Below are 143,558 nucleotides of genomic sequence, written 5' to 3' on the forward strand. Positions count from 1 at the left end.
ATTTGCTCAGAAAGGGGATTTGAAGCCCCACATGTTGACACATACAGGAGAAAAGCCTCATGCCTGTCCTCATTGTTCAAAAAAATTTGCTCGGAAAGGGGATTTGAAGACCCACATGTTGACACATACAAGCAGGGTTCGTACAGGTCATGGAAAACCTGGAAAGTCATGGAATTTGATTTTTAATTTTCCAGGCCTGGAAAGTCATGGAATTTCAATTCAAGTCATGGAAAGTCATGGAATTTAACAAAAATAAGAAAGAAAAAAAAGTAACCTTTAGCACGCCAGCGGCGATTTTTGTTGCCCAGCCATTCCCCGATTTGCGTCGCCAGCACAAGGCTTGTTCGTATGACCAACTTCTCGTTCGTATTTGCATACGAGAATAACGGTATTTTTAACGGCACTTGAGCCAAAGCGAGGCTCACTTCCTTCCGTTATCTCGTCGTGTCGTCTGCGCTGCATTTGAGTCGGTTTCGTCGAAGTTTTCTGCTTTTGTTTTTGCATCGATAAAGTACTTTAGCGCTTCGACAAGCAAGACGGAGGATGATGAGTTTGAAACTTTCTTTCGAGTTGTTTCTTGACAACAAAAAGTATGCGGAATTGGAACGAATTACAGAGGAAGATCTTCGCAATGAACTGTGTATCGCGGTGCAGAAAATGACAGTTCGTCAAGTCACAGTGACGGTTACGAAACGGAATTTACGAAAGTGCAGATGGATACAAACAGTGGCTGGTCCAGTTTAGTGAAATGACAGGACCAGCAAACATTACCGATAATCTGATTGCGTAGCAAATGCTTGACTTGCTTGTCGAAGAGACACTGCGTAGAAACTGACTCAAATTCAGGGCAAAGCAAGCCAGTGTTAAAACTGGCAGTGACAAGACGTAAAAAGTTTGCGTGTTCGGAAATGGTGGATCTAGTCATGGAAAATGTTATTGAGAATCATGAAAAGTCATGGAATTTTGTTTCTAAAAACCAGTGGGGACCCTGTACAAGAGAAAAGCCACATGCCAGGAAGCACCGCGAAAGCATTATTTGTCATATTTTATAGATTTACACCATAAATATGTGTCAGTGCAGATTCAGCAGAACAAATGTTAATGTCAAAGTCCAACAAAGTATATATCTAAAATAGGTTCTTCTGTATGGAAACTGAAGTAGACGATTGCAGTCTTTATGCAATGATTAATGACTCCAAATGAGTTACACATGGCTTGGCTTGCCTCACATTCAAGGATGACAACTCTTCCACAACCTATAACACCCAGACACAGAGTTATCTCCACAATCTGTCCAATTCATAAAGTGTTTTTCTACATGCGTGTTTAGTACTGCTGATACTGCCTTCACAAAGTATGCATCTGACTAAGTGCCAAAAGGTGCGCACGAAAAGCGGACAAAGGGGCTAAAAAATAAAAGTTGACAAACAAGACTGATATTGTGATTTTTGCTAAGACAACAGATGTTGGAACCCAATTATATGCACTCAAATTATTTCACAAATAACGGGAATTTCGTTCGTTATATTATTCAACATGGCACTGAGACGTAGCATTCAGGTTATCTCGCACGTTTCTGAAGCTAGGGCTTTGAAACTTGGCACACTACCAAAGTATGGTGACCCCCAGATATGGTACAGATCACATTAGACCACATTGAATTTCAAGGTCACAGCTAGGTTAAATTTTCTTTCCAAACTGGACAATTGTCGTTGTACGTCTTACATGTTTTAAAGCTAGATCAGTTAGACTTTACATACTTTACATACTTTCAGAATTTCAGAACAAAAGTGACCACCTGGTTAATCTTTCTAAAATGTCAAGGTCACAGTGGGGTCACATCTGCTTCAAAATTTGGAATAGTGTCAATTCATTCAGCGCGTTTATAGCACAAACTTTGAAAATACAGACATTTTTAGTGCATGATGACCTCTCTACGCGATTACAGTTTAGGTTGAAAAGGTCAAGGTCACAGCAGGGTTGCGTTGAGGTCAAACATAAAGATTTGTCATTGAGGATTTCTCGCATGTTTTTGAAGCTAGGGCTTTGAAACTTGGCACACTTCCAAGGTTTAATGACCCCCTTGTGTGGCGCAGGTCGCATTAAACCTCATCAAATTCAAAGATCACAGTCAGGTGTAAAGTTGCTTTCCAAATTGGAAAATGTTCGTTGTCTTACATGTTTTAAAGCTAGAAACATTACACTTTAGCCAACTTGACATACTTTTAGAATGTTGATGACATTTAAAAAGAAAGTGACCTGGTTAATCTTTGTCAATTTCAAGGTCATAGCGGGGTCAGGTTTGGTTCAAAATTTCGAATATTTTCATTTCGTCAATGCGTTTATAGCACGAGCTGTGAAAATACACACATTTCTAGAGTATGCTGTCCTTTACACTGTCTAGTCTTTATAAAGTCTTGTTGAAAACGCCAAGCATCAAGGTCACAGCGGGGTCTTGTTGAGGTCAAAAATATAAATGTGTCATTGGGGTTATCTCGCATGTTTTTGAAGCTAGGGTGTTGAAACTTGGCACACTACCAAAGTTTGATGACCCCCAGGTATAATGCAAGTCACATCAAACCTCCTCAAATTTCAAGGCCACAGCAAGATTAAAGTTTCTTTCCAACCTGGACAATTGTCATAGTCTTGCATGTTTTAAAGCTGGATCCATTACATTTTACACACTTTCAGGATTTGATACAATCTTTTACAAAAAAGTGACCTCCTGGTTAATGTTTGTCAAATTTCACGGTCACAGCAGTGTCCCATCTGGATCAAAATTAGAAAAATTGTTAAATTCTTCCCACGCGTTTTATAGGGTATGATGTTCTCAACGCATGGTGAAAGTCTGGTTGATAAAGTCAAACGTCAAGGTCACAGCGGGATTGCGTTGAGGTCCATAGATAAATGTGTCATTTTCACTAATGCCTTCTAGTAATACCTCTGAAACGTCAAGGCTTCAAAGGTTTAATGCTGTTAGGTTTATGATAAAAGTGATGCCAATTTTCATGATACGTGAAGCTTTCAGAGGGGTCAATTTGGAGTCACACAAACAGAGAAAATCTGTATGCGACTCACTTTTTGCCACACGGAATATAGATAAGAACCAAATTATCTGTTGTTCTAGCTTACTTGACATTAAAGAAAGTGACGATCTGATCATTGTTGATCCGAACTCAAACCTGTTGTGACCTAGTAATATAACCAGGATCAACCAGACAAGACTTCGATGTCCAGAAGTAGTCAAACCTCAAAACAGTTGGAAGTATCCAAGATGTAAGCACCATACACTTTTCAAACAATATGTTTTGCTTTGTTACAAAATATTGACCACACTGTGACCTTGAAACTTGAAACAGATCAACCAGACTTTGGTTTTGGTATGGACAGAAGTTTAATAAAGTTACATTTTTACATTTTTTACCCAAACCATACCCCTAGGTCGACCAAACTTGGTTCATGTTTGAAGGTCATCGAATCCTATAGAAGCGAATGATATGTCATTGCTCTAGCTTTTAAAATCTTCAAGAAATTAATAAATTTTCCATATTTTGATTCGAACATCACTCCGTTGTGACCTTGACATTTCACAAACGTCAACCAGACTTTGGTCACGTCAGAAGGGGCATCCAACCCTAGAAATGATTAAAGTGTAAACTCTAGTTTTAAAAATGTTCAAAACATTGATCATTTTCCATTTTAAGATCCCAAATTGACCCTGTTGTGACCCTAAAATTTGACTTGGGTCAACCAGACTTGGGTCATGTTTGGAAGAGCTCAAGCTCTAGATCTACAAAGATACACATGTGTTTAAGTTCTAACCGCAGAAATATAAATACGAGCTAGTGACTATAACGTAGCCACGTTTTGAAGCTTAAAAAGAATCAACTTTCTGGCCTGCACTCGACCCCAATAGCTGTGACTTTGTAATTTGAGTATTATCACCCATACTGTAGTCACGTGTAAAGGTCATCGATGAAGTTTTAACTCTCTAGCTTACAATAAATTTGATAATTTCATAACTTCGCATTATTTGTGCTTCAACTTGACCCCGCTGTGACCTTGAAATTTGACGAGAAACATTTGAAGAATCATTAAGCAAAGGCGTTGTGCGAAGTGCCAAGGCTATTGCTTTAAAGGCAATGCAGAAAATCATTTGTTATCCTTGTTAAGCCCTACGCGACCGAGTTGTGACCTTGAAATTTGACAAGGGTCAATTATACTTCTACCATGCCTGAAGGCTGGCTTTTTAGCACCCAACTTGTGTGAATTTTCAAAGTTCTAGATATACAAAATTATTGGTCAATAAATTGATAATTTTCCATTTTGATGATCCCACCTCGACCCTGTTGCGACCTTGAAATATTACAAGACTTTAATTTCCATCTCGGAGAATTATCAAGCAAATGTGTTATACCAAGCTCAATTTCTCCAGCTTCAAAAGCAATGCCACCCATAGACAACCCAGCTGTGATCATGTCTTGAATTGTACAAGGGTCAACCAGACTTCCAACATGTCAGAAGGCTATTTAGCCCCGAATATGCGTGAAGATTCAAAGTTCTAGCTTCACAAGTGTCTGAGAAAAAAAATGCCGTTTTTTACAGGCAGGAGAACCAGTCGTGACCTTGAATTTTGTTGAGGATCGACTTGATCTTCTCCATGTCGAAGGATAATTGATCGATTGCGTTGTATGAAGTTTCAAGGTCCTAACTTTAGAAATAAAGCAGAAATGGATAACAGTCTGTTTTTTTAACCCATGAGCTGTGACCTTGAGATTTGACAAGGGTCAACCAGACTTTCACTGTGTCAAAACGTTATCAAGCCCTGAATGTGTGTAAAGTTTCAAGTTTCTAGCTTACCACAAAATTGTGAAAAGGATTATTTGTTTGTTTGTTTTTTACCCGTACGAGACCCTGCTGTGACCTTCACATTTGACAAGGATCTTTCTGAACTTCTTTGTGTCGGAGAATCATTGAGCTACGGCGTTTATGATATTCGAAGGCTCTCCCTTTAAAAACAACGGAAAAAGGTGATAATTAAAAAAATAATATTGGCCCATACGTGACCTTGAGATTAGACAAAGGTCAAACCAGACTTCCACCGTGTATGGAGGCTATTAAGCCCAAAAGTGTGTGAACTTTAGGGTTCTTGCTTTGAATAATTCTGAGAAAAAGGTTAATTTCCGTGTGTTTTTTTTCTCACCAACACGAGACCTACGGGGATATAGCTCAGTTGGTAGCGCGCTGGATTTGTATTCAATTGGCCACTGTCAGCGTGAGTTCGATCCCAGGTTCGGCGGAAATTTATTTCACAGAGTCAACTTTGTGTGCAGACTCTTTTCGGTGTCCGAACCTCCCCCCGTGTACACTACATTGGGTGTGCACGTTAAAGATCCCACGATTGACAAAAGGGTCTTTCCTGGCAAAATTGCTCAGGCACAGTTAATAATTGTCTACCTATACCCGTGTGACTTGGAATAATAGGCCGTGAACGGTAAATATGCGCCGAAATGGCTGCAATCTACTGGCCGTATAAAATTTCATCTCCCACGGCATCACTGCAGAGCGCCTAGAACTGTACCCACGGAATATGCGCGATATAAGACTCATTGATTGATTGATTGATTGATTGACCTTGCTATGACCTTCAAATTTCTCAAAGATCAACCTGAAAGTTTCCTTGTCGAATGATGATTAAGCAAAAGCGTTGTTTGAAGTTTCAAGGTTCTAGCTTCAAAAATCTCTGAACAAATATTTTTCTTCCGTTTTTTTTATCTCCATTTGACCCAGCCGTGACCTTGAAATTTGACAAGGGTCAACAAGACTTTTACCATGCATGGGGGCGATTTAGCCCCAAATGTATGTGAAGTTTCAAGGTTTTAACTTAAAAAAGTCTCAGAAAATAATATATTTTCTTTTTTGAGAATGTGTTGCACGCAAGACATCACGACAAACGCTCGTGTTTTTATTTTGTTGCTTTAAGGTCGACTTGCGTACCCGCTCTTTCGCTAATCTCAATTAAAATTCATCTTGGAAGTTCGGTTTTATTACGCTTATAATTAAGAAGATTAAACTAAGACAACAAATAGTTAGTGTTCCCATTAAACTCGATAAGGTACAGTAAAACCTGTCTCTAACGGACACCCTTGGGGAATGGTAATAGTGTCCCTATTAGACAGGTGTCCCTTCTTCACAGGTGGAGGGGCCGGGGCAAAATTTTACAAAGAGCACGTAAAATGAACAAGACACTTTTTGTCAGTCCTGTAGTATTTATTTATTGGATTGAACATGAGACTCACTGAAAATGTGAGTAAACAAATGATACATGTAGCAAACAACAACATCCCCCCCACCTACCCCGTTCCCTACACACACACTGTGCATTCAAACTTACGCAAGTCGGACGTCACAAAGCTAAAAATAGCTGACTCTTCATCAGTCATTCAACGGGAAATTCCGCAGTGTGTCTCGACCAAATTGGGTCAGCTCTTGTTTCATTCAGTTTTTCTAGTCTCAGCATAAATGCATGGAACACAAATTTAGCTGTGTTAACTATTGTTTCCTTCGAACGATTGCTTACAAAGAGAGAGAGATCGAGAGAGAGATTAGTAGGAGGGGGGAAGGGGGGAGTGGTAAATGATAAATGGTTGCCATACCACTCCCATACCACTCCCATACCACGTTGTTCAGGTCTTCATATTGCGTTTTCCGACGTTTCACAGTTTTTTGGTCGATTCGCGCACCTGACTCCCACTCCTTCATCACGTCTTCTTTTTCCGATTTGATCCTCGCGATCTGTGTTTTACCACATCCCATCTCCTTCGCCACATCTCGGCATGATTGGCCGCTATCTAGTTTTTTCAAGGCAGCGACACGCTGCTCTAAAGTCAACGCTTTTCTTTTTCCTGCTGGAGATTCCATTTTCAAACACAGTAGTCTACTGTTGCTTTTGGTTGTGACTGTATCCACAATGCGGAAAAGCGAAAGTGAGCGAAGCGAAAGTGAGTCAGCGAAAGTGGGTCTCCATCTAAACAAGCCACTGATTGGTCAGAAAAGGGACAGGACAACCAATCAACAACCATTTGTGCTACGGCTACGGCTGCCGAGCACTGACTGCATAACAGTCGAGTTTTCGAAGTTGCGTTTTTATGTACGTTGTGTCCGTTTGTGACAGTGTTTACACTTCCTACGGTCCGAAAAATCGTGTCCGCGTCCGTAAGTGGCAGGTGTCCGCCCGTTAAAGGTTAGTTATTGTTGAAATCGTGTTCGTGCCATGATAAACTGTCCGTATGTAGCAGGTGGCCGTTACAACAAGGGTCCGCTAGACTCAGGTTTTACTGTAGTGACATTTTATGTTGAACGCAAGATGGTGTCGCACGCAAGATCTCAAAAGATGTTGACGACATAATTTCAACACTTGGTAGCGCATTCGTGGTTCGTGATTTCTTCACAAATTTTGAACACAGAATGTGTCACATGGTTCCCTAGATGAAGTAGATCCTTGTACATGTAAGTTTTGTTTTTAAAAGAAAATAACCGTTAATTACCGAAAATGCTGTTCAAAAGTTCTGCAGTCTTTGCTGGATTACTTGAAAGACAGCAGTTTGATACACCGTTATCGCTTGACGTGTCGACATCAATTCCAGAGTTTTTGAAAAAGAAATTTAGTAAATATCTGCGATTGAAAAATGTATGCCGTGATGACGACACATCTTGCGTGCAACACCTTAAAATTCGGTTATCGAAAAAAAAATTTTCTCTCGAGATTTAGATTGGACGTTTGGTCTCGTCTGTTAAGCGATGTTTCAGGCATTCAATCAAACTAAATGCAATGCATTTGTGCTTCTTGTTATTTTTCTGTGGCATATTCAAAACACGAGGTATCACGATGTCCGCTTTCAGATGGCCGGTTTTGGCGTTATTTTTGACTTTAAACAAGGATAACTTCAAAACCGTTCAAGTCAGACACACGAACTTATGTCCACTATATCTTCGCACATTCATCCACACCCACACCAATTTTCAGCGGACACACGTTTTTAGAAACATTTTTATTTTAAAACAAAAGCCGTCTTCTGTTCTGTGAGCACCTTTTGGCACTTAGTCATCTCCATTTTTTATTTTTATTTTTAATCTACACACCATTTTGTAACATTGTATGCATCCCGGCAATGATGATAATGTTTTTGATGTACGCTGATAATTACACATTAACATGCTTCCATTTGAAACTTCGAGGTCTTCATCGGGGATTGACGCCCGACAAAAGCTAATTGAAGCCCGACGGAGAAAGCGACGGAGGGCTTCAATTAGACTTTTGGAGGGCGTCAATCCCCGATGAAGACCGAGAAGTTTCATATGGAAGCATGTTAATGTTATTGTAATTCAATCTGACGACGATCTCTTTCCTGCTTTCATGCGGTTGTAAACAGACAGAATTGGTTCTGTTCTGTTCACACACTACTTTCAGTCCACCTACCTGCAAGGGTCAAGTCCCAAGAAATATGTCTCTGTATTCCTATCGTATCACTCTGCTCCTGTTTTGTTTTCTTTCACATACATTTTCCCTTCTTTCTTGACGGGTTTCTGGACAGCAAACTCTAGAACAAATTCTTTTCATCACAAAAGCGATCTTTGGAATTGACTGACGTATTCCGGAAGAATTCATGCATCAACTTACATCACGTATTCGACGTCATCACTTCGCATACCTTATGGTCTCGGTATTTCGTTGGCCTTCATATTTCCTACTTGCAAAATGACCCTCAAAGCTAACTGAGACTAGTTGAGGCTGTATCAATGCGCCTCGCCAGCAGGTTGTTAATGGATGTTTTAGCGAGTGGTTATCGACAATTAATGACCGGTAATTTTTGATGAGTTTGGGTATTCTGACTAATCACAGGATCTGTTTCATTAAAACGCAAACTTGATTGAATTACAATTATATTTTACGCTGCCTTGTGTTCATTTGTACTTGTAAAAAATATTTCTGATTTATTTCTGATTTTACTGCTTGCAAATGCTATTCGGTTTCAATTCACTTTTTGTCCTGCCTTTCTATGAAATTCTTGTGGTCCGAACGAAAACGGGTGGTGTTTGTTTGTTGTTTTTTTTTTTTTTGGGGGGGGGGGGGGGGGGGGGTAAAAACAGGTGACTGGTTTGTGTCGTGTGTGGTATGTAGACCAGGTCAGGGGTCAAGGTTAGGTCATATCGCGTGAAGGATTGTGGTATAGATACAGTTATCACCGAGCTGCAGTTCGCCGATTCGGAGAAGACGATTTCACATTGTTCGGTTTCGTAGCTCCAGAAAAATAGATAAAGAAGATACCAAAGGAGATTTCCTACAGGTTAATCTGCACAGCGTGTTTCCAGTGTCTGCGCGAGGAAGCGCTGTCGAAAGCGCAGTGTTGATCTGGCCATCTGGCAGTCGTGTCCCCGTAAGTAGGCTACAGACAGACAGATCTAGATCTAGTGTCTCGCACTCTTGCACCGTGTCACCTATGCTTACTGTGTGTGTGTACGTGTGACAGAATGTTTGTGTTACTGTTTGTCGATTTCTCACGGGAGTCTTGAAGGCTTCGCCTCTTGTTAAGACCTTGTTTTCTCAGATGTTCTGTTCATAACCTCTGTAAATGTACCAATTTAAGACTCGCCCCTTTTTAAGACCTGATTTTCTCAGATTGTTTGAGGTCTTAAAAGGGGGGTTCCACTGTAGACTTCCTCTTGTCATTTCTCTGAAAAAAGAAAATATTGCAATAAAAAGATTAAAAAAAAAAGGTTTTGTATACTTGGAGGAGACTAATATTCAATTATTTTTTCCCTGAATGATGTTTTCAGTCTGCTGTTTTGGAAGGGCCGCGAATTCTGATTGTCTCACAGTTTTGCCTTCTAGTCTTTTGAAATAATTTTGTTTTAATAAATCAGTAATTTTGCACAATATAAGTTTATGTTTGGATAATATACATTTTCCTCATGACTTCTACTATTGGTGATCAGTTTCTTTGTGAGGCCGTATCATTCTTTTCTGCACAGGTGGGCAGGAAAAGTGAATTTTGTTCTGCTTTTTGGTATTATGCACATGTCCTTTCATTAATAGCTGACCTTTTTTTGTGATGCCTTGGTTTTTTTTAACTGTCCATGCTACCTGGCAGCCCTGAATGTTTGACTTGTTTGTAAAACCTAGTGTTTTTTTAATGAACTCTGATGCATACTGATGTCGTGCTTGAAATAAAAATGCTAGAACATAAACATTTTTGTCTGCAACATTTAATCGTGTGTGTGTGTGAGAGAGCGAGCGAGCGAGAGAAAGAAAGAGAAGAAGAGTGTGTGTGTGTGACTGACAGAGAAAGACATGCAGAAGACAGAGAGAGAGAGAGAGAGAGAGAGAGAGAGCATGACATGAGGACAGAGAAAGGCAGACAGAGCGAGACGGACAGAGGAAGGCAGAGAGAGGTTCCAGGAGACAGACAGAGAGAATGAGAGTGACCCTGACCAAAGAGAGAAAGCGATCATGACGTCAGTGAAGAGTGACCTCCCTTGAGCACACTTTCAAAAGAAAAGGGCGTCATACCCAGCAGACAAGAGTTACAAATCAGTGCTCAAGTATTCACTGCAATGTCTTGATTACTTTCCTCAACTGCCCAGCCGTGTGCTTGCCTCACAAGGGGCGCAACTCTGCCACAAGAACAAAGCAAGTTATTTTCCAACATTGTATTTTCACATGCACCACAAACAAACACACAAAAAACACGTCTTTTAACTTTCTTTCAAGAATCTCCCAGACTCTCAGCCGACTGTTTTGTCTTCTTGATTTTTGTGGTCGGCAACCAGGTGGGGGGTAACTCTATCCGCTCGTCTTTGGACGGATCGTTGTGTCGTAGGACTACTCTCCCTTTCACCATCACCGACTTGACCCCGTTGACCTGGAAGCAGAAAATATTCTTTTGAAATTAAAAAGATATTTAAAATAGTGAAAGAAGGTCGTGTTTAATGAAAATGTTATCATGCACAAAAATATCCAGGCGCAAATGGATGTGAAAATTCTTCATTCTTATTCAATATTTTCTGCAAATACAGTCATCAAGTTGATAACTAAATGCACAAATAGACATTCACAATTAAAATTGAAAAAAACTCTGTTGAGGGAGAGACCAAATAGTCAAATTCAGAAAACAATAATTACACAGACAGCAAGACAGAAAAAACGACACACACACACACGCATACAAATTCACACCCACACACACACAAACTCACATGCATGCACACACACACACACACAAACTCATCCCCCCCACATGCACACACACACAAACTGACACACACAAATTCACACCCACACACACACAGACACACGCACATAAAAATTATCATTGTGTGCACTTGCCACTTACAGTAATTCTGAAGTTGAACTCTTCGGGCCCTGTGATGGCTTCTTGGGGCAGTGTGATGCAGCTTTCTTTTACTTCCACACCCTGAAAACACACCAACAAAATCATTCTTCTTCTTCTTCTGGATTCATGGATTGAAGCTCACACATTCACTTGTTTTTTTTTCTTTGCAGCTTTCTATCACTTCCACACCCTGAAAACACACCAACAAAATCATTCTTCTTCTTCTTCTGCGCTCATGGGCTGAAACTCACACGTTCACTTGTGTGTTGTTTTTTCTTTGCAGGAGTGGGTTTTTACATGTATGACTGTTTTACCCTGTCATTTAGGCAGCCATATGCCAATTTTGGAGGATGCTTGCTTGATATTTTCATGTTTCTATATCCCACCGAAATGTGACATGGATTACATGATCTTTCCGTGCGTACATGCATGTATACACAAAACAGAATAAGGCACTAGCAGGTCGGCACATAAGTTGACCTGGGAGATGGGAAAAATCAACACCCTTAACCCATCAGGGGCAGCCAGGATTTAAACAGTCAACCTTCTGCACAGGAGGCCAGCGTCTTATCCACTGTGCCATTGCACCATCATTCAAAGCACTGTGCACCATCATTCAAAGCACTGTGCACCATCATTCAAAGCACTTTGCACCATCATTCAAAGCACTTTGCACCATCATTCAAAGCACTTTGCACCATCATTCAAAGCACTCTGCACCATCATTCAAAGCACTGTGCACCATCATTCAAAGCACTTTGCACCATCATTCAAAGCACTTTGCACCATCATTCAAAGCACTTTGCACCATCATTCAAAGCACTTTGCTCTTTCAATTTTCACCGGATCAAATTGTGGGTGACACAGGCCAGATAATGTGGACCATGTACGACACAAACTTTGTAAAGAGAGATTCAAAGTCAAAACAGGGGTGGGACTCTCTTGTGATGAAAAAAGAGGAAATGGTACATTAAAATCTGTACAATCTGGTGCATTCTGAGACTAAAATTCAACTTGTTTTGATAAGTTATAAAAAGACATTCTCCTCCCCCCCCCCCCCCCCCCCCCCCCCTTACCAAAAAACCCACCCCAACAACAACACAACAATGGTAACATTGTAATGGTGCATACTTACGTAATGAACCATGTATCCATAATCCAATAGTATGATTCAATGCACTGAAGCACAAAATGACTAATGGGACGCGGAAAAATAGATTACTCCAGCGGAATTCGTAAGTTGTGGATTCGAGGAAAAGTCCCACCCCTGTGAAAAGTACAGGTTGTGAACGACCCTGGACTTCCAAATTAAAAAATGGTTGCTGCCCCTTTGCAGATATGGGATGTATTAGTGGAGGGGGGGGGGGGGAGCTGAGAGCTTCAGTTAAAAATGAAATAATTGCGACAACGTGAGTCAGTTACACAGTGGAAAGAACATGTGACTTTCTTGTGTATAGGGGAACCCCCTTAATAAGACCTCCATAAATCCGGAAAAAAATAAAGTTTTAAAAAGGAGGGATACTTCAATCAGGGGTCTTAAAAGGTGTGTGGGGGGCAGGGGGGGTGGGTGTGGGGTGGGGTGTATCCTCTTTTCAGGACAGTCCCATCCAGGTACTCACAGCCTTTCTGAGAGCAACTCGGACGTTCTTGGGGGTGAGCACCCAGCTGTTGTCTCCTGACATGGGCACCTTCAGGTACATCCCTGCCAGCTGGTTCACCGTCTGTAATCATGATAACGATCAAAACAAGGCATCGCATATTTACCAAATTCCACATAAGAGAATCACCTGCAAATGGATATTAAAACCTCATCTACAAAAAGCCAACCGAAAGAACTTCAATCGATGTTAATTGTTACTTGATCATGACAGATGCCTTGGACTAATGCTAATGTTACAACACAGCTTTTCTTTTTTCCAATTTCTTTCTTTATTTGGTGTTTAACATCGTTTTCAACCACGAAGGTTATATCGCGATGGGGAAAGGGGGGCTGGGGGGGGGGGGGGGGGGGGGGCGGGGGGAGATGGGATAGAGCCACTTGTTAATTGTTTCTTGTTCACAAAAGCACCAATCAAAAAATTGCTCCAGGGGCCTGCAACGTAGTACAATATATTACCTTACTGGGAGAATGCAAGTTTCCAGCACAGAGGACTTAACATTTCTTACATACTGCTTGACTAAAATCTTTACAAACATTGACTATATTCTATACAAAAAACACTTAACAAGGGTAAAAGGAGAAACAGAATCCGTTAGTCGCCTCTTACGACATGCTAGGGAGCATCAAGTAAATTCTTCTCCCTAACCCGCGGGTTTTTTTTTTCACCCTTTGATTACAGATATCATGCGACATGCACACCAGCACCCACCCTTCACTACCAGAAGAAAAGAAACACACACAAAACCCAAGTCTGCACCTCCTCTTGAAAATGTACACATGTATACATTCAGGGATTGGCTTGGGCGTCGGTCATCGGTCTTTTGCCATGTTAAATTCGGAAAAGACCGACACACATGGGTCTCAATCCGTCAACTGACTGATAGACATGCAGCAGTCAGTCAGCTCGTCTTATTTTTGTCTGCTGTCTTTTTCTTTCTTTTTTCCCCCCTTCCTTACTTAATTGAAATGAATATGGTTATTGTGTCCTCAGACCCTTTATTCTTCTTCATGTAAGTCCATTGGAAAATAAACAAGAAAATGAAAAAAAGATTTGAATTTTCCTCTCATTTGTACATTGTAAACAACTTTCAGAAGTTTCTCCTCCCTGCCGTAAAGCACAATTGCGGCAGTCCCGTGGTGGAAGGAAAGTTTATTTTCTTGACTGATTGGTTTGCAAAATGACTGATTGATTCATGGCTGAGTCAGTCAATGGACCTCTAGTGGACAAAACCCAATCCAATCCCTGTACATTAGTAACAGTCACATACATATGTCAAAACAATCAGAATGCACACCACCTACCATTTCACCGTACACTCCCAGAGGTTTTGCTTCTTCTTTTATTCCTTTCTCCTGTACAAACAAACAAAAGAAAGAAAGTCAAAAATAATATTGTTGCAGACATTTTTCTTTTACCACAGTAACAATTATGACTACAAACTCTTTATCCGAAGAAAAGTGCAACATGAACAAATAATAATAGTTGCTGTTTTCTTGTGAGTTCATTTTTTATTGTTATCCGGTTCGAGTTCCTCTCACCCGCAGTCCCTTGTTCCATTTATTTGTTATCCTACATTCTACACTTGCATGCCTTCTGCTTCAAACTTCAAAAAGTCAAAGTGTGTGCAAATTGAAGACTTTCATTTCTTCCAAGTTGTAAAATCTCTGACGTCAAAAGCTGAAAGATGCCACAACAAGATTAGCATCATGTGTAGGTTCACACAAATTCTTCCAGAGGATTAACAACAAATTCAAAAGTGTTTCAAGAATGAAGTTTGTCTTGGTGACTTTGTCACAATGGGCCGTGACAAAATAGGTCCATGCAAGACTGTAGTTTGACCCGACCTCATTTACATGAAATCTACATGAATGTGTGAAGAGATGGTTAAATTGTTCATTACAATGGGTGGTCTCTCTCACTAATGTAGGATCATCTTTTTGTACAGTTTGTAAATCACTAAATGACACCTGTGTGTGATTAATTCATTAACAAATCCCAATCTACATAGGAAGCAGCTAGGCTGTTGATTCTTAATATGTAGATATCTCACAACAGAAGGATGCTCTAATCACATGCAATAGCCTGTACAGGTCTGTGTTCCTCTACACCATCATTTTACAGGGGAAGGAATTTATTCATAAAAAAAAAATAAAAACAATGACAATGAATTCAACAACATCAATTACTAATTAACACATATATAGCCCTCATTTTGATTATACTATGCAAGAAATTGATTCAAAATATGCATATGCAATCATCTCGAAAGGGGGTACACAATGCACGCAGCGAACCGTCAACAAAACTAATACTGAGGTGGATGCCGGGGGGTGGATGGGGGGTTTGCAGGACTGAAAAAGTCGCTGAACTTGCTTGCTGGCCGCCGCGCTGCTACTAATGACTTCGGTACTCGCTCTCTCTCGGACTCCCCCTTATCGGTTACCATTGTTTCATTCCAGATGGCTCTCCTTCACTCATCACCTACCCCCTGCCCTCCAACCCTCTTCCATTCCCCGCATTCGTTCCCACGGGACTTGCTATCACTTCCCCCTGCATTACCTCTACACCCCCCCCTCCTTTCCCGCATATCTGTCTCGTTTAAATAGAGTTTATTGTCGCTAACCGCTCCCTCTAAACTCACACTTTGCCTCCCCTATTTATTTTTTCGGCAAACACTTTTGCGTTTTCGGCGGAACAAAAAAAAAATTTGCGGAAATTTGCCTTTTGGCGGACAATTCCCATTCCTGACATCATTCATCCTTCAACATTTATCACTCAAGGAAACCTAGAGTTTGATATACATGTTAGCAGTTCATTGTTACGACACACTTCTGATGTAAATGTCAAGTATACAAGACATTTATTCACAACATTAGGACAAAACAGACAGACATATAACATACCATTCGTCCACAAGTAATAACGGAACATAACATGCAGATTACAATACTGATAAAAAGAAACCTGGCTGGTTTTATTCCACGATAATTCTGGTACAGATCTGTGGCTGCATGTGAACATGCTAGTGTACATACAGGAAGGCTGGTACAGATCTGTGGCTGCATGTGAACATGCTAGTGTACATACAGGAAGGCTGGTACAGATCTGTGGCTGCATGTGAACATGCTAGTGTACATACAGGAAGGATGCTACAGTGGAACTCCCCCTTTAAGACCACAACCTGATTTCATTCCTCTGCTTTTGGAATTTACAGAGGTTGACGTGAACAGAAAATTTGAAAAATGAAAATTGGAAAAAAAGGTGAAGTAAACAGTGATGGCGCTAATATTTTTTCAAACCGGTACGCAAACTTTTATGATTAAAAAAAAAGGTAGGCTGGTCATTGGAACTAGTACGAGTCCAACTCAGAGTACTGGTTTTTTAGTTTTACCAGCAAAAAAAAAGGTAGTTCTAAAACTCATCCGGTAGGTTATACCGGCAGCCAATTATTTTCCAGTATTTTCTCATTTTAACCGGTAAAATAACGGTAATTACTGGCTAACGCCAATACTGGTAAAGGGTGCAAAAAACCACATTTGTGTGTGTGGAAGGAGTATATACTGTACCTGCTTTTCCCTGGTGAACTTCTCCACGTTCTCGTCTGTTGCGTACACAGCCTGGCCGGCAGGAAAGAGTTTTCCGCGGAACAGTCGTCTCTTCACCGTCACTGTGTCGCCACGGATACCCACGCCTGCAGTGGGAAAATATGATTAGGCACAAAAAAAAAAAGAAGTTGTATGTTTCTGGTAACATGGCTACACAAAATAGGGTAGGTAGGGATTTATTTTGTTTTGTTGGTCAGGGTAGAAAATAACTATACAGTGACGCAAAGAGACTGGACTTACTATACAAAGAGAAAGACAACACATTACAAAACAAATGAGACAAAAGGGATGCGGGGTTATCCCCCTTGTGTTGTCTGCCGCCTGTTACTTTTGTTTTGACGCTTCAGGCCTTGACATTAACTTTTCTGACAACTTGCCCTGTCGGGCAAGTACACATCAAAACTACTTGCCCCATTTTTTTTTTTTACTTGCCACAATAAACTAAATAGAGAATGAGATATAAAACAATAAAACGGAGTAACGCAAACAGTAACACACTGACTCTTTTGCTCAAAGATGTTTTGCAAGCATTTCTTTCTTTCAACAAGTGAAGGTATTTATTTATTATCATTGCTTAACGACTACGTTGGTCTTCTTGCTCTCTCTCCCTCTTCCCACCACCTTTGAACAGCAAGAGCTGAGTTGTAGCCATCAGGTTCTGGCCCTTCAATGCTCAAGTACATGAGCATGGACAGAGTCTCTGTGTTCAGGCTTGAACGCCAGTCACTCATAACACGTTTCATGCGCTTTGAAGTTGTTAAAAAGGAAAACATCGACGACTGCGAAGCCATTTTGAACTGTGCTTCTCAGTTTTCAGACAGCTCTTCATTGATTGGCTCTTAGCCGTGACCTAAACCAATGAGAAGCCGCGTTAGATTAAGAAATGTCACCAAATCGGAAATTCCTGAATGGGGTGAATACATGAACGAAAGCATTTTCGGTTAGCAGAAGCGATCGATAACATTGGGGGAAACATTGGAAGAGTCTTGTTCTTCGGAAGTTTGGTCCTTTGTACGCCAAGGTATTTGAATACATTTTAATTTTCACTGACATAATGTCACTTGCCCCGTCGGGCAGCTGGTCATAAGGTTTACTTGCCCGACAGGTTCAAACGCTTGCCCCGGGCTGTCGGGCATTCGTTATTGTCGAGCCCTGCGCTTTTTTTCTTTTGTTTTTACAAATGCAATAAAAAAAAGTCTAGGGTCGGCGGAAAAAAACTAGGTAGGGTCGGGTGACCAGAAACATACAATTTCTTTTTTTTCCTTATGGTTAGTCGTGTGAGACAAACTGACAGCTAAGGACACTGAGGACAACAGTTAACACACTCTGAACGATTTTCCCTCTTCCATTTACCCATAACAAAGACTATGCCCATAGTTGTACCCCATGTATATATTGAGGCTATATTTTGCAAGAGTATTTCAAAGTGTGACCACCAAAGTTCCAACCTTCAACAAAGTCTGTGAGGATGCATGTGATGTCAGGTGTCTTGTGGGCGTGCACCCTGTCCACAAAGTTCAGCATGCGGTTCTTCTGCGTCACCTTGGGCAGCGCGCCTTTCCTCGCCAGCTTGGGGGGGAACATCTGCTCCATGATCACTGTCGTCTGCAACACACTTTTTTTTTTTTAAACTGCACATACACCATCGAACACGCATGTTCATGACATGTGCACCTCTTTCCGGCATGTACATGCGCCCTTTTATGTTCACTCTCACACACTTTCAAGGTTACACGTACTCATTCAATCACTTAACTTACATTAAATATGCACAAAACACACACACACACACGCGCACACTCTGACAAAGTTTGTGAAACACACACACACTAACACTGACACACACAAACACTGACAGACACACACAAACGCACAGAGGATGATCAACAACGTCTACTACTTACTCGCACATGCTCCAGGTTTAGCAAAGGTGCATCTTTATGTGTTGTCAGCAGTCGTTGACTGCACTGACGGGTCGACTGCAATGCCGTTCGCAATATTGCTGTGCGGCGTGTGCCGACGTGAAGTGCAACTCAAATCTGAAACAAGGTGCAACAACTTATTCCGGAAATCAATCGTGGAAATAATTGATCATGAACGATTTTAACACTTGATTACAGCCACGCAACGAAGTATAGCACGCAAGGCAACGTCACGTTGAAAACCGTACCTTCTCCAGGTCACACGCTGAACAATTGTCTTCTGCCACAGGAAGTTAACTTATTCGCAGACCTCAATAATAGGCCCGCACTCAAGGTCATTGATCAAAATCTTGGACCATACATATATATATAATTATATGCATTATTCATATTATTCATGTAACTTGACACTTTTTCAGGATATGTTGTCATATAACAATATGATATTTATATGCTTCTGTCAAATAAAATAAAAGTGGGTGTACATTGAAGCGCGGTACAGCTGTTCGCTATATCCGGTCACAGGCTGCTACTTGTTGAATTATCCGAATCTGTTTCATAGATTGTACCTTCTTTCCCTGAACCATGGTAAGTTTTCAGAAATAGTGTATTATTTGTAACGTTTTAAGAGGATGAGATACTTTCTACTGCCAATGCTATTTGTGGGAATAAGTGAGATAACTTCCTATTTCTCCAACTCAAAGGTTTGTGTTGTCAGATTGGCTTGAAGAGTTCATGCACAGTGCGGAGTCACTGTATTCTATTCTACTGGGATTTTTGTCAGTTCAGCGAGTGTCTGCCAGCAGCAAAGTTTGTAGCTGGCGGGCTAATTATAGTCGAACTGGCGAGGCCGCGAGCCCGCCAGCCGAGCCTACAACACGCGTTTTATCTAGGTCACTCTCTGAAACATGTCTTCTTCTTCTTTCTTTAGACTGCCGCCTTCATCAAGGTGAAGATTCTGCAGACAATTATTAACTGTGCCTAAGCAATTTTGCCAGGAAAGACCCTTTTGTCAATCGTGGGATCTTTAACGTGCACACCCAATGTAGTGTACACGGGCGGAGGGTTCGGACACATGTCGTACAAATGTCGGTCTGTGAAAGATACGTGTTTGTTGATGTGAAAATGGGATCGTTTCCGTGACTTGAATTTTGGATTACCGTCATCTTGTGTATATTGTTCCTCTGATATTCAGGCTTTGTGTATGTGCAACCTAGAGGTCCGTGTGTAATTCGGTTTGTTTGATTTTGAAGTAATTCTGCTATCGACTGTACCGGCAGGTCCTTCTTTGTTCCACTTCCAATAAGCAGAACGTGCGCATTGTATACCATTTTGTAACCACGCTCAATGTTTATACCAACTACCTACTGTGATTCTGATGTTGCCGTCAGTAAGTACTTTGTCTAAACTGTGTCATAGAGTGAGAATAAGTGCGTGGGATGTTTTTGTGTTTGACTTTGGAGCAGTTTTGTTTCGTTAATCTATGCGCCTCGATCAGTGCATGCACGGTTTGAAACAGGCACTCGACTCTCAATAGCGCTGCTCGCGCGCTCCCACCTGCAGCCTGGCCTTATCAACACAGCCAGAGCAGGCCGCGACCTACTAACTGCTAAGACAAAGAGTGGTTTCGGGCGCCACTGTGGATGGGATGGGTGGGAGGGAAATGGGAGAGGAAAGGGTAAATAGGCGGGAGGGAGTGGACTTGGCCAGTTATTTTTAACTCACACCAGCAGTGTAGCTGACAGTACCTGTAATGGAATACAGTGGAGTGGGTGACGAATAATTTTCTTCAGAGAGTTCTACAGTTCTTAAAGGTATGTAAACATTTTCATCACAAGACTTACAAAAGATTTTTGCATTTTCTGTTACAGCACCAGCAGGTGAAGATTTCAAGACAGACAAAACAGTCAACATGCAGATGGAGCGTTCATCAGAAATACCAACATCGTCCAGTGCTGACAGCAACGTTGTTTGGCTGAAACTAGAGGCAGCTGAAATACCAACATCGTCCAGTGCTTACAGTGAAGTTGTTAGGCAGAAACAAGGGGCAGCTCCAAGCGGTGAGTGTGTAATGTGATATTCAGTGTGTGTCAAAGATGGAGAGCGGTGAGTGTGTAACGTGATATTGTGTGTGTCAAAGATGGAGACCTATGTTGTCGAAGAGTCATAAGCCTGTAGTGTGATGGAGACAACTCCAAGCGGTGAGTGTGTAACGTGATATTGTGTGTGTAAAAGATGGAGCACCGTGTTGTTGAAGAGTCATCAGCCTGTAGTGTGATGGAAGGTTGTGTACGTAAGGGTGAAAACTGATGAAACCCTGCAGTGGTTTTTTTTCTGAAAATGCGCTTTAATGGAACGTGTTGTGCAATTATCTAAGCATGTGTATAATTATGTTGTCATAATTCACTTTACCTTTTTTAGCTGTTCAAAAATCTTCAAATACGAAGGCTCGGAAACTAAAATGATACCCCATGGGAAATAATTTCTTGAGAAACCAGTGGTTCCATTTTCAAAATTAATTCATCATCAAATGTCCACTTTGCACAGGGAATACCCAGGCTGTTCATTTCTGGTATGTGACCAAGTGGAGAGATTGTCTTATTCCATGCGGAGGCCTGGCCACATCTGAGATTGTGTTCCAAACTGTTTTGAGATATGTTTACACAAGAAGGAATGTGCCGCTAAGTGTCATCTCTTTCTGTCTTTCGTGAACATATCTTCTTCTCTTTCAGGAAGAGAATCATTCTGTCTTTTTAGAGTTAATAATTTTGATCTTTTAGGAATGTTCTCTTTCATACGTTCAGAAAAGGTCTGTAAACATGTTCTCACGATGAAGAGAAGACTTCAAACAGATTTATGAATTTTCTGTTTCAGCACCAGCAGGTGAAGATTTCAAGAGAGAGAAAGCAGTGTGCGTACAGATGGAGCGTCCAACAGAAATACCAACATCGTCCAGTACTTACAGTATGGTGATGAAGACAACTCCAAGCAGTGAGTGTGTAACGTGATGTTGTGTGTGTGAACAGTGATGAGTGATCATGTACATTCAGTTATTGATTACTTGATACAGGTTTTAGATGTAAAAAATATTCGATTTACAGCAGTAAGCTAGGTTTCCAAGAGAACGACTGTTTTATGACTTTTGACACGTAAAATATTTTGGTATGTTAAAAAAGAAGGGCCATAAAGTTTCTTTTCTACCCCTACACTATGAGTTAAAAGGACAATGTTTCTTTTCGACCCCTAAACAATGAGTTAAAAGGACAATGCTTCTCGCATATCCTTGCTCAGGTCTCTTTGGGCTTAAAGTCATGTAGAAAATTATCTGGTTTCATTGACTTTTTTTGCACAGAGTTGAACACTGCATTTTTTCAACAAATTTCAGTCATGTAAATTGTCTGCCCAAAAGGCAAAAGTGTCCACCACAAAAATAAATGGGGGAGGCAAAAAAACTGATTTTAATGGTAAACTCGGAGCTCAGATGACACCAAATGGTGTTGGGTTCTTTGGAGACCCGGACCCCCCTATTCAAAGCGCCTTTGCTTCGCACCAGTAACTGGATGCAAAGCGTCTTCGATTGGTATTACTTCAAAATGCCTTTTTTACTTTTTACATTTTGTCAAGTTTTGACTAAATGTTTTAACGTAGAGGGGGGAATCGAGACGAGGGTCGTGGTGTATGTGCGTGCGTGCGTGCGTGCGTGTGTGTGTGTGTGTGTCTGTGTGTGTGTGTAGAGCGATTCAGACTAAACTACTGGACCGATCTTTATGAAATTTGACATGAGAGTTCCTGGGTATGAAATCCCCGAACGTTTTTTTCATTTTTTTGATAAATGTCTTTGATGACGTCATATCCGGCTTTTCGTGAAAGTTGAGGCGGCACTGTCACGCCCTCATTTTTCAACCAAATTGGTTGAAATTTTGGTCAAGTAATCTTCGACGAAGCCCGGACTTCGGTATTGCATTTCAGCTTGGTGGCTTAAAAATTAATTAATGACTTTAGTCATTAAAAATCAGAAAATTGTAAAATAAAATAAAAATTTATAAAACGATCCAAATTTACGTTTATCTTATTCTCCATCATTTTCTGATTCCAAAAACATATAAATATGTTATATTTGGATTAAAAACAAGCTCTGGAAATTAAATATATAAAAATTATTATCAAAATTAAATTGTCGAAATCAATTTAAAAATACTTTCATCTTATTCCTTGTCGGTTCCTGATTCCAAAAACATATAGATATGATATGTTTGGATTAAAAACATGCTCAGAAAGTTAAAATAAAGAGAGGTACAGAAAAGCGTGCTATCCTTCTCAGCGCAACTACTACCCCGCTCTTCTTGTCAATTTCACTGCCTTTGCCATGAGCGGTGGACTGACGATGCTACGAGTATACGGTCTTGCTGAAAAATGGCATTGCATTCAGTTTCATTCTGTGAGTTTGACAGCTACTTGACTAAATGTTGTATTTACGTCTTACGCGACTTGTTTCAATTCGCATGCCTAATATTTAAGAATAAGAATAATAAGAATAAGAATACTTTATTATCTCATAGAGAAATTCAGGCGTGGTACATAACAATAGTACAAACAAGACATTGATTTTACATAAAACATATAGCACTATATAACAGGGCAGGTTATAGAAACACCTTCCACATACCTCTCTGGACATTCCTTGCATTGTTCTTACGCATTCAGACATGAACACATCCATGTCTCATTTACACATCGCACACATGGACATTCTTATACGCTCAACTTACCCATTCACACATGGACATTCCACCACGCTCCACTTACACATTCTTATACGCTCCACTTACACATTCACACATGGGCATTCTTATATGCTCCACTCCCACATGGACATTCGACTACGCCCACTTACACGTTCACACATGGACATCTTTAAAGCACTGCGCTTACATTCTCGCACACCTGCACGTATAACGAACTATGGCTAAACATCATTGCAAAATATCATAGCATACAATATATTTAATGTTATCATTGTCCTTGTGGTAGGTTAGCTTAAAAAGTAAGTGAGGCGGTCATAGCCAATCACAACTCAGCAAAATGAATCAGCTAAGGTCTTCTTCTTCTGCTTTCGATGATCAGCCAAAGTCAAAAGCTACCTGCCCAGACAGCAACATCAGTTTTGATTTAGCTTTCTTGTATATGTCTCCTGGTCACTTGAAGGCAAAGTGTCACTGCTTTAAATCATGCAAAAATATGAAAGCTGCAAACCATCCAAATATAGGTGTTATATTCACCACAGATTGTCAAAAATCATTTTGTGTTTTGTAATAAAAAGAACAATTACACATGAGAATGCAGAAACTGATGCTGACAAAACCTGCAACTGTTTTGTTATGTTGCAATCGGACATTTCCGAACAGTAGACTTCCACTACATGGTTTTTGTGGTCCAAAGAATGAGATAGCGATATACGCATTTCTAGATGTGTGGGGGTAGTGTTGAGGCTGCGGCAACAACAAACAAACATAAAAATTCAAGTTTTGCCCAAAGTCACTTTTAAAGGGAAGCAACTGACTTTTCTTCCTCTTGACTTAGAGATAAAACGTGGTTATTCCCCTTTGCACACGATTCCTTGAACCACTAAGCCTATGTTCCTGTGGTCGCAGGGTGTGTGTATGTTCTTTTTTTTTGTTTGTTGTTGTTGTGGACAACGCCTTTATTTTCAAATTTTGCAATTATGAAAAAAGTGCATAGTGTAAAGGGTATTATGAAACACGAAGTTTCATTTCATTTTCAAACATGAATGTTAAATTTACGGGAGTACCATATCTAAATTTGCTAATGCACATTTTAGCAATAAGAACTAAATGGTTAATGATATCTAGACACACGTTGCCTGCATTTTCAACACAAACAACCCCAAGTAGTACAGATTTTGCGTTAAGTTTAACACGTACACCAGTTTTATCTAGTATAGTGTTTTCGACGTGTTTCCATAAAGGCTTAACTTTACTACAATCATAGAAAAAATGTTCGATGTAGTCTCTTTCGTGTGTGCAGTATGGACAATATTCACTGTCGGACAGTCCCATTTTTTGTAGAAGAATGTTTGTGGGATAGATGTTGTGAACAATTTTCCAGTGCAATTCTCGTAGTCTTGATTCTTTTGTTGCGTTTTTTGCTATAGACCAGGATGTTTCATTGACGTCAAAATTAAATGTATTTTTCCAAAATAAAACAGAACAGGGAGTGGAATACTTCGTCTTTACAATAAATTGCCTAATCAGGTTTGCAATCGTATGGTTCGTACCGTTAAAGGCTAAATAGTGTTGTTCGTTAATATCAGATGTAACAAACTCTGGGTTGTTTCTCAAGTATTTGGAGACAGCGGCTCTAACGACCAGGTATTCCAGATAGAGATTTGGCGAGGGCCCTAAAATTTCATTTACCATTTCAAATGGCATAATAGTATTGTTGTGCAACACATCATTCACATATGTAAACCCTTTCTGAGCCCATTTCTGATAATAAATAACCTGATTCTGGTAGACTATACCACTATTATTCCAAAGACACGTCATTTTTAACGATCCATGCCATGGAGTTTTACTATAATCTAGCCATGTCGAGGCAACATGTTACCAAAAAACAGACTTAATCTGATGAAAGCCTTTGAATTTTTTGTTCCTATAGTAGTACTAAAACAAGCTAAGTTCCTTCCAAAAGATTGAAATGTTCCTCTTGGTATCCATGTCCTCGTGCCATTCACATCCTTACTCGACAGTTTAATAAACCATTGACACAGGAATGAGTCTTGCATCACCTTGATATCTATCATATTTACCCCGCCCTGGTCTGTGTTACTGTTGACTACTACCCTTTTCACCTTTTCAAATGCTTTCTTATTACAGTCCCGTTTCCTCCACAAAAACCTATACAGTAGAGTGTTGATTTCTTTCAGCACCTTATCTGGCAAGCAGATGGACTGTAACACATACACAAACTGTGATAACAAAAAACTCTTAATTACGCATATTTTTCCGAGAATACCCAGATTTCGTTTTTCCCAGTTTAGAATTATTCTTTTAACTTTATAGCGATTTTTTCTTGCCAGTTCATCTCAATTTCGGATGCGCTTTTAGCGTTTGAGAAGTAAACTCCTAAGATTTTTATCTGGTTTACGCGTTTAAAGCCAAAATCATCCATGTTTTCATTTCTTTTGGAACCAATCAACATCATTTCGAACTTGTGCATGTTTAACTTAAGACATGTCATGATATTAAAGTAAATTGCTCCAGTATTTCTAAAACACAGTTAATGTCTTCTTCGTCTCTTAGAAACATGGTGATGTCATCAGCATATAACAATACTTTTGATATGTTGTCTGCTACGTTTAGCCCTTTTAGCTCTACACTCTGTCTAAAACGAATCGCTAGGAGTTCTACACCGATCACGAAGGCCAGAGGTGAGAAAGGACACCCCTGACGAATCCCGGAATTCACTTCAAAGTCTTCGGAAAGCCACCCGTTATAGCCAATACAACTTCTTGTATTAGCAAAAAGAACTTGGACCCACTGAACAAAGTCTAGACCGAAGCCTAGCCTTCTAAAGGCACTAAGCATGTTTTTTTTGGAAATAGAGTCAAAAGCAGCCTGAAAATCGAGTGCTAATAGTACACCAGGTTTTTCTTTAAGTCTGAAATATTCAATTACATCATGAATTGTTCTTAAATGAGCACTAACGTTCCGACCTTTTATATAACCCAACTGGTCCTCGTGTACAACGCTATCTATAACAGTACATAGTCGATTCGCTAAACATTTTGCTAACACTTTGTAATCTGCATTTGTCAGTGAAATTGGCCTCCAGTTAGAGAGTTTGTCTTTCGGGAGGTTTTTCCCTTTATGAATAAGGGTTAACCATACCTGTCAAGTCCTACGCATTCTGCGTAATTCTTACGGTTTTTCAGTGTTTTTTGGGTCCTACGTCGTATACCTCAAACCATACGCATTTTCAGCATTTAAAAAAAAAAAAAAAATTTTTCTTTTTTTTCTGGCATGGACTGCCGTTCATTCCTTTCTGAGGAGGAGCTTGCACCAGCCACACAACAGAAGTTCTGGCATGATGTGCGCCAGTTCTATGTGGCCTGTGTGAGGAAAATGTTGAATAAATTTCCATTTGGCAGTGAAACCCTGCAACAGCTTCAAGTGCTGGATCACAGTCTGGGAGCTGACACACTGACTGCCTTCTTGCAGGTCAAAATTAACTCTGAGGCATGCTGCCATGATTTTAAGGTGACTGGCAGCATGATTGACAAAGCAAAGATTTGCACAGATGAATACAACAAAGAACACAAGTGACAAATGACAAGTGAGAAAAAAATGAACGAACAAGAGTGCAGTGTAAATGTATTACATGTAGTGGTAAATAAAGAGCAGTTTGTGTAGAAAGGAATTTATCATATGTGTTTTACTTTTAGTTTGCGAAAAACAATCTGATTGGTTTAGTGTGTATGCGTGAGAAGTTGAATTTGTGCGTTTAACCACATCCTGATCCACGCATTAACTATGGTTTTTGATCCCCAACTATGGTTTCTTATGCCATTTACTATGGTCAGAGGCCAAAAGTACTTGACAGGTACTGTATGGTTAACACAGCCGCCGTTTGTGAGTGCGACAAGTGACCGTTTTGAAACGACGCATTATAGGAGTGAACAACAAGGCCCTTTAACTTGACCCAGAAAAATTTCAGAAATTCAGTTGTAAGACCGTCAGTGCCAGGAGATGAGCCGTTATTTAACTTACTTAGCGCCCTAGAGGCCTCTTCAACACTTATTTCACCTTCACAAACTTTCTTCTCCTCCTCTGTCAGACGAGGGGTTTCACAATTTTGCAAAAAAGAATCTGTATCGTTATCAATGTTGATGCTATTGTCACTGTACACATATTTGTTTTCAAAGTAGTGTTTTTGAGCCTGCAGTATGTCAAACTGATCGACTAATACATCGCCATTATCAAGCTTGATGCTGGGAAACAATTTTGCACTGGCTCGAGATTTTTCAAGGTTTAAAAAGTACTTTGTATTTTTTTCCCCTTCATCAATCCATTTCATTCTAGATCGTGTTTGGGCACTTTTTAAGCGTTCATGCTCAAAGACTTCTAGTTGAAACTTCAGTGCCTCGCGATTACGAAGCAGATTTTCATCAAGCGGTTGTTTGGCAAGTGATGATTCACACTGTGCCAGTTTATCTTGTAAGTGCAAATACTTGTTTTTCTTTAAAACTGCCAGGTTTTTGCTGTACTGAATAGTTTCGTCCCTTATCTCTAACTTAAGTAATTCCCACCGGTTCTCAGCACTCTCTGGTGTGTCTGTGCGAAGGGAAGAGTCAATAAGGTTATTCATTCTTTCTACGAATACACTGTCCTTTTACAAGGCGTTGTTGAACTTCCAGAAGCCGGGACCTCTGGTCACTTCGGAACATTTTAAAGACACAAGCACCCCCCTGTGATCAGAGGAGGGAACAGAGTAAATCTCCGTTTCCAACACACTGTCCATTGCAGCATCGTTCAAAAACACGTAGTCGAGTCTTCTTGCAGTTAATTTGCCGTTGCTGATTCTTGACCAGGAGAATTCCTTGCATAGAGGGTTTAGCACCCGCCACGCGTCACATAGTTCGCACTCAGTAACAAAGTCGTTGAAAAGTTTAACGAGTGCTGGCGAGTGATTTTCGCCTGCGATGATGTCTAATTTATTGTCCATCACTGCGTTAAAGTCACCGCAGACTACTTTAAGATCACAATCACAATCACTAATTGTATCTGAAAGAGAAGTCAGAAAATGTTTAGTGTCAGCTAAGTTACACAGGGCGTACACATTGAAGATAGCCATTTCTTTAGTGCCAATGTTAACTTTTACCATCAGAATTCTATCAGAAATTATTTCTGTGGACCATGCATGGGGAAAGTGTTTTCTCACCAGTATTACCTGGCCTCTACTATGACGAGTACCAGCACAGTACACAACCTCACCACCCCATTCTTTCTTCCACTGCTCTGCATCTTCGGGCATTATGTACGACTCTTGCACACATACAATGTCATATTTCTTTTCCTTTAACATTCTAAATATCTTTTTGCGTTTTGATGTATTCCGGAGTCCTCTAACATTTAAGGAGAACGCTTTGACACCATCTGCCATCGCTGGAGTGAGATAGTGTAAATACTAAAAAAAACAACTGGTGAAATCGCAGAGCCATAGTACGTAAGTCCGTAAGCCAAAGCCGGGCCGTCGTCGTTGGGTCAGTCGGTCAGTTAGTCGGTCGGTCGGTCAGCCTTTCTCCTGGCCTTCTTCATCGTGAGAGGCCATCTTCGCCATCTTCGTCGGTGTTCCTAGCGGGCTACCAGAACGGTCCCGCTTGGGAGTGTAGGAGCGACTTCTGCTCTGGGTGCCAGCGCGGTTTCCAAGACGCCCGCGGTCAGTTGTGTGAGACATTGAGTTTCTGCTTTGTTCGCTGTTGTTACCCGCAGCCGCGGACAGCTGTTCTGGCTTCTGCTGGTCTCCTGAAGCGGAGCCAGAGTTGACGTCAAGATCACAACATGGGTCGCCACTCTTGTGGCCCGGTTTTTTGCATGATCTACATACCACGTCCCCCTGACACGTGGAGACATGGTGACCCGTCTCTAGACACTTTGAACAGATCACGGTCTTTTTCTGGTTTTGTTCGCGGTGATACACTTTGGCAGTGAAGAAACTGACTTTGAGTGTTTTCTCTAGTGGGGTGTTTGGTGTGGAAATGAATACAAATCTTCTCCCCGTGAGAAACCGGGTTAGTTTTCCATCAGCGTCTCTGGCCCTTTCTTGTTTGATGGCTGATCGGAGTTCTACTCCAACCCTGATAAGGGCAGTTTTGATTCCAGAATCGGCCACAGATATAGGAATGTCGTCCACCCAGACTTTCGTCGAAGGTTTCTCTTCTCCAGTTTCGTTGCGCAAGATGAAGGGGTTAGTGTCTGCGACTTGCAGAGAGACCCCTCTGAGGGAAAGTCCCTTGACCAAAAGAGTGTTACGAGCCTCAGTGGAGGCAGGGTAGATTCTCCATAGACCTTTGATGTTTTGAGCACCGAGAACCGTCTCGCGCCCAGAGACCCTTTCTGCCGCGACACAAATATCGATGCATTTAGGTCGATCACTGTCACCATTTGGAATAGCACTGTTTTTTGAGTCACTTGAGAAAAAGTGACTCTATGTAATCGGTCAGTGTTAGTCTGTCCGGCCGGCCGTCCGGCCGGCCGGCCGGCCGTCCGTAGACACCACCTTAACGTTGGACTTTTCTCGGAAACTATCAAAGCGATCGGGCTCATATTTTGTTTAGTCGTGACCTCCAATGACCTCTACACTTTAACGATGGTTTCGTTGACCTTTGACCTTTTTCAAGGTCACAGGTCAGCGTCAAAGGAAAAATTAGACATTTTATATCTTTGACAAAGTTCATCAGATGTGATTGAAACTTTGTAGGATTATTCTTTACATCAAAGTATTTACATCTGTAGCCTTTTACGAACGTTATCAGAAAAACAAGGGAGATAACTAGCCTTTTCTGTTCGGCAACACACAACTTAACGTTGGGCTTTTCTCGGAAACTATAAAAGTGACCGGGCTCAAATTTTATGTGAACGTGACTCCCAGTGACCTCTACACTTTGACGTCTGCTTTGGTGACCTTTGACCTTTTTCAAGGTCATAATATTCAGAACTGCGAAAGTGACTCGATCGAGCGTTTGCTCTTCTTGTTTTATAAAAACTGGCAGTACTTGCGATGCCATGGTTACCACACAGGTGTCCACAATCAAAGAAAGAACACGAAAATCCTGTCCAGAAAATCTGCTATGGTGGGCCAAAGGCCAAAGCCCTTGTCAAAATTCAAACACCTGCGACGAGGCCTATAACACAGGTAAGGCTTAGCCACAAAACACAGCAGTCATTGAACACAGCTCACGGCAAATCAGAGCATCGACACTTGCGACCGTCTCCGCCAAGAGTTCAGCTGCGAATCTCATCTGAAGTTCTTTTGACAAGGCACGTATGCCCACATACAGCATAAAGCCTGGAACTCTGTAAACGCAGGACTCCGAGACGTTCGCAAGAACCCAGTCCTCTACGGAAGAAGATGACTTTAAAGGCTCACTCCTTCTTGTGAAAATGGTTTGGATCAGCATCTCAGATCAGGTCAGGCTTTACATGGGATAAGACCATCCCTTCACTTGGTTACATACTAACAATTCCTCACTGCCCCTGGTGAGTTGCTATTGCTGTACAGTGGAAACCACCGGCACGGTTGGCCTGGTGGTAAGGCGTCCACCCCGTGATCGGGAGGTCGTGGGTTCGAACCCCGGCCGGGTCATACCTAAGACTTTAAAATTGGCAATCTAGTGGCTGCTCCGCCTGGCGTCTGGCATTATGGGGTTAGTGCTAGGACTGGTTGGTCCGGTGTCAGAATAATGTGACTGGGTGAGACAGAAAGCAAGCAAACAAACAAACAGTGGAAACCTGATTTTCTTAGATTTTTGAAGGGTCTGAATAAAATGATTTCTTGAGAAGCCAGTGGTTGCATTTACGACATTTAATTTGATTCATCACATTGATTACCCACGCTATTCATTTCTGGTATGTGACCAAGTGGACAGATGGTCGTATTCCATGCGAAGACCTGCAAAATGTGAGATGGTGAGCCAAACTGTTTTTCTGAGAAGTTGTGTGCCTTGAAGTGACATCTTTTTCTGTCTTTCGTTAATGTGTCTTCTTTTCTTTCAGGAAGAGAATCTTTCTGTCTTTGGGAGTTGTGAATTTCTATCTTTCAGGAATGCTGTCTTACATACCTTCAGAAAAGGTATGTAAACATTTTCATCACAAGACTTACAAAATTTTTGCATTTTCTGTTACAGCACCAGCAGGTGAAAATTTCAAGACAGACAGAACAGTCAACGTGCAGATGGAGCGTACATCAGAAATACCAACATCGTCCAGTGCTGACAGCAACGTTGTTTGGCTGAAACAAGAGGCACCTGAAATACCTACATCGTTCAGTGCTCACAGCGACGTTGTTTGGCTGAAACAAGAGGCAGCTGAAATACCAACATCGTCCAGTGCTGACAGCAACGTTGTTTGGCTGAAACAAGAGGCACCTGAAATACCAACATCGTTCAGTGCTCACAGCGACGTTGTTTGGCTGAAACAAGAGGCAGCTGAAATACCAACATCATCCAGTGCTTACAGGGACGTTGTTTGGCTGAAACAAGAGGCAGCTGAAATACCAACATCATCCAGTGCTGACAGCAACGTTGTTTGGCTGAAACAAGAGGCAGCTGAAATACCAACATCATCCAGTGCTGACAGCAACGTTGTTTGGCTGAAACAAGAGGCAGCTGAAATACCAACATCATCCAGTGCTTACAGGGACGTTGTTTGGCTGAAACAAGAGGCACCTGAAATACCAACATTGTCCAGTGCTCACAGCGACATTGTTAGACTGAAACAAGAAGCAGCTGAAATACCAACATCATCCAGTGCTTACAACGACGTTGTTAGACTGAAACAAGAGGGGCAGAAACAAGGGGCAGCAGAAATCCCAATTGATTTTGGAACCATTGCAGACACAGCTTCATTTTCAGAACAAGATGGGTGTACATGTTCTAATGATATCAAGCGTGAAAAAGACGGTGTGGGGGAGGGTGGAGACATGTTGACAAGAGGAAGACCACATGCCTGCCTTAAATGTACAACAACATTTGGTCAAAAGGGGGGTGTAAACAAACACATGTTAACACATACAACTGAACAGCCACATGCCTGTCCTCATTGCAAAGTGATATTTGCTCAGAAAGGGCATTTGAAGACCCACATGTTGACACATACAGGAGAAAAGCCACATGCCTGTCCTCTTTGTACAGTAAAATTTGCATGCAAAGGGAGTTTGAAGACTCACATGTTGACACATACAGGAGAAAAGCCACATGCCTGTCCTCATTGTTCAAAGAAATTTGCTCTCAAATTTCATTTAATGACCCACATATTGACACATACAGGAAAAAAGCCACATGCCTGTCCTCATTGTTCAAAGAAATTTGTTCAGAAAGGGGATTTGAAGAAACACATGTTGACACATACAGGAGAAAAGCCTCATGCCTGTCCTCATTGTTCAAAGAAATTTGTTCAGAAAGGGGATTTGAAGAAACACATGTTGACACATACAGGAGAAAAGCCACATGCCTGTCCGCGTTGTACGGTAACATTTGCTCTCAAAGGAAATTTGAAGACTCACATGTTGACACATTCAAGAGAAAAGCCACTCGCCTGTCCTGATTGCAAAGTGAAGTTTGCTCTGAAAGGGACTTTGAAGACCCACATGTTAACACATACAGGAGAAAAGCCACACGCCTGTCCTTATTGCAAAGTGAAGTTTGCTCTGAAAAGGCAATTGAAGACCCACATCTTTACACATACAGGAGAAAAGCCTCATGGCTGTCCTCATTGTTCAAAGAAATTTGTTCACAAATGGCATTTAAAGACCCACATATTGACACATACAGGAGAAAAGCCACATGCCTGTCCTCATTGTTCAAAGAAATTTGCTCAGAAAGGGGATTTGAAGCCCCACATGTTGACACATACAGGAGAAAAGCCTCATGCCTGTCCTCATTGTTCAAAGAAATTTGGTCGGAAAGGGGATTTGAAGCCCCACATGTTGACACATACAGGAGAAAAGCCTCATGCCTGTCCTCATTGTTCAAAGAAATTTGGTCGGAAAGGGGATTTGAAGACCCACATGTTGACACATACAGGAGAAAAGCCTCATGCCTGTCCTCATTGTTCAAGCAGGGTTTGTACAGGTCATGGATAACCTGGAAAGTCATGGAATTTGATTTTTAATTTTCCAGGCCTGGAAAGTCATGGAATTTCAATTCAAGTCATGGAAAGTCATGAAATTTAACAAAAATAAGAAAGAAAAAAAAATTAACCTTTAGCACGCCAGCGGCGATTTTGGTTGCCCAGCCATTCCCCGATTTGCGTCGCCAGCACAAGGCTTGTTCGTATGACCAACTTCTCGTTCGTATTTGCATACGAGAATAACGGTATTGTTAACGGCACTTGAGTCAAAGCGAGGCTCACTTCCTTCCATTATCTCGTCGTGTCGTCTGCGCTGCATTTGAGTCGGTTTCGTCGAAGTTTTCTGCTTTTGTTTTTGCATCGATAAAGTACTTTAGCGCTTCGACAAGCAAGACAGAGGATGATGAGTTTGAAACTTTCTTTCGAGTTGTTTCTTGACAACAAAAAGTATGCGGAATTGGAACGAATTACCGAGGAAGATCTTCGCAATGAACTGTGTACAGTAGTACCTGCCATATCCGGTCACCCATTTGTCATTGCAAAGGTGACCGCAAATATCAGGTGGCCGTTCATTACAGGCCCCCTCCTCCTCCAAAAAACCCAAAAAAACACGATCAAGTTTTCATGAAGAAAAGAAAGCGATCATCCACGAGCCGCCGATTCATTGTCTCTGTTAGTTTTGCTTTCGTTTATAAATACATCTTAATTATTTGCGTGTTTAACTCTATCGTCCTGGCTAAGCTATTGTTTCGTATGTTTCTATGTGTGTTGTTTGGATTATTATATATGTATTTGAGTGTCAGATAAACAAGTGTTTCAAACTCACATCAGCTGTGATCGATCCGGAAGTGACTGCCGTAAATGTACATGTATGCGCATGTCTGTATTTACAGTTTGCGCATGCGTAAGTATTGATGTCGTCTGCTCGTGCTGTGCCGTCTGTGCACACAACACACACACACACACACACACACACACACACACACACACACACACAAGTGGCCGTTAAGTGGCCGCTCCTGTCGAGTAAGAGGGGCACCTTAGGTCAAAAATCAGTGACCGTTGACCGCGTCAGACAGGTTAACGGCCATTAAGAGTCAATTATAGAAGGAAAATTCATTAGTCATGGGAAAGCTGGCCGCTCCGGGCAGGTTCACGCCCACGAAAGGGCCGGAAATGGAAGGGACTACTGTATTGCGGTGAAAAAAATGACAGTTCGTCAAGTCACAGTGACGGTTACGAAACGGAATTTACGAAAGTGCAGATGGATACAAACAGTGGCAGGTCCAGTTTAGTGAAATGACAGGGCCAGCAAACATTACCGATAATCTGACTGCGTAGCAAATGCTTGACTTGCTTGTCGAAGAGACACTGCGTAGAAACTGACTCAAATTCAGTGCAAAGCAAGCCAGTGTTAAAACTGGCAGTGACAAGACGTAAAAAGTTTGCGTGTTCGGAAATGGTGGATCTAGTCATGGAAAATGTTATTGAGGATCATGGAAAGTCATGGAAAAGTCATGGAATTTTGTTTCTAAAAACCAGTGGGGACCCTGTACAAGAGAAAAGCCACATGCCAGGAAGCACCGCGAAAGCATTATTTGTCATATTTTATAGATTTACACCATAAATATGTGTCAGTGCAGATTCAGCAGAACAAATCTTAATGTCAAAGTCCAACAAAGTATATACATGTATCTAATATAGGTTCTTGTACATTCTGTATGGAAACTGAAGTAGACGATTGCAGTCTCTATGCACTGATTAATGACTCCAAATGAGTTACACATGGCTTAGCTTGCCTCACATTCAAGGATGACAACTCTTCCACAGCTTAAAACACCCAGACACAGAGTTATCTCCACAATCTGTCCAACTGATAAAGTGTTTTTCTACATGCGTGTTTAGTACTGCTGATACTGCCTTCACAAAGTATGCATCTCCATTTTTGACTCACATGCGAAGCAAAAGTGAGTCTATGTACTCACCCGAGTCGTCCGTCCGTCCGTCCGTCCGTCCGGACGTCCGTCCGTCCGGCCGTCCGGAAAACTTTAACGTTGGATATTTCTTGGACACTATTCAGTCTATCAGTACCAAATTTGGCAAGATGGTGTATGATGACAAGGCCCCCAAAAACATACTTAGCATCTTGACCTTGCTTCAAGGTCAAGGTCGCAGGGGCCATAAATGTTGCCTAAAAAACAGCTATTTTTCACATTTTTCCCATTTTCTCTGAAGTTTTTGAGATTGAATACCTCACCTATATATGATATATAGGGCAAAGTAAGCCCCATCTTTTGATACCAGTTTGGTTTACCTTGCTTCAAGGTCAAGGTCACAGGAGCTCTTCAAAGTTGGATTGTATACATATTTTGAAGTGACCTTGACCCTGAACTATGGAAGATAACTGTTTCAAACTTAAAAATTATGTGGGGCACATGTTATGCTTTCATCATGAGACACATTTGGTCACATATGATCAAGGTCAAGGTCACTTTGACCCTAATGAAATGTGACCAAAATAAGGTAGTGAACCACTAAAAGTGACCATATCTCATGGTAGAAAGAGCCAATAAGCACCATTGTACTTCCTATGTCTTGAATTAACAGCTTTGTGTTGCATGACCTTGACCTTGGGTCAAGGTCACATGTATTTTGGTAGGAAAAATGTGTAAAGCATGTGAGTCGTATGGGCTTTGCCCTTCTTGTTAATTTTTCTTTTTAATCTACACACCATTTTGTAACATTGTATGCATCCTGGCAATGATGATAATGTTTTTGATGTACGCTGATAATTATATTTTACGCTGCCTTGTGTTCATTCGTACTTGTAAAAAATATTTCTGATTTATTTCTGATTTTACTGCTTGCAAATGCTATTGTTTCAATTCACTTTTTGTTCTGCCTTTTCCCGTCTTTGTTTGTTTGTTTGTTTGCTTAACGCCCAGCCGACCACGAAGGGCCATATCAGGGCGGTACATGTACTACTTTGACATATAACGTGCGCCACACACAAGACAGAAGTTGCAGCACAGACTTCATGTCTCACCCAGTCACATTATTCTGACACCGGACCAACCTGTCCTAGCACTAACCCCATAATGCCAGACGCCAGGCGGAGGAGCCACTAGATTGCCAATTTTAAAGTCTTAGGTATGACCCGGCCGGGGTTCGAACCCACGACCTCCCGATCATGGGGCGGACTCCTTACCACTAGGCCAACCGTGCCGGTCCTTTTCCCGTCGCGATATAACCTTCGTGCTTGAAAATGGCGTTAAACACGAAAGAAAGATGTTCTGCCTTTTTATGAAATTCTTGTGGCCGAACACCCCGAAAAATTCTTACGTGTGCCTAGGTTACAACTCAACTGAATTTCTTGTACCACTGACATTGATACAATATTCACCGATTGCTTTCAACATGTCGGGGTGTGCCTAAATTGTCTCACCTGTGATTTGTGGCCTGAGGGATTCCATTTACAAATCACAGGTGAGACAATTTAGGCACACCCCGACATGTTGAAAGCAGCAGGTCGATATTGTAATTCACGGTAAATCTATCCATTCAAAGGATCTTTCTTTTTGGATGTGAAGTGGCACCTCAATTCATCAATTTTATTCAGGACTTGTCACGTACTTATCATCGCCTTCGGTGAAAGTATAGTCCCAAGGAATTACGATGTGCTTAGCACGACATTATAATTCGCTTGAGGTTATTATGTGCTTTTCTATATTTTACAGACTGACTTTTCCATGGCTTGTTCCTTTTGAGAAGACTGCAAAGGCCGAATCACAAAGTGACGTTCTCGCTAGAACAATTCGTCATTCATTATAACATGACGTCACATCCTTTTCATGTCTCGGTCACCAAATTGCGTACATGCTGTCTTCCATTTCCCTTGATTTGTCTATCGTTCGTGCGCGTGACCAACCGGCTGGCAGAAACTATTGCAGTCATGGCGACACGTGAAACACATGACCTGTATTGATACGCTTGCCAGGAAGTGTACATTGAGGCAGATCCATTTGGAGGTGAGACACGCTGATTGCCTGACCGCTGAGTGATTGCATTGACCAATCAAAATGTCGAATTAACAAAGAAGGATTTACAATGCTTTATAATTGCGCATTCATTCATAATTCCTCTGGGTTTTTTCCCCTCCTCTTTCTCTCTCATGTCTGCTAATGATATTTGGAATAGTGACCCGTTTTCCTCAGTAAACAATTTTAAGTCGATTTGATGACAGATCTGTTTGTTTTGTTGATGTTTGCTCGTTTCAATACTTTTTTCCCCCCCTAATAATTTTCAGTAACTTTTTGACCAAGTGTGTATTACATTCCTCTTTGTTTGTAGGCTCAATACCCATTGTATTGGTGGGTTTTTTAAAAGTCTGTAGTCATTTTTTCCTCAACCTTTTCGTTCATTCATAGACCATTTATCCTGGACCGCCAACTAGCTCTCTCTCCGCTCTTTCTCTCTATTACGAGGTAGCGGCCTCGCGCATTTAGGAACCTACGCTTACATGGGCTTTCAGAAATCGGGGGGATGTCATATCCGGTGTCGATTGTAGACATGGACGAAGTTGCCGAGGTAAGTTCTGAAAATGCTAAAATAAACTCAGCTAAAGTGCACATGGAACATGTTTTTCGATGAGTTTTGTTAAAGGCATATGTACGCGCTCCCGTGTTTACAAAGTGTAGTTTGCCAATAATCGATGTCAAACGCACCATAAGACCATGTAATGACGATATGTCGCCATGCGCGGACCATATACATGCATTACAGCTTGTTTTAGAGTCCCAAAAACTTTGGATGTAAACAAAGACGCGGAGTTATTTCCCTTGCGTCAACGCTACCTCTGTTGGCAAATCTATAAATAGGACGATCCAGATCAAAATGAAAATTAACATATCTCAACATTGAAGGGGTCCTAGACCACAATATTTTGCAGGGAACTTAATTTAGCATGTCTCCAGCTGTTGGTAAAGCAATTAGCGTGTATAGTCATCGAGTACATATGGCTTTAAGTTTAGTTTGGAGTTTTAGAAAATCCAGTTCATTGTCACCTCCCATTGTCACAAATAACTGGAGCGTGCTTTCTTTTCACTGTCTTCGAATCGCTGGCCTTTCAAACCGGACGCTAAGCGCCCCTGAAAGTCGAGTGTCGTAACCTCGAAGGGTCACGTGATGAGTTGGCGGTCCAGGCTATTTGGTCTATGGTTCATTGTACTGCACCCACCCCCACCCACCCCCACCCACCCCTTATCCCACCTCACCCCAGTTAGACTGGTTATATTTCAAAGCCAAACAGACTACTTTTTGATTCCAGCCTGCCAGTTGATTTTGTCCCACTACAGGATTGCACTTCAATATGTGACCCTCCACCACGGAATGAGTCGCATGTCACCTTTGCATGATTTTTATATTTGTACATTTTCCTAACAAGTTTTTTTATACTCTATCCAGTGGTAAAAACCGTTTAAGAAAAGAGCGAAAACTGTTTGAGTTATAAGCCTGTGACTAAAGTGACCCTCACACTGTTACCAGACACTCTCCGGACTTATATTAAGCCTAGCGCAGAACCGTGCGAGGTGACATGCGACTCATTTCGTGGTGGAGGGTCACATGTTTCAACAGAAATACAAAGACGCAAATGCTTTGCATTATTTCTCAAATACAGTGGAACCCCCCAATTTAAGACTCCCCCTTTTTGACTCACATGCGAAGCAAAAGTGAGTCTATGTACTCACCCGAGTCGTCCGTCCGGCCGTCCGGAAAACTTTAACATTGGATATTTCTTGGACACTATTCAGTCTATCAGTACCAAATTTGGCAAGATGGTGTATGATGACAAGGCCCCAAAAAACATACATAGCATCTTGACCTTGCTTCAAGGTCAAGGTCGCAGGGGCCATAAATGTTGTCTAAAAAACAGCTATTTTTCCCATTTTTCCCATTTTCTCTGAAGTTTTTGAGATTCAATACCTCACCTATATATGATATATAGGGCAAAGTAAGCCCCATCTTTTGATACCAGTTTGGTTTACCTTGCTTCAAGGTCAAGGTCACAGGAGCTCTTCAAAGTTGGATTGTATACATATTTTGAAGTGACCTTGACCCTGAACTATGGAAGATAACTGTTTCAAACTTAAAAATTATATGGGGCACATGTTATGCTTTCATCATGAGACACATTTGGTCACATATGATCAAGGTCAAGGTCACTTTGACCCTTATGAAATGTGACCAAAATAAGGTAGTGAACCACTAAAAGTGACCATATCTCATGGTAGAAAGAGCCAATAAGCACCATTGTACTTCCTATGTCTTGAATTAACAGCTTTGTGTTGCATGACCTTGGATGACCTTGACCTTGGGTCAAGGTCACATGTATTTTGGTAGGAAAAATGTGTAAAGCAGTTCTTAGTGTATGATGTCATTGCTAGGTTTAGTTATTGAAGGTCAAGGTCATGTAAAGGTCAAGGTCAAGCATGTGAGTCGTATGGGCTTTGCCCTTCTTGTTAAGACCTTGTTTTCTCAGATTTTCTGTTCATAACCTCTGTAAATGTACCTCCATTTTAAGACTCCCTCCTTTTTAAGACCCTGTTTTCTTAGATTTTTGGAGGTCTTAAAAGGGGGTTCCACTGTAGACTTCCTCTTGTCATTTTTCTGAAGAAAATATCGCAATAAAAAGATTTAAAAAAAAGGTTTTGTATACTTAGAGGAGACTAATATTCAATTATTTTTTCCCTGAATGATGTTTTCAGTCTGCTGTTTTGGGAGGGCCGCGAATTCTGATTGTCTCACAGTTTTTCCTTTTAGTCTTTTGAAATAATTTTGTTTTAATAAATCAGTAATTTTTAACAATATAAGTTTATGTTTGGATAATATACATTTTCCTCATGACTTCTACTATTAGTGATCATTGTTTCTTTGTGAGGCCGTATCATTCTTTTCTGCAGAGGTGGGCAGGAAAAGTGAATTTCTTTTTGCTTTTTGGAGTTATGCACATGCATATGTCCTTTCACCAACAGTTGACCTTTTGTGTGATGCCTTGTATTTTTTTTGCTACCTGGCAGCCCTGAATGTTTGACTTGTTGACTAGTAAAACCTAGTGTTTTTTTAAATGAACTCGAATGCATACTGATGTCGTGCTTGAAATAAAAATGCTAGAACATAAAACATTTTTTCTGCAACATTTATCGTGTGTGTGTGTGTGTGTGTGTGTGTGTCTGTGTGTGTGTGTGTGTGTGTGTGTGTGTGTGTATGTGTGTGTGTGTGTGTGTGAAAGAAATAGAGCAAGCGAGAGAAAGAGAGAAGAGGAGTGTGTGTGTGACTGACAGAGAAAGACACTGACAGAGATAGATATGCAGAAGACAGAGATAAAGAGAGAGAGATAGCTTGACATGAGGACGGAGAAAAGCAGACAGAGCGAGACGGACAGAGGAGGCAGACAGAGCGAGACGGACAGAGGAAGGCAGAGAGAGGTTCCAGGAGACAGGGAGAATGAGAGTGACCCCGACCAAAGAGAGAAAGCGATCATGACGTCAGTGAAAAGTGACCTCCCATGAGCACACTTTCAAAAGAAAAGGGCGTCGTACCCAGCAGACAAGAGTTACAAATCAGTGCTCAAGTATTCACTGCAATGTCATGATTACTTTCCTGAACTGCCCAGCCGTGTGCTTGCCTCACTGTTTGCAAGGGGCGCAACTCTGCCACAACCAGAAAGCAAGTTATTTTGCAACATTGTATTTTCACATGCACCACAAACAAACACACAAAAAACACGTCTTTTAACTTTCTTTCAAGAATCTCCCAGACTCTCAGCCGACTGTTTTGTCTTCTTGATTTTTGTGGTCGGCAACCAGGTGGGGGGTAACTCTATCCGCTCGTCTTTGGACGGATCGTTGTGTCGTAGGACTACTCTCCCTTTCACCATCACCGACTTGACCCCGTTGACCTGGAAGCAGAAAATATTCTTTTGAAATTAAAAAGATATATAAGTTCGTGAAAGAAGGTCGTGTTTAATGAAAATCTTATCATGCACAAAAATATCCAGGCACAAATGGATGTGAACATTATTCATCTTATTCAATATTTTCTGCAAATACAGTCATCAAGCTGATAACTAAATGTACAAATAGACATTCACAATTAAAATTGAAAAAAACTCTGTTGAGGGAGAGACCAAATAGTGAAATTCAGAAAACAATAATTACACAGACAGCAAGACAGAAAAAACGACACACACACACATGCATACAAATTCACACCCACACACACACAAACTCACATGCATGCACACACACATGCATGCACACACACACACACACAAACTCATCCCCCCCCCCCCACATGCACACACACAAACTGACACACACAAATTTGCACCCACACACACACGCACATCAAAATTATCATTGTGTGCACTTACAGTAATTCTGAAGTTGAACTCTTCGGGCCCTGTGATGGCTTCTTGGGGCAGTGTGATGCAGCTTTCTTTTACTTCCACACCCTGAAAACACACCAACAAAATCATTCTTCTTCTTCTGCTGGGCTCATGGGCTGAAACTCCCACATTCACTTGTGTGTTGTTTTTTGTTTGCAAAATTGGGTTTTTACATGTATGACCGTTTTACCCTGCCATTTAGGCAGCCATATGCCAATTTTGGAGGATGCATGTTTGGTATATTCATGTTTTTATTAATCTATAACCTAGCATTCTCGGAGGACAAGGATTACAGGATCTTTTCCGTGCGTACTTGGTCTTGTGCTTGCAAGTACACACAAAAGGGGATAAGGCCACATGTAAGTTGACCTGGGAGATCCGGAAAATCTCCACCCTTAACCCAACCTCCGCGGCCTGAATTAAAACACAACCTTCCGCATAGGAGACCATTGTCTTATTCACTTGGCCGTTGCACCCTATCATTCAAAGCACTGTGCTCTTTCGACCTTCACCGGATTACGCTTTGCGTGACACAGGCCAGATGAGGTGGACCATGTACGACCCAAACTTTGTAAAGAGAGATTCCAAGTCAAAAGTACAGGTTGTAAACGACCCTGGACTTCCAAATTAAACAAATGTTGCTGCCCTTCTGCAGAATATGGGATGTATTAGTGGAGGGGGGAAGACGGGGGCTGTGGCGGGGTGGTAAGACGTCGGCCTCTTAATCGGAAGGTCGAGGGTTCGAATCCCGGCCGCGGTCGCCTGGTGGGTAAAGTGTGGAGATTTTTCCGATCTCCCAGGTCAACTTATGTGCAGACCTGCTAGTGGCTTATCCCCCTTCGTGTGTACACGCAAGCACAAGACCAAATGCGCACGGAAACGATCCTGTAATCCATGTCAGAGTTCGGTGGGTTATAGAAACACGAAAATACCCAGCATGCTTCCTCCGAAAGCGGCGTATGGCTGCCTTAATGGCGGGGTAAAAACGGTCATACACGTAAAGTTCCACTCGTGCAAAAACACAAGTGTACATGGGAGTTTCAGCCCACGAACGCAGAAGAAGAAGTGGAGGGGGGGGGGGGGGTGGGTGACAGCTTCAGTTCAAAACGAAATAATTGCGACAAGGTGAGTCAGCTACACAGTGGAAAGAATTCATGTGACTTTGCTGTGCACAGCGGAACTCCCCTTAATAAGACCTCCATAAATCCGGAAAAAAATCAGGTTTTAAAAAGGAGGGAATCTTGAATCAGGGGGTCTTAAAAGGTGTGTGTGGGGGGGGGGAGGGGGGTGGGGGTGGGCTGTATCCTCTTTTCAGGACAGTCCCATCCAGGTACTCACAGCCTTTCTGAGAGCGACTCGGACGTTCTTGGGGGTGAGCACCCAGCTGTTGTCTCCTGACATGGGCACCTTCAGGTACATCCCCGCCAGCTGCTTCACCGTCTGTAATCATGATAACGATCAAAACAAGGCATCGCATGTTTACAAAATTCCACATAAGAGAATCACCTGCAAATGGATATTAAAACCTCATCTACAAAAAGCCAACTGAAAGAACTTCAATCGATGCTAATTGTTTAATGTTACTTGATCATGACAGATGCCTTGGACTTTCTTTCTTTATTTGGTGTTTAACGTCGTTTTCAACCACGAAGGTTATATCGCGACGGGGAAAGGGGGGAGATGGGATAGAGCCACTTGTCAATTGTTTCTTGTTCACAAAAGCACTAATCAAAAATTTGCTCCAGGGGCTTGCAACGTAGTACAATATATTACCTCACTGGGAGAATGCAAGTTTCCAGTACAAAGGACTTAACATTTCTTACATACTGCTTGACTAAAATCTTTAATAATAATAATAATAATAATAATAAATAACTTTTCTATAGCGCGAGTCCCATCAATTGGCTCCAGGCGCTTTACAAATTCATTATAGAATAAACTAGCACAAATCAACAAGCATACAAAGCATACATTTAACTGAGACATAACACCAAGAACCCAAGCACTAAGCAAAACTTAGCGTACAATTACAAAAATTGACTATATTCCATACAAGAATCACTTAACAAGGGTAAAAGGCGAAACAGAATCCGTTAGTCGCCTCTTACGAGACATGCTGGGGAGCATCAGGTAAATTCTTCCCCCTAACCCGCGGGGGGTGATGCCTTGGACTAATGCTAATGTTACAACACAGCTTTTCTTTTTTCCAATTTCTTTCTTTATTTGGTGTTTAACGTCGTTTTCAACCACGAAGGTTATATCGCAACGGGGAAAGGGGGGGGGAGGTGGGATAGAGCCACTTGTTAATTGTTTCTTGTTCACAAAAGCACTAATCAAAAAATTGCTCCAGGGGCCTGCAACGTAGTACAATATATTACCTTACTGGGAGAATGCAAGTTTCCAGCACAAAGGACTTAACATTTCTTACATACTGCTTGACTAAAATCTTTACAAACATTGACTATATTCTATACAAGAAACACTTAACAAGGGTAAAAGGAGAAACAGAATCCGTTAGTCGCCTCTTACGACATGCTGGGGAGCATCGGGTAAATTCTTCCCCCCAACCCGCGGGGGGTCTTTTTTCCAATACTTTGTATGATTACGGATATGCACACCTGCAGCGCCCACCCTTCACTACCAGAAGAAAAGAAACACACACAAAACACAAGTCTGCACCTCCTCTTGAAAATGTACACATGTATACATTCAGGGATTGGCTTGGGCGTCGGTCATTGGTCTTTTGCCATGTTAAATTCGGAAAAGACCGACACCTATGGGTCTCAATCCGTCAACTGACTGATAGACATGCAGCAGTCAGTCAGCTCGTCTTATTTTTGTCTGCTGTCTTTTTCTTTCTTTTTCCCCCCTTCCTTACTTAATTGAAATGAATATGTTTATTGTGTCCTCAGACCTTTTATTCTTCTTCATGTAAGTCCATTGGAAAATAAACAAGAAAATGAAAAAAAGATTTGAATTTTCCTCTCATTTGTACATTGTAAACAACTTTCAGAAGTTTCTCCTCCCTGCCGTAAAGCACAATTGCGGCAGTCCTGTGGTGGAAGGAAAGTTTATTTTCTTGACTGATTGGTTTGCAAAATGACTGATTGATTCATGGCTGAGTCAGTCAATGGACCGCTAGTGGACAAAACCCAAGCCATTGATCCCTGTACATTAGTAACACAGTCACATACATATGTCAAAACAATCAGAATGCACACCACCTACCATTTCACCGTACACTCCCAGAGGTTTTGCTTCTTCTTTTATTCCTTTCTCCTGTACAAAAAATCAAAAGAAACAAAGTCAAAAATAATATTGTTGCATACATTTTTCTGTTACCACAGTAACACTTTTTTTTTTTTACATTTAGTCAAGTTATGACTAAATGTCATAGAGGGGGGAATCGAGACGAGGGTCGTGGTGTATGTGTGTGTGTGTGTATGTGTGTGTGTGTGTGTGCGTGCGTGCGTGTAGAGCGATTCAGACCAAACTACTGGACCGATCTTTATGAAATTTGACATGAGAGTTCCTAGGTATGATATCCCCATACGTTTTTTTCATTTTTTTTATAAATGTTTTTGATGACGTCATATCCGGCTTTTCGTGAAAGTTGAGGCGGCACTGTCACGCCCTCATTTTTCAACCAAATTGGTTGAAATTTTGGTCAGGTAATGTTCGACGAAGCCCGGACCGGTGTACTCTCACGCCGCCCCGTCCCTGCATTCGCTGCTCCATGAATGTAGGCAAAACAAAAGAAATGATTTTTGGAGGAAAGAGTGATAATTGTGGTCCCCAAAAAGTGAGAATAAGCGACAAGGAAGTTGAACTTGTGGAAACCTTCAAATATCTTGGGGTTTCAATTGACAATAAGCTGACTTTTAGTGATCATGTTCATGCTGTTTATAAGAAAGCTCAGCAGCGACTTTTTCTTCTCAGGAAGCTTAAATATTTTAATGTCAATCAAAGTGTTATGGAACTTGTGTATCGCAGTTTGATTGAGAGCATACTGACTTTTAACATTGTGACATGGTATGGTACCACAAATGTTAAAAACAAAGCTAAACTCCACCGCATTGTTGCGACGGCTAGCAAGCTTGTTGGGCAACCCCAACGACAGCTGACCAGTCTCTACGAAGCTGCCATTAAGCGGAAAGCTCTCAAAATTGTCCGTGATTCGATCCATCCTCTCAACCCCTGTTTCGAAATTCTCCCTTCAGGTAAACGTTATAAGGTCCCTTTGGCACGCAAAACCAGTTTAAAAAGTCATTCCTGCCTTCTGCAGTCACCATTTTAAATTCTTCTCGCATCACGTAGAGGCTGGTCGGCTGGGAAAAAAACAAACAATGTGTACATGTGAAGGTGTGTGGTAAATATTTGTAATGTGATTACTCGGCTGTGAAACCCAACTCCTGTGATATGAGAGGGTAAATTTACATAGTGCAATATCCTATTTGATTGTATCCCTTTTATGTTTTATGTTTTATGTGTGTCGTCCTATACAATTGTTGTTATAATCGTTTACAGGCAGGCAGGGTGTGCCGAAGAAAAATTTCCATTTTTATGTAATATTTTAATGGACAATAAAGTGCTGTTATTGTTATTGTTATTGTTATCCACATCTGAATTTTGTTCCGCTGCCAGACCTGTCGATTTTACAGACGCTCCAGGGAGGGAAGTCGGGTCGTTGCGGTAGGCTACCCTCGGAAGTTGACACTGCACTCCTGCTGAGTCACTTCGACGGTGTTCAGTAGTGGGTCTGTCCCGAGCTAACGGACTCAACCCACTACCTACTATGCCCCCTACTAACGACATTGACTGATAAGTCGCGGAACCAGACTGAGTGAGCGTCCCCTCCAGAGAGCAGACCGCCACCACGTCCCTCCGTCGACCCCCCAGAACGTCACACGTTGAAGACTGACAGCAGAAGTACTATTCAGGGAAGGATGGAACAGGAACAATGAGACAAAGGTCACCATGAGAGCTCCGGGCATGAAGGGCCACAAGAGCAAGGACATTTTTATAATTTTTGGATGATTAATGAGATGAGGATGATTATAATGATGATGCTATGGATTTCCAATTTGGTTTGAGACTACGTGACAGGGCAGCACTCTACGCTTACTGTCATAATATATCCTGGTGTTAACCAGGCCCGAGAGCTGCCGCAACTGCGGTGTTGGTCAGGTAAACCTGAGCACCCTCAAAGTCGCATTCGTTAAGAGAATGACACTCGGCTGTGTGATTCCAGCCTTCCCATAGGAACCATAGCACTTCCACTCTGGGTAGGAGCCGACCGTAACCCGAAAAACTCACATGACCCTGATGGGATTCGAACCCACGACCTCCCGGCCCGCAGCCCGATGCGCTAACCACTGCGCCACGGGGGCCGGTCCCACAGTAACACTTATGACTACCAACTCTTTATCCGAAGAAAACCGCATTGTTGTCTTATTTTGATCGTTATCATGATTACAGACGGTGAAGCAGCTGGCGGGGATGTACCTGAAGGTGCCCATGTCAGGAGACAACAGCTGGGTGCTCACCCCCAAGAACGTCCGAGTCGCTCTCAGAAAGGCTGTGAGTATCTGGTTGGGACTGTCCTGAAAAGAGGATACACCCCACCCCCGCCCCCCCTCCCCCCACACACCTTTTAAGACCCCTAGCTGATTGAAGTATCCCTCCCTTTTAGAACTTTATTTTTTTCCCGGATTTATGGAGGTCTTATTAAGGGGGGTTCCCCTATACACAGGAAAGTCACATGATTTCTTTCCACTGTGTAGCTGACTCACGTTGTCGCAATTATTTTGTTTTTAACTGAAGCTCTCACCCCCCCCCCCCCCACTAATACATCCCATATCTGCAAAGGGGCAGCAACAATTTTTTAATTTGGGAGTCCAGGGTCGTTTACAACCTGTACTTTTCACAGGGGTGGGACTTTTCCGCGAATCCGCAACTTACGAATTCCGCTGGAGTAATCTATTTTTCCGCGTCCCATTAGTCATTTTGTGCTTCAATGCATTGAATCATACTATTGGATTATGGATACATGGTTCATTACGTAAGAATGCACCATTACAATGTTACCATTGTTGTGTTGTTGGAGTTTTTTTTGTAAGGGGGGGGGGGGGTGAGAAGAATGTCTTTTTTTTTACCTTATCAAAACGTCAAGTTGAAGTTTAGTCTCAGAATGCACCAGATTGTACAGATTTTAATGTACCATTTCCTCTTTTTTCATCACAAGAGAGTCCCACCCCTGTTTTGACTTTGAATTTCTCTTTACAAAGTTTGGGTCGTACATGCTCCACATCATCTGACCTGTGTCACGCTAAGCGTGATCCGCTGAAGGTCAAAAGAGCACAGTGCTTTGAATGATAGGGTGCAATGGCACAGTGGATAAGACGCTGGCCTCCTATGCAAAAGGTTGACTGTTTAAATCCTGGCTGCCCCTGGTGGGTTAAGGGTGTTGATTTTTTCGATCTCCCAGGTCAACTTATGTGCCTTATGTGCTAGTGCCTTATTCTGTTTTGTGTATACATTCAAGCACAAGACCAAGTGCATGTACGCACGGAAAGATCATGTAATCCATGTCAGATTTCGGTGGGTTATAGAAACATGAAAGTATCAAGCAAGCATCCTCCAAAATTGGCGTATGGCTGCCTAAATGGCAGGGTAAAACCGTCATACATGTAAAAACCCATCCCTGCAAACAAAAAACAACACACAAGTGAACGTTTCAGTTTCAGCCCATGAGCGCAGAAGAAGAAGAATGATTTTGTTGGTGTGTTTTCAGGGTGTGGAAGTAAAAGAAAGCTGCATCACACTACCCCAAGAAGCCATCACAGGGCCCGAAGAGTTCAACTTCAGAATTACTGTAAGTGGCAAGTGCACACAATGATGATTTTGATGTGTGGGTGTGTGTTTGTGTGTGTGTGGGGGGGTGTGAGTATTTGTGTGTGTGCATGCATGTGTGGGTGTGAGTGTGTGTGTGTGTGTGTGTACATGCGTGTGTGGGTGTGAATTTCAAGTGTTTGCGTGTGTGTGTTTATGTCATTGTTTCTTGTTGGCTGGCTAGCTGTCTTGTTGGCTGGCTAGCTGTCTTGTTGGCTGGCTAGCTGTCTTGTTGTCTGGCTAGCTGTCTTGTTGTCTGGCTAGCTGTCTTGTTGTCTGGCTAGCTGTCTTGTTGTCTGGCTGTCTTGTTGTCTGGCTAGCTGTCTTGTTGGCTGGCTAGCTGTCTTGTTGTCTTGCTAGCTGTCTTGTTGGCTGGCTAACTGTCTTGTTGTCTGGCTAGCTGTCTTGTTGGCTGGCTAGCTGTCTTGTTGTCTGGCTAGCCGCGTCTTGTTGGCTGGCTAGCTGTCTTGTTGGCTGGCTAGCTGTCTTGTTGTCTGGCTAGCTGTCTTGTTGTCTGGCTAGCTGTCTTGTTGGCTGGCTAGCTGTCTTGTTAGCTGGCTAGCTGTCTTGTTGTCTGGCTAGCTGTCTTGTTGGCTGGCTAGCTGTCTTATTGTCTGGCTAGCTGTCTTGTTGTCTGACTAGCTGTCTTGTTGTCTGGCTAGCTGTCTTGTTGGCTGGCTAGCTGTCTTGTTGGCTGGCTAGCTGTCTTGTTGGCTGGCTAGCTGTCTTGTTGGCTGGCTAGCTGTCTTGTTGTCTGGCTAGCTGTCTTGTTGGCTGACTAGCTGTCTTGTTGTCTGGCTAGCTGTCTTGTTGGCTGGCTAGCTGTCTTGTTGGCTGGCTAGCTGTCTTGTTGTCTGGCTAGCTGTCTTGTTGGCTGGCTAGCTGTCTTGTTGGCTGGCTAGCTGTCTTGTTGGCTGGCTAGCTGTCTTGTTGTCTGGCTAGCCACGTCTTGTTGGCTGGCTAGCTGTCTTGTTGGCTGGCTAGCTGTCTTGTTGGCTGGCTAGCTGTTTTGTTGGCTGGCTAGCTGTCTTGTTGTCTTGCTAGCTGTCTTGTTGACTGGCTAGCTGTCTTGTTGGTTGGCTAGCTGTCTTGTTGTCTGGCTAGCCACGTCTTGTTGGCTGGCTAGCTGTCTTGTTGGCTGGCTAACTGTCTTGTTGGCTGGCTAGCTGTCTTGTTGGCTGGCTAGCTGTCTTGTTGGCTGGCTAGCTGTCTTGTTGGCTGGCTAGCTGTCTTGTTGGCTGTGTATTATTGTTCTCTGAAGTTCAATAGTTAGTCTCTCCCCAATAGAGTTTTTTCAAATTTTTATTTTAAATGTCTATTTGTGCATTTTAGTTATCAGCTTGATGACTGTATTTGCAGAAAATATTGAATAAGAATGAATAATTTTCACATCCATTTGCGCCTGGATATTTTTGTGCATGATAAGATTTTCATTAAACACGACTTTCTTTCACGAACTTATGTATCTTTTTAATTTCAAAAGAATATTTTCTGCTTCTAGGTCAACGGGGTCAAGTCGGTGATGGTGAAAGGGAGAGTAGTCCTACGACACAGCGATCCGTCCAAAGACGAGCGGATAGAGTTACCCCCCATCTGGTTGCCGACCACAAAAATCAAGAAGACAAAACAGTCGGCTGAGAGTCTGGGAGATTCTTGAAAGAAAGTTAAAAGACGTGTTTTTTGTGTGTTTGTTTGTGGTGCATGTGAAAATACAATGTTGGAAAATAACTTGCTTTGTTGTTGTGGCAGAGTTGCGCCTCTTGCAAACAGTGAGGCAAGCACAAGGCTGGGCAGTTGAGGAAATTAAGCAATCAAGACATTGCAGTGAATACTTGAGCACTGATTTGTAACTCTTGTCTGCTGGGTACGACACCCTTTTCTTTTGAAAGTGTGCTCATGGGAGATCACTCTTCACTGACGTCATGATCGCTTTCTCTCTTTGGTCGGGGTCGCTCTCTGTCTGTCTCCTGGAACCTCTCTCTGCCTTCCTCTGTCCGTCTCGCTCTGTCTGCCTTCCTCTGTCCGTTTCGCTCTGTCTGCCTTCCTCTGTCTGTCTCGCTCTGCCTTTCTCCGTCCTCATGTCATGCTCTCTCTCTTTCTCTCTGTCTTCTGCATGTCTATCTCTGTCTGTGTCAGTGTCTCTCTCTGTCAGTCACACACACACACACACACACACACACACACACACACACACACACACACTCCTTTTCTCTTGCTCACACTATTTTCTCTCACGCACACACACACACACACACACACACACACACGATTAATGTTGCAGACAAAAATGTTATGTTCTAGCATTTTTATTTCAAGCATCAGTATGCATCCGAGTTCATTTAAAAAAAACACCAGGTTTTACAAAAAAGTCAAACATTCAGGGCAGCATGGACAGTTAAAAAAACCCAAGGCATCACAAAAAAGGTCAACTGTTGGTGAAAGGACATATGCATGTGCATAACTCCTAAAAGCAAAAAGAAATTCACTTTTCCTGCCCACCTCTGCAGAAAATAATGATATGGCCTCACAAAGAAACAATGATCACTAATAGTAGAAGTCATGAGGAAAATGTATACTGTTCAAAAAAAGAAACGCATAGCTTGTAATATTTGGTTAATTTAGTTATATGGCTACAAGGATATCCACCAAACTGCAGAAAATGTTTATCTGGTCGTCGACCTTTCGTCCATTGCCACAAGTGAGCTCTGCACGTGACGCATGCGTTATCAGTGGCTACAATGTCAAAATTGCTCATTTGGCATGACCACTCGTCATGCTTCAGTGTAATCTCGTGAAACTCGGGGAATATTGAGCTCTCACCATGTCTTCCAAAACCCATAAAAGCGGATTGTTCGCCACAAAGAAATCAGACGACAATTCAGCGACGAAAGATGGCCCGATTGAGCAGAGAAGACCGCCAAATTGCATTGGGTCGTTTACAAGCAGGCCAAAGTGAAAGTGCAATCGCCAGGCACTTCCACGTGTCCCAGAGCACCATCAGTAGACTGTGGGTCAGGTTTCAAGCCACTGGCTCCGTTGCTGACTTGCCATGAGCGGGAAGACCAAGGGCGACAACTGCTGCTCACGACCGCTTCATACGGCTCCGCCACCTCCGGAATCGTTTCCTGTCAGCCTCATCTTCTGTCCAGGCTCTCCCCGGGCCACACCGATTATCGGACCAGACCGTGCGGAACCGCCTGCATGAAGCTGGTTTGAGAGCTCGCAGACCTCACAGAGGAGCTGTCCTCACCCGCCGCCATCGCCAGAACCGAGTGCAGTGGGGCAACCAGCACCTTCGCTGGACCGTCCGGAATCACTGGAGACACGTGTGGTTCAGCGACGAGTCCTACTTCCTGCTCCAGCGACATGATGGTCGGAGGAGGGTCTACCGGAGAGTAAACGAACGTTACGCGCCCAACTGTGTGGATGAGGCACCCGTTCATGGTGGTGGAGGCGTCATGGTGTGGGGGGCGATCAATACCGCTGGAAGGAGCACCCTGGTGCACGTCCAAGGGCGCATAACTGCCCAGCGATACGTGGAGGAAATTCTGCGCCCACACGCCCTTCCTCTTCTGGCTGACCAGGATGCCATATTCCAGCAGGACAACGCTCGCCCGCACACAGCACGACTCACCACCCAGTTCCTCACCGACCACCATGTCCAGGTGCTTCCCTGGCCATCCATGTCGCCAGACATGAACCCGATAGAACACCTCTGGGATGAATTGGACAGACGTGTGCGCAGGCGAGAAGAAGCGCCGGCAAATCACCGCGATCTATTGCAGGCACTTCAGGAGGAGTGGGACACCATCCCACAGCAAGATATCCGGCATCTGATCCAGTCCATGCCCAGAAGGTGCCGGGCAGTTGTTGCTGCTCAAGGCAGTCACACCCCCTACTGACTTGACAGCCTCGGCACCCAATCATATTGATTGACTGATTGATTTGAAAATGCAAATTAACTGTGTGTGCATTCAACTGTGTCCATACCAAATTTCAAACAAATAATCTAAATATTGGATTTTCTGTTAATTTTTCGAAAAATAAAACAAATTTGGCAAGTAGCAACTATGCGTTTCTTTTTTTGAACAGTATATATTATCCAAACATAAACTTATATTGTGCAAAATTATTGATTTATAACAAAATTATTTCAAAAGACTAGAAGGCAAAACTGTGAGACAATCGGTATTCGCGGCCCTCCCAAAACAGCAGACTGAAAACATTCAGGGAAAAAATAATTGAATATTAGTCTCCTCTAAGTATACAAAACCAAATTTTGTAAAAATCTTTTTATTGCAATATTTTCTTCAGAGAAATGACAAGAGGAAGTCGGACAAATTTGAGAGATAATGCAAAGCACTTGCGTCTTTGCATTTCGATCTGTTGAAATATTGAAGTGTAATCCTGCAGTGAGACGGCTGGAATAAAAAAAAGTAGTCTGTTTGGCTTTGAAATATAACCAGTCTAATTGGGGTGAGGTGGGATAAGGGGTGGGTGGGGAGATGGGCGGGGGGGGGGGGGGGGGGGTTGCAGTACAATGAACGAAAAGGTTGAGGAAAAAATGACTACAGACTTTTAAACAAGAAGGGCAAAGCCCATACGACTCACATGCTTGACCTCGACCTTTAGGGTAACTAAACCTAGCAATGACATCATACACTAAGAACTGCTTTACACATTTTTCCTACCAAAATACATGTGACCTTGACCCAAGGTCAAGGTCATCCAAGGTCATGCAACACAAAGCTGTTAATTCAAGACATAGGAAGTACAATGGTGCTTATTGGCTCTTTCTACCATGAGATATGGTCACTTTTAGTGGTTCACTACCTTATTTTGGTCACATTTCATAAGGGTCAAAGTGACCTTGACCTTGATCATATGTGACCAAATGTGTCTCATGATGAAAGCATAACATGTGCCCCACATAATTTTTAAGTTTGAAACAGTTATCTTCCATAGTTCAGGGTCAAGGTCACTTCAAAATATGTATACAATCCAACTTTGAAGAGCTCCTGTGACCTTGACCTTGAAGCAAGGTAAACCAAACTGGTATCAAAAGATGGGGCTTACTTTGCCCTATATATCATATGTAGGTGAGGTATACAATCTCAAAAACTTCAGAGAAAATGGGAAAAATGGGAAAAATAGCTGTTTTTTAGGCAACATTTATGGCCCCTGCGACCTTGACCTTGAAGCAAGGTCAAGATGCTATGTATGTTTTTTGGGGCCTTGTCATCATACACCATCTTGCCATATTTGGTACTGATAGACTGAATAGTGTCCAAGAAATATCCAACGTTAAAGTTTTCCGGACGTCCGGACGGACGGACGGACGGACGGACGGACGGACGACTCGGGTGAGTACATAGACTCACTTTTGCTTCGCATGTGAGTCAAAAAACCACCAATACAATGGGTATATATTTGTTTGTTTATTTGTTGCTTAACGTCCAGCCGACTACGCAGAGCCATATCAGGACGAGGAAGGGGGGGATGAAGGGGGGCACTTGTCAAGCGATTCCTGTTTACAAATGCACTAACCCATTACTTGTGTCCCAGCAGGCTTTAGTAAAACTAAATTAATACAGTCGACTCCGGATATTACGTCACCCCTCGGGGGATGTATTTGAGCGACGTTATACGCGGTGACACTGTATCCGGTTCATCGGTTATAACGTCACTTTTACGCGCGGGTGATGTTATATCCGGAGTCCAAGAGTTATGTCCCTTTCTAAAGTACTGACTGTTTTAATAAAACTGTGCAGAAATGGAAAGTGCATGCATTAGTGTTGTTTAAAAATTACAACAACATATTGTTGTAAGTTTTAAACTAACTTATTACAATAATCTTTAATTCACTTCCTCATATATAGAATTGTGGACTATTCTCTTCTTTGCGTATTTCCAAAACCTGGCTATACCATGAATACAAAATTGTATACACAACATTTTCCCCGAAATTCGGCAACAGTATTAACGTACAGTGTTGTAGGCTGCATGCTGATTCTGAGACAGGTTGTTAGTGTTGGGAGTGTCAAGCTCCGTCTGGTTCCATCGACAATCTCAGTCTTTAATTATAGTGTCCGACGTTATTAGCTTTACGGACACACACACACATATATGGCTGTCGTTTATTCATACCTGGTGTACGACATCCTGCTGAATGACTACCTCAGATCCGATCACTCTGCAGTTTTGTTCTCTCTTAAAATGGCCAAACCATCCAAACAGAAAAAGCGCGTAGTCCGCCGTAACCTCAAAGAAGTTAACACTGACACATTTCGCGCAGAAGCAGCCCGCCGACTGCTTGATCCCCCGGTATCCTCAGACCCTGTACGTCATTACGACTCCACTCTCAGCACACTTCTTGATGAACATGCGCCCGCAAAAACCAAACTCATCGTAGATAGGCCTTCTGCACCCTGGATCACAGCTGAAGTTAAGTATGCAAAACAGTTGCGTCGCCGAGCAGAGAGGAAGTCGCGAACCTCAAAGCTGGTAGTTGACAGACAGATTTACAACAAGCAAAAGGAACATGTTCAGACGCTCATCGCAGACGCCAAAAAATCGCACTACAGCACCAAAATCTGTGAAACAACCTCTGCCAAAACACTCTTCTCCACAATGAATGACCTTCTTGGCTGCTCTTCTGCTTCTCCCTTGCCCAACAACATCGACCCCTCCAAACTGTCGCAAGCTTTCTCTGATTACTTCCATAACAAGATCCAAACCATCCGTGACAAACTAGACAAAATCCCACACCAAAACTCTGAAACTCCTCCTGCATTTACAGGCACTCCCTTCACACACTTTCAGCCTCTCACTCTCACTGACCTGGAGAAAGTCCTCAAAGAAATGACCTTGAAAACCTGTGACCTTGACCCTCTTCCCACACAACTCTACTCTGACTGTCTTCCTGAACTCCTCCCTTCTATTCTCAAAATCATCAACACTTCTCTGCAAACAGGCACTGTCCCCAACTCCTTTAAGACTGCTATTGTCAAACCTCTACTGAAGAAACCATCGCTTGACCCAAACACCCTCAGCAACTACCGCCCTGTCTCAAACCTTTCCTTCATCTCCAAACTCCTTGAAAGAGTCGTCCTGAAACAACTCAACTCTCACCTTCTTTGCAACAATCTTCTCTCTCCGCTTCAATCTGCCTATCGTCCTCACCACTCCACCGAAACTGCCCTTCTCAAAATCACTAATGATCTCCTCCTTGCCACTGACCAAGCTGAAATCTCTGCCGTCGCTCTACTTGATCTATCAGCGGCCTTTGACACAGTCGACCACAACATCCTCCTTCAACGCCTTCAGCACACCTTTGGTATCCATAGCACAGCTCTTTCTTGGTTCTCTTCTTATCTTACCGACCGCTACCAGACTGTTTCGATTGACAAACTGAACTCTGACCCCATCAGACTTGAGTGCGGAGTCCCTCAGGGCTCAGTCCTTGGGCCTGTACTATTTACTCTCTACACTCAACCTCTTGACCACATCCTTGACCGACACAACGTTCTCCACCACTCTTTTGCCGATGACTCTCAACTTCACAACAGCTCTTCCCCTGACCAGTCTGAATCTCTTCTTTCCTCTATCTCTGACACTATCACTGACGTGCAGAATTGGATGACAGAAAACAAACTTCAGCTCAATAGCAACAAAACTGAAGCTATCCTAATAGGCACTACATCCAAACTCTCCAAAGCCACCTCCGACTCTCTTCAACTCTCTGACTCTTCTGTCCCTCTGTCTTCTGCTGTCAAAAACCTCGGAGTCACTCTAGACAACACCCTTTCCATGAAACAACACATCTCTTCTGTCTCTCGCACCTGCTACTTCCAACTCCGCCGCATCGCCACTATCCGCAAGTACCTCACCACAGATGCTACCGCCAAACTGGTCACTTCCACCATTCTCTCACGCCGTCTTGACTATTGTAACTCTCTCCTGGCGGGTCTTCCCTCTTCTTCTATCTCTCGTCTCCAACGCATTCAAAATAGCTCTGCCCGTCTTGTCTTACGAAAGAAAAAGAGAGATCACATCACCCCCCTCCTAAATCAGCTCCACTGGTTGCCCGTTCCTGCCCGTATCACCTACAAAATCAACACTCTCACCTACAAATGCCTCCATGGTCTCGCCCCTGCCTATCTCTCCGACTCTCTCTCTCTCTATGTCCCTTCACGAGCACTCAGATCATCTGCTGACTCCCTCAAGCTCAACATCCCCCACACCAAACTCAAAACAGCAGGTCAACGCTCATTTTCTTTCCAAGCACCTAGCCAATGGAACACACTACCTCTCCCCCTCCGTCAACAACAGTCCCTCGAATCATTCAAATCTGCACTCAAGACATTCCTTTTTTCCAAATAATCCATGCATTCTACGCTGCCCACCCCATCCCACCCTGAATAACTGTACATGTTTTAATGGTTGATGGTGTGTGTGTGCTAGTGACTTTAAGTCTCCGTGTGTGTGAATGAGTGTATGTGCGCCTTGAGTCGCCTGTTGGTGAGATATGTGCGCGTTATAAATATTCGTATTATTATTATTATTATTATTATTATTATTATTATTATATTATTATTATTATATTACTTACTTCTGTTTGTATGAAAGTCTTTGAGAGAGTTGTTTTGTTCAAATTGAGTGATTGTGTGAAAGATTTTATTGATCCATGTCAGTTTGCATACAGGAAAAACAGGAGTGTTGATGATGCTGTGTTGAATGTTTTAAACAAGATCTACTCTCATTTAGAAAAGCCTGGCTCTTATATTCGCTTGATGTTCTTTGATTTTTCCAGCGCTTTTAATACTATACAGCCTCATTTAATGGCGGAGAAGCTTTTTAGCATGAATGTCCCAGCAGCCACCATCCTCTGGGTTATGGACTACCTGACAAACAGGCCACAGTATGTTAGGGTGGGGGGGCAATCAGTTTCAGACACAATCTGCACAAACACAGGGGCACCACAAGGCACAGTACTCTCACCTTTTCTTTTTTCTCTCTACACAGCAGATTTCAGAAGTTCTAGTGACTCCTGCCCCATAACCAAGTTTGCTGACGACACTGGACTGACCGGACTGCTGACTGTTGACGACGACTCTGACTACAGGCAGGAGGTAGATAGGTTTGTGGGGTGGTGTGAAAACAACTATTTAGAGCTTAATGTGGGGAAGACAAAGGAAATGATAATGGACAACAGGAGGGGGGAACATGTACACAGGGAGATAGTGATCAAGGGGGAGGTCGTAGAGAAGGTAGAGCAGTATAAGTATTTGGGGGTGATTATAGACAATAAGTTGACATGGAAACCAAACTCTGATGTCCTTGTGAAGAAACTCCACTCTCGCCTGTACTTTTTGAGAAAACTCAGGTCTTTTAACATCAGACAAGAAATCCTTCAGATGTTTTACACTTCAACGTGCAATAGTGTGTTGTACTTTGGCTCCGTGTGTTGGGGTGGCAACATCAACAAGCAAGACAGGGATAGATTAGATAAATTCATCAGGAAAGCAAGTGGGGTGGTTGGGAGGAAGCAGGACAATTTCACATCAACACATGAACGACGACTGACTGACAAGTTACAGAAGATTTTGGCTGACGACTCGCACCCACTCAGACAGGAATTTGACAGTAGACGGACAGACAGGAGCAACAGATTCAGACAACCAACCGCAAGATCCACACGCTACAGAAATTCGTTCATTCCATCTGCAATTCACATCTTCAATTCTCAGGTGGGGCGGTAGATGCTGGTGTTGTCGCTCTGATGCACGGGGTCAGTGTTCTGTATTGTTTCAGTATTGTTGATTTTGTTTTGCATTCTACTCTCTTAATCTTAGACAATATGTGATAACCGGCAAGGTGCTGACTTTCTTTTGTGCATTGTTGATGGTGAATGCATGTTAATTTATTTTTAATATACTTTCTTATGTGATAACCAATGTGCTATATTTTCTCAGGACAAAGAACAAATGTTTATCTTGAATGTTTTATGTATGTTATTATTACGGACACAAACGCTCAGCAATGTAATTTCTCTTTTAGAGATTAATAAAGTTATTGTATTGTATTGTATTGTATTGTATTGTATATTCTGCTACATCTTGACCTGTCCTTGATGTCCGAAGAAATAACAAGTCGCGTAAGGCGAAAATACAACATTTAGTCGAGTAGCTGTCGAACTCACAGAATGAAACTGAACGCAATGCAATTTTTCAGCAAGACTCGTAGCATCGTCAGTCCACCGCTCATGGCAAAGGCAGTGAAATTGACAAGAAGAGCGGGGTAGTAGTTGCGCTGAGAAGGATAGCACGCTTTTCTGTACCTCTCTTCGTTTTAACTTTCTGAGCGTGTTTTTAATCCAAACATATCATATCTATGTTTTTGGAATCAGGAACCGACAAAGAATAAGATGAAAGTGTTTTTAAATTGATTTCGAAAATTTAATTTTGATAATAATTTTTATATTTTTAATTTTCAGAGCTTGTTTTTAATCCAAATATAACATATTTATATGTTTTTTGAATCAGAAAATGATGGAGAATAAGATGAACGTAAATTTGGATCGTTTTATAATTTTTTTAATTTTTTTTTTTACAATTTTCAGATTTTTAATGACCAAGGTCATTAATTTATTTTTAAGCCACCAAGCTGAAATGCAATACCGAAGTCCGGGCTTTGTCGAAGATTATTTGACCAAAATTTCAACCAATTTGGTTGAAAAATGAGAGCGTGACAGTGTCGCCTCAACTTTCACGAAAAACCGGATGACGTCATCAAAGACATTTATCAAAAAAATGAAAAAAAAACGTCTGGGGATATCATACCCAGAAACTCTCATGTCAAGTTTCATAAAGATCAGTCCAGTAGTTTCGTCTGAATCGCTCTACTCACACACGCACGCACATACACCACGACCCTCGTCTCGATTCCCCCTCTATGTTAAAACATTTAGTCAAAACTTGACTAAATGTAAAAATGACGAGAACTTCATGGGTCCTTATACGTAATTAATGTCTATTTGACTTATATTATTATTATTAACGAAGAAGTTTCTCGTCAACAGCAAAGTGGCTGCCCACCTTTACGCACAATCGTTCTGGTAGTAACAACTTTGGGTTCATAGTTACCCCCTTTCCCCATCCACCGTCTCCACCACATCTAGTGAGCGGGACGTTATACTCGTTAGACTACTACTGTATTATTATTATCATTATAACGTCCGACTTGATATAACGTCCATGGCTTTCCAAGTAGAGTCATAATAGTGCTTTAAGAGTGCAGTATCACTTTTCTCAATTTGTCGGTTCACTGCACTTAATGTTTACCTTTACAATTTAGCCTGAGCGACCTACTCAGCCTGTCGACAACGCCCAATTGAAAGTGACGCTCAGCCTCCTCGTCGAGGGCAGTTGTAGTCTGTATTCTACGGACAAAAAAACAAACAAACGTCGTAGTCTGTTCTCATCCTCTCGACCTTCTCCTAGTCCTACCGTCATTTCAATAATCGAGTTTTTTGTATATGCGTGATTGAAGGACAGAAGTAGACAGATCCATTCGCACGCGCTCGCGCAGGAGTAACCATGTATGCTCGATATGAAACTTTTTAAAACTATTTTTTTTAGTTAAAAACAAAGACAGGAACTCACAACACGAATGAAATGGAACATTTTTCTTTTAATTAAAAACCTAGAACACTGAGGAACCTAAGTAAGGAACTCACAAAGCGAAATGAAATGAAACATTTTTCATTACTGACTAAAAACATAGAACAGGAACTCACAAAACGAAATGAAATAAAACATTTTTCTTTTGATTAAAAACCTCGAACAGGAACTCACAAAACGCATGCAACAAAAATGATTATGCCTTGAACCTAGTTTTCCTTGGGTCTCTAACAACGGGAAAACGGAAAAACTTGAATACCTTTATCACACAAAACTTGTGACACGTGTAGGGTAAATGAACATGCCTTGACAGTCGTTCACCATGCAAACTGCTGCATATGAGGATTGATATGACGTTATAACCGACATGGATGAGTGACGTTATAACTGGGTGATGTTATATCCGGTGACGTTATATCCGAGGTTAAAATAGTCTTGGAAAGAAGGAATTGAGCCGGGACCGGTGTTTGGGTGACGATATAACGGGGTGACGTTATATCCGGCGACGTTATAAACGAAGTAGACTGTACCTACTGGAAGATTACCAGTTTCCAGTATGTTAAAATAGGCTTAACCTATCTACTGCTGGACTTACATCAGAACACTAACAGATTAAACTATACATGAATCGCGAGACAAGCGGCAAGAGAAGAGATTTTTGGAAAAAATACAGGTGAATGAGCAAGAAGGCAGAAAAAGGAAAAGAAATCATGAAGAAAAAGAGAGCATGACAGGAAAGAGGAACCAAAAATCTACCTAACAGCAAACTAGAAAGCTCCTGCGGTTCCAAAAACAGAAGGGGCCTTTAATTTCATAACCGCAGTGCCCCACTGCGGGACCCAGAATAGATTAAAAAGAAAATTAAAAATGGAGATGCATACTTTGTGAAGGCAGTATTAGGAGTAATAAACATGCATGTAGAAAAACACTTGGAGTCAAACTCCCTTTCTGAGTAAATTTCTTTGAACAACGAGGACAGCCATGTGGTTTTTCTCCTGTATGTGTCAACATGTGGGTCTTCAAATACCCTTTCTAAGCAAATTTCACTTTGCAAAGGACAGGCATGTGGCCTTTCTCCTGTATGTGTCAACATGTGGAACTTCAAATCCTTTTTCCAAGCAAATTTCTTTTAACAACGCGGACAGGCATGTGCCTTTTCTCCTGTATGTGTCAACATGTGGGTCTTGAAATCCTCTTTCCGAGCAAATTTCTTTGAACAGCGAGGACAGGCATGTGGCTTTTCTCCTCTATGTGTCAACATGTGAGTCTTCAAATGCTCTTTCTGCACAAATTTCACTGTGCAAGAAGGACAGGCGAGTGGCTTTTCTCTTGTATGTGTCAACATGTGAGTCTTCAAACTCCATTTCCAAGCAAATTTCATTGTACAATGAGGGCAGGCATGTGGCTTTTCTCCTGTATGTGTCAACATGTGGTAGTTCAAACTCCCTTTCTGAGTAAATTTCTTTGAACAACGAGGACAGGCATGTGGCTTTTCTCCTGTATGTGTCAACATGTGGGTCTTCAAATGCCCTTTCTGAGCAAATTTCTTTGAACAATGAGGACAGGCATGTGGCTTTTCTCCTGTATGTGTGAACATGTGGGTCTTTAAACTCCTTTTCGAAGCAAATTTCATTGTACAATGAGGGCAGGCATGTGGCTTTTCTCCTGTATGTGTCAACATGTGGGTCTTTAAATGCCCTCTGAAAGCAAATTCCTTTGAACAATGAGGACAGGCGTGTGGCTTTTCTCCTGTATGTGTCAACATGTGGGTCTTCAAATCCTCTTTCTGAGCAAATTTCACTTTGTAATGAGGACAGGCATGTGGCTGTTCAGGTGTATTTGTTAACATGTGTTTGTTTACACCCCCCTTTTGACCAAATATTGTACATTTAAGGCAGGCATGTGGTCTTTCTCTTGTCAACATGTGATTGTTTACTTGACGCTTTGAATCATGTGTAACTGCACTCATGGAACAGACATATTGTCGTTTCTTACTGTATGGGAGTGCACATCTTGTCAAATTGTTCTTCAAACCAGGAGATTCATCTTTACCACTCGGAGATCCATCTAAAACAATATGTTTTTCATTCACTAACATTCTGCTAAAGATAGGTGTTCTGATTATTGTTCCTTTTTCCTTTGTCCTATGACTTGTCTCTTTGTCCAGTGATGTCTTTGTCTTACTTGCAGTGACCACAGATTCTGTAGCTGAACATTTCTCCACCACAACAGCCTTGACTCTTGCAGTCTCACATGTGAAGGTGTCAGAGGATTTCAAGTCACTGTGTTGCACACTCTCAACGTGTTGTGTGGGTTCTACTGGCTCTTGTTTCACTTCCACTTGACAGTAACAGCCTGCAGACAGAGGACAAAATGCTGCTTGCGTTACACAGTCACGTGCAATGTCTGGTTTCCTGTCCTCTTCAACTTCCACACCACCACAAACAAAACTCTCACCATGCGCATACACACTTGTTGCAGGGATGTCTTCAGCCGCTGAAATGCTGGTCTCAGTCACAGCTGGGAATGCCTCAGTGTTGAAGTCCTGCCCCGCATTGCATGTACACTCCTCTTTGCACTTGTCGGAGACCTCCATCACTGGCCTTGCTCCACCCTCCCCCACACCGTCTTTTTCACGCTTGATATCATTTGAACATGTACCCCAATCTTTTTCTGAAAATGAAGCTGTGTCTGCAATGGTTCCAAAATCAATTGGGATTTCTGCTGCCCCTTGTTTCTGCCCCTCTTGTTTCAATCTAACAACGTCGCTGTAAGCACTGGATGATGTTGGTATTTCAGCTGCCTCTTGTTTCAGTCTAACAACGTCGCTTTGAGCACTGGATGATGTTGGTATTTCAGTTGCCTCTTGTTTCAGTCTAACAATGTTGCTGTCAGCACTGGACAATGTTGGTATTTCAGGTGCCTCTTGTTTCAATCTAACAGCGTCGCTGTGAGCACTGGATGATGTTGGTATTTCAGCTGCCTCTTGTTTTAGTCTAACAATGTCGCTGTGAGCACTGGTCAATGTTGGTATTTCAGCTGCCTCTTGTTTCAGCCAAACAACGTTGCTGTCAGCACTGGACGATGTTGGTATTTCTGATGTACGCTCCATCTGCACGTTGACTGTTTTGTCTCTCTTGAAATCTTCACCTGCTGGTGCTGTAACAGAAAATTCAAAAATCGTGTGTAAGTCTCGTGATGAAAATGTTTACATACCTTTTCTGAAGGTATGTAAGACAGCATTCCTGAAAGATAGAAATTCACAACTCCCAAAGACAGAAAGATTCTCTTCCTGAAAGAAAAGAAGAGACGTTAAGGAAAGACAGAAAAAGATGTCACTTAAAGGCACACAACTTCTCAGGAAAACAGTTCGGCTCACCATCTCAGACTTTGCCGGTCTTTGCATGGAATACGACCATCTGTCCACTTGGTCACATACCAGAAATGAACAGCGTGGATAATCCCTGTGATGAATCAAATTAAACGTCGTAAATGCAACCACTGGCTTCTCAAGAAATCATTTTATTCAGACCCTTCAAAAATCTAAGAAAATCAGGTTTCCACTGTTTGTTTGTTTGCTTGCTTCATGTCTCACCCAGTCACATTATTCTGACACCGGACCAACCAGTCCTAGCACTAACCCCATAATGCCAGACGCCAGGCGGAGCAGCCACTAGATTGCCAATTTTAAAGTCTTAGGTATGACCCTGCCGGGGTTCGAACCCATGACCTCCCGATCACGGGGCGGACGCCTTACCACTAGGCCAACCGTGCCGGTGGTTTCCACTGTACAGCAATTTCAACTGACCAGGCACGGCTGTTCACGGTACACCCAGTTAGTTCCCTGCTGTGTGGAATCTGAGCAGCGCTTATCAGGTCAAGACACCGCTCTGGCATTGGCGGGTTATAAATAAAGACAGCTGCTACCTTTCCTCTAGGCCGCAGGCAGTGCTAAGCGATAGTGGCTCAGTTTAAGGTTAGTTTTTGTTTTTGTAATATTACTCACAAGCTTTTGCAAAATGAACTTTGCTTATACCACAGACTTATTGCAAAGACAATGGCATTTATAATAAGTGTAAACACGACATGGTTTGGTCAACTGAACTCTATCTATCAGTGCTGGGAAGTACTAGGTACAGACAGCCTCTGCTACCATTTCAGCTGACAAAGACACATTTTCAACCGACTTTAAACATGCATAGCAAATTACCCTACTCATCAATCTTGCTTAAATTTGGAAGACTGTAAGATAAACATGTAAGCTTTTACTTACAGGTTGCCATTATCACTGCGAAGACCTTTCTTGCTTTTTACATGGTAAACACGAACATCACTTGAAATCAGTCAACAGGCACATGCATGAGGGTTCACGTACAATGCTAGTAGCATGCAGTCAACAAAAAGGGCTACAAAGAAGGTCGATTATGAAGAGCAAGTAACTCCCTGTTAATGCATGATTAGTAACATAATAATTTTTAATATTAATTGTATTAGCTAAAATAGTCATAATCGTGCTAAGAAGTGACTCACTGACCTCAGACAAGGTTATTCCAAGACAAAAACACGTTTGCACTGCTAACAATAATCCAAAGCAGCCACAGTCAGAATGTTAGTTATCGGTTGAGTCTCAGGGTTGGGTCCACTGAAAGGAAGTGCTCCTTTAGAAGAACAGTGAGCCTTAGGTGTTCATTCCTAATACCCCTTGTTCTACCTTTTAGAGCATTCAGTGCCGCATGGGATTGCTCGATGCCTTGTTCGCCATGCAGGGCCATGCCATGCTTAAAGCGTTTGATCCACGGAACAACATGACACTCTAACATGTGTTGTTTGGGTGTGATAGATTCGTCTGGAAATGTTTCTCTAAAGTATCTCATGTATTTTGCAATTGACTTATTGAAAGAGTTAATTTTGTCTTCTTTGATGAAAGCATCATTGGTAATTTGTGAATGCACTGTTGAATACAGTTTGTTCAGGGTTTCAAAGACTTGACTAATTTTCTCTGCTTCTTGGATGATGTTTTTATTGTCAGTGACTTCGCTACACACACTTGCTACATTGTCACACAGATCCTTGATTGTTTCTTCTTGGAAATACTTATGGGCGTGATTGCCTACAAAACTTCTACCATGATAAGCTTGTAGTGTAATTTTGTGTTTTTTGAGTACTGTGTCTAAGCTTGATGTAACTGGTCCTGTCCTGTCTTCTAAAACACACTCTTTCTTCAACTTTTGCTGTCTTTTCTCAATGTCTTTCAGCACACCTGTTGCCTGTTTACAATATGTGCTACTACACGCACTGTCTTTTAATGTGTCTCTGATCTGTCTTTCTTCGGATCTAAGGGCTCTTCTTTCTTGGAGCTGACGTACCTAAATGCCGAATTTAGTTGATCTGTCGACTGTTTTCCTTTTTTGGGCTAGATCTTTGGCTATTGAGATGTCTAGATCATGAGACAAATCTTCTAACAATGCATGGTGTTTTTGGGTTATGCCCAAGAGAATGTAAATATGGTGGGTAGACATGAGAAAGTTCAATTGCCCAAAGTGGCTGAGAACACACATTATTAAAATGTTTCGCATTGGCTCTTTTGCCTTTACCGTCTTTTTCAAAATGAAGAAAATCACTTTTTAAAGCCACAAGTGTACGTTCCTGTGCTGGGCCCTCCCCTTTCTTTATTTTGTCTTTGGTTATAGTACACCACAGACAGGGTCTCACGCCCTGAGCTCCAGAAAGTCCGTGTGTTTTACACAGAAAGTCGTAATCACCACTCAAAAATAATCTGATCTTTTTGCCATTCCACACAAGTGATTCAAGCTGCCTTATGTCCTGTTGTAGGTGGGAATTAGGCCCAAGCAGTCGCACAAGATTTTCAGGTGTCTTTTTCTTCAAGCAGAGCTATGACAAATGTGTTGTGTTTAGAATTAGGATGCTGCAGATTAAGTATTTGTATACATGGTTGCCACTTTCAAATTTTGAAAAGCCTGAAAGCATTATGTGGCCTCTCCTGTGAGATAATCATAGAAAACAGAAACAAATCTGCTAATTCTCAAAGCAACAGTTTACTTTACAGAAGAGATCAAATTAAAAGTCAAAAGCTGACAAAATAGCATTAAATCTGAGGACTATCTGTTACTCGTGACACATGTGCCTGTGGTGTTTTGCTATGTAAGAGTACGAAGAACCCTCTTTTTTGTGGATGAAATCTTCTATTCTTTTGTGTTTCATCTTTATTTTTTGTGTACAGTCCCTCACCAGCAGTCATCTCGTTTCTGAGTGAGTGCAAACTTTAATACTGATAAATGACTACAACAAAAATATTCTTGCATTGACAACCTAAACTTTTTTCCACCTCACTTAAAAAATAACTTTCAAAAGATGAAATATGTCATTCGTGTATGCAAATGTCCATTCACACACACATTTCATCTTCTGAAGAGTGAGAGAAAAAAATCTATCCTCGAGTCAGTCTGGATTGGAGCAAAAAGGCCTACCTGTACCACCAACACAGTACCATTGCATTTGTACAGATTTTCCAACCCAGGAAAAAATGTGAAGCCGGAAATTCCGGTTTTTCAATTAAAAAAAAAAAAAAAACAAAAAAAAATTTTTTTTTTTTTTTTTTTTTTCCCGTAAATAGAAAAACCGGAATTTCCGGCTTCACATTTTTTCAAAAGCCGGAATTCCGGCTCCCAGCCGGAGGAGTGGCAACCATGTGTATACATAACTTAAAACTGCCACCTCCGTGATCTCCGCCTACTTTTAGCCAAATTTCATCAGACGGGATACTTTCTTTTTGTACAAGGAGACTTAGTTTGTCATACTTGTTGAGAATATCTGTCACAAATGATACAATAGATCTCACTCTGACCAATGATTTCTTTTTCTCAGATACGTTTGATTTGCTAGTATGATCTTGGACAATAACGTCAATGTCATCCACCACAAAATGATTCTTTAGAATTTCACGGGTGAGATTTCTTTGTTTTTGTTCACATTTGAAGCGAACTCCACTTCTTGCTAGAACACGTTTGAGTTTTCTGACTTGAGTCCAAGTGAGTCCCACAGTAGCCTTTGATTGCACACCACCAAAACTGTCAAGATGACCAGATGTTGTGACTCCCGCACCTTCACACACTTTGCCTCTGCTGTCTTGTGACAGGGCTTTCAGCTCACTGGATAACTGAACTTGCACTGATCCTGCATTATTTCCTGAAATGTCTCTTCTGATCTCATCTAAGTCCTTCACTCTTCTTTTGATGGTTCGTGTTGAAGCTTGCTTTGTTTCTGTTCGTGGCTTTCTCAATCTCTTTAGAAAAATTGGCTGACCACCAGTGTGACACTTAAGGGTAGAGTTATCAGTAGATGCGTTCAACTTGCGTTTTACCAGGTGAGTGGTTAATTTCTCTTCTACACTAGTGAGGGGTGTTGTCAATGTTTTCCCCAAACATTCACTTATGCAAACGGCACCTTCTCCTTTAATAATAGGCGAAGTCTGTGAACTAACGAGTTCAGCACTTTTTACTGGTGTTGACGTGCACTCGGGTGTACTTTTAAACACGAATGGAGAAGTCTGTGCATCAACAAGTTTGGGTCTTTTCACTGGTGTTGAACTGCACTGAGGTGTATCAACAAGTTTGGGTCTTTTCACTGGTGTTGAACTGCACTGAGGTGTATCAACAAAATCAACCGTGTCTGATATTGATGACTGGTCTAATAAAGATACAGAAACTTCACTTTCTTTGGAATGTTTTTTCCTGAATACACCTCTTGTTTTCTGGTTATAATAGCTGTTGCAAGGAAAGCAGTCACTAAAACAATTGGAACAACTCCAGGGACACCACAGTTTATTGACAGAAGCAATATGTAATTTCTCACTATCAGAAACGTACTTACACTGAGGCACACCACTTGCTGGCTTTCTGCTACTTATTATTCTCTTGTAACACGGTTTACAGAGATGTGGAGGATGTGTCCCTTCGACATCATTTGCTATATCTAACAAAAACACTGTCCAGATTTCTTCTCCAAACTTTTTGCACACAAAGTCAAATTTCCTCTTTTCCTTGTGTTGTCTATCTCTATTGCTACACACACGACACAATTTCTTCACACAACTGTTGTGATAGTCACATGAATGGGGCTCTTCCATGGCCACATAATGACGGAAGCAGATAAACACATACTTTGAATTTTATTTTATTTAAAAAAAATATAAGCAGCGCTTAGCAGTGCTCAGCTCCAACTGGAATGGCAAATCCTATGTGTCTACTTTCTTCCTGCCAATTTTCACAGAACTGTAGGAGCACAAAGGAGCAGGAAAAGCAATTAAACACAGGAGGGGGTGTTGTAAACTAGAGCTGCCATGGGTTGTTTACGAGGTTTCTTTGCCCTATCTGGGGAGTTCTGTCAGTGCTAGAGATAGCTTCCAGATGTGGAAATAACGTAAAGAATGTCTGAAAGGGGCTAAGATGCTATAGAAGCAGGGAGAGGATCAACAGAACTAAGGATAGTGCATTTGAAGTGTTCAAATGAGACACGGTTAGCGTTGCCAGTTACCAAGGAGAACACTCTGCGACCCTGTGGGCTATAACCTGCAGCCGTGAAAGTGGGTCAGAACTAAGTGGCAGGGAGTCTGCCGGCATGAACAGATGTGCAGGGGCAGTGAGGAATTGTTAGTATGTTACCAAGTTAAGGGATGGTCTTATCCCATGTAAAGCCTGACCTGATCTGAGATGCTGATCCAAACCATTTTCACAAGAAGAAGTGAGCCTTTAAAGTCATCTTCTTCCGTAGAGGACTGGGTTCTTGCGAACGTCTCAGAGTCCTGCGTTTACAGAGTCCCAGGCTTTATGCTGTATGTGGGCATACGTGCCTTGTCAAAAGAACTTCAGATGAGTTTACTCAAGTTACATACACACACCCTGCGACCACAGGAATATAGGCTTAGTGGTTTAACCTTCGCCGTAGGTCGCTAAAAACATTCTTTGCAGCACGTCGTTTGTTTGTTTGTTTGCTTAACGCCCAGCCGACCACGAAGGGCCATATCAGGGCGGTGCTGCTTTGACATCTAACGTGCGCCACACATTAGACAGAAGTCGCAGCACAAGCACATTTTTCTGACACCGGACCAACCAGTCCTAGCACTAACCCCATAATGCCAGACGCCAGGCGGAGCAGCCACTAGATTGCCAATTTTAAAGTCTTAGGTATGACCCGGCCGGGGTTCGAACCCACGACCTCCCGATCACGGGGCGGACGCCTTACCACTAGGCCAACTTTTAAAACGGCAATCTATTGCCTTGGATAGAGTTGAAAGAGCGACACGCCTATTCCAAAATTTTATAAATAAATTTTCATTTAATTAATATACTTACCCAACTCACAAATAGCAATTAACTCTAGTTCAGTGCTGGTAACGCTGTACGCGTCCCCTTGGTAACAAAGGAGACCACTCTAAAAAAGAAAGTGATCAATCCCATAATGCCAGACTATTGCTAGTCTGACTTCCGTATGCGTGCGCATATGCCGCCATCTTATCATTCCAAAACGAAGCCCAACTCACTCTTTTTTAGACCCCAGTACCAACCACAGCGGGGAGGTGGGAGGGAATAAACGTTGTGAGTTGGGTAAGTATATTAATTAAATGAAAATTTATTTATAAAATCTTAGATTAAATTACATATCTTTACCCAACTCACAAATAGCAGATTGCTACTATAGGTGGCGGGTACTTACCGAAAATCAAAGAAGAAGGACTTGTCCTGCGGCTACCATAGCAGGTAGCGCAAAACTGCCGTCCTGTCTCAAGGAGGAGATGTCTCTGAGATAGTTTAAGAAGACATCCTCCGATTTCCAATAGGCTGCCTCCAATACATCAGCAACACGGCCTGATCGGAGCACTGCCACAGAGGAGGCCCTTGCCTCATGCGTTCTTGCTGAAGTCAGGGGAAGAACCGCCCTAACTTCTCCAGACTGAATATACCACCAGGCATACGCTTGCCTGATCAATGTGGAGACCCACTTGGTTAAAGTCACTTTGCTGTATTGAGCGAAATGAAAAGCAATTTTTGACTTTCTGAACGAATGAACTGCGTTCGAGACAGGTACCTGCTGAGCGTTCTAACTGGACAGCTACAGTGGAACTCGCTTAAGACGAATCACTGGGGATCGGAAAAAAAGTTCGTCTTAACCAAAATTTGTATTAAGAAAATTGATAGATTTTTTTTTTTTTTTTTTTAAGTCTTGTACATTTTATGGTGTTTCAATTTGTTTCTTTCGCAACTTTCATGCTGCTTCACGTTTAGACAATAAAGTGACATATTCAGGTACATGTTCATGTGTGTCTCATGTTGAGTGATGATTGTTGAGTGAGAGTGAGCACACAGATGTTTCATCCAGTTGTTACGTTTTTGGTCACACACACGCGCACACACTGACACTGTCCACATTCGCGGTGTTCCCATCATTTGTCCGGAATCACTTACCTTTGCGACGGGTAGCAAACCTTGGCCAATTTAGTTTTGTTGTTGTTGTGGCAACATGATGTTCAAATCCAAATCGAAAGCACTGACTGACTGATAAACTATCGCGAACCGGCGAACGCAAACGTTGAGAGTGTGGTTTCCCTTGTCCAAGGGAAACCACTCTGGCATCTATATTTTTTGGCAATGGCTTCCGTTCGATGTTTCGTTTTTGGTATTCGCGAAGGAAATAAACGTCAGTCAGTCATTCATGTTCAGTGTCTGAGCTATCAATCACTTTGATTCTAAATTTGAAATTGTTTTGTGAGTACAGTGTAATCAGTTTAACTTTATTCAGTGATCGGTTGAGCAATGGTTCAAGCAGTCGACGCAAGGGAAGACTTTGACACACGTGTATTCAAACTTCTCAAATTCCCATGATATGTCGATCTCGGGACGAGTTTAAAGATTTCGTCATAAGCGTGAGTAAATTACAGACATTATGCATGCTTGGGAATCCAAAAAGTGCTCGTTATAAGCGTAAATTCGTTATAAAGAATTCGTTTTAAGCATTTTTTTTAAGCATGAAGAAAGAGGGAACTTAAAACTAATGCGTTATAAGTAAAAAATTCGTAACTAGCGTGTTCGTTTTAAGTGGGTTCGACTGTAACGATATCAGGGTCTCCAGGAGCAAGAATCTTGCTCAAGGCAGGAATGTTAATGACAGGTGAAATTTGGCCCGGTTTCTGATTTTTAGCTAAAAATTCTGGCCTGAATTTGAGAGATATAGAACCATCTTTTTCGGTTGAGATATCTTTAGCTAAACCGGATAAGGCATGAACCTCACTTCCTCTACGAGACGTAGCGAGCAAAGTTAGAAAAACTGCCTTGCGTGTCAAGTTAGCCAAACTAGTTGACTGTATCGGTTCAAACTCGTTAGAAGCCAAATATCTCAAAACGAGCAACAAATCCCAGGCAGGGAGCGGAGACTTCTCGCGCGCGGCCTTAAGGGAGGCGCCCTTAATAACGCTAGAAACAACCCCATCAAGAGTGATCTTATGACCTAGTTGCCGTAGCGTTGAGGAAATAGCGGACCTTCTAACACGAAGGGAAGATGCCGACCCCCCCTGTTCTGCTAGCCAGGCTAAATGATTGGCTACCTGCATCGATCTTGGTGCCAAGGGCTTAACTCTGTTAAGATCACACCATTTAACCCAGGAGGCCCAGTGAGACGAGTAGACCGAGCTGGTCGACTTCCTATGGACATGTTTCACGAAGTTTATAGTGGCAGAAGAGGCCCCTGCCTTGAGCAGAGAGCTTCTGACAGAATCCAACCGTGAAGGTTGAGGGCCTGAGGATTCTCGTGAGGGATGCCTGACCTGGGTTGTAAGAGTTCTCCCTTTCTTACTGCGATGGGGATAGGCGGTCGAACCACCAGTTGCAGTAAGTCCGGGAACCAGTGCTGGCTTGGCCAAAATGGGGCAACCAGAACCAGCGCTGGTCTCTCCAGGTCGACCTTCCTGAGAACTTTGCCCAACAGACAAAACGGAGGGAAGGCGTAGGCTGTCAGACCCGCCCAGTCCAATTCTAGAGCGTTCACGCCCCACGCCAGAGGATCCGGGAAGGGGGATACAAACAGAGGAAGCCTTGCAGAATACCGAGTTGCAAACAAGTCGATTTGAGGCTTCTCTATCTGCACCCAAAGACGGTGCAGGGACTGGTGAGACAGAGTCCACTCTGAATGGACCACCTTGTCTCCCCTGCTCAGTGTGTCTGCAAGGACGTTCAAGCTGCCCTACAGGAAGATGGCTGACAGCAGTATGTGATGCGAAACGCACCACTTTAGAATGAGGCAAGCACTGTCTGAGAGACTGCGAGATCTCGTTCCGCCCTGCCTGTTCAACATAAGCCGCAACAGTCATGATGTCGGTGTGCAGCCTGACATGACTGTTCTGAATGAACGGCAGGAAAGCTTGGAGGGCCAACAAAACGGCCTCCAACTCCAGAGCATTGATATGGCGTGAGGGCTGAGACAAGTCCCACACCCCCAACGCCACATGCTCCCCCAGGTGAGCCCCCCACCCCGTCAGAGAAGCATCGGTGAACAGCTCGTTCTCTGGCGATGGGCAAACTATCGGGACTGCCTGTGCCACGATGGTGAAAATCCATGGTGCGAGAGAAAGGCCAAACGGGAGAGCCCTGAACTGATAGGCCTTGTCTCCACAGCGGAAGCGCAACCACTTTCTGTCCGTGACATGCATCATGACATGAAAATACGCGTCCGTCAGGTCCACTGAGGTAGCCCAATCGCCTGGACGAAGCGCCTCTCGCACAGAGGTCGGCGTTTCCATCGTGAACTTCACAGTCCGGAGATACTTGTTCAGAGTCGAAAGATCCAGAACCGGTCTCCAAGCCCCCGAGGCTTTCGGTACAACAAACAGTCTGCTGTAAAACCCCGGGGACCGTAAGTGGACTTCCTCTATCGCCCCTTTCGAGAGAAGGGCTGTCACTTCTCCCTGAACTGCGGCTCTCGCCTCTGGGTCTCTTGGAGGTTTGCAATGCGGGATTATCCTGGTCAGAGGTGCCTTTTCCCCTGACCAGAGAAGTCTGAACCCCGAACGAACGATCCCGGTAACCCACTTCCTGTCCACTAGCTGCAGCCAGGAAGTGAGGGCCCTGGACGGGCCGCCCGCCACAACCAGTGCGGGTGCTACCGGGATGGCCTGTTCGGGGGAGTTTCATTGGGGGTGGGGCTTGCGCTTGCACCACGACCTCTACCCGCCGAGGAGAAGGACTGCTTCTGTGATTTACCACCACCACCACCACCAGACGAGGAAGTCTGAGGCTTGGCAGAAGACTGTGTCTGTGTCTGAGACTGAGAGTGAGGTTTGCCTTGAGCCTTAGGAAAGCCTTGAAAGGCAATGCGGGCTATGGCGAGATCTCTCGCGTCTGATGTCTCCTTCTGGAGTGCGTCCAAAGAGGACTGACCCAATAAAGACCCTTCCGAAAAGGGTGAAACTTTCAAGGTCTCAATCGTGGCCTTGTCACGAATCCTCGAGCCTATCAAGAAAGCCGATCTCCTCGAATGCACAGCATGTGCGTAGAGGTTTGCGGAGAGTGACATCTGTTCCCTTGTCACCTTAGCCAACGTGGCCAAAAGGGTAGTCACGTCAAGAGACGAAGCGTCGAACCGAAATTCGAATGGGTCCAAAGAAGTCGCGATCGACCTCGAAAGAGACCGTTGCAGAGATTCTGACACTGACGTCAGTTCAAGCAAAGATCTCCCTGCATCCTCCAGAGCCAACATGGAAGCCTCGGTATACGGAACCGTCGTGTTAGCAAAGAAGCAAGCTCAGGCGTAACCGGCAGAACAGCCATAGGCAACGCAAAAGGCTCGATCAGCTTTACAGGTCGAGGTGCAAGCTTAAGTTTGTGAATACCAGACACAGCTCGCTCCCCCGCCTTAGCCAGCCAAGGCAGAACGTCCTCAGGTGCATCTCCTCGTTGTGTCAACAACGGCACCGCCGGACCGTTCTTCCCTTTGAACACATTTGCCATGACATAGGCAACTGAAGATGATTCTCTAAACCGGAACTGAACCGAGTCATTCTTGGCAGACCGGAAATCATCAACAGCGGACATAGGTGGCGGAAGTCTCTCCTTACTTCTCACCACCCCTTCCGGGAAATACTTGAAAGCCGTCTCGGCTGCCGAGGCCACCGCGCTCGACAGCTTCACCGGTAAGTTGAGTAGGGCGTCATCCACCACCGTGGAATTACCATCGTCCAACCCTCCTTCCTGCTCACCATCGCAGTCAGGTGGGTGTGCGTGCCAGAGAGACTTGCAAAGTCCTCGGAGTCACACCCGACATCCTTCCCCCAGGGCGGAAGTAGAACCGGCATACCCGACACTGAATCAGAGGTATATGCAGAATTCTTACGACTCACAGGGCTCCTAGCCTCCACTGACCGAGCACAATGCAGATGGTCAGCGATGGTTTCGGTGCTTTCACCACCTACGTGGCTTACTCTCTCCTGTGATCGTACCCCACTGTCACCAGAGAACCTGGCAACTTGTGGAGAAGACATACCTTTAGTGAGCCCAGGCTTATGCAGAAGGGACACCAGCCGACCACCGGCATGCTGAGAAGCATGCACCTCCGCTTGAACCACGGAAGAAGCCGCCAAAGCGGAAACCGCTGCGGAACCGGAAGTGAAAGGAGAAGGTGAAGACCTGATTCTCCCCAACGAAGTGACATCAAAGACGCCAGACGGAAGTGAGCGGATCTCTGCTTTCGTCGCCGACAAATCGGCCGCCAAAGTTGATACCTGAGAACTTATCGTAAGTAGCAACGAAGCAATGTCGGAGGGCAACACACCGGAATCACCAGGAGCCCCCGACGCAACAACATGTTTATCAACATTCTTATCCGAAACATCTTTGTCACTACGAGTGACCTTGTCCTTTTTCACGGACAAAATGGCGGACGACGGCTTGTCAACAACAACATCAACACATTTTTCAATTCCTGGTTCTACAAGAGAAGTGGCGGTATGTCCAGCACTCTTCTTTCTAGACGAGGAAACTTTCTTAGACGAAGTAGTACTAGTAGTAGGAGAAGCTGCAGCAGAAGCCTGTCTCAAACTAGTTCTATTCTTGGCGTTCTCCGCCATGGCAAATTCACAAAAAAATGTTGTACTAGAAAAATTTTACAAGTTCACAAACACACGACAAAATGTCGCCAAAGTTTTGTAAAACAAGAAAGCTCTCACCCAATAACAGCCAGGGTGCAGAAAAAGCTCGGCGGCAGACCAAGGGGCGAAGTCAAAGTCAGGAGACAATGAAACAAGGCTGAAAACAGCCGGAGCGTACTTGATAAGCGACCAGTCTTTGAACGCTGAGTGTGGAATGATAAGATGGCGGCATATGCGCACGCATACGGAAGTCAGACTAGCAATAGTCTGACTTTATGGGATTGATCACTTTCTTTTTGAGAATGGTCTCCCTTGTTACCAAGGGGACGCGTACAGTGTTACCAGCACTGAACTAGAGTTAATTGCTATTTGTGAGTTGGGTAAAGATATGTAATTTAATAAAGGATTTAAAAGAATTGACATATATATTGAGAGACTGGAGGTGGAAAGGGAAAACTTTTTCAGCTTTGCTGATTATCTATATATACGACTGACTGTCTGTCTGTCTGTGTGTGTGTGTGTGTGTTCGCAATGCACGGCCAAAGTTCTCGATGGATCTGCTTAAAATTTGGTGGGCATATCCAGGTGGACCCCGGACACAACCTGGTCGATGAGAATTTTCAACACGTGCTCTCAGCGCGCAGCGCTGAACCGATTTTGGTTTTTCTGTTCATCTTCCCAGATCCATTCCCAGTAACTCTTCCTTATCTTCTCCAGTGTTTTGCGTTTATCTCCCTTCCTTCATGTGGCGTCAATCCATATTTTTTGTTTGTTTATTTGTTGCTTAACGTCCAGCCGACTACGCAGAGCCATATCAGGACGAGGAAGGGGGGGATGAAGGGGGCCACTTGTCAAGCGATTCCTGTTTACAAATGCACTAACCCATTACTTGTGTCCCAGCAGGCTTTAGTAAAACTAAATTAATACCTACTGGAAGATGTCAATCGATATTCCCGTTACTATTTTTAGAAGGTCATTGTCCACAACGCTCAATCCATATTCCCGTTACTGTTTTTAGAAGTTTTCCTTCGTGTGACGTCAATCGCGTACGGTGCGCCACTCACCCGGCAACTTCAACTTCCACACCACCACAAACAAAACTCTCACCATGCGCATACACACTTGTTGCAGGGATGTCTTCAGCCGCTGAACTGCTGGTCTCGGTCACAGCTGGGAATGCCTCAGTCTTAAAGTCCTGCCCCGCATTGCATGTACACTCCTCTTTGCACTTGTCGGAGACCTCCATCACTGGCCTTGCTCCACCCTCCCCCACACCGTCTTTTTCACGCTTGATATCATTTGAACATGTACCCCAATCTTGTTCTGAAAATGAAGCTGCGTCTGCAATGGTTCCAAAATCAATTGGGATTTCTGCTGCCCCTTGTTTCTGCCCCTCTTGTTTCAGTCTAACAACGTCGCTGTAAGCACTGGATGATGTTGGTATTTCAGCTGCCTCTTGTTTCAGTCTAACAACGTCGCTTTGAGCACTGGATGATGTTGATATTTCAGCTGCTTCTTGTTTCAGTCTAACAATGTCGCTGTGAGCACTGAACGATGTTGGTATTTCAGCTGCCTCTTGTTTCAGCCAAACAATGTTGCTGTCAGCACTGGACGATGTTATTTCAGCTGCCTCTTGTTTCAGCCAAACAACGTTGCTGTCAGCACTGGACGATGTTGGTATTTCTGATGAACGCTCCATCTGCACGTTGACTGTTTTGTCTGTCTTGAAATCTTCACCTGCTGGTGCTGTAACAGAAAAAGCAAAAATCTGTTGTAAGTCTCGTGATGAAAATGTTTACATACCTTTTCTGAAGGTATACGTAGGACAGCATTCCTGAAAGATAGAAATTCACAACTCCCAAAGACAGAACGATTCTCTTCCTGAAAGAAAAGACGAGACGTTAAGGAAAGACAGAAAAAGATGTCACTTAAAGGCACACAACTTCTCAGGAAAACAGTTCCGCTCACCATCTCAGATTTGGCAGGTCTTTGCATGGAATACGACCATCTGTCCACTTGGTCACATACCACAAATGAACAGCGTGGGTGATCCCTGTGCATAGTGGACATTAGCTGATGAATTAAATTAAATGTCATAAATGCAACCACTGGCTTCTCAAGAAATTATTTATACATTGGAACCCCCCTTTTAACTCTTAGCGTCCTGTACCGCATGAAACCGCACCTCTATGTCAGTCCTGTACCGCACGAAACCGCAACTCGCTGATGCCATTTTTAGAAATGACCTCAAAGGAAGAGTTACCAGCCTTGCGATGCTCTCCTGCTTTGGAAAACAGCTTTAGTCCTTCAAGGCACATGTCATGGCAGACAGTGGATTTTTTTCAGGACTTTTGGATGTGATTTCGATTTTTGTGGACGGATTTTGTTCGGATTTTTTGTGTTAGCTTTCAAAATTCAACATGGAGACGAGTGATAGTGATAGTGACACGTCTTTTCACGGGTTTGAGGCAAGAAATGTGGAGAATGACTTCGATGGTGGTGATGATGATAGTGGACAGAGTGATCTATCAATTTCCGAGGTTTCAAGCGTACACACAGCTGATTTGAGTGATTTTGAACCTCTAAGTTCGGACGAATCATCCGCAGATGATGACATTGACGAGAATGCACAATGGTGTGGAAACATCGAACAGTGGGAGGAAGATGCATTCCTAGAAAGTGTGGGCCCTACACAGCCTCTTCCATACAATGCTGAAGCAGTCAACTATTTTTACCAGCTGTTTCCATTGGCTTTCATTGAGAAAATCAAAGATGAAACTGAACGTTACGCTCGCCAAAAACGGGATGCCCTTTTGGATTTTACGTGGATACTTTACCTGGGATTTTACCTGTGATAACTACCTCCCCAAGAGTAAAGTTGGTGTTATTTTTAATCATAAGATAACAGTGCATGACAACCAACATAAAACACAGACACAACACCTTCATTGCTTTTTATTTTATTTTATTTTATTTCATAATTTATTTTTTACCTGAAATTATTAATGAATTAGATTTTTTTATGACAAGTAATTATCACACAAACACAAATCTTTCATAAATGCAAAGTACATTCATTCCCCAATGGTCAAAAAAAAATATCAAGTAAATCCATCCATAAACAATGAAAATATGATTTTTTTTATTGAACACACCCAAATTTTGTCTCTTTTTCCCAAATCCTTATGGGATTTTGCACTGGGACATGCAAAAAACGTTACAGGACGTTAAGAGTTAAGACAAAAATCTGAGAAAATCAGGTTTTCACTGTACAGCAATTTCAACTCACCCGGGGCAGTGAGGAATTGTTGGCATGTTACCAAGTGAAGGGATGGTCTTATTCCATGTAAAGCCTGACCTGATCTGAGATGCTGATCCAAACCATTTTCACAAGAAGGAGTGAGCCTTTAAAGTCATCTTCCCATGCTTTATGCTGTATGTGGGCATACGTGCCTTGTTGAAAGTATTTCAGATGAGTTTACTCAAGTTACATACTGGGATACACACACCCTGCGACAGTGGTTAAGAAATTGTGTGCAAAGGGGAATAACCACGTTTTATCTCTTACTCAAGAGGAAGAAAAGGCAGTTGCTTCCCTTAAAAGTGACTCATGTGTAATTGTTCTTTTTATTACAAAACACAAACTGAAATGTATTATGCTTCTGATGATTTTTGACAATCTGTGGTGAATATAACACCTATATTTGGATGGTTTGCAACTTTCTTATTTCTGCTTGATTTAAAGCAGTTGAGACACTTTGCCTTCAAGTGAAATTAAGACCAGGAGACATATATACAAGAAAGCTAAATCAAAACTGATGTCGCTGTCTGGGCAGGTAGCTTTTGACCTTGGCTGATCATCGAACGCAGAAGAAGAAGAAGACCTTAGCCAATCACAACTCAGCAAAATGAATCAGCTATGTCACTTACTTTTTTAGCTAACCTACCACCAGGACAATAATAAAATTAAATATTAGGCATGGGAATTGAAAAAAGTAAAAAAGACTGAACATTTTGAATAGCAATTGAAGACGCTTTACATGAAGTTACTGGCGCGAAGCAAAGGCGCTTTGAATAGGGGGGTCCGGGTCTCCAAAGAACCCAACACCATTTGGTGTCATCTGAGCTCCCAGTTTACCATTAAAATCAGTTTTTTTGCCTCCCCCATTTATTTTTGTGGTGGACACTTTTGCCTTTTTGGCGGACAATTCGCATGACTGAAATTTGTTGTGAACAATTGCAGTGTTCAACTCCGTGCAAAAAAAGTCAATGAAACTAGATAATTTTCTACATGCCCAAAGAGACCTGTGCAAGGAAATGCGAGAAGCATTGTCCTTTTAACTCATAGTTTAGGGGTTAAAAAGAAGCATTGTCCTTTTAACTCATAGTTTAGGGGTAGAAAAGAAACATTGTCCTTTTAACTCATAGTTTAGGGGTAGAAAAGAAACATTGTCCTTTTAACTCATAGTTTAGGGGTAGAAAAGAAACTTTATGGCCCTTCTTTTTTAACATACCAAAATATTTTACATGTCAAAAGTCATAAAACAGTCGTTCTCTTGGAAACCTAGCTTACTGCTGTAAATCGAATATTTTTTACATCTAAAACCTGTATCAAGTAATCAATAACTGAATGTACATGATCACTCATCACTGTTCACACACACAACATCACGTTACACACTCACTGCTTGGAGTTGTCTCCATCACCATACTGTAAGTACTGGACGATGTTGGTATTTCTGTTGGACGCTCCATCTGTACGCACACCGCTTTCTCTGTCTTGAAATCTTCACCTGCTGGTGCTGAAACAGAAAATTCATAAATCTGTTTGAAGTCTTCCCTTCATCGTGAAAACATGTTTACAGACCTTTTCTGAACGTATGAAATTGAAAGAGAACCTTCCTAAAAGATAAAAATCATTAACTCTAAAAACACAGAATGATTCTCTTCCTGAAAGAGAAGAAAATATGTTCACGAAAGACAGAAAGAGATGACACTTAGCGGCACATTCCTTCTTGTGTAAACATATCTCAGATGTGGCCAGGCCTCCGCATGGAATAAGACAATCTCTCCACTTGGTCACATACCAGAAATGAACAGCCTGGGTATTCCCTGTGCAAAGTGGACATTTGATGATGAATTAATTTTGAAAATGGAACCCAGGGGTGAGTTTTGGCGCTCGCCCGCGGCGACTTCAAATCGCGTCGGGCGAGTTCGAAATTCCTCTGAAATCGCCCGCCGGGCGGGTTCAAATTTTGCTGAAGTACAAAGTCGTTAGGCCACCTAGTCAATCGGAACGGCCGGCGAACAAATATCTCTGCGGGCGATCTCAAAATCTGTCACTTCTCTACTGCCCACTCATCCCCCCATCCACTTTGAGGACTCAGGACTACCATCAATCAATGTCAGACACATTGGCTAGACAGCTACTCCCCTCCGCCTCACTTGACCGTGTCATCACCCCTCCAGTGCCACGAGCCGCTGGCGATTGCATCAGCAGTCAAAATAGTTAACACCCCCCCCCCCCCCTCTTTGCGCTATTCACTTCACCCCCTCTCTTATCTTATCCTGCGCTGACCAATCCTTCAGAGACTTTCACATGTTGTAAAACAGTTTCCTCTCAGATAAAAACTCGGTCATTGACCCCGAGTAAGAAGGTCAGTGTCTCGACAGGCAGCTGTGTTCAGATTGCAAGTCATTGACCCAGGTCTCAAGGCCAACCAGCCTTTGATCTGACGCCTATCCAGAGCAAACATATTCCCCCTTTGATGTGCCTGCTATGTACCACTGATCCAGTTTCTAGGAAATGTATATAATTATGTCATTGACTGCAGGGATACTCATTGAGACCGTTTTCCCAAATATGTTAACACCAGCTTTGCTGACCAACTTAGTACAAGTAGTGACAGTACTACTGCTGTCAATTATTTCCCTTCAACTAAGGCAGTAAAAAAAAAAACCCAGATCCACTATATGTGATAAAGAAGAAAAGACAGACCTTCAACAATAGGACAAGGGATGCAACTCTGCTGAATCAAAAGCATAAAGATCACCTGTGAACAATTCTAGGATCAGGAAATCTGAACATCTGTTTGTTTTCATTAGGAAATAGAAATGAAATGTAATGCTTTTGATTATTTATGACTTAAGCTGTGGTAAATTTGGCTGGTATGCAACTTTTACAGTAATATTAATAACACAGACATAAAGAAAAAGAAACAAAACAAGAAAGCAACTTAGAAAATGTTTTGTTTGTAGTCAGCTTTTTAATTTTATACTTGGTTTTATACAACAAAAAACAATTTAAATTTTAAAAAAATGCTGATTTACTCTTTTGTAGTGTGTGTTTATGTGGTAACTAAAGTTCCATAGTAAATTACTTTGTAAATTGTGTGGTAGGGGGTACATAAAGGGGGTAACTTTTAGTGAGGTTTAGTGTGTGACAGGGTGTGAATGTGGTTTTGATTTCTTGTTTCTTTGTGGCGGCTTTTATTTTAAATTCTTTATTAAAACAAGGTTAATTATCATTATATTAAAACATAGCATTTTAGTCATCAAGTTTTGTGTGTTTTATTTATTTATTTATTTATTTATTTGTTGCTTAACGTCCAGCCGACTACGCAGAGCCATATCAGGACGAGGAAGGGGGGAATGAAGGGGGCCACTTGTCAAGCGATTCCTGTTTACAAATGCACTAACCCATTACTTGTGTCCCAGCAGGCTTTAGTAAAACTAAATTAATACCTACTGGAAGATTACCAGTTTCCAGTATGTTAAAATAGGCTTAACCTATCTGCTGCTGGACTTACATCAGAACACTAACAGATTAAACTATACATGAATCGCGAGACAAGCGGCAAGAGAAGAGATTTTTGGAAAAAATACAGGCGAATGAGCAAGAAGGCAGAAAAAAGAAAAGAATTCATGAAGAAAAAGAGAGCATGACAGGAAAGAGGAACCAAAAATCTACCTAACAGCAAACTAAAAAGCTCCTGCGGTTCCAAAAACAGGAGGGGCCTTTAATTTCATAACCGCAGTGCCCCACTGCGGGAAGTTTTGTGTGTGTTTGTGGTAGTTATTAGTAGTGCAAATCCACATGTATGCATTATAAGAATAAATGTACGTCTTTTGTGTATGTGGTTAGCACGCGACGAGCCGCTGGGGCGGTTGTAAGAAATCCCGGCAGGTTGGGGGCCGGTTGGGATTTTGGGGGGCCGGTTCAATTTTTGACTTACCGGCCCCCCTGGCCGGTAGCAAAAAAAGTTAAGGTACACCCCTGGGAACCACTGGTTTCTCAAGAAATTATTTCCCATGGGGTATCATTTTAGTTTCCGAGCCTTGGTATTTGAAGATTTTTGAAAAGCTAAAAAAGGTAAAGTGAATTATGACAACATAATTATACACATGCTTAGATAATTGCACAACATGTTCCATTAAAGCGCATTTTCAGAAAAAAACCACTGCAGGGTTTCATCAGTTTTCACCCTTACGTACACAACCTTCCATCACACTACAGGCTGATGACTCTTCAACAACACGGTGCTCCATCTTTTACACACACAATATCACGTTACACACTCACCGCTTGGAGTTGTCTCCATCACACTACAGGCTTATGACTCTTCGACAACATGGTTCTCCATCTTTGACACACACAATATCACGTTACACACTCACCGCTCTCCATCTTTGACACACACTGAATATCACATTACACACTCACCGCTTGGAGCTGCCCCTTGTTTCTGCCTAACAACTTCACTGTAAGCACTGGACGATGTTGGTATTTCAGCTGCCTCTAGTTTCAGCCAAACAACGTTGCTGTCAGCACTGGACGATGTTGGTATTTCTGATGAACGCTCCATCTGCATGTTGACTGTTTTGTCTGTCTTGAAATCTTCACCTGCTGGTGCTGTAACAGAAAATGCAAAAATCTTTTGTAAGTCTTGTGATGAAAATGTTTACATACCTTTAAGAACTACTGTAGAACTCTCTGAAGAAAATTATTCGTCACCCACTCGTACTCCGCACTGTGCATGAACTCTTCAAGCCAATCTGACAACACAAACCTTTGAGTTGGAGAAATAGGAAGTTATCTCACTTATTCCCACAAATAGCATTGGCAGTAGAAAGTATCCCATCCTCTTAAAACGTTACAAATAATACACTATTTCTGAAAACTTACCATGGTTCAGGGAAAGAAGGTACAATCTATGAAACAGATTCGGATAATAGACCCTATCGGTATTCCAAGCTCTCGTAATCTCTCGCAAACTTCAGAGCATAGCAAAGCATGCGGTACAGCGATCTCGTGTAGCAGCTTGTGACCGGATATATAGCGAACAGCTATACCGCGCTTCAATGTACACCCACTTTTATTTTATTTGACAGAAACATATAAATATCATATTGTTATATGACAACATATACTGTAAAAGTGTCAAGTTACATGAATAATATGAATAATGCATATATATATATATATATGAATGTCCAAGATCTTGATCAATGACCGTGAGTGCGGGCCTATTATTGAGGTCTGCGAATAAGTTAACTTCCTGTGGCAGAAGACAATTTTTCAGCGTGTGACCTAGAGAAGGTACGGTTTTCAACGTGACGTTGCCTTGCGTGCTATACTTCGTTGCGTGGCTGTAATCAAGTGTTAAAATCGTTCATGATCAATTATTTCCACGATTGCTTTCCGGAATAAGTTGTTGCACCTTGTTATTTCAGATTTGAGTTGCACTTCACGTCGGCACACGCCGCACAGCAATGTTGCGAACGGCATTGCAGTCGACCCGTCAGTGCAGTCAACGACTGCTGACAACACATAAAGATGCACCTTTGCTAAACCTGGAGCATGTGCGAGTAAGTAGTAGACGTTGTTGATCATCCTCTGTGCGTTTGTGTGTGTGTGTGTCAGTGTTTGTGTGTGTCAGTGTTAGTGTGTGTGTTTCACAAACTTTGTCAGAGTGTGCGCGTGTGTGTGTGTGTTTTGTGCATATTTAATGTAAGTTAAGTGATTGAATGAGTACGTGTAACCTTGAAAGTGTGTGAGAGTGAACATAAAAGGGCGCTTGTACATGCCGGAAAGAGGTGCACATGTCATGAACATATGTGTTCGATGGTGTATACATGTGCAGTTTAAAAAAAAAAGTGTGTTGCAGACGACAGTGATCATGGAGCAGATGTTCCCCCCCAAGCTGGCGAGGAAAGGCGCGCTGCCCAAGGTGACGCAGAAGAACCGCGTGCTGAACTTTGTGGACAGGGTGCACGCCCACAAGACTCCTGACATCACATGCATCCTCACAGACTTTGTTGAAGGTTGGAACTTTGGTGGTCACACTTTGAAATACTCTTGCAAAATATAGCCTCAATATATACATGGGGTACAACTATGGGCAGAGGCATACTGTATAGTCTTTGTTATGGGTAAATGAAAGAGGGAAAATCGTTCAGAGTGTGTTAACTGTTGTCCTCACCTTAGCTGTCAGTCTGTCTCACACGACTAACCATAAGGAAAAAAAAAGAAATTGTATGTTTCTGGTCACCCGACCCTACCTAGTTTTTTTCCACCAACCCTAGACTTTTTTTTATTGCATTTGTAAAAACAAAAGAAAAAAAAAGCGTCAAAACAAAAGTAACAGGCGGCAGACAACACAAGGGGGATAACCCCGCATCCCTTTTGTCTCATTTGTTTTGTAATGTGTTGTCTTTCTCTTTGTATAGTAAGTCCAGTCTCTTTGCGTCACTGTATAGTTATTTTCTACCCTGACCAACAAAACAAAATAAATCCCTACCTACCCTATTTTGTGTAGCCATGTTACCAGAAACATACAACTTTTTGTTTGTTTGTTGCCTAATCATATTTTCCCACTGCAGGCGTGGGTATCCGTGGCGACACAGTGACGGTGAAGAGACGACTGTTCCGCGGAAAACTCTTTCCTGCCGGCCAGGCTGTGTACGCAACAGACGAGAACGTGGAGAAGTTCACCAGGGAAAAGCAGGTACAGTATACTTCTTCCACACACACAAATGTAATTTTCCACCCTTTACCAGTATTGGCGTTAGCCGGTAATTACCGTTATTTTACCGGTTAAAATGAGAAAATAATGGAAAATAATTGGCTGGCGGTATAACCTACCGGATGATTTTTAGAACTACGGTTTTTTTTGCTGGTAAAACAACAAAACCAGTAGTCTGAGTTGGACTCTTACTGGTTCCAATGACCAGCCTACCTTCTTTTTCTGGATAGTTTTCATCATAAAAATTTGCGTAACGGTTTGAAAAAATATTAGCGCCATCACTGTTTACTTCACCTTTTTTTAAGATTTTCATTTTTCAAATTTTCTGTTCACGTCAACCTCTGTAAATTCCAAAAGCAGAGGAATTAATTCAGGTCTTGAAAGGGGAATTGCACTGTAGCATCCTTCCTGTATGTACACTAGCATGTTCACATGCAACTGCAGATCTGTACCATCCTTCCTGTATACATGTACACTAGCATGTTCACATGCAGCTGCAGATCTGTACCATCCTTCCTGTATACAGTGGAGTCCAGGTACAACGAATCTCAAGGGAGATACATTTTAGTTCGTTATATCAGTAATTCGCTGTAGAGTTTTCAACCCTAAATGGCCTCAAGACAAGTTTTCCCACTCACCTTCAAATGATCGTCCCATCGATCTTTCCTTGGAGAGTACAATCTCTGCATGCTTCATAATATAATCCATAGAGAGGCATAGTTCAAATGTTCACTTTACTGTAATTTTAGAAGTAAAATTTAAAAAGTCGTGTAAAAGCATGTACGGTATTTTCCGGGTCATAAGGCGGGACTTTTTTTCCTCGAGTGTATCAAAATAGAAAAAAATCAAAGAGACCGCCTGAGTACCAGTCAAACAACTTGTGATAATGCATGTTTCAGCTGAGACATCAAAGAGACCGCCCCATAGATTAAACTGTCACTGACCCCAGTGCAGGAAGTGTTTCCTCTCTCATATGACAGGGGAACCACCTCTCATAGCTAAAACTGGGTCATTGACCCCTGGGAAGAAGGTCAGTGTCTATAAAAAAACGCTCGCGCTGGACCCGAATACTCTTCAGACATTCACACACACACACACACACACACACACACTCTCTCTCTCTCTCTCTCTCCCTCCCCCTCTCTTTCTTTCTTACACACACACAAACACACACACACACACACACGAGTACAGACTCATGCACGCGCACACACACACACACACACACAGTAACACAAACACATGTGCACAAAATGAACACACACACACACACACACCGCGCGAGAGAAAAAGACTACAGGGAGGCATTGACGTCAAAGACTTTCGACCGTGACGTAATTACGTCACTATTCTTGGTTTACGGTACCATTCCGCGGCTTTGCTACAGTATGCCATAGTCTTGGTTGGCCGAGACCTTGCACCGTTCGTTGTAGCCTTGTGACTTTTAGAGACAAAACTGCTCTGGGGGGATGAAAACGTGTTTGTTATAAGAGGGGTTCGTTATGCAAATGAGTTCAAAAGGTTCGTTGTAGCCCGAAAGTAACAAGTAAGAAATAGAAGGCTGTCTGCCGGGAAATCAATGGCAGTTCGTTAAAAGCGGGATTTCGTTATACCCAGGTTCGTTATAGCTGGACTCCACTGTACATGTACACTAGCATGTTCACATGCAGCTGCAGATCTGTACCATCCTTCCTGTATGTACACTAGCATGTTCACATGCAGCCACAGATCTGTACCATCCTTCCTGTATGTACAATAGCATGTTCACATGCAGCTGCAGATCTGTACCAGAATTATTGTGGAATAATGTTGCGGTTTTCTTTGGATAAAGAGTTTGTAGTCATAAGTGTTACTGTAGTAAAAGAAAAATGTCTGCAACAATATTATTTTTGACTTTCTTTCTTTTGTTTTTTTGTACAGGAGAAAGGAATAAAAGAAGAAGCAAAACCTCTGGGAGTGTACGGTGAAATGGTAGGTGGTGTGCATTCTGATTGTTTTGACATATGTATGCGACTGTGTTACTAATGTACAGGGATCAATGGCTTGGGTTTTGTCCACTAGCGGTCCATTGACTGACTCAGTCATGATGAATCAATCAGTAATTTTGCAAACCAATCAGTCAAGAAAATAAACTTTCCTTCCACCACAGGACTGCCGCAATTGTGCTTTACGGCAGTGAGGAGAAACTTCTGAAAGTTGTTTACAAAGTACAAATGAGAGGAAAATTCAAATTTTTTTTCATTTTCTTGTTTATTTTCCAATGGACTTACATGAAGAAGAATAAAAGGTCTGAGGACACAATAAACATATTCATTTCAATTAAGTAAGGAAGGGGGGAAAAAAGAGAGAAAAAGACAGTAGACAAAAATAAGACGAGCTGACTGACTGCTGCGTGTCTATCAGTCAGTTGACGGATTGAGACCCATGTGTGTCGGTCTTTTCCGAATTTAACATGGCAAAAGACCGATGACCGACGCCCAAGCCAATCCCTGAATGTATACATGTGTACATTTTCAAGAGGAGGTGCAGACTTGTGTTTTGTGTTTGTTTCTTTTCTTCTGGTAGTGAAGGGTGGGCGCTGGTGTGCACGATATTCGTAATCATACAAAGTATTGGAAAAAAGACCCCCCGCGGGTTGGGGGGAAGAATTTACCCGATGCTCCCCAGCATGTCGTAAGAGGCGACTAACGGATTCTGTTTCTCCTTTTACCCTTGTTAAGTGTTTCTTGTATAGAATATAGTCAATGTTTGTAAAGATTTTAGTCAAGCAGTATGTAAGAAATGTTAAGTCCTTTGTGCTGGAAACTTGCATTCTCCCAGTAAGGTAATATATTGTACTACGTTGCAGGCCCCTGGAGCAATTTTTTTGATTAGTGCTTTTGTGAACAAGAAACAATTAACAAGTGGCTCTATCCCACCTCCCCCCCCCTTCCCCGTTGCGATATAACCTTCGTGGTTGAAAACGACGTTAAACACCAAATAAAGAAAGAAATTGGAAAAAAGAAAAGCTGTGTTGTAACATTAGCATTAGTCCAAGGCATCACCCCCCGCGGGTTAGGGGGAAGAATTTACCTGATGCTCCCCAGCATGTCGTAAGAGGCGACTGACGGATTCTGTTTCGCCTTTTACCCTTGTTAAGTGTTTCTTGTATAGAATATAGTCAATTTTTGTAAAGATTTTAGTCAAGCAGTATGTAAGAAATGTTAAGTCCTTTGTACTGGAAACTTGCATTCTCCCAGTGAGGTAATATATTGTACTACGTTGCAAGCCCCTGGAGCAAATTTTTGATTAGTGCTTTTGTGAACAAGAAACAATTGACAAGTGGCTCTATCCCATCTCCCCCCTTTCCCCGTCGCGATATAACCTTCGTGGTTGAAAACGACGTTAAACACCAAATAAAGAAAGAAAGTCCAAGGCATCTGTCATGATCAAGTAACAATTAACATCGATTGAAGTTCTTTCAGTTGGCTTTTTGTAGATGAGGTTTTAATATCCATTTGCAGGTGATTCTCTTATGTGGAATTTTGTAAACATGCGATGCCTTGTTTTGATTGTTATCATGATTACAGACGGTGAAGCAGCTGGCGGGGATGTACCTGAAGGTGCCCATGTCAGGAGACAACAGCTGGGTGCTCACCCCCAAGAACGTCCGAGTCGCTCTCAGAAAGGCTGTGAGTACCTGGATGGGACTGTCCTGAAAAGAGGATACAGCCCACCCCCACCCCCCCCCCCCCACACACACCTTTTAAGACCCCCTGATTCAAGATTCCCTCCTTTTTAAAACCTGATTTTTTTCCGGATTTATGGAGGTCTTATTAAGGGGAGTTCCGCTGTGCACAGCAAAGTCACATGACTTCTTTCCACTGTGTAGCTGACTCACGTTGTCGCAATTATTTCGTTTTGAACTGAAGCTGTCACCCACCCCCCCCCCCCCCTCCACTTCTTCTTCTTCTTCTGCGTTCGTGGGCTGAAACTCCCATGTACACTTGTGTTTTTGCACGAGTGGAACTTTACGTGTATGACCGTTTTTACCCCGCCATTAAGGCAGCCATACGCCGCTTTCGGAGGAAGCATGCTGGGTATTTTCGTGTTTCTATAACCAACCGAACTCTGACATGGATTACAGGATCGTTTCCATGCGCACTTGGTCTTGTGCTTGCGTGTACACACGAAGGGGGATAAGCCACTAGCAGGTCTGCACATAAGTTGACCTGGGAGATCGGAAAAATCTCCACACTTAACCCACCAGGCGACCGCGGCCGGGATTCGAACCCTCGACCTTCTGATTAAGAGGCCGACGTCTTACCACCCCGCCACAGCCCCCGTCTTCCCCCCTCCACTAATACATCCCATATTCTGCAGAAGGGCAGCAACATTTGTTTAATTTGGAAGTCCAGGGTCGTTTACAACCTGTACTTTTGACTTTGAATCTCTCTTTACAAAGTTTGGGTCGTACATGTTCCACCTCATCTGGCCTGTGTCACGCAAAGCGTAATCCGGTGAAGGTCGAAAGAGCACAGTGCTTTGAATGATAGGGTGCAACGTCCAAGTGAATAAGACAATGGTCTCCTATGCGGAAGGTTGTGTTTTAATTCAGGCCGCGGAGGTTGGGTTAAGGGTGGAGATTTTCCGGATCTCCCAGGTCAACTTACATGTGGCCTTATCCCCTTTTGTGTGTACTTGCAAGCACAAGACCAAGTACGCACGGAAAAGATCCTGTAATCATTGTCCTCCGAGAATGCTAGGTTATAGATTAATAAAAACATGAATATACCAAACATGCATCCTCCAAAATTGGCATATGGCTGCCTAAATGGCAGGGTAAAACGGTCATACATGTAAAAACCCAATTTTGCAAACAAAAAAAAACCACAAGTGAATGTGGGAGTTTCAGCCCATGAGCCCAGCAGAAGAAGAAGAATGATTTTGTTGGTGTGTTTTCAGGGTGTGGAAGTAAAAGAAAGCTGCATCACACTGCCCCAAGAAGCCATCACAGGGCCCGAAGAGTTCAACTTCAGAATTACTGTAAGTGCACACAATGATAATTTTGATGTGCGTGTGTCTGTGTGTGTGTGGGTGCAAATTTGTGTGTGTCAGTTTGTGTGTGTGCATGTGGGGGGGATGAGTTTGTGTGTGTGTGTGTGTGTGTGCATGCATGTGTGTGCATGCATGTGTGTGTGCATGCATGTGAGTTTGTGTGTGTGTGGGCGTGAATTTGTATGCGTGTGTGTGTGTGTCGTTTTTTCTGTCTTGCTGTCTGTGTATGTAATTATTGTTTTCTGAATTTGACTATTTGGTCTCTCCCTCAACAGAGTTTTTTTCAATTTTAATTGTGAATGTCTATTTGTACATTTAGTTATCAGCTTGATGACTGTATTTGCAGAAAATATTGAATAAGAATGAATAATGTTCACATCCATTTGTGCCTGGATATTTTTGTGCATGATAACATTTTCATTAAACACGACTTTCTTTCACGAACTTATATATCTTTTTAATTTCAAAAGAATATTTTCTGCTTCAAGGTCAACGGGGTCAAGTCGGTGATGGTGAAAGGGAGAGTAGTCCTGCGACACAACGATCCGTCCAAAGACGAGCGGATAGAGTTACCCCCCACCTGGTTGCCGACCACAAAAATCAAGAAGACAAAACAGTCGGCTGAGAGTCGGGGAGATTCTTGAAAGAAAGTTGAAAGACGTGTTTTTTGTGTGTTTGTTTGTGGTGCATGTGAAAATACAATGTTGCAAAATAACTTGCTTTGTTGTTGTGGCAGAGTTGCGCCCCTTGCAAACAGTGAGGCAAGCACACGGCTGGGCAGTTCAGGAAAGTAATCATGACATTGCAGTGAATACTTGAGCACTGATTTGTAACTCTTGTCTGCTGGGTACGACGCGCTTTTCTTTTGAAAGTGTGCTCATGGGAGGTCACTTTTCACCGACGTCATGATCGCTTTCTCTCTTTGGTCGGGGTCACTCTCATTCTCCCTGTCTCCTGGAACCTCTCTCTGCCTTCCTCTGTCCGTCTCGCTCTGTCTGCCTCCTCTGTCCGTCTCGCTCTGTCTGCTTTTCTCCGTCCTCATGTCAAGCTATCTCTCTCTCTTTCTCTCTGTCTTCTGCATGTCTATCTCTGTCTGTGTCTTTCTCTGTCAGTCACACACACACTCCTCTTCTCTCTTTCTCTCGCTCGCTCTATTTCTTTCACACACACACACACATACACACACACACACACACACACGATAAATGTTGCAGAAAAAAATGTTTTATGTTCTAGCATTTTTATTTCAAGCACGACATCAGTATGCATTCGAGTTCATTTAAAAAAACACTAGGTTTTACTTGTCAACAAGTCAAACATTCAGGGCTGCCAGGTAGCATGGACAGTTAAAAAAAAATACAAGGCATCACACAAAAGGTCAACTGTTGGTGAAAGGACATATGCATGTGCATAACTCCAAAAAGCAAAAAGAAATTCACTTTTCCTGCCCACCTCTGCAGAAAAGAATGATACGGCCTCACAAAGAAACAATGATCACTAATAGTAGAAGTCATGAGGAAAATGTATATTATCCAAACATAAACTTATATTGTGCAAAATTACTGATTTATTAAAACAAAATTATTTCAAAAGACTAGAAGGCAAAACTGTGAGAATTCGCGGCCCTCCCAAAACAGCAGACTGAAAACATCATTCAGGGAAAAAATAATTGAATATTAGTCTCCTCTAAGCATACAAAACCTTTTTTTTTTTAAATCTTTTTATTGCGATATTTTCTTCAGAGAAATGACAAGAGGAAGTCTACAGTGGAACACCCTTTTAAGACCTCCAAAAATCTAAGAAAACAGGGTCTTAAAAAGGAGGGAGTCTTAAAATGGAGGTACATTTACAGAGGTTATGAACAGAAAATCTGAGAAAACAAGGTCTTAAAAAGGGGGAGTCTTAAATTGGGGGGTTCCACTGTATTTGAGAAATAATGCAAAGCATTTGCGTCTTTGTATTTCTGTTGAAACATGTGACCCTCCACCACGAATTGAGTCGCATGTCACCTTGCACGGTTCTGCGCTAGGCTTAATATAAGTCCGGAGAGTGTCTGGTAACAGTGTGAGGGTCACCTTAGTCACAGGCTTATAACTCAAACAGTTTTCGCTCTTTTCTTAAACGGTTTTCACCACTGGATAGAGTATAAAAAAACTTGTTAGGAAAATGTACAAATATGAAAATCATGCAAAGGTGACATGCGACTCATTCCGTGGTGGAGGGTCACATATTGAAGTGAAATCCTGTAGTGGGACGAAATCAACTGGCAGACTGGAATCAAAAAGTAGTCTGTTTGGCTTTGAAATATAACCAGTCTAATTGGGGTGAGGTGGGATAAGGGGTGGGTGCAGTACAATGAACCATAGACCAAATAGCCTGGACCGCCAACTCATCACGTGACCCTTCGAGGTTACGACGCTCGACTTTCAGGGGCGCTTAGCGTCCGGTTTGAAAGGCCAGCGATTCGAAGACAGTGAAAAGAAAGCACGCTCCAGTTATTTGTGACAATGGGAGGTGACAATGAACTGGATTATCCAAAACTCCAAACTAAACTTAAGAAAACTCATTGAAAAACATGTTCCATGTGCACTTTAGCTGAGTTTATTTTAGCATTTTCAGAACTTACCTCGGCAACTTCGTCCATGTCTACAATCGACACCGGATATGACATCCCCCCGATTTCTGAAAGGCCATGTAAGCGTAGGTTCCTAAATGCGCGAGGCCGCTACCTCGTAATAGAGAGAAAGAGCAGACAGAGAGCTAGTTGGCGGTCCAGGATAAATGGTCTATGAATGAACGAAAAGGTTGAGGAAAAAATGACTACAGACTTTTAAAAAACCCACCAATACAATGGGTATTGAGCCTACAAACAAAGAGGAATGTAATACACACTTGGTCAAAAAGTGACTGAAAATTATTAGGGGGAAAAAAGTATTGAAACGAGCAAACATCAACAAAACAAAGAGATCTGTCATCAAATCGACTTAAAATTGTTTACTGAGGAAAACGGGTCACTATTCCAAATATCATTTGCAGACATGAGAGAGAAAGAGGAGGGGAAAAAACCCAGAGGAATTATGAATGAATGCGCAATTATAAAGCATTGTAAATCCTTCTTTGTTAATTCGACATTTTGATTGGTCAATGCAATCACTCAGCGGTCAGGCAATCAGCGTATCTCACCTCCAAATGGATCTGCCTCAATGTACACTTCCTGGCAAGCGTATCAATACAGGTCATGTGTTTCACATGTCGCCATGACTGCAATAGTTTCTGCCAGCCGGTTGGTCATGCGCACGAACGATAGACAAATCAAGGGAAATGGAAGACAGCATGTACGCAATATGGTGACCGAGACATGAAAAGGATGTGACGTCATGTTATAATGAATGACGAATTGTTCTAGCGAGAACGTCACTTTGTGATTCGGCCTTTGCAGTCTTCTCAAAAGGAACAAGCCATGGAAAAGTCAGTCTGTAAAATATAGAAAAGCACATAATAACCCCAAGCGAATTATAATGTCATGCTAAGCACATCGTAATTCCATGGGACTATACTTTCACCGAAGGCGATGATAAGTACGTGACAAGTCATGAATAAAATTGATAAATTGAGGTGCCACTTCACATCCAAAAAGAAAGATCCTTTGAATGGATAGATTTACAATTACAATATCGACCTGCTGCTTTCAACATGTCGGGGTGTGCCTAAATTGTCGCACCTGTGATTTGTAAATGGAATCCCTCAGGCCTACGGCCTTTGTGGTTTCCATTTACAAATCACAGGTGAGACAATTTAGGCACACCCCGACATGTTGAAAGCAATCGGTGAATATTGTATCAATGTCAGTGGTACAAGAAATTCAGTTGAGTTGTAACCTAGGCACACGTAAGAATTTTTCGGGGTGTTCGGCCACAAGAATTTCATAAAAAGGCAGAACATCTTTCTTTCGTGTTTAACGTCGTTTTCAACCACGAAGGTTATATCGCGACGGGAAAAGGAACGGGACGGTTGGCCTAGTGGTAAGGCGTCCGCCCCGTGATCGGGAGGTCATGGGTTCGAACCCCGGCCAGGTCATACCAAAGACTTTAAAATTGGCAATCTAGTGGCTCCTCCGCCTGGCGTCTGGCATTATGGGGTTAGTGCTAGGACTGGTTGGTCCGGTGTCAGAATAATGTGACTGGGTGAGACATGAAGTCTGTGCTGCGACTTCTGTCTTGTGTGTGGCGCACGTTATATGTCAAAGCAGTACCGCCCTGATATAGCCCTTCGTGGTCGGCTGGGCGTTAAGCAAACAAACAAACAAAGACGGGAAAAGGCAGAACAAAAAGTGAATTGAAACAATAGCATTTGCAAGCAGTAAAATCAGAAATATTTTTTACAAGTACGAATGAACACAACGCAGCGTAAAATATAATTATCAGCGTACATCAAAAACATTATCATCATTGCCAGGATGCATACAATGTTACAAAATGGTGTGTAGATTAAAAAGAAAATTAAAAATGGAGATGCATACTTTGTGAAGGCAGTATCAGCAGTACTAAACACGCATGTAGAAAAACATTTTATCAATTGGACAGATTGTGGAGATAACTCTGTGTCTGGGTATTTTAGGCTGTGGAAGAGTTGTCATCCTTGAATGTGAGGCAAGCTAAGCCATGTGTAACTCATTTGGAGTCATTAATCAGTGCATAGAGACTGCAATCGTCTACTTCAGTTTCCATACAGAATGTACAAGAACCTATATTAGATATATACTTTGTTGGACTTTGACATTAACATTTGTTCTGCTGAATCTGCACTGACACATATTTATGGTGTAAATCTATAAAATATGACAAATAATGCTTCCGCGGTGCTTCCTGGCATGTGGCTTTTCTCTTGTACAGGGTCCCCACTGGTTTTTAGAAACAAAATTCCATGACTTTTCCATGACTTTCCATGATCCTCAATAACATTTTCCATGACTAGATCCACCATTTCCGAACACGCAAACTTTTTACGTCTTGTCACTGCCAGTTTTAACACTGGCTTGCTTTGCACTGAATTTGAGTCAGTTTCTACGCAGTGTCTCTTCGACAAGCAAGTCAAGCATTTGCTACGCAGTCAGATTATCGGTAATGTTTGCTGGTCCTGTCATTTTACTAAACTGGACCTGCCACTGTTTGTATCCATCTGCATTTTCGTAAATTCCGTTTCGTAACCGTCACTGTGACTTGACGAACTGTCATTTTTTTCACCGCGATACAGTAGTCCCTTCCATTTCCGGCCCTTTCGTGGGCGTGAACCTGCCCGGAGCGGCCAGCTTTCCCATGACTAATGAATTTTCCTTCTATAATTGACTCTTAATGGCCGTTAACCTGTCTGACGCGGTCAACGGTCACTGATTTTTGACCTAAGGTGCCCCTCTTACTCGACAGGAGCGGCCACTTAACGGCCACTTGTGTGTGTGTGTGTGTGTTGTGTGCACAGACGGCACAGCACGAGCAGACGACATGAATACTTACGCATGCGCAAACTGTAAATACAGACATGCGCATACATGTACATTTACGGCAGTCACTTCCGGATCGATCACAGCTGATGTGAGTTTGAAACACTTGTTTATCTGACACTCAAATACATATATAATAATCCAAACAACACACATAGAAACATACGAAACAATAGCTTAGCCAGGACGATCGAGTTAAACACGCAAATAATTAAGATGTATTTATAAACGAAAGCAAAACTAACAGAGACAATGAATCGGCGGCTCGTGGATGATCGCTTTCTTTTCTTCATGAAAACTTGATCGTGTTTTTTGGGGTTTTTTGGAGGAGGAGGGGGCCTGTAATGAACGGCCACCTGATATTTGCGGTCACCTTTGCAATGACTAATGGGTGACCGGATATGGCAGGTACTACTGTACACAGTTCATTGCGAAGATCTTCCTCGGTAATTCGTTCCAATTCCGCATACTTTTTGTTGTCAAGAAACAACTCGAAAGAAAGTTTCAAACTCATCATCCTCCGTCTTGCTTGTCGAAGCGCTAAAGTACTTTATCGATGCAAAAACAAAAGCAGAAAACTTCGATGAAACCGACTCAAATGCAGCGCAGACGACACGAGATAATGGAAGGAAGTGAGCCTCGCTTTGGCTCAAGTGCCGTTAACAATACCGTTATTCTCGTATGCAAATACGAACGAGAAGTTGGTCATACGAACAAGCCTTGTGCTGGCGACGCAAATCGGGGAATGGCTGGGCAACAAAAATCGCCGCTGGCGTGCTAAAGGTTAATTTTTTTTTTCTTTCTTATTTTTGTTAAATTCCATGACTTTCCATGACTTGAATTGAAATTCCATGACTTTCCAGGCCTGGAAAATTAAAAATCAAATTCCATGACTTTCCAGATTTTCCATGACCTGTACAAACCCTCCTTGTATGTGTCAACATGTGGGTCTTCAAATCCCCTTTCCGACCAAATTTCTTTGAACAATGAGGACAGGCATGAGGCTTTTCTCCTGTATGTGTCAACATGTGGGGCTTCAAATCCCCTTTCCGACCAAATTTCTTTGAACAATGAGGACAGGCATGAGGCTTTTCTCCTGTATGTGTCAACATGTGGGGCTTCAAATCCCCTTTCTGAGCAAATTTCTTTGAACAATGAGGACAGGCATGTGGCTTTTCTCCTGTATGTGTCAATATGTGGGTCTTTAAATGCCATTTGTGAACAAATTTCTTTGAACAATGAGGACAGGCATGTGGCTTTTCTCCTGAATGTGTCAACATGTGGGTCTTCAAATGCCCTTTCTGAGCAAATATCACTTTGCAATGAGGACAGGCATGTGGCTGTTCAGTTGTAAGTGTTAACATGTGTTTGTTTACACCCCCCTTTTGACCAAATATTGTTGTACATTTAAGGCAGGCATGTGGTCTTCCTCTTGTCAACATGTCTCCACCCTCCCCCACACCGTCTTTTTCACGCTTGATATCATTTGAACATGTACACCAATCTTGTTCTGAAAATGAAGCTGTGTCTGCAATGGTTCCAAAATCAATTGGGATTTCTGCTGCCCCTTGTTTCTGCCCCTCTTGTTTCAGTCTAACAACGTTGTTGTAAGCACTGGATGATGTTGGTATTTCAGCTGCCTTTTGTTTCAGCCAAACAACGTTGCTTTGAGCACTGGATGATGTTGGTATTTCAGCTCCCTCTTGATTCAGCCAAACAACGTTGCTGTCAGCACTGGACGATGTTGGTATTTCAGCTGCCTTTTGTTTCAGCCAAACAACGTTGCTTTGAGCACTGGATGATGTTGGTATTTCAGCTGCTTCTTGTTTCAGTCTAACAACGTTGCTTTGAGCACTGGATGATGTTGGTATTTCAGCTGCTTCTTGTTTCAGCCAAACAACGTTGCTTTGAGCACTGGATGATGTTGGTATTTCAGCTGCTTCTTGTTTCAGTCTAACAATGTTGCTGTCAGCACTGGATGATGTTGGTATTTCAGCTGCCTCTTGTTTCAGCCAAACAACGTTGCTGTCAGCACTGGATGATGTTGGTATTTCAGCTGCTTCTTGTTTCAGTCTAACAACGTTGCTGTCAGCACTGGACGATGTTGGTATTTCAGCTCCCTCTTGTTTCAGCCAAACAACGTTGCTGTCAGCACTGGACGATGTTGGTATTTCAGCTCCCTCTTGTTTCAGTCTAACAATGTTGCTGTCAGCACTGGATGATGTTGGTATTTCAGCTGCCTCTTGTTTCAGCCAAACAACGTTGCTGTCAGCACTGGATGATGTTGGTATTTCTGATGTACGCTCCATCTGCACGTTGACTGTTTTGTCTGTCTTGAAATCTTCACCTGCTGGTGCTGTAACAGAAAAAGCAAAAATCTTTTGTAAGTCTCGTGATGAAAATGTTTACATACCTTTTCTGAAGGTATACGTAGGACAGCATTCCTGAAAGATAGAAATTCACAACTCCCAAAGACAGAGAGATTCTCTTCCTGAAAGAAAAGACGAGACGTTAAGGAAAGACAGAAAAAGATGTCACTTAAAGGCACACAACTTCTCAGAAAAACAGTTCGGCTCACCATCTCACATTTTGCAGGTCTTCGCATGGAATACGACCATCTGTCCACTTGGTTACATACCAGAAATGAATAGCGTGGGTAATCAATGTGATGAATCAAATTAAATGTCGTAAATGCAACCACTGGCTTCTCAAGAAATCATTTTATTCAGACCCTTCAAAAATCTAAGAAAATCAGGTTTCCACTGTTTGTTTGTTTGCTTGCTTCATGTCTCACCCAGTCACATTATTCTGACACCGGACCAACCAGTCCTAGCACTAACCCCATAATGCCAGACGCCAGGCGGAGCAGCCACTAGATTGCCAATTTTAAAGTCTTAGATATGACCCGGCCGGGGTTCGAACCCACGACCTCCCGATCACTAGACCAACCGTGCCGGTGGTTTCCACTGTACAGCAATAGCAACTCACCAGGGGCAGTGAGGAATTGTTAGTATGTAACCAAGTGAAGGGATGGTCTTATCCCATGTAAAGCCTGACCTGATCTGAGATGCTGATCCAAACCATGTTCACAAGAAGGAGTGAGCCTTTAAAGTCATCTTCTTCCGTAGAGGACTGGGTTCTTGCGAACGTCTCAGAGTCCTGCGTTTACAGAGTCCCAGGCTTTATGCTGTATGTGGGCATACGTGCCTTGTCAAAAGAACTTCAGATGAGTTTACTCAAGTTACATACACACACCCTGCGACCACAGGAACATAGACTTAGTGGTTCAAGGAATCGTGTGCAAAGGGGAATAGCCACGTTTTATCTCTAAGTCAAGAGGAAGAAAAGTCAGTTGCTTCCCTTAAAAGTGACTTTGGGGCAAAACTTGAATTTTTATGTTTGTTTGTTGTTGCCGCAGCCTCAACACTACCCCCACACATATAGAAATGCGTATATCGCTATCTCATTCTTTGGACCACAAAATCCATGTAGTGGAAGTCTACTATTCGGAAATGTCCGATTGCAACATAACAAAACAGTTGCAGGTTTTGTCAGCATCAGTTTCTGCATTCTCATGTGTAATTGTTCTTTTTATTACAAAACACAAAATGATTTTTGACAATCTGTGGTGAATATAACACCTATATTTGGATGGTTTGCAACTTTCATATTTTTGCATGATTTAAAGCAGTTGAGACACTTTGCCTTCAAGTGACCAGGAGACATATACAAGAAAGCTAAATCAAAACTGATGTTGCTGTCTGGGCAGGTAGCTTTTGACCTTGGCTGATCATCGAAAGCAGAAGAAGAAGACCTTAGCTGATTCATTTTGCTGAGTTGTGATTGGCTATGACCGCCTCACTTACTTTTTAAGCTAACCTACCACAAGGACAATGATAACATTAAATATTAGGCATGGGAATTGAAACAAGTCGCGTAAGGCGAAAATACAACATTTAGTCAAGTAGCTGTCAAACTCACAGAATGAAACTGAACGCAATGCCATTTTTCAGCAAGACCGTATACTCGTAGCATCGTCAGTCCACCGCTCATGGCAAAGGCAGTGAAATTGACAAGAAGAGCGGGGTAGTAGTTGCGCTAAGAAGGATAGCACGCTTTTCTGTACCTCTCTTTGTTTTAACTTTCTGAGCGTGTTTTTAATCCAAACATATCATATCTATATGTTTTTGGAATCAGGAACCGACAAGGAATAAGATGAAAGTATTTTTAAATTGATTTCGACAATTTAATTTTGATAATAATTTTTATATATTTAATTTCCAGAGCTTGTTTTTAATCCAAATATAACATATTTATATGTTTTTGGAATCAGAAAATGATGGAGAATAAGATGAACGTAAATTTGGATCGTTTTATAAATTTTTATTTTTTTTTACAATTTTCTGATTTTTAATGACCAAAGTCATTAATTAATTTTTAAGCCACCAAGCTGAAATGCAATACCGAAGTCCGGGCTTCGTCGAAGATTACTTGACCAAAATTTCAACCAATTTGGTTGAAAAATGAGGGCGTGACAGTGCCGCCTCAACTTTCACGAAAAGCCGGATATGACGTCATCAAAGACATTTATCAAAAAAATGAAAAAAACGTTCGGGGATTTCATACCCAGGAACTCTCATGTCAAATTTCATAAAGATCGGTCCAGTAGTTTAGTCTGAATCGCTCTACACACACACACAGACACACAGACACACACACACGCACGCACATACACCACGACCCTCGTCTCGATTCCCCCCTCTACGTTAAAACATTTAGTCAAAACTTGACAAAATGTAAAAAGTAAAAAAGGCATTTTGAAGTAATAGCAATCGAAGACGCTTTGCATCCAGTTACTGGTGCGAAGCAAAGGCGCTTTGAATAGGGGGGTCCGGGTCTCCAAAGAACCCAACACCATTTGGTGTCATCTGAGCTCCGAGTTTACCATTAAAATCAGTTTTTTTGCCTCCCCCATTTATTTTTGTGGTGGACACTTTTGCCTTTTGGGCGGACAATTTACATGACTGAAATTTGTTGAAAAAATGCAGTGTTCAACTCTGTGCAAAAAAAGTCAATGAAACCAGATAATTTTCTACATGACTTTAAGCCCAAAGAGACCTGAGCAAGGATATGCGAGAAGCATTGTCCTTTTAAACTCATTGTTTAGGGGTCGAAAAGAAACATTGTCCTTTTAACTCATAGTTTAAGGGTAGAAAAGAAACATTGTCCTTTTAACTCATAGTTTAGGGGTAGAAAAGAAACTTTATGGCCCTTCTTTTTTAACATACCAAAATATTTTACGTGTCAAAAGTCATAAAACAGTCGTTCTCTTGGAAACCTAGCTTACTGCTGTAAATATATTTTTCACATCTAAAACCTGTATCAAGTAATCAATAACTGAATGTACATGATCACTCATCACTGTTCACACACACAACATCACGTTACACACTCACTGCTTGGAGTTGTCTCCATCACCATACTGTAAGTACTGGACGATGTTGGTATTTCTGTTGGACGCTCCATCTGTACGCACACTGCTTTCTCTCTCTTGAAATCTTCACCTGCTGGTGCTGAAACAGAAAATTCATAAATCTGTTTGAAGTCTTCTCTTCATCGTGAGAACATGTTTACAGACCTTTTCTGAACGTATGAAAGAGAACATTCCTAAAAGATCAAAATTATTAACTCTAAAAAGACAGAATGATTCTCTTCCTGAAAGAGAAGAAGATATGTTCACGAAAGACAGAAAGAGATGACACTTAGCGGCACATTCCTTCTTGTGTAAACATATCTCAAAACAGTTTGGAACACAATCTCAGATGTGGCCAGGCCTCCGCATGGAATAAGACAATCTCTCCACTTGGTCACATACCAGAAATGAACAGCCTGGGTATTCCCTGTGCAAAGTGGACATTTGATGATGAATTAATTTTGAAAATGGAACCACTGGCTTCTCAAGAAATTATTTCCCATGGGGTATCATTTTAGTTTCCGAGCCTTGGTATTTGAAAATTTTTGAACAGCTAAAAAAGGTAAAGTGAATTATGACAACATAATTATACACATGCTTAGATAATTACACAACACGTTCCATTAAAGCGCATTTTCAGAAAAAAACACTGCAGGGTTTCATCAGTTTTCACCCTTCCATCACACAACAGGCTGATGACTCTTCAACAACACGGTGCTCCATCTTTCACACACACAATATCACGTTACACACTCACCGCTCTCTATCTTTCACACACACAATATCACGTTACACACTCACCGCTCTCCATCTTTCACACACACAATATCACGTTACACACTCACCGCTCTCCATCTTTCACACACACAATATCACGTTACACACTCACCGCTCTCCATCTTTCACACACACAATATCACATTACACACTCACCGCTTGGAGTTGTCTCCATCACACTACAGGCTGGTGATGATTCTTCAACAGCATGGTGCTCCATCTTCACTACCACAGTCCACGGCTGCTTCCTCTTCATCCTGATGTTAGGTGGCTTCACCTGGTGGACATACAACATATCTCATTATTTATTCAAGACACATATAATTATGTTTGCATTGATTATCGCCAATTTTACTGAACTTAGTCTAGTGAGGCATAGCTCTGTAATAGACCCCCCCCCCCCTCCCCCACTCTATCCTTCAGCAGTGATATAGATAGATTCTATCGCTCTTGCTCTGTATCGTTCGTCCTGTTTGTATTGTTTTCGTCGGGCCCGGTTGCTGCGCTAGGTAGCACTGTGTGGTAGGCCAGTCTCTCAGCACAGGGACTGAAATTGGACGCCAGGCATGACATGTTGGGCAGCAAATGCCGAGTCTCAGTGATTATTAAAAATAATAGTGGAAGTTAGCGGATCATGAAAAATGCGAGCTTAAGCAGAACGGAGATCCATGTGTTCAAGCCTGTAGTTGTTAAATTAAATGCGGTATGTTTGTATTGTTTGCTCCAGAAATGTATATTTCGTACATTAGAGCGTTCGGAACTTTTCAATCGCATAAGTAGATCCAAAAAAGTCTAGCTCTTAAACCTGTGTGCTATCAAAGGTTCAGGCCTGTTGTTCTGTAAGTGATTTTGGTTGCTGGGTAATATAAGTTACCGAAAAATAACTAGCCCTACAAGTTTACAGAGAGAAAGAAGCAGAGGGGGGAATAAAGCAAGCTTGGCTACCAACCCACCCATGTTATTATTTCCCACAGGCACAGGAACACTATCCACTTTATCTTTCACTCGAGGGAAATTAGGAGCACCAACCAAATGAGGATAGTTGTCCTGTACAGGGATTTCCTCAAGAAAATTAAGGAGAAGAAGAAGAATAGCCCTATTGGTAAAATATATCTTTCTATCCTTTTCTTTAGTTTTCAAAGTCAAAGTAATGAGAAAGTCCTCCTGTTAAACCGCATTTTGCATGTCCAGGGATGGCAAAATCATCGCCCGCCAACCAGCCGAGTAACTTCAAGAAAGTAACAAGCCTGTACATGCCCAGTCAGCACACAATATCGGGTCGATATCGGTCCGATATCGGGGTGCTGGCTGGGTGTATACCACACAACAAATTATGAGCGTTAGATTTCTTTACACCATTTAAAGTAAATTAAACAGCTTTGATGCGCACAGGAGCCTCATTTTTGTTTCACTAGAACACAGCGATGATTTTTTTATCTCTTTAATTTGACCAGAAAACAACGTTTCAGTCTCAGAGAGATCTATCGAATGCCAAAGCTGATTTTAGGTAAACCTGATATCGTTACACAAATTAACGATTTAATTCCTTTTCCTGGGCCCAGCTTTCGCATTTGAATATACCACAGACTGAACTGATGCTTCCTTGCCAAAGTAACGCTGAAGGTGTCTATGTCGACCAAATGTGGGTGCATTCCCTGTCAGCATTTTCCCTGTATATATAAGGAATACACCCGGGTGGATTTCCAGTAGGAAAGTACGATACCACTCAATCTCGCGCCAACCTAGTGACTGCCTTTACCCGATTTGAATAACCCTAGCTTTACTTCCCCTTCCAAAATGGTGGTTCGACAGGAGAATCTTTTGGAAATCCTGAATTCATGTGCGGCATTCAGCCAAGCAAACATGCTTCGGCGAGAAAGGCGGAGAATCTGAATGGATTTAGATAAAGAAACATGCCCCCCCCCCCCCCCCCCTTCATATTAATTTCCCATACAGTGCCGATGACGACATGGGTCCTAACATTTTGACAGAGTGGTTACGTCCCTTGAATGACGATGGAAGCAATAAGGCAAATGTGTTAAAGTGGAACCCCCCTGTTATGCCCCCCCCCCCCCCCCCACCCCAATTTAAGACTTCCTCTCTTATAAAATAAAGACCCTGTTTTCTCAGTCTATTTGCATGCATGTTGTTCATAACCTCTGTAAATTTACTCTAACGTTAAGACTCCCTCCTTTTTAGACCAGATTTTCTCAAATTGTTGGAGGTCTTAAAAGGGGGGTTCCACTGTAGGTAAAACATATTTTTGAACAAATTTGACCCCACAATAGTGTACAGTACCTAAGGTTGATCATCAGTACTTTGGAAATGAGGGTGGATATTCCTTGTGGAGTGTTCATACGAGATTAACATGGACGAAAGTGCACATCTTAGCATCAACAGTTCAGCCTCCATAAGCTTCATCTCACCTCACTGACACTCAAAAGGAAGATATAATTCGCTATTCGAAGACGAAAGATGCGCTCAGCCGAAAAATAAGATGGTTAACACCGGTTGTACAGCCTGGGGGCTCCATAAACTACTCGTAGATTGTCCAACCATGCAGCGCCCGACACTATTGCTGGAGTAACTTGAATTTGAACTCGAGCAAGACTACCCGAAGTGAGAATTCAAGTTGCTCGGTGCGGGACTCACCATGCGGCGTTCCACTTCCACCAGGCGGCTTTTCACGGATTGATACCTTGTTTTAGGCGTCACACACCCCGTGTCGTTTACCTTACATGATGTTGCTTCACACAAGTGTGTGTGATCACTCAAAGATTCAATGACTGTCGTTTTATAACGTTACTGTCGTGTACACTAAAGATGCGTCGATTCGCTACACCGGAAACAACGCGGTAGTGACTTCCCCTCCTCAGATGTCTTTTTAACCAAATTCAAACAAATATAAACCTGAACGCTCAAATCAGACAGGAATAAGTGGAAACGTCGGTAAATGTCCTGCTGTTTCACTTTGCATGGATACTTACAAAATATAGCTATTAATCTGAAGGCAGCTACACTCCTTTTTACCAGAAAATGGGGTTGTACAGAAATAAGATGACTAAAGCCGCTGGAGAAAAGTTCATTATTAGTATGTACATTTTTATTATTGATTAATTTTTATGTATTTCAAAGTGGCAGTGTGGGTTTGTATGTTGTTGTTCGTTTGAGTATTACAGGAATTCACTTTAATCATTATTCTTTTTAAAGTAATTTTGGATATATATTGCATGCAGTATATGTTTTTCAAGCCCCGAGACTCAGTTTGACATGTGATTGGAATATTTATCATGCGCATATTACATACCTGTCAAGTACTTTTGGCCTCTGACCATAGTAAATGGCATAAGAAACCATAGTTGGGGATCAAAAACCATAGTTAATGCGTGGATCAGGATGTGGTTAAACACACAAATTCAACTTCTCACGCATACACACTAAACCAATCAGATTGTTTTTCGCAAACTAAAAGTAAAACACATAAATTCCTTTCTACACAAACTGCTCTTTATTTACCACTACATGTAATACATTTACACTGCACTCTTGTTCGTTCATTTTTTTTCTCACTTGTCACTTGTGTTCTTTGTTGTATTCATCTGTGCAAATGCTCCCATGGGGTCGCCTTCACGCGGCGGGAGTGTTTTTACCAAGCTACCCCACCCCTTTACTTCTCTTCTTTTGTCTTATTTCTGCCTTACCAGTCCTTTCACCTATATTTCCTTCCAAGAAAACTCTCCCTACTATTCCCTGCAGTTTTCCAATTCTTTTCTTGTTGTCTTATTTCTACCTGACTGGATCCATCACCTTTATTTCACTTACCAAAAGTCTTCTTTTCCACATCCTTATTTCTCTGCACCCCGCATGTCGTAAGAGGCGACTAACGGATTCTGCACAAGTCATGGCCAATCCACCTCTGTGCCCTTTTTTTTATCTCTCCCAATAAATGTATGGCATTTTGTTCTTTACGCGCGTGCCATTGCACATTGAACACGTTTTTGTTGTTGCTTATTCATAATTAACTCTGTAATTAATGAAGAAGAAAAAATCCCGTGTGGAGCACGGGTATTACTAGTCACCTTTATTTCACTTACCAAAAGTCTTCTTTTCCACATCCTTATTTCTCTGCACCCCGCATGTCGTAAGAGGCGACTAACGGATTCTGTTCCTCCTTTTACCCTTGTTAAGTGGTTCTTGTATAGAATATAGTCAATGTTTGTAAAGATTTTAGTCAAGCAGTATGTAAGAAATGTTTAGTCCTTTGTACTGGAAACTTGCATTCTCCCAGTGAGGTCATATATTGTACTACGTTGCAAGCCCCTGGAGCAATTTTTTTATTAGTGCTTTTGTGAACAAGAAACACTTAACAAGTGGCTCTATCCCATCTTCCCCCTTTCCCCTATCCCATCTCCCCCCTTTCCCCCGTCGCGATATAACCTTCGTGGTTGAAAACGACGTTAAACACCAAATAAAGAAAGAAAGAAAGAAATCTGTGCAAATCTTTGCTTTGTCAATCATGCTGCCAGTCACCTTAAAATCATGGCAGCATGCATCAGAGTTAATTTTGACCTGCAAGAAGGCAGTCAGTGTGTCAGCTCCCAGACTGTGATCCAGCACTTAAAGGTGTTGCAGGGTTTCACTGCCAAATGGAAATTTATTCAACATTTTCCTCACACAGGCCACGTAGAACTGGCGCACATCATGCCAGAACTTCTGTTGTGTTGCTGGTGCAAGCTCCTCCTCAGAAATGAATGAACGGCAGTCCATGCCAGCAACAACAAAAAAAATAAATAAATAAAAAAAAATGCTGAAAATGCGTATGGTTTGAGGTATACGACGTAGGACCCAAAAAACACCGAAAAACCGTAAGAATTACGCAGAATGCGTAGGACTTGACAGGTATGATATTATACTATGTACTTGAACACCATTTTAACACCTGAATGAGCCTGCACGCTTCAAAATAAATTCAGTCCTGGCTAAACTTTAAAAAGGCTGTAGGATACTTCTGAAAGTACGCTGGAGTAGCCTCCCTTTCCGGATTTAGAACGCGTTTCGTGTTGTAACAGATTATTCACTTATTAGCTATATCCGTATGCAAAATAATGAAATAAACATTAGGAAATGGCAGAAGTTAACAAATATCGACATTCTCTATCAGTGCAATAAAAAACAATCGTTAGAACTTGCATTTACGACATGTCGTGCGTGAGAACGTGTCAGTAAACAAGCACTTCTTGCCTGGCTGAAGAACCCTACGAGTCAAGCTAAAACAGACAAGTAATGGAAAGCAGTCTGCGGATAAACATAACAAACTGCTGATGAAAAAGTGTGTTCATCCCTGCTCTGGATAAAAGACATCGAACTGATGACAACGTGGCAGCGTTCATGGGAAACATTTTTTCCTCAGATTATCGCTTCTACATTATTGCACGTACTTGGGGCAGATCTGAATTTCATACTGGAAGATGACAAATCGGTCTTGTGAGTTGAGAACCACATGTTCTTTGCCGACAGAAATCATGATGGGACAAGATGCAGATTGTGTTGAAGAGATGTTTGCAGATTATCGCATCTACATTTTATTGCAGCTCAGATCAATGCACGTAGTTGGGGTAGATCTGAATTTCACAATGGAAGACGACAAATCGGTCTTGTGAGTTGAGAACTACATGTTCTTTGACGGCAGAAATCACTATGGGGAGGATTGTGTTGAGGAGGTTAATACTGACTGACTTTAGACGAAGAGTTCCTAGACTGCCTGGTTTTTGCAGAGAGGCATCATGATGATATCCTGTTTTTTAACGTTCTTGGTGACAACGTGCCAGAATCGCACGAAGATCGAACTCTCGAAGAAAACAAGTTTATCGCTGAACATCGGAAATGTGAAAGTATTGCTCTTCCTGTCTGATCAATCTCCCCGTTAGATCTACAGGCTACATTATCAGGTAACTTACCGTGGCAAACCAGAGTGTGTGTATGTGTGTGTGTGTGTGTGTGTGTGTGTGTGTGTGCACCGGATTACCATCATCAACGCACCCTTTTGGACTTTTCTACGTAACCTTACTATGCCTGCTGTGACATTCACGAGGATTATTGTGATTCTTGGACAATCGTGTGCCTGTGCTGGACTTGCACGAAGACAAACGGCGTCGGACGGTATACGTGCTGCCAAGTGTGTGCGCCCAGAGCGCAGTGTGAACCGAGAGTGAGTGTGTCATTGTGTGAAAGTTTTGCTTGATCGATTTAGTCATAATTTTTTTTGCTTTTTGGTTCAATAGTAAAATCTGTGTTCGTTATACTTTGTATTTTGTGGTGTGATTCGCCCGAGTGCGAGACCCCCTAGCTTCCCCGAACGCCTCTGTGGGTGGAATTGTATACTTGTGTGAGTAACGTGAGTGTGTAGATGAGAATGTGAAAGTTGTTTTGGACCCAGACACACACAGCAGACACCAACGCAACAGCTAAGTTTCAGCCTGACAAATAAACCCATGCAGTGACACAGCTAATGGCTGTACTTGTTATTTCTCTATTAAACAAATGTGTCAAGATCTTTACCATTTTCTGTCCTTTTGTGGGAATCTCGGAATATTTGCCTTGACTCGGTGAAAATTAAAGGGCAGTAATAGAGAATGGTACTAACTCCGCCTAGGACGGTCCCAAGCCCGGCTGAAAAAGGAGGAGGGTTGGGCGTGGGGCTAGCTACCCCACCCCGTAAAAAACCCCACTAGCTACAGAAACGCCAAGAAAAATTGGCGGCCTATACCCCAGACGGGGTCACAGGCGTAGGTGAGGTGAGGTGAATAGAGAATGGAATTGTGTTTTGTTTACGCTTGAAATTAACTTCGGAATGGGTGTACAAAATTGTTTCTTTTATTTTATTTACATAAAACTGCAAAGTAACTGTGTTTTGAGTTCTATATTTTGATCCTATATCAGTCGTCTTCATGTGTGGACATACAAGACTTCATTCATTGACATATATATATATATACACAGTCGAATTATATACTAAATTAATTAAAATAATGTAATAGTTCATCTTTTCAAAAATTATCTTCTGAATCAGCAAATTGCCCCTTTTATTTTAATTTTTTCTCTCTACAAGCCAGAACTTACATAAAATTAATATTTTAAAAGTGACATGTCGCTTTTACTTACTTGTTTCATAGGTAGAGCAAATGCATAATGGGTAGGGATAGTACAAGCATTACAATTCAAGATTTTGTGCATTAAGGTATGTATCTTTTTTTTCCATCGGTAAGAACGATACCTCAACTTGAATTTACCTAAGTTTAATCACTTTAACACTTTATATCATATGTTTATTTCTGTTTCATGCTTGAAAATAACTTTCAAAACTGATACAAAAGTGTTTTTTTCATATTACCAGGACAGTAACTATGTTGTATGCTTTATTTTGTTCCTATATTAGTCATCTGGAATTTTGATCCATTAATTCACAGTAAAATGTAAACAAATCTTCAGTAGTAATTGCATAAAAAAGTCTGATATATATAAATCAATTATCATGTTATTTTTATCTTAAAATGGGCGCGTTAAATCCTAATCTGTTTGTTTTAATGGACTAAGCAATCCTTGGACTGACAGAAAAGATGTATTTTAAATATGTCCAGTTACTATTACTTATTTTTCTAATGTGAAGAGAATATGCACTCTTTTTTGTTCAAATGGGGAGGGGACCGGGGTTCAAGATTTTGCGCGACAAGAGGTGTGTTTCTTTTAACTGTGATGAAGAGGGATAACTCAACTTGGTATCTAACACTATTTCTGAACACTGTAACCACTTTAGCACTTTTAATTTATGTTTTCTATCTTCCAAACTTCTAATTCAGCTTCAAAAATGAGAAAAAAGTGTGTGTTTTCTGAATTCACCAGTTAAATCACTATGTTCGATGTTCTATTTTGCTTCCCTATTTATCTTCTGAAGTTTTTGATCATCTGATTACCTTGCTTTTCTATTTAGAAAATAATATGCACTCTTTTCTGAAAAATGGGTAGAGGATGGGGGTAGTAAAAGCATCACAGTTCAAGATTTTGAGCGACAAGAGGTGCATTTCTTTTAAAATTGGTGAAGAGGGATAACTCAACTTGTTATTTAACACTATTTCTGAACACTGTAACCACTTTTAATTTATGTTTGACTGTGTTCCATGCTTCAAATTGGGCTTCAACAAGAAGAGCAAACGCTCGATCGAGTCACTTTCGCAGTTCTGAATATTATATGAGGCATCAGATGGACAGGAAGAAATTGCTATTCACAACACAATGAGTCACGTTCACATAAAATTTGAGCCCGGTCACTTTTATAGTTTCCGAGAAAAGCCCAACGTTAAGTTGTGTGTTGCCGAACAGAAAAGGCTAGTTATCTCCCTTGTTTTTCTGATAACGTTCGTAAAAGGCTACAGATGTAAATACTTTGATGTAAAGAATAATCCTACAAAGTTTCAATCACATCCGATGAACTTTGTCAAAGATATAAAATGTCTAATTTTTCCTTTGACGCTGACCTGTGACTTTGAAAAAGGTCAAAGGTCAACGAAACCATCGTTAAAGTGTAGAGGTCATTGGAGGTCACGACTAAACAAAATATGAGCCCGATCGCTTTGATAGTTTCCGAGAAAAGTCCAACGTTAAGGTGGTGTCTACGGACGGCCGGCCGGCCGGACAGACTAACACTGACCGATTACATAGAGTCACATTTTCTCAAGTGACTCAAAAATGGATACATAAGTGTTTTTTTCCAAATTCACCTGTAAAATCACTATGTTTGATGTTCTATTTTGCTTCCCTATTTCTCTTCTTCAGTTTGTAATCATCCGATTGTTTTTTTGTTTACATATTCACAATACAGTATCACATTTTCTTCAGTAGGGTTTACGTATGCTCAAACTTCAGTCGGTATCTCGTTATCTCAAAATGTTGCGCGACAAGCACTATTCATTTTGTTATTTCCTGGTAAACCAAACATTGAACTAACATAAAAAGAAACCTTTAAAACTGCCTAACCACTTTGAAATTTGGCCTCAGGTGTTTAATGAGAAGTGCAATTCCAAGGACAAATCCGCTTTCTCTCTCTCTCTCTCTCTCTCTCTCTCTCTCTCTCTCTCTCTCTCTCTCACACACACACACACACACACACACATAGCCATACAAACACACACACACCGTGTGACACACACACACTTTGACACACACACTGTGACACACACACACACTGTGACACACACACACTGTGACACACACACACACACACACACACACACACTGTGACACACTGACTGTGACACACACACACACACACACACACTCATTCACATACGCTCAATCACTCACATTTACTCACTCACAAACTTAAAACACAAAACACACTCATGCGCACATATAATCATACGGACACACACACACCTTTACAAACATACACACAAACTCCGGAACACTCACACGCACATACACGGCACAGCCACTCTCTTTTTCTTTAGTACACACTCGCATACACACACACATAACCACACTCACACACTCTCTCTCTCTTACACACACACTAACACTGACACGTGCACAAAATGCACACACACACACATCGCGCGAGAGAGAAAGACCGAAGAGGGGGGATTACGTCATATGCATTTGTTAGGCGCGTTTGATCGATCTGCGCGATCGCGCTGCGCGTTTGGTGGATCGAGTTCAATACGATTGTTAACCACATAAGAGACACACACACACACACACACGTGCACTTACATACACCCAGACACATACACATACACACCCAGACACACACACACCGGCACACACCCGCGCACATACACACACATGCACAACCTTACACACACACACACAAACACACACACACGGGCGGGGATGTAGCTCAGTCGGCAGCGCGCTGGATTTGTATCCAGTTGGCCGCTGTCAGGCGTGAGTTCGTCCCCACTGACGTTCGGCGAGAGATTTATTTCTCAGAGTCAACTTTGTGTGCAGACTCTCCTCGGTGTCCGAACACCCCCGTGTGTACACGGCAAGCACAAGACCAAGTGCGCACGAAAAAGATCCTGTAATCCATGTCAGAGTTCGGTGGGTTATAGAAACACGAAAATACCCAGCATGCTTCCTCCGAAAACGGCGTATGGCTGCCTAAATGGCGGGGTAAAAAACGGTCATACACGTAAAATTCCACTCGTGCAAAAAACACGAGTGTACGTGGGAGTTTCAGCCAACGAACGCAGAAGAAGAAGAAGAAGAAACACACACACACCGTGCGTGCACTGACACACACACACACACATAAAACACACACAAAGTACACACGCACACACACACACACACAAACACACAGGTGCTTTACCGTCACACACACACACACACACAAACACACACTTGCAGTCGAGTCACGTGCGCGCACACGCACTCATGTACACACGTTCTGTGTGTGTAGTGTGTGTATGTGTGTGTCATGTGCTTGTGTGTGTGTGTGTGTGTATATGTATGTACAGCATGTGTCTGTATGTGTGTGTGTCAGAGTGTGTGTGTGTGTGCGTGAGTGTGTCAGTATGCATGCGTGCGTATGCGCGCGCGCGTGTCTGCGCCGAGTGTGTCAACTTTACACGTGTGTCTATGTTTGCCTATGTGTGTGTACGGTGTGTGTGTGTGCATCTGTATCTGTGAATGTGTGTGTGTGTGTTTATGAGAGTGAGAGCTAGAGAGAGAGAGACAGAAAGAGAGAAAGAGACAGAGAGAGAGAGAGAGACGCACGCGGGCCAAGGAGGAGAGAGAAAGAGATACAGGGACAGGGACAAACATACTGACAGTAGCTGAAGTATATGGGTTCAGAGAGAGAGAGAGAGAGAGAGAGAGAGAGAGAGAGATTGGATTGGATTGGATTGGATTGTTGTCACAAGCGCCTGTTGTATGGAAAAGACCGACAGAAAGCGCCTGTGTTTGGTGTTTGGGCGTTACTGCCTGGTGGTGCGCTATACGGTTTTCTCGTGCTTTTCGTAATTTACGTTATGATGTTTGTGAACTGTGTTTATTTGATGTATGAATTTAGAAACTGGGGAATAATACTTCATTCGGAGAAGGCTTGCGTTCCAAGCAGCGAATCCAGCTACAGCAGCTGTAGGTTCGATTTCAGAGATCGGACTGGGGAAGGGCATAATGATTTGTCTTGTACATGCGGCCGAGATGCGGTGAGTCTTTATTTGTAATATATGTATCGGAGTTATAGGAAATAACTTTAGGGACATGTAGTTTGTTACTTTGATATACATAATATATGCATACGTCCGAGTCGAGTCCGAGTCGACCGGCCGTTTGTTTGTTTGTTGTTTGTTTGTTTGTTGTTGGTTTGCTTGTCTGCAAGTGCAGTATAATGGGTTTCTACTATTGTATACTTGTTGTACTTTGCCTATGATAGTTGTGATTATATCTAAGAAATATTGTTAAATCGTGTTGTTAATATATTGATGCTAGTAGCTAGTTTGAACACTAATTTGAATATGTTGAAATGGTTGCCAGCATGCGTGATTTGGGTATATGAGTGTGTGAATCAGTATTGCCATTGTCCATATAATCCTGCTTTGGAGTTATTGGCATAAGACGGGCCGGGTAAAGGGTAGCGTGATATTGACTATGAAACTAACTCTACGCATATTTCAGGTCGCCCTGTTGTTAACCTGAAGGCTGAACAACCAAGTTCTGGTGTCACCTTTAACCGGAAGATGACATTTCACCTACATCAACATCTTCATCTACGTCTGCGCAAGTTCTGGTGTCACCTTTAACCGGAAGATGACATTTCACCTACATCAACATCTTCATCTACGTCTGCGCAGTCTTCTGCTTCACCTTTAACTGTCGTCCTACTACCGTCATTCAATCGTCATTATATTGTCTACATCTACATCGTCGGGATTTCTATCTACTGCTGGACTCAGTTGGTTACTTGAGTATTACCCTTATTACCTAGCTCGATAAATAAGCCATTTACTCCAGCAGGTCATTAACTTTAAAGTGTGTGTGTGTGTATGTGTTATAAATATGTTTATAAGTGAACAATAATATTTCCTCTTATACTACAATTTGTGTTTGTGGAACTTTAGTATGCAAGATTCTTATTGAGTCGGTGGTTGACTGGCTGCGCACGTGTGTGATGCATGTGTGTGTGTGACAAATGGGGGCTCGTCCGGGAATGTTATAAGTTCAAGGTCACCTTAGAATTTTGCTAAATAAGTTCTGTGTTGTAATGTGTTGTGTTGTACTTACATAAAGGTGTATTGATATGTGTTTGTGAGTTACGTTGTAATTCTGATAAATGTTTACAATTTGAAGTATCTCTTTTTCAAAGTTTCTTTGTAAAGCTGCACTAGCAGTTTGGCGATTTAGGAAATTTGGATTGGTGTTGATATTTCATGATTGCTACTGGTGTTTTCAAAAGTTAAGAGGTTATTTTAGCAAGGCTTGTTGGTCTGACTTCATCATGTCTACTCCAGCCAGAACAGTTGGTACTCCTAGAAATGCTGCTTTGGCTAGTCTTACTACTCCTGGTCGCGGCGATCAAGTACATTCTGCTGAAGTTGGTATCGATGTCACTAATCTGGACTCTGAACATGAACTTCTTGCCGCCAAGGGACGCGCTCTTGGGATTCGTTCGGGCAGTTCGTTGGCTCGTTATGTGCAGGAAGAACAGCTGAGTCAAGTTCAGATTCGGAAGCAGTTAGCTGAACAGAAGCTGACAGAAGAAGAAGCCAGGATGAGACAAGAAGAAGCCAGGATGAGACAGGAAGAAGCCAGGAGGAAACAGAAACGAGAAGAGGAAGAAGCCAGGATGAGACAAGAAGAAGCCAAGAGAAAACAGGAACGAGAAGAGGAAGAAGCCAGGATGAGACAAGAAGAAGCCAGGAGAAAACAGGAACGAGAGGAGGAGGAACAAAGACGACGCCAGCGACTCTATGAACTCGAAGAAGCTAAACTTTTAGCTGAACTAGAAAGAACGCGGACTGCTGCTGCTGCCCCTGCTCCTATTGCCCACGATCCCGCCATCCAACCGGTTAGGCTAAAAATAGACAAATTCGATGAAACCAGAGAGGAACTTGACACTTTTTTGGGACGCTTTGAACGTGCTGCCACACTTAGCGGGTGGGATGGAGAAACATGGGGAGCGCGCGTAGGTACTCTACTAACTGGATTTGCAGCTGACGTCTACTTAGAGCTACCCCTTGAAAACGCTTCAAACTACGATGCAGTCGTGGAATCCCTTAGGTCATCGTTTAGATGGACGGCGGATGCATACCGATCGAAGTTTCGTCAAGCTACTAAGAACGAAGCAGAAACCTTCAACCAATATGCGACCAGACTACGCATATGGTTTGAACGCTGGCGGAAGAGCGCCAAGAAAGCTGAAACATATGAAGACTTGAGGGATCTCATACTTACAGAACATCTCATGGATAGAATCTCAGGTGATTTGGGAGAATTTATTCGTCAGAATAACCCGGCTAATTTGCAAGCCACCGCAGAGTTGGCAGAATGTTATGCCGCGTCGAAGAGAGCAAGGAAAAACCCAGTCACTGTGACTGGTCGAGCTGGGGGAAACAAGAACTCAGACAGCCCGAAGAAGAACGCACCACCGATCTACTCTAACCCTGAAGGTCAAAGGGGCAAATGTTTCAACTGCGGCCAGGAAGGACATAAGCGAAGGAATTGTCCGCGTCCTGCACGTTCTACGAATGTGAGATCTGTGACGACTCCAGAATCGAATTCAACCATGAAGGAGTTGCCTGCCCTTTGCGGTCCTTGTGGGAAACTGTCTTATACTCCCCTGTGTACAGTGACGGTAAACGGAGCACAAGTCTCAGCTTTGCGTGACACAGGAGCAGATGGACTGGTGATCGACTCGACTTTGGTCAAGGACTGCGATCTTATGCGGGAAGGACAAACTATCCGACTTGCGGCAGGGAATGTTGAACAAAAGTGTTTCACCACTGTCATCCATCTCGAGTCACCTTTTTTTCTCAGGAGAAGCTGTTGCCATTGTTGCCGATCAACTGACTTACCCCGTATTGATTGGAAACAGGATCATCCGGCCAGGTGGAGAAACTCTAGAAGTACCTGTGTACAAGGCGGAAGCACAGCCACTGAAGACAGCAGTCGTTACCAGGTCCCAACACTCGAGAGATAAAGAAGCACCCAAAAGTTTGAAAATGACAGATTCTGGTCTTGGACATGTGACACGGGAAGATTTGATCAGACTTCAGAACCAGGACCCAACTTTGTCACGGATGAGAGAACTAGCACGAGGTAGTGATCCTGCTCCCTGCGGAAAACGTGGACAAGTTCAGTTTATTTGGAAGCGAGGAATTCTGCAGAGACGTTTCATCACGACTGACGGAACGTATAGCCAGGTGGTGATTCCCGAATCTCTGAGAGCCGGAGTCCTCAGCCTCTCGCACGATGTTCCGATGGCTGGCCATTTAGGGACCAAGAAAACTCATGATCGACTTTGGCAGTCTTTTTAGTGGCCCAGAATGGGCGGGGACATCCGTCGTTACGTACAAGCATGTGATGCATGTGAAAGAGCTTTGCCAAAAGGAAAAATACATAAAGTTTCCTTTGGGAAGATGCCACTCATCGATGAACCATTCAAGAGACTCGCTGTTGAAATTGTTGGCCCATTGACCATCTCCGAGAGGAAGAACCGCTACATCTTAGTCACTGTGGACTATGCTACACGTTACCCGGAGGCTACTCCTTTGCCCAGCATAGAAGCCGAACGTGTTGCCGAAGCTTTGTGGGAAATGTACACCCGAGTTGGAGTTCCTTCAGAAGTACTCACTGATCGAGGATCACAGTTTGTCAGCGACCTCATGAACCAAGTAAACCAATTACTCGCCATCAAAGGACTCACCACCACTCCTTACCATGCGCAATGTAATGGACTAGTGGAACGATTCAACGGAACATTGAAATCGATGCTCAAGAAACTCTGCAGTGAAAAGCCAAGAGATTGGGATCGATATGTACCTGCTCTACTTTTTGCATACAGGGAGGTACCGCAAGAGAGCCTTGGATTTTCACCATTCGAACTCCTCTATGGTCGAACCGTGAGGGGTCCCCTTGTTCTCCTGAAGGAGTTGTGGACCAAAGACCCTCCAGCAGAGGTGAGGACCACGGCGGAATATGTAGTCGATTTGCGGCAAAGACTAGAAGACACCCTGAAGCTGGCTCAACAGAACTTGGACAGCTCATCTCGTCGCTACGCCAAGGCCTTTGATCGACGAGCAGTGAAGCGGAAATTCAAGATTGGGAGTAGGGTTCTTCTACTCATTCCACTGAAGAGAAACAAGTTGGAAATGGCTTGGCAAGGGCCTTATGAGGTTGTTGGGAAAGTTGGTGAGCAGGACTACCGATTGCGAATTGGTTCAAAGGAGAAACTCTATCATGCCAACCTTCTCAAGCAATACGTGGAAAGAGAATCTCAATCCAGAGACACTTGTAAAAGAACAGAGGCAGATGTCCTATCCTGCACGGTTGTGGTGGAGGAAACTGGAGCAACCTCTGAGGAAGATATGAGGTACCCTCAGGACATCCCGTTGCCGTCACTTCAGCCTGAGGAAGGTCCAGATGACATCCAATGCAACCCAGAGTTGACTGACAGTCAGCGCAACGACGTGAAGCTTTTAGGAGGGAAGTTTGGAAAAGCTCTTACCGATTTGCCTGGAAACACACAGTTGGAGGAATTTTCCGCCAATCTACTTGTCTCCAAACCCGTCTTTGTCCGTCCCAGGCCTATACCATATTCTCAGACAGAAGCAGTGAAAAGGGAAGTGGGAGTGATCGAACCAGTTTCTTCACCCTACAACGCTCCAATCGTCTTAGTCAAGAAAAAGGACGGAAAGGTCAGGTTTTGCATAGATTATCGGCAGTTAAACAGAGTGACTGTTTTTGATGGAGAACCTCTTCCCAATGTCGATGAGCTATTTAGCCGACTAGGTCGAGCAAAGTTCTTTTCAAAGATTGATCTGTCGAAGGGATATTGGCAGATTCTTGTTTATCCACCTGATAAAGAGAAACTGGCTTTCATCGTCCCACAAGGACAGTTCACCTGGACCAAGATGCCTTTCGGACTCCAAAACGCAGTGGCGGTGTTCAGTCGGATGATGCGTAAGTTGCTGAAACCACTGAACCGCAACGATATCTACAACTTCATGGACGATATCCTGGTAGCAACCCAGGACTGGAAGACTCATCTGCAGGCTCTATGTGCGGTGTTTCAAAGACTTGAAGAAGCAGGGCTGACGGCTAGACCAACAAAATGTGTCATTGGTTTTAGTGAGTTGGACTATCTGGGACATCATGTTGGACATGGATTGATGTGGCCAGAGGCAGCAAAAGTCGAAAAGATCCAAGCTGCACGGCGACCAGAAACAAAGAAGGATGTTCGCGCTTTTCTGGGGTTGGTTGGGTTTTATCGCCGATATGTACCCAACTTTGCCGCCATTGCATTACCTCTGACAGATTTGACTCGGAAGAATTTGTCCAACAGAGTAGAGTGGACAGACCGCTGTGAGGAAGCATACCAGACACTTCGGCAGATGTTAAGTCAACGTCCTGTCATCTGTGTTCCGGATCTATCTCTGCCGTTTGTACTCCAGACAGACGCATCTGACATCGGACTCGGAGCAGTTCTACTCCAGGATCACGGGGGAGAACTCAAGCCAGTTTCTTTTGCCAGTCGTAAGCTCAACAGTGCTGAGAAGAACTACGCAACTGTAGAAAAGGAATGCCTGGCTATCGTGTGGGCCATTCGAAAGTTCGAAGTCTACCTCTACGGTCGGGAATTTGAACTCCAAACAGATCATCAATCTCTGCAGCACTTGCAGAGATCAAAGACCTCCAATGGTCGGTTGATGAGATGGGCTCTTCTGCTGCAGTCCTTTTCTTTCCGGGTCACAGTGATCCGAGGACGAGACAATGTGGGTGCCGACTACTACAGTCGCATTGTTCAAGATGATGGACATGAAACTAATACTTAGTTCAGTCTGAGTAGGGGGGTGTGTCACAAGCGCCTGTTGTATGTAGCAAAGACCGACAGAAAGCGCCTGTGTTTGGTGTTTGGGCGTTACTGCCTGGTGGTGCGCTATACGGTTTTCTCGTGCTTTTCGTAATTTACGTTATGATGTTTGTGAACTGTGTTTATTTGATGTATGAATTTAGAAACTGGGGAATAATACTTCATTCGGAGAAGGCTTGCGTTCCAAGCAGCGAATCCAGCTACAGCAGCTGTAGGTTCGGTTTCAGAGATCGGACTGGGGAAGGGCATAATGATTTGTCTTGTACATGCGGCCGAGATGCGGTGAGTCTTTATTTGTAATATATGTATCGGAGTTATAGGAAATAACTTTAGGGACATGTAGTTTGTTACTTTGATATACATAATATATGCATACGTCCGAGTCGAGTCCGAGTCGACCGGCCGTTTGTTTGTTTGTTGTTTGTTTGTTTGTTGTTGGTTTGCTTGTCTGCAAGTGCAGTATAATGGGTTTCTACTATTGTATACTTGTTGTACTTTGCCTATGATAGTTGTGATTATATCTAAGAAATATTGTTAAATCGTGTTGTTAATATATTGATGCTAGTAGCTAGTTTGAACACTAATTTGAATATGTTGAAATGGTTGCCAGCATGCGTGATTTGGGTATATGAGTGTGTGAATCAGTATTGCCATTGTCCATATAATCCTGCTTTGGAGTTATTGGCATAAGACGGGCCGGGTAAAGGGTAGCGTGATATTGACTATGAAACTAACTCTACGCATATTTCAGGTCGCCCTGTTGTTAACCTGAAGGCTGAACAACCAAGTTCTGGTGTCACCTTTAACCGGAAGATGACATTTCACCTACATCAACATCTTCATCTACGTCTGCGCAAGTTCTGGTGTCACCTTTAACCGGAAGATGACATTTCACCTACATCAACATCTTCATCTACGTCTGCGCAGTCTTCTGCTTCACCTTTAACTGTCGTCCTACTACCGTCATTCAATCGTCATTATATTGTCTACATCTACATCGTCGGGATTTCTATCTACTGCTGGACTCAGTTGGTTACTTGAGTATTACCCTTATTACCTAGCTCGATAAATAAGCCATTTACTCCAGCAGGTCATTAACTTTAAAGTGTGCGTGTGTGTATGTGTTATAAATATGTTTATAAGTGAACAATAATATTTCCTCTTATTCTACAATTTGTGTTTGTGGAACTTTAGTATACAAGATTCTTATTGAGTCGGTGGTTGACTGGCTGCGCACGTGTGTGATGCATGTGTGTGTGTGACAATTGTTTAATTGTGTAACCAGTGATTTGGTTTTTACAATGGTAAAAAAAGAGAAAATGTACAAAATCAGCATTTCACGTAATCGAATCAAATGTAGATACATGGTGTTAAATATTTTTGGCAGTTGCTTGCTAATATAGTCACCTCACAATATAGATATAACATCGTAGCAAACAGTGTATCAACCATGAAAACTTTCTGGTAACGGTAATACCGAGGGGTACATTTTCCATGTCACGAATCAAACATCAAGTCTCTTCTGCCTCGCTTTCCAAGCCAGGAATAGATATTTAGCAAAACTTACGGCTTTTGTTTCGTCGCTACCTTTCAACAGTTCACACAGTTGGAGTTCGCATGGAGAGTCAACCGGTATGCCAATATATCTGGTTCTAATAGCCTGATACACTGGGCACACAAAGACAACATGCATTTCATCCTCAGTTTTATTTGTACAAAAAGGGCATAGCCGGCTTGCTTCCGAATGCGAAAAACGAGAGAGAGAGAGAGAGAGAGAGAGAGAGAGAGAGATTGTTGTTCAGACACTTATAGCTAGGCCTACTTCCGGTCATAACTTCCGGTCATTGCCAGCAGACGTGTGTGTGCGTAGTACGATGGTGATTATTTTGTGAGACGGATCGTCCAAATGCGCAAGTATATAAGAGCTGCGCGTTTTAACGATTCTTGTATTCTTTGTATCGATCAAACGTGCACACATCGATCAAACGCGCTTAACACATTGACATCAAAGCCTTTCGACGTCATCTTCGTAGGCGAGCTTTATCCACAGACTTGGAAAAGTTGTACAAGCGCCCTTTTATGTTCACTCTCACACACTTTCAAGGTTACACGTACTCATTCAATCACTTAACTTACATTAAATATGCACAAAACACACACACACACACGCGCACACTCTGACAAAGTTTGTGAAACACACACACACTAACACTGACACACACAAACACTGACACACACACACAAACGCACAGAGGATGATCAACAACGTCTACTACTTACTCGCACATGCTCCAGGTTTAGCAAAGGTGCATCTTTATGTGTTGTCAGCAGTCGTTGACTGCACTGACGGGTCGACTGCAATGCCGTTCGCAACATTGCTGTGCGGCGTGTGCCGACGTGAAGTGCAACTCAAATCTGAAATAACAAGGTGCAACAACTTATTCCGGAAATCAATCGTGGAAATAATTAATCATGAACGATTTTAACACTTGATTACAGCCACGCAACGAAGTATAGCACGCAAGGCAACGTCACGTTGAAAACCGTACCTTCTCTAGGTCACACGCTGAAAAATTGTCTTCTGCCACAGGAAGTTAACTTATTCGCAGACCTCAATAATAGGCCCGCACTCAAGGTCATTGATCAAAATCTTGGACCATATATATATACATATATATGCATTATTCATATTATTCATGTAACTTGACACTTTTTCAGTATATGTTGTCATATAACAATATGATATTTATATGCTTCTGTCAAATAAAATAAAAGTGGGTGTACATTGAAGCGCGGTACAGCTGTTCGCTATATCCGGTCACAAGCCGTCTGCTACTTGTTGAATTATCCAAATCTGTTTCATAAATTGTACCTTCTTTCCCTGAACCATGGTAAGTTTTCAGAAATAGTGTATTATTTGTAACGTTTTAAAAGGATGAGATACTTTCTACTGCCAATGCTTTTTGTGGGAATAAGTGAGATAACTTCCTATTTCTCCAACTCAAAGTCAAACGTTTGTAGTGCGGAGTGTAGTAGTAGTAGTAGTAGTAGTAGTAGTAGTAGTATATAGGGGCGGCTATATTTGTTAGCCGAAGGCCGCGAGGCCTTATTGGTGCCCCTTCTTTGCATGCCTAAATCCCTATTCTTTCAATGCTTTCAATCAAAGTCGTAAAAAAGGTTAAGAAATTTTGGAGAATTGTCCAAGAAGTTTTTGAAGGCGTCTACTGTGGGTGCGAATTTTATGTTAGCGGGTAGTGCATTCCAATTGTTAGCAACTCTTTGAGAAAACGAAAACTTGCGCTTGTTAGTCTTACAGTGTTGAACAAAGATTTTTCCGTGGCTGTTTCTGGTGTTGTCTGTCTGCTTGAATGTGAATATTTTGTGCATGTCAATGTCATCCACCCCATTTATAATTCTATATGTTTGTATTAGGTCACCCCTTGTCCTCCTTCCCTTCAGAGAGTGGAGGTCTAGGTATTTGAGTCTGTCCGCGTAAGACTTATCCCGGCACTCCTTTAGAATTTTAGTTGCTCGACGCTGCACCCTCTCAATTGTCTGAGACTGTCTCTTGAGGAATGGGCTCCACACCACATTTGCATATTCCACCAGTGGTCTCACAAAGGCTTTGTATAGCTTTAAGAAGGTGTCCTTGTCAAGAAATGAGAACGTTCGTTTGATAATTCCAATCCTCTGATTAGCTTTTGACACAACTCCTCGAATATGCGGGTCGAATGACAAATTGCTGTCGAAAACAACACCGATGTCCTTTTCCTCATCACATGGGTGACGAATATTTTTCTTCAGAGAGTTCTACAGTTCTTTGCTTTGCTGAAACAAAGAATAAAAATAAATAAACAAACAACGAAAGACGGGATAGAATTATTTGAAATTTGAAGAGTTGCGTCCAAGATAAGGCCTTTTTCAGACCTGTGACTCCAGTGTGAGGGTATGTTGTCAGTGTTGGTTCATTCATAATCCGATACTAGTGTAACAGACTTGTGTCTGAATTGGGATGACATTGTTTGTCATGTGAACCAAGTGGCAAGGGATAGAAGTGTGCATACTCAAAATATTTTAATAGGATTGTATGTTATTTTCATATTCAGTTTGTGTTTTCAGAGGTTTAGATTTTGTGGAGATCTTGACTGCCCGGACTGGGTTCTTGCGGAAATCAGCATTCTGTCAAAACTGGTAAGGTTACAGTAAACATTGTATGCATATTGCTTTGTTGGAACAAGTATATTTTCAATGATATCAGACTCAGAGCGAGAGGGGGAGAGAGTGTGTGTATGTACTGCACAATATGTGTTATAATTATAATGAGAGAGGAGAGGGAGGGGGGGGGGGGTGGTGAAAGGGGTTTGAGCATTTTGCCTCCAGTGATCAATTATTAGTTCATGAAATGAATCATCGTGAGTATAAATGATCACAAATATCTAATGTACATTCAAAGGTAACAGAGAGAAAGAGAAGTCACAGTGTGTTAATTAAGGCCCCCCCCAAAAAAAAGGTCTGTTTACGGTAACATAGGCAAAAAAATAGGGTCGGTAGGTCGGGATTTTTTTGTTTTTGTTTTGTTTTGTTTTTTCCAAAAAACCATATTTTTACGTTATTTTGCAAAAATAACCCCAATTTTTTTAACTTTTTTTTTCCCAAATGCCAAAAAAAGTCTAGGGTCGCGCGAAAAAAATAGGGTCGGTCGGGTTACCGTAAACAGATTATTTTTTATTTGGCCTAATGACATCAGTGTGCATTTTCCCAACCCCCTCCCCATTTTTGTCTGTCTCTCTTTTCTACAGACATCTGTGAAGATGAAGATGCTGTGCGTGCAAGTTTTGAAGAGTCTGCTGGGCAACGAAATAGACGTAAGTGTAGATGAGTTGTTAAAAGCTACCATGTAGATTATTTTGGTTGGACATCGTGGGAAATTGTAAGGAGCAAAGTATAGGGGCCCCTACACAAAGTAAAATTTGCCTCACAACACCGACAGTTTGTCACAACAATCAGCTGTTGCAGCTTCTACATAGGCTATATTGTGTGCTTGTTTGAATTTTACTTGTTTCCGTGTGTGTGTTATTTGTGTGTGTGTACGTGTGTGTTATGTAAATGCATTCGTGCCTGTGTTTGGATGAGATTTTTTTTTCTTTTTCTGATACCATATGTAAGTTTCTTTTTGCATATTAAGTAACTTTTTATGTTGTGTTGTGCACATACATTTTTGAAAAAGTTATCGCTGACTCACCATCTTTTTTTTCCAGTACGAAAAAGTATATAAGCTGACGTCTGATGCAAAATTTGGTAAGTGTTGTTCTGTTTTGTTAATTTCATCTCCATTGTCATTAACTATCATCTGATTATAATCTGTGGATTAGTATGTGTTGGTTGAAAAGAAAGAGAAAAAAGAAGTAATAAAAAAAAAATCAATAACAAACTTTATGCAGATGAAAGCTTAGCATTTCATAATTTTACCAATGATGGGACCTGCAAAATAAAGTTTAGGCCTAAAAAAAAAATAGGTATGGTTACGGTAACCCGACCTACCCTATTTTTAGGGGCCGACCCTATAACTTTTTATTACATTTGTCAACAACAACAAAAAAAAAAAAGAGTGCAGAAAACGCAATGAAAGCAAAATCGCCCGAGTCGCACACTTATTTCCCCCTGTCAAATAGGTTTAATTTGTACACATTAGAAAAAAAAGTAAAAAATAAAAAGTGATTGCCTACCTTCCTACCCTATTTTTTTTTGGTTATGTTACCGTAACCACACCTATTTTTTTTTGTTGGCCTTACCATTTCCATTGTTTTCTTGTTTTGGGGGCTGATACGTAACCTTTCACGTTTCTTTGTATAACTTCTTCTTCTTCTTTGTTCATGGGCCTAGACTCCCTGTGACGTACTCTCATGGTTTAGCACGAGTGGATTTTTACGTGTATGACCGTTTTTACACCGCAAATCAGGCAGCATACGCCGATTTTGGGGGAGGCATGCTGGGTATTTTCGTGTTTCTATAACCCACCGAACTCTGACTTGGATTACAGGATCTTTTCCGTGCGCACTTAGTCTTGTGCTTGCATGTACACACGAAGGGGGTTAATTAGTCCCTAGCAGGTCTGCACATAAGTTGACCTGGGAGATCGGAAAAATCTCAACTCTTAACTCATCAAGCGGCAGCGACTGGGATTCGAACTCACGACCTCCCGATTAGGAGGCCGACGTTTTACCACTGCGCCAGTCCAGTTCGAAGTTATTTTAGCATATAGGTTTTTTATGGTCTTAACAGTTAAACATGTATTACGTTATCATTAAGATTCATGCTTTGTTAGCACTAAGCAGTTGTTTTAATCAGTCTGGTTTTCTCTTGTTTTCATCTTATGAACATTCTAAATGTTAGACTAACTTATTGTCTTGTACAGAATAACAACTGTGTGAATGGTGCTATACTGAATGAAAGAGTGTGACATGAAGTTCTTGTACATCATTGTAAAGAGTGTGAATGACGTTTTAGTTTAGATGTCAAGCGCTTAGAGCAAGCCTTTTTAACGAAAGTTTTTGATTTAGCGCTATATAAATGTTCTTATTATTATTGTATAGCTGTGTGTGTACATGTGTACAAGGTGATACCGGTCAGTAGGGCGCAGGGGTCAAAGTTGAGGAAAAACGTTGCATCTTTTAGTCCTGAAAGTACGCTACAGTGGAATCTGTCTACAGCGACCATCATAGGTACCAACCTAAAGTGGTGTTTATACACAGGTAATCGTTATGGAAAGGTGTTGATTTTAGAGAGAAAAAGCCTGTCAGGGACTCTTTGGGGTGATCTGTTTGGACAGGTGGTCTTTTGCAAGAGGTGCTTGTTAAGGGCAGGTTTGACTGTACTTCTTCCCGCCCCGTGATCGGGACGTCGTGGGTTCGAACCCCGGCCGGGTCATGCCTAAGACTTTAAAATTGGCAATCTAGTGGCTGCTCCGCCTGGCGTCTGGCATTATGGGGTTAGTGCTAGGACTGGTTGGTCCGGTGTCAGAATAATGTGACTGGGTGAGACATGAAGCCTGTGCTGCGACTTCTGTCTTGTGTGTGGCGCACGTTAAATGTCAAAGCAGCACCGCCCTGATATGGCCCTTCGTGGTCGGCTGGGCGTTAAGCAAAAACAAACAAACTGTACTTCTTCGCAGTTGCTCTTCCCTATCTCGGTTTCAAATCAAAACTAAAAACTCACCTTTTCCACAAACATTTACAGTAAAATACATTTTCAAGCCTGGTCCGTTCCTGATGGTCACTTTTGTCCCATGTACTGTACATAGTTTTTCACGTACATGTTTTGCGCGCGCGTGAGTGCATATGTTTGTGATAATGTATTATTGTGCAATTTGCTTTATGTAGTGCGTGTGTGTGCCCGTGCGTGTGTTTGTGATAATGTTTTACAGAGCAACGAGTTATTCATTGATAATTATGTGTGTGATTGCACGTTAAATAATGTTATGTTGTCGTATTATTTTGATTGTACAGCGCTTTGAGCAGGGTTAAACCCTGGATATATGCGTTATAGAAATATTATGCATTATTTATTATTATTCTCAGAGAGTGGTGATGTGAAAGCCAGTATAGCGGCCTTGACATTCATTATGACCAGCGCTGCCAAGTACGACTGCGAGGACGAAACCTTGTCCAATGAACTGCAGCAGTTGGGTTTACCCAAAGGTAACACCGCATTCTTCTTCTTCATTTTCTCATCTTCTTCTTCTTCAGATATTTGCCATAAAAGCAATGACTGTTTTATTCAGGTGATGCTGAAAAATGCATGAAAACTCATGCAGGTATTGTGCTTGAGTGCGGTCAGTGAATGACTGTCTGAGTTTAACCCATCTAGTATCTACCCCTGTGTCATTGAAAGTAACGTCGTCAATTTCAAACTTGAAAATATCGAAACAAAGTAACTTCTGTTTTTTTCTGAAATTATAAATGCTCAAACATGGAAGGAAGCCAGAAGAAATAAAAACAGATTAAAAAAATGTCATTTTTGACTCACATGCGAAGCAAAAGTGAGTCTATGTACTCACCCGAGTCGTCCGTCCGTCCGGACGTCCGGACGTCCGGACGTCCGTCCGTCCGGACGTCCGTCCGTCCGTCCGTCCGGAAAACTTTAACGTTGGATATTTCTTGGACACTATTCAGTCTATCAGTACCAAATTTGGCAAGATGGTGTATGATGACAAGGCCCCAAAAAACATACATAGCATCTTGACCTTGCTTCAAGGTCAAGGTCGCAGGGGCCATAAATGTTGCCTAAAAAACAGCTATTTTTCCCATTTTTCCCATTTTCTCTGAAGTTTTTGAGATTCAATACCTCACCTATATATGATATATAGGGCAAAGTAAGCCCCATCTTTTGATACCAGTTTGGTTTACCTTGCTTCAAGGTCAAGGTCACAGGAGCTCTTCAAAGTTGGATTGTATACATATTTTGAAGTGACCTTGACCCTGAACTATGGAAGATAACTGTTTCAAACTTAAAAATTATGTGGGGCACATGTTATGCTTTCATCATGAGACACATTTGGTCACATATGATCAAGGTCAAGGTCACTTTGACCCTTATAAAATGTGACCAAAATAAGGTAGTGAACCACTAAAAGTGACCATATCTCATGGTAGAAAGAGCCAATAAGCACCATTGTACTTCCTATGTCTTGAATTAACAGCTTTGTGTTGCATGACCTTGGATGACCTTGACCTTGGGTCAAGGTCACATGTATTTTGGTAGGAAAAATGTGTAAAGCAGTTCTTAGTGTATGATGTCATTGCTAGGTTTAGTTACCCTAAAGGTCGAGGTCAAGCATGTGAGTCGTATGGGCTTTGCCCTTCTTGTTTAGGTAGCATTGCATGTGTACAGTGGGTATTTCAGGGATGGGCATAGGATGCTTATGTAAGATTAATATAATGTATGTGTGAATGGTTGCCTGGATGTGCATCTAACGTTTGCATGTTGCTGATGTTAGGCAATGTACAAAGCAAGTGAGGAGTCCAGAAGGAGAGATTAGTCCTTATAATTATGTCCCTTGTTTTGTAACCATAACCCTAAACCCTAACCCTAATGTTGTTTTTCTGTGTGTTGTTTTTCCTGGGATAAACCTCTTTCGTGTGCCAGTGTGTGCGCCCATATAGATACTTTTATATAGTAAGGAGCCAATTACAGAAGACGGACAAGTACAAGTTTTTAATAAAACAGATTTTATTTTTACTACTGTTAAGTTATAACTCTTTGCTAGCATTTGATCTGTAGAAGAGTTAAAGCAGAAAAGTGTGACAGCTTTTTTTCCAGATGTGTATATTACTGCCGTTGTTTGTTGCAGAACATGCCACATCTCTGTGCAAATCCTATTCTGATGCTTTCCACAAGCTGCAGGAGGAATTCAGGAACCAGAGTTTGAGAGGTCAGTGCAGGATTATCACGCGTACAGAAAACATTGTGTTCAGTAAATGTTAGTATTGTATCAAAGCATTCCGAACAGAAAATACTATAAGTTTCTGTGAAGCAAACTAGACACGGAAGAGATTGATATCAGACAATGGTCAGTTTGCATGCACTCTTCCTTGGGATCAAAGAGAAAAAGGCTTAGAAAGAGAATGACATGTACCGTATTTGACGGATTACAAGACGCACCGTTTTAGAAGCCGCACCCCCGACTTTTAAAAAAAAAAAATTGGGACGAGCCACGTATAGGCCGCGTCACTATAATTAGCCGCCGTCGAAAAAAATATAATCAGATCGTGTCAATCAATCAAAACAACCAGGCAAACGAAAGTACGGTATTTGGCGAAATCGGCTCCGAGAATAAACAAGTGAAACAAAGAAGAAAAGTGAAAACGTTTAAAGAAAAATATCACACACACAATTTGTAACCAACACACACATGTAGTCCCGCCCAGAATAAGCTTTTTTGGGATGATTTACAACTTTTGCGCACATTTCGAGCAGACGAAAACACAACATGGCGGCTCTCGCTCCTCCAACTATCGCGAGACACAAAAAAACGAAATCTCGCGCGCGCGAGATCCTGATACATCCGGTGTTTCTCTGTACGCTTGTCACAACGACTTGTTGACAAACGAAGATTCGCGAAAGAAAGAGAAAAGCGCCGAGTCTTGAGTAGAGAGCTAATAAAGTACCGGTAATCGCTAATCGAGCGAAATGAAAATCCGCGGCGACTTCCATTTGGTGAATGCTATTCAAGTTTAGGTAACGTTTTAGCCGCATCTTTTTATAAGCCGCAATGCGATTTAAAAAAAAAAAAAGTCGCGGCTTGTAGTCCGTCAAATACGGTATAAGCTGATGCGTTATTTGGAACAATACAGAAAAAGGAAGGAGAGGGTCTACGTAGTTACGTTTGTTTAGTGCTAACTTTTTTAAGACAGCTTGGTGTTGTTGGTTTCTTTTTGTAAAATAAAACTAACTTAGCTAAAAGGCGGCTGGGTCGACGTAGTATATGTTGTGAATGTTTGGTTTTGTATTGGTAACATTTCTTCTTTTTTTTTCAGATTTATTATTTGTTGTTCACTGTTTGGTAGTACTTTGAAATCCATGTTCATGTACTGCATGCAATAAATGAGCAGAAGTTGAGACTTAATTACATTTTCTTTAATATTTGTTTGTTCATGTTATGTACATGTACCCATCTTGCTGTCACAGTGTGTATAATGATGGAGGCTGCTTGTTCAAACAATATAAGGAGTGTTGTAAGGGCGGGGATGTAGCTCAGTCGGTAGCGCGCTGGATTTGTATCCAGTTGGCCGCTGTCAGCGTGAGTTCGTCCCCACGTTCGGCGAGAGATTTATTTCTCAGAGTCAACTTTGTGTGCAGACTTTCCTCGGTGTCCAAACACCCCCGTGTGTACACGCAAGCACAAGACCAAGTGCGCACGAAAAAATCCTGTAATCCATGTCAGAGTTCGGTGGGTTATAGAAACACGAAAATATCCAGCATGCTTCCTCCGAAAACGGCGTATGGCTGCCTAAATGGCGGGGTAAAAAACGGTCAGACACGTAAAATTCCACTCGTGCAAAAAACACGAGTGTACGTGGGAGTTTCAGCCCACGAACGCAGAAGAAGAAGGAGTGTTGTACATTGTGTTACTATGTTGCAGTGTCCAAGCTGGAGTCGGTGCAGTGGAGAGTGGACTACATCCTGAGCTCCAGTGAATTGAAGGTATTGCTTTGATTTTTATTAAAACCTTCTTTTCTGCTACAGAGGTTGGGGGTAGGGAGAGAAGTCTATGCGTTTGTGTTTGTGTGTGAGAGAGAGAGAGAGAGAGATGTATGGGTGTTAGCATCGTCCTAGCTTATGTCACAAAGAACTTGACCTGCAAGACTGGCTTTCAAAACAAAAACCAAAAAATGAGAACAAATGACAACTACAGAGAGAGCTCAGCGTATATCGTGAGTTACTTTATGCACTATATTAGGGGGGTGTGTGTGTGTGTGTGTGTGTGTGTGTGTGTGTGTGTGTGTGTGTGTGTGTGTGTGTGTGTGTGTGTGTGTGTGTGTGTGTGATGATACTCATTTGTATGTTTATATTTTCCTCAATTTTTTTTCTGGATTGGACTGCTTCTTGTATGCATACCTTTAGAAAGAATTACAATGTACATGTACTTGCTTTGAAAACATAGGCAATGTTTTGTGAACATGCATTACGCTTTGTGAACATTGAAAGTGCTTTGTGAATATTTAATTGTTGTGGGAACATTGACAATGCTTTGTGCAGAACATGCTTTTTGAACAATGATAAGCCAAAGTGAAAATTCATAATGATTTCTAACATTAATGATGCTTTTTAAACAATGATTATCCCAAGTGAAAATTAGTAATGCTTTGTGAACAATGGCAATGCTTTATAAATATATGGTGAATTGTATGCTCCCAGGACGTGAGTGAGCCGAGCGTACAGGTGAAACTGCAGGTGAAAAACCCAGACAATGGAGACGTGAAACCTGTCGCCTTTACAGTCAGCGCTGCAAAGTTCAGAGTCCTCTTGAATGGTGAGTGTGTGTTTTATCCTGGTTTCTTCTTGGTTTTGTGTCGAGGAGAGAGGTGGCTCCAGGTTTCAGATCGGCACGGTTGGCCTAGTGGTAAGGCATCCGCCCCGTGATTGGGAGGTCGTGGGTTCGAGCCCCGGCCGGGTCATACCTAAGACTTTAAAATTGGCAATCTAGTGGCTGCTCCGCCTGGCGTCTGGCATTATGGGGTTAAGTGCTAGGACTGGTTGGTCCGGTGTCAGAATAATGTGACTGGGTGAGACATGAAGCCTGTGCTGCGACTTCTGTCTTGTGTGTGGCGCACGTTAAATGTCAAAGCAGCACCGCCCTGATATGGCCCTTCGTGGTCGGCTGGGCGTTAAGCAAAACAAACAAACAAACAAATCCAGGTTTCAGAGTCCTTTTGAATGGTCAGTGTGTGTTTTATCCTTGTTTCTACTTGGAGATCAATTAACCAAAGGGAAGTAAGCGCTCTCAATGCATACGACATGTGTAATGGAGTAAGCGAGAGTTATACGGAACCAATCTCCTGGCACCTGAGAGAATAACAAGCATTGAAAAAAACAAGCGACTTTCATCCTCATTGCTTACTTCCCTTTGGTTATTAGATCTCCAAATAGCGCTCTGCCTCGATCATTTGTTTAAGATTCTCTTGTTTCTTCTTGGTTTTGTGTTGAGGAGAGAGGTGGCTCCAGGTTTCAGAGTCCTCTTGAGTGGTCATTGTGTTTTTTTTGCCCTTGTTCATATTCCTTCTTGGTTTTGTGTTGAGGAGAGAGGTGGCTCCAGGCTCCAGGTTACAGAGAATTCAGGATGTGGGGGGGGGGGGGGGTGTGGGGGTGTGTTACAGCTCTGGTGTGTGTGTGATTGTATGTGCATGGTTTTTTTTATGTGTAAAACTAAAATTGAATTGAAAATCTTCCGCAGTTCTGTGTGTTTGTATGTGTGTGTGCAAGGAGGGGATTGTGTGTACATTTTTTTTATTTTTAAATTTTTTTTTTTTAAAGCAATTTTAGCTAAACAGAGGATTGAAAGTGTGGCACATTTTCCAGCATTAGACGAAATACGGGTGAATGGGAGTCAAAGCTCATGGTGTTTGAGTGCGAGTTTTCCTGCCTTTTTTCTGTGAAAATTAAACCGCAACAGAGACTAACACTTCACCGAAGGAGAGGATAGTCCATTGTGTTTTTGTTTTTTGTACAAGCGGGAGAGGAAGGTTGGATGTGTGCTCATGAGTGGTTCCGCACATGTTGGTATCTGTGACAATCAAAACCATAGTCCTTCCTGTGAGGACATTCAATATTAAAAAAAAAACCAACTCGTGTAAATCTGGTACAACACAGCAAGCCATGTAGTATTCTTTTTATCTTACATACTGTACTTACATGTATTTTACTTAAAACGTCCCGCAGTGGAGGTGTCCAAATTGAAGACACTTCTTTTGGAACCTCATCTATTCCAAAGCCTCGTGCAATCTTTGATGTCAAAGCAAAGACAGTAGCGTGACGTGAACGTTCTAAAACTTCTACCAGGAGAAACAGCATAGCGTAAAAGGGTTTCCATAATGACGTTTGTCTCGGTGACTCTGGCATCATAAGCAATCGAAAAGCAGGTCCCTGCAAAACTACTTTGACATGACCCCATTTACATGATATACACACATGTGGTTTGAACGATATTGTTATCTAATGAGTGGTCTCACTCACGTATGTAAGATAAAGTTTGTTTGACCATCTCAAAGCTGGCCAGGCTTTTACACGGGATTAAAGAACATCCCTCCATGTGGACACATACCAACAATCAACTGCCTGTATGCGTGCTGTTCAGAGTGGGATATTTTTTATGAATTAATTTCTTAAAAGCCACCAAGTGTCAATCTACAAAATTAATTCATAAAATATTTCAACTCTACACAAGAAGCAGCCAAGGCATTGATTTTCGGTATGTGTCCAAGTGGTCTTATCCCAGGTAAAGCCTGGACACATCTGAGATGGTGATGGAACCAAATTGTTGACATGGGGCGGAGTGTGCCTTGAATGTTCTTGGCATGACTTGTGGTTTTTGGCAGTGCATGGTGAGCTTTCAGTTGCTGTACAAGGAATGAATGACAGAGAAATAGCCGCGTTTGAATTAAATCAAAATGTTTCTCTTGTTTTGTTTCAGAATTGCGACAAGCCGGTAGCATGATGGAAAACCTCAAGTCTTAAAATGGTGCTGCATGTTTGTCTTTGAGTGTGTGAACTGATGTGTGCAAGTGTGTAAGAACGTGTGTGTGTGTGTGTATTCATGGGTGCATGTGCGTGTATGTGTGAGTATGTGTGTGAGAGTATGTGTGTGTGTGTGAATGTGAGAGAGAGAGAGAGAAAGAGAGAGAGAGAGAGAGAGAGAGAACTGTTGTGCTGCAATATATCAAATTTGAATATGTGCATAAACAAGTCCAGAATTGGACTAAAGGCATAATGCACTGATGGGTTTTTTCTGAAAGACTTGCATTGAACTTATGAGTATACATTTCTTGTGTATTTGCTTGTATTATTTACTTGTATTTCCATGGATGATAATCATGATTATAATGACATGTATAAGCAAAGAAAATTTAATAAACTGCATTCTGCATTTGCAGTTTGTTGAGTAGTAATTACTGTTGTTAATTTTGTCTTTATTTTTGTTCTCCTTATACAGTGGTCGCCGGTTAATATGACCGCGGTTAATATGACCAGCCGCGTATTATGACCAATTTTACCCGGTCCGGAATTGTCCTTCTTTGTTATGTATTAGAAAAAGCCGCTTAATATGACCACAACGCCGCTTAATATGGCCACATTGTTTCGAGAAAATGGCAACAAGTTCACATCTTTTTCAGTTTGAAATCACTCGGGGGGAAAAAAATACATACGATTTTTTGAAAAAGGCAAAAAGGCGTGCGATATTTTCTTTCTTTTTCGTGAATGAAACTAAAGTGATCAGTGATCAGTGCTCAGTGATCTCTAATGTCGCGATCATTATTGACTCACATGCGAAGCAAAAGTGAGTCTATGTACTCACCCGAGTCGTCCGTCCGTCCGTCCGTCCGTCCGGACGTCCGTCCGTCCGGAAAACTTTAACGTTGGATATTTCTTGGACACTATTCAGTCTATCAGTACCAAATTTGGCAAGATGGTGTATGATGACAAGGCCCCAAAAAACATACATAGCATCTTGACCTTGCTTCAAGGTCAAGGTCGCAGGGGCCATAAATGTTGCCTAAAAAACAGCTATTTTTCACATTTTTCCCATTTTCTCTGAAGTTTTTGAGATTCAATACCTCACCTATATATGATATATATGGCAAAGTAAGCCCCATCTTTTGATACCAGTTTGGTTTTCCTTGCTTCAAGGTCAAGGTCACAGGAGCTCTTCAAAGTTGGATTGTATACATATTTTGAAGTGACCTTGACCCTGAACTATGGAAGATAACTGTTTCAAACTTAAAAATTATGTGGGGCACATGTTATGCTTTCATTATGAGACACATTTGGTCACATATGATCAAGGTCAAGGTCACTTTGACCCTTATGAAATGTGACGAAAATAAGGTAGTGAACCACTAAAAGTGACCATATCTCATGGTAGAAAGAGCCAAAAAGCACCATTGTACTTCCTATGTCTTGAATTAACAGCTTTGTGTTGCATGACCTTGGATGACCTTGACCTTGGGTCAAGGTCACATGTATTTTGGTAGGAAAAATGTGTAAAGCATGTGAGTCGTATGGGCTTTGCCCTTCTTGTTCTCTCTCTTTTTTCCCCGAGACTGAGCGTCATAAAAAAGGCAAAAAAGCGTGCGATCTTTTCATTATTTCCCGTGAATAAATCTAAAGTGATCACGAACATTATTCTCTCTCTTTTTGGCAAACAGAGCACGAGCCAACCAATCTTTCAGTCTGATTCAAGAGAAACCAATGTCGAAACGAAAACGCCAAGATCGGACAGCCGAGGAAAAGCTAGAACTTATTGACAAATTTAAAGCGTGTAGTATGCGTGAGAGTGCTGCACAGTTGGGCGTCAACAGAGGATTTTTGACAAACATTCTCAAGAATGAAGACAGCGTGAGGAGAAGTTTGGAGCCTTTGACAATGAAGTGAAGGATCTCCTCTGGTCTAGCACCAACACACAGACCAACATCCGTGATTTTTTCCAGGCCCCTAAGTGAACATTTGGACGTGTATATGCCGTTTCTTCCATTTACTTTTCATTCCATTTCAATTTCTTTTCAACGGACGTCATCTATAATGGCTACAATGTACAGTACACATATTTAATTTTGTGTTTGTTGCCAAGTTACATTTTCTTACAATTATTATAATTAATTACAAAAAAAATGTATCGTTTTGCGATTCTTTTTAAGTCGTTTTCTCTAACATCGGTTAATATGACCAGCCGCTTATTATGACCATATTATCCCGGTCCCAAAGTGGTCATATTAACCGGCGACCACTGTATGATGTAAACAGAAAAAAAAGTAATTAATCTGTCCTAGGTGCTAGCGGAGGACGTTTTTAATTATTTTCAAAACAAATCAATGCAACTTTTATTAAGTGGTTGGGCGGGGATGTAGCACAGTCGGTAGCGCGCTGGATTTGTATCCAGTTGGCCGCTGTCAGCTTGAGTTAGTCCCCACGTTCGGCGAGAGATTTATTTCTCAGAATCAATTTTGTGTGCAGACTCTCCTTGGTGTCCGAACACCCCCGTGTGTACACGCAAGCACAAGACCAAGTGCGCATAAAAAAGATCCTGTAGTCAATGTCAGAGTTCGGTGGGTTATAGAAACACGAAAATACCCAGCATGCTTCCTCCGAAAACGGCGTATGGCTGCCTAAATGGCGGGGTAAAAAACGGTCATACACGTAAAATTCCACTCGTGCAAAAAACACGAGTGTACGTGGGAGTTTCAGCCCACGAACGAAGAAGAAGAAGAAACACGTCGCATAAAGCGAAATTACTACATTTAGTCAAGCTGTGCAACTCACAGAATGAAACTGAACGCACTGCATTTTCCACAATGACCGTAGTCTGCTGCTCGTGCAAAAGGCAGTGAAGTTTACGAGTCTGTTTAGCGCGGTAGTGGTTGCGGTGTGCGGCATAGCGTGCTTTTCTGTACCTCTCTTCGTTTTAACTTTCTGAGCGTGTTTTTAATCCAAACATATCATATCTATATGTTTTTGGAATCAGGAACCGACAAGGAATAAGATGAAATTGTTTTTAAATCGATTTCGGAAATTTGATTTTGATCATAAATTTTATATTTTTAATTTTCACAGCTTGTTTTTAATCCGAATATAACATATTTATATGTTTTTGAGTCACTTGAGAAAAAGTGACTCTATGTAATCGGTCAGTGTTAGTCTGTCCGGCCGGCCGTCCGGCCGGCCGTCCGTAGACACCACCTTAACGTTGGACTTTTCTCGGAAACTATCAAAGCGATCCGGCTCATATTTTGTTTAGTCGTGACCTCCAATGACCTCTACACTTTAACGATGGTTTCGTTGACCTTTGACCTTTTTCAAGGTCACAGGTCAGCGTCAAAGGAAAAATTAGACATTTTATATCTTTGACAAAGTTCATCGGATGTGATTGAAACTTTGTAGGATTATTCTTTACATCAAAGTATTTACATCTGTAGCCTTTTACGAACGTTATCAGAAAAACAAGGGAGATAACTAGCCTTTTCTGTTCGGCAACACACAACTTAACGTTGGGCTTTTCTCGGAAACTATAAAAGTGACCGGGCTCAAATTTTATGTGAACGTGACTCCCAGTGACCTCTACACTTTGACGTCTGCTTTGGTGACCTTTGACCTTTTTCAAGGTCACAGGTATGTCTTGAAGGAAAAAAATTGAAATATCATATCTCTGAAACTATTCATCGGATTTGATTCAAACTTTATAGGATTATTCTTTACATCAAATTATTTACATCTGTATTGTGTTGTGAATAGCAATTTCTTCCTGTCCATCTGATGCCTCATATAATATTCAGAACTGCGAAAGTGACTCGATCGAGCGTTTGCTCTTCTTGTTGGAATCAGAAAATGATGAAGAATAAGATGAACGTAAATTTGGATCGTTTTATAAAAAAATAATTTTAATTACAATTTTCAGATTTTTAATGACCAAAGTCATTAATTGATTTTTAGGCCACCAAGCTGAAATGTAATACTGAAGTCTGGCCTTCGTCGAAGATTGCTTGGCCAAAATTTCAATCAATTTGATTGAAACATGAGGGTGTGACAGTGCCGCCTCAACTTTTACAAAAAGCCGGATATGACGTCATCAAAGACATTTATCCAAACAATGATAAAAACCATCCGGGGATATATATCATACCCAGGAACTCTCATGTAAAATTTCATAAAAATCAGTTCAGTAGTTTACTCTGAATCGCTCTACACACACACACACACGCACACAGACACACATACACCATGACCCTCGTCTCGATTCCCCCTTCTATACTGTTCAAAAACAGAAACGCATAGCTTGTAATATTTGGTTAATTTAGTTATATGGCTACAAGGATATCCACCAAACTGCAGAAAATGTTTATCTGGTCGTCGACCTTTCGTCCATTGCCACAAGTGAGCTCTGCACGTGACGCATGCGTTATCAGTGGCTACAATGTCAAAATTGCTCATTTGGCATGACCACTCGTCATGCTTCAGTGTAATCTCGTGAAACTCGGGGAATATTGAGCTCTCACCATGTCTTCCAAAACCCATAAAAGCGGATTGTTCGCCACAAAGAAATCAGACGACAATTCAGCGACGAAAGATGGCCCGATTGAGCAGAGAAGACCGCCAAATTGCATTGGGTCGTTTACAAGCAGGCCAAAGTCAAAGTGCAATCGCCAGGCACTTCCACGTGTCCCAGAGCACCATCAGTAGACTGTGGGTCAGGTTTCAAGCTACTGGCTCCGTTGCTGACTTGCCACGAGCGGGAAGAGCAAGGGCGACAACTGCTGCTCACGACCGCTTCATACGGCTCCGCCACCTCCGGAATCGTTTCCTGTCGGCCTCATCTTCTGTCCAGGCTCTCCCCGGGCCACACCGATTATCGGACCAGACCGTGCGGAACCGCCTGCATGAAGCTGGTTTGAGAGCTCGCAGACCTCACAGAGGAGCTGTCCTCACCCGCCGCCATCGCCAGAACCGAGTGCAGTGGGGCAACCAGCACCTTCGCTGGACCGTCCGGAATCACTGGAGACACGTGTGGTTCAGCGACGAGTCCTACTTCCTGCTCCAGCGACATGATGGTCGGAGGAGGGTCTACCGGAGAGTAAACGAACGTTACGCGCCCAACTATGTGGATGAGGCACCCGTTCATGGTGGTGGAGGCGTCATGGTGTGGGGGGCGATCAATACCGCTGGAAGGAGCACCCTGGTGCACGTCCAAGGGCGCATAACTGCCCAGCGATACGTGGAGGAAATTCTGCGCCCACACGCCCTTCCTCTTCTGGTTGACCAGGATGCCATATTCCAGCAGGACAACGCTCGCCCGCACACAGCACGACTCACCACCCAGTTCCTCACCGACCACCATGTCCAGGTGCTTCCCTGGCCATCCATGTCGCCAGACATGAACCCGATAGAACACCTCTGGGATGAATTGGACAGACGTGTGCGCAGGCGAGAAGAAGCGCCGGCAAATCACCGCGATCTATTGCAGGCACTTCAGGAGGAGTGGGACACCATCCCACAGCAAGATATCCGGCATCTGATCCAGTCCATGCCCAGAAGGTGCCGGGCAGTTGTTGCTGCTCAAGGCAGTCACACCCCCTACTGACTTGACAGCCTCGGCACCCAATCGTATTGATTGACTGATTGATTTGAAGATGCAAATGAACTGTGTGTGCATTCAACTGTGTCCATACCAAATTTCAAACAAATAATCTAAATATTGGATTCTCTGTTAATTTTTTCGAAAAATAAAACAAATTTGGCAAGTAGCAACTATGCGTTTCTTTTTTTGAACAGTATATGTTAAAACATTAATTTTAGTCAAAACTTGACTAAATGTAAAAAGTAACTCGTGTTAATCTGGTACAACACAGCAAGCCATGTCGTATTCTCTATAATCACAAAAAGTGACAGGAATTTTAGAGGACGCCATTATTCGTGACATCTTGTCACACTTTGTTTCGTTCATAAAAATGCTGCTCTGCCCAGGGCATTGTTGAAGCAACGATGTCTTTTTGTCGCAGATAAGATTATAAACAGTTAAAGCATTTACACGACTATCCCACAGATTACTACACAGGCCTTTAGTGTTGCCAGCCAAATGAAACTTGTCGGTTTGTCAGTTCGCATGTTACCGTATTGTGCACGCTTAGTTGTCTAGAAGACGAGCAGTACGGTCAGTGGGGAAAAGTACGACGAGAAAAATTACTACAGAATACAGAATCTTTAATTGCCCAAGGTTGGGAATTTGTGATGACGTTGCGGTTAAGAAACATTTCAATCCAGCCATATACACCAACACACGCATCATTTATACAAACTGATCAACAAAATTAATTTAAAAACAACACTGGACAGCATAAGTTTAAAAAATACATTCACTAAAACTAGCAGTACACACTCAACGCTTCCTCGCCTCAAGTCACACAGACACACCCACCCACACACACACACACACACATAAACACACACACACACACGCGCGCGCACACACACGAACACACACACACATCACTGCCTCATGCAATTTTATAACGTAACAGAAATCGCAGTCGCTGGTAAAAATAAAAGACAACAAATTAAAACATGAAATGCAATAAACATAGATCTGATGGTCAGCAAATTATATCACACACATACTAGACTACTTTTCTTCACAAGCGCATCCCGAAGCTGATCCAGTATTTTGACACATGATTACATTTTTTGTTAGTAAACATTGAAATAATCATTCCCATCTGTATACAAATCAGCGGTAGTCCGCCCTCTGCTTAAAAAACCTTCCCTAGACCCTAACTGCCTAAAAAACTTCAGACCCGTTTCAAATCTTCCTTTTTTCTCGAAATTACTTGAAAAGATAGTTCTCTCTCAGATCATTGGGCACCTCACCCAGAACAAGCTCCTCGACCCCCATCAGTCCGCGTATAGGGCTGGCCACTCAACAGAAACCGCTCTCATCAAAGTTGCAAATGACCTTCTCTTAGCTCTCGATCAAAAGCATGTGTCTGTCCTTTCTCTATTAGATCTCTCGGCAGCATTTGACACTATTGACCACTCCGTTCTCCTAACAAGACTTCACAATTCTTTTGGTATTTGCCACACTGCCTTAGCTTGGTTTAAGTCCTACCTCACAGACCGCTCTCAGATAGTCTCCATTGACGGCTTCCAATCTGCTCCATCCCCGTTGACTTTCGGTGTCCCCCAAGGATCTGTACTTGGCCCGGTGCTATTCATCATGTACACGAAACCAATATCTAATGTCATCTCTCGCCACTCTGTTTCCTATGAAAGCTTTGCTGATGACACTCAGTTACAAAAATCTGGCCCTATTACTGACCTCCCCAACACAATCGAGACAACTAAGAACTGCATCTCTGACTTGAAATTGTGGATGACCGAAAATAAATTGAAACTTAATGACGACAAGACCGAGATCATGCTAGTTGTACCCCCTTCTCTTAAAAAAGAACCATCCCTTCCTGCCCAAATCTCTATAGCTGGAACTGATATTCAGTTGGCTTCTCAAGTACGAAACCTCGGTGTCATCTTCGACGAAACTCTCTGCTTCAAACAACAAGTCTCCACTGTCTGTAGAAATGCCTACTATGAACTGAGAAAAATTAGCTCCATCCGCCACTGCCTTTCTCAGTTCCGATGCTACAAAAACCCTCATTTGCTCTCTCGTTCTTTCAAGGCTAGATTACGGAAATGCCCTTCTTTCTGGTTCATTTGACTATCTCATTGAAAAACTGCAGAAAGTACAGAACAACTCCGCTAGATTAATCACAAAGACCCCTGAAAGACACCACATCACACCTGTTTTGAGATCTCTTCACTGGCTGCCTGTAAGAAGTCGTATTCAATACAAAATTGCATGCATTTGTTTCTCTTTCTTTCATGGTACAGGACCTGCTTATCTCTCTGAGGTGTTATCAAAATATTCAAACCTCTCCTCTCTTCGCTCTGCAACAGATACCAATGTACTTAGTAAACCAAAAAGAAACAGAAAATCAACTAACTATGGATTTGAGAGATCCTTCAAGTACCAGGGACCTCTTGTCTGGGAGAAAATCCCCCGGAGCATTAGGGATTCCCAGTCACCATCTGCCTTTAGAACAGCCCTCAAAACACACATGTTTAAGTTAGACCTCTGAAGGAGATCCCATGATCGGTGAGTCATCGGCGCTGCCACGTGTATTATCTACTAAAGTGTGGCGTTCTTGAGGATGTGTATGTGCCTGTGTGTGATGTACTAGAATAACGTATGCGTACATGGAATGACATTGCGGGTTACCTGAACATTGACAATGACGAAAGAAAGATTGTGTGTGTGTGTGCGCGCGCGCGTGTGTCATATGTGTGTGTGTGTGGGTGCGTGCGTGTGTGGGTGTGTGTGACCATGTTTGAATTTATTCGGATTTAGTTCTCTTTCCTTGTTTGTATTATGATTGTGTAAGTGTAAAGCGCTCTGGGCTTGTCACCACGAGGTTTACGCGCTATATAAGTAATCGTTATTATTATTATTATTATTATTATTTGTTTTGAATGTATTGGTAAACTTAATTAACGGTGCAACAGACGCAAGTAAAGCATGTTTGAATCATGGATGTTCAAATGCTGTGCCGGTGGAGATGCTAGTTTTTCTGAAATTACATCACGTTTGCTTGAGAATACTCCGAGTGCAAAACAGGGTTTCCCAGGTCTGCACAATCAACATTTCTCGTGATCACATTCACGGGCTAAAGGCTGTGTGGGGTATGCCAAAATGGAATCAAATACCGTGTTTCACCATTTTTATTCGTAATCAAACACAATGTACATTTATTGGCATATGAACTTAACCAGATAGAAATAATCTCCTCTTTCGTCGAGAATACACATCTATGGTCGAGACAACTAGACTTCCCTGTAGCCGGGCTTTTGACGTAGTAAGATAGTTCACTACGTGCGGAGTCTGATCGCGGCTCACGCTGTCCTGCTCGTACAGTTATGAACTCATTGATTCGTATACATATAAATTGCAGTTTTTGACTCCTTGCAAGAATTGTCAATGAAACTTGGTATAATTTCAAAAGGATAAATGCCTAAGGCATGAATGAAAGCCCTAGGGTCTCCGTTCACCTGAAAGTGGTAAGCACAGTAACTTTAACGTTTGAAATTTCGCTTAGGAAAACAGGGTCTTGGTTTCCTCGAATCGCTGCTTTACCAAAAATATAAAAAATTATGATCAAAATTAAATTGTCGAAATCAATTTAAAAACACTTTCATATTATTCCTTGTCGGTTCCTGATTCCAAAAACATATAGATATGATATGTTTGGATTAAAAACACGCTCAGAAAGTTAAAACGAAGAGAGGTACAGAAAAGCGTGCTATCCTTCTCAGCGCAACTACTACCCCGCTCTTCTTGTCAATTTCACTGCCTTTGCCACGAGCGGTGGACTTGACGATGCTACGAGTATACGGTCTTGCTGAAAAATTGCATTGTGTTCAGTTTCATTCTGTGAGTTCGACAGCTTGACTAAATGTTGTATGTTCGCCTTACGCGACTTGTTTTCTCTTTTTTTTTTAATCTAGAAAAAACTTGAAACCCACTAATGGACAGCTTGTAAGACAAACATTGTTACAACACAAAAATAATTCTTTTACCGTCGAGAAAAAGTCAGACAATTCAAACATATGATAGTAGGGAGCCTGCTCGTAGAGCGTTTGTGTCGCGGAATTAAGGGTTTTGCATGTTGTAACGTAAACACACGCACGTACGCTCGCACGCACACACACACACACACCGTCACTTACACACACA

General features: G+C 42.2%; 8 protein-coding genes, 4 long non-coding RNA genes and 1 other non-coding gene across 14 annotated transcripts in view; 6 read left to right on the forward strand and 7 right to left on the reverse strand.

Annotated features, from left to right (window-relative positions):
• The window catches only part of LOC138949777 (uncharacterized), a 19,637-nt gene extending 18,979 nt beyond the window's left edge, over window positions 1–658 (forward strand). The window contains exon 3 of the long non-coding RNA XR_011450438.1: window positions 1–658. This exon is cut by the window's left edge and continues 6,319 nt beyond it. This is a non-coding gene — a long non-coding RNA (uncharacterized lncRNA).
• Window positions 659–10,695: 10,037 nt separating this feature from the next.
• On the reverse strand, window positions 10,696–18,910 carry LOC138949750 (large ribosomal subunit protein bL9m-like). The gene is made up of 8 exons (XM_070321569.1): window positions 18,830–18,910; window positions 18,564–18,698; window positions 18,108–18,264; window positions 16,621–16,745; window positions 14,356–14,406; window positions 13,013–13,114; window positions 11,394–11,474; window positions 10,696–10,922 (listed from the first exon to the last, which is right to left on the reverse strand). The coding sequence occupies exons 3-8, from the start codon at window positions 18,250–18,252 to the stop codon at window positions 10,767–10,769; spliced, it is 660 nt and encodes a 219-aa protein (XP_070177670.1). The 5' UTR covers window positions 18,253–18,264; window positions 18,564–18,698; window positions 18,830–18,910; the 3' UTR covers window positions 10,696–10,766.
• A 57-nt stretch (window positions 18,911–18,967) lies between these two features.
• On the forward strand, window positions 18,968–40,621 carry LOC138951398 (gastrula zinc finger protein XlCGF57.1-like). The gene is made up of 5 exons (XM_070323009.1): window positions 18,968–19,169; window positions 20,453–20,641; window positions 21,456–21,572; window positions 31,507–31,767; window positions 31,981–40,621. The coding sequence occupies exons 2-5, from the start codon at window positions 20,494–20,496 to the stop codon at window positions 33,459–33,461; spliced, it is 2,007 nt and encodes a 668-aa protein (XP_070179110.1). The 5' UTR covers window positions 18,968–19,169; window positions 20,453–20,493; the 3' UTR covers window positions 33,462–40,621.
• Window positions 40,622–41,178: 557 nt separating this feature from the next.
• LOC138950123 (large ribosomal subunit protein bL9m-like) lies at window positions 41,179–45,173 on the reverse strand. The gene is made up of 4 exons (XM_070321878.1): window positions 45,123–45,173; window positions 43,233–43,334; window positions 41,880–41,960; window positions 41,179–41,405 (listed from the first exon to the last, which is right to left on the reverse strand). Exons 1-4 carry the CDS (start codon window positions 45,123–45,125, stop codon window positions 41,250–41,252), a joined length of 342 nt encoding a protein of 113 aa, XP_070177979.1. The 5' UTR covers window positions 45,126–45,173; the 3' UTR covers window positions 41,179–41,249.
• Window positions 45,174–47,211: 2,038 nt separating this feature from the next.
• Window positions 47,212–47,285, reverse strand: Trnar-gcg (transfer RNA arginine (anticodon GCG)). Its single transcript has one exon. It is a non-coding gene; the product is annotated as a tRNA-Arg (tRNA).
• An 84-nt stretch (window positions 47,286–47,369) lies between these two features.
• LOC138950124 (large ribosomal subunit protein bL9m-like) lies at window positions 47,370–50,513 on the forward strand. The gene is made up of 3 exons (XM_070321879.1): window positions 47,370–47,474; window positions 48,688–48,768; window positions 50,287–50,513. The coding sequence occupies exons 1-3, from the start codon at window positions 47,394–47,396 to the stop codon at window positions 50,440–50,442; spliced, it is 318 nt and encodes a 105-aa protein (XP_070177980.1). The 5' UTR covers window positions 47,370–47,393; the 3' UTR covers window positions 50,443–50,513.
• A 9,943-nt stretch (window positions 50,514–60,456) lies between these two features.
• On the reverse strand, window positions 60,457–67,013 carry LOC138951121 (uncharacterized). The gene is made up of 2 exons (XR_011450996.1): window positions 63,846–67,013; window positions 60,457–63,625 (listed from the first exon to the last, which is right to left on the reverse strand). It is a non-coding gene; the product is annotated as an uncharacterized lncRNA (long non-coding RNA).
• A 117-nt stretch (window positions 67,014–67,130) lies between these two features.
• LOC138951399 (uncharacterized) lies at window positions 67,131–68,973 on the reverse strand. The gene has a single exon (XM_070323010.1). It carries the CDS (start codon window positions 68,610–68,612, stop codon window positions 67,131–67,133), a length of 1,482 nt encoding a protein of 493 aa, XP_070179111.1. The 5' UTR covers window positions 68,613–68,973.
• An 11,329-nt stretch (window positions 68,974–80,302) lies between these two features.
• On the reverse strand, window positions 80,303–84,086 carry LOC138951123 (uncharacterized). The gene is made up of 3 exons (XR_011450997.1): window positions 83,803–84,086; window positions 83,341–83,529; window positions 80,303–80,419 (listed from the first exon to the last, which is right to left on the reverse strand). It is a non-coding gene; the product is annotated as an uncharacterized lncRNA (long non-coding RNA).
• A 36-nt stretch (window positions 84,087–84,122) lies between these two features.
• Window positions 84,123–91,394, forward strand: LOC138951122 (large ribosomal subunit protein bL9m-like). The gene is made up of 8 exons (XM_070322769.1): window positions 84,123–84,216; window positions 84,351–84,485; window positions 84,785–84,941; window positions 85,500–85,624; window positions 87,563–87,613; window positions 89,212–89,313; window positions 90,587–90,667; window positions 91,168–91,394. Exons 2-8 carry the CDS (start codon window positions 84,390–84,392, stop codon window positions 91,321–91,323), a joined length of 768 nt encoding a protein of 255 aa, XP_070178870.1. The 5' UTR covers window positions 84,123–84,216; window positions 84,351–84,389; the 3' UTR covers window positions 91,324–91,394.
• An 11,188-nt stretch (window positions 91,395–102,582) lies between these two features.
• LOC138949771 (uncharacterized) lies at window positions 102,583–122,141 on the reverse strand. The gene is made up of 3 exons (XR_011450432.1): window positions 122,065–122,141; window positions 121,796–121,930; window positions 102,583–102,703 (listed from the first exon to the last, which is right to left on the reverse strand). It is a non-coding gene; the product is annotated as an uncharacterized lncRNA (long non-coding RNA).
• Window positions 114,778–116,941, forward strand: LOC138949713 (uncharacterized). The gene has a single exon (XM_070321509.1). The coding sequence runs from the start codon at window positions 114,923–114,925 to the stop codon at window positions 116,621–116,623; it is 1,701 nt and encodes a 566-aa protein (XP_070177610.1). The 5' UTR covers window positions 114,778–114,922; the 3' UTR covers window positions 116,624–116,941.
• A 148-nt stretch (window positions 122,142–122,289) lies between the features above and the next one.
• The window catches only part of LOC138949752 (COMM domain-containing protein 4-like), a 62,308-nt gene continuing 41,039 nt past the window's right edge, over window positions 122,290–143,558 (forward strand). Inside the window, exons 1-9 of one of the 2 annotated variants that reach the window (XM_070321571.1) lie at window positions 122,290–122,406; window positions 123,635–123,706; window positions 124,315–124,380; window positions 124,774–124,813; window positions 127,093–127,212; window positions 128,865–128,945; window positions 130,656–130,717; window positions 131,432–131,546; window positions 133,704–134,178. In XM_070321571.1, coding sequence (XP_070177672.1) covers window positions 122,404–122,406; window positions 123,635–123,706; window positions 124,315–124,380; window positions 124,774–124,813; window positions 127,093–127,212; window positions 128,865–128,945; window positions 130,656–130,717; window positions 131,432–131,546; window positions 133,704–133,747 — 603 coding nt within the window. In that variant the 5' untranslated portion in view covers window positions 122,290–122,403 and the 3' untranslated portion in view covers window positions 133,748–134,178. Of the gene's footprint in view, window positions 122,407–123,634; window positions 123,707–124,314; window positions 124,381–124,773; window positions 124,814–127,092; window positions 127,213–128,864; window positions 128,946–130,655; window positions 130,718–131,431; window positions 131,547–133,703; window positions 134,179–143,558 lie in introns of those variants that run through there. The other variant, XM_070321572.1, reaches the window with a different exon arrangement.

This window comes from Littorina saxatilis, linkage group LG16 (assembly GCF_037325665.1).
Source record: "Littorina saxatilis isolate snail1 linkage group LG16, US_GU_Lsax_2.0, whole genome shotgun sequence".
NCBI classification, from domain to species: domain Eukaryota; kingdom Metazoa; phylum Mollusca; class Gastropoda; order Littorinimorpha; family Littorinidae; genus Littorina; species Littorina saxatilis.

Excerpts from the sequence above, each read along its gene's own strand:
- LOC138950123 (XM_070321878.1), bottom strand. Across the intron at positions 41,961-43,232 it reads GAGTCGCTCTCAGAAAGGCT|GGTGTGGAAGTAAAAGAAAG; the intron begins GTGAGTACCTGG and ends GTGTGTTTTCAG. Across the intron at positions 41,406-41,879 it reads AGTTCAACTTCAGAATTACT|GTCAACGGGGTCAAGTCGGT; the intron begins GTAAGTGCACAC and ends TTCTGCTTCCAG.
- LOC138950124 (XM_070321879.1), top strand. The coding sequence starts at position 47,394 with ATGTACCTGAAGGTGCCCATGTCAGGAGACAACAGCTGGGTGCTCACC. Across the intron at positions 47,475-48,687 it reads GAGTCGCTCTCAGAAAGGCT|GGTGTGGAAGTAAAAGAAAG; the intron begins GTGAGTATCTGG and ends GTGTGTTTTCAG. Across the intron at positions 48,769-50,286 it reads AGTTCAACTTCAGAATTACT|GTCAACGGGGTCAAGTCGGT; the intron begins GTAAGTGGCAAG and ends TTCTGCTTCTAG.
- LOC138951122 (XM_070322769.1), top strand. The coding sequence starts at position 84,390 with ATGTTGCGAACGGCATTGCAGTCGACCCGTCAGTGCAGTCAACGACTG. Across the intron at positions 87,614-89,211 it reads TGGGAGTGTACGGTGAAATG|ACGGTGAAGCAGCTGGCGGG; the intron begins GTAGGTGGTGTG and ends TCATGATTACAG. Across the intron at positions 90,668-91,167 it reads AGTTCAACTTCAGAATTACT|GTCAACGGGGTCAAGTCGGT; the intron begins GTAAGTGCACAC and ends TTCTGCTTCAAG.
- LOC138951398 (XM_070323009.1), top strand. The coding sequence starts at position 20,494 with ATGCAGATGGAGCGTTCATCAGAAATACCAACATCGTCCAGTGCTGAC. Across the intron at positions 21,573-31,506 it reads GATGAAGACAACTCCAAGCA|CACCAGCAGGTGAAAATTTC; the intron begins GTGAGTGTGTAA and ends TTTCTGTTACAG. Across the intron at positions 31,768-31,980 it reads TGAAATACCAACATCGTTCA|AGGCAGCTGAAATACCAACA; the intron begins GTGCTCACAGCG and ends GGCTGAAACAAG.
- LOC138949713 (XM_070321509.1), top strand. The coding sequence starts at position 114,923 with ATGTCTACTCCAGCCAGAACAGTTGGTACTCCTAGAAATGCTGCTTTG.
- LOC138949750 (XM_070321569.1), bottom strand. The coding sequence starts at position 18,252 with ATGGAGCAGATGTTCCCCCCCAAGCTGGCGAGGAAAGGCGCGCTGCCC. Across the intron at positions 14,407-16,620 it reads AGTTCACCAGGGAAAAGCAG|GAGAAAGGAATAAAAGAAGA; the intron begins GTACAGTATATA and ends TTGTTTGTACAG. Across the intron at positions 13,115-14,355 it reads TGGGAGTGTACGGTGAAATG|ACGGTGAACCAGCTGGCAGG; the intron begins GTAGGTGGTGTG and ends TCATGATTACAG.
- LOC138951399 (XM_070323010.1), bottom strand. The coding sequence starts at position 68,612 with ATGGAAGAGCCCCATTCATGTGACTATCACAACAGTTGTGTGAAGAAA.